General features: G+C 29.9%; 2 protein-coding genes across 3 annotated transcripts; one reads left to right on the plus strand and one right to left on the minus strand.

The window, feature by feature from the left end:
• The first annotated feature begins 32,214 nt into the window (after window positions 1–32,214).
• LOC129976029 (synaptogyrin-1-like) lies at window positions 32,215–54,901 on the plus strand. Its single transcript, XM_056089366.1, has 4 exons — window positions 32,215–32,334; window positions 36,497–36,716; window positions 41,666–41,805; window positions 50,571–54,901. The coding sequence occupies exons 1-4, from the start codon at window positions 32,227–32,229 to the stop codon at window positions 50,790–50,792; spliced, it is 690 nt and encodes a 229-aa protein (XP_055945341.1). The 5' UTR covers window positions 32,215–32,226; the 3' UTR covers window positions 50,793–54,901.
• Window positions 54,902–56,283: 1,382 nt separating this feature from the next.
• LOC129974872 (beta-1,4-galactosyltransferase galt-1-like) lies at window positions 56,284–99,580 on the minus strand. Of its 2 annotated transcripts, none has more exons than XM_056087640.1 (3): window positions 99,505–99,580; window positions 60,946–62,946; window positions 56,284–56,612 (listed from the first exon to the last, which is right to left on the minus strand). In XM_056087640.1, the coding sequence occupies exons 2-3, from the start codon at window positions 62,498–62,500 to the stop codon at window positions 56,389–56,391; spliced, it is 1,779 nt and encodes a 592-aa protein (XP_055943615.1). In that variant the 5' UTR covers window positions 62,501–62,946; window positions 99,505–99,580; the 3' UTR covers window positions 56,284–56,388. The 2 variants fall into 2 exon arrangements, with proteins under 2 accessions (XP_055943615.1, XP_055943614.1); XM_056087639.1 differs by lacking the exon at window positions 99,505–99,580 and adding an exon at window positions 68,395–68,506.
• Window positions 99,581–118,042: the final 18,462 nt, after the last annotated feature.

The raw sequence follows: 118,042 nt of genomic DNA on the forward strand, positions 1-118,042 counted from the left end.
GGTAGTTTTTAACAATTTTGATAGGGATTCTTTACACGTGTCGATTTAAGAAAGAGAACTGTAGGTATCTTTTGAAAGAATTTCCGTAACTTGACAAACTTTTATCCCTTAGCTCGTGTGTGGGAACTTGCCGCTTTCAGCAGGTTTGCAGAGCTAGTTTAGCATTAATTAAATAAATTAGGTGGAATTGGATCAGGAAATAAGGGAACATTTTAGAATGAAGTTAATATGGGTTAAATTAATATCAAAATTAGGAAATTAATATATATCATAGATGGGCTACTGAGCTATTTTGGGAATGATAATGTAAATGAAATTTTCGAGTCCCTGAACAATTGATAATTGAAATGAAAAGATTATTCAAATTAGACCTTCATTGTTGCCGCATCATAGCGAACAACTATTACACTGAAATGTTTCACCATAACTGTAAATCATCAGCCGATACATTATTTTAAGTCTTTAATTCCCATTGCATTTATTCAAATTTTAGGAAATCTTGTTGGAAAATCGTCATAAGTTCTGACTCTTCTTTTTTATAGTCATAGCTCACATACTAAAGAAATCAGAGGCAAAAATTTCAGAAGGAGCGAAATGCTCTTTTTTTTTTTTTTTTCAATCTGACAACAAAAAGAATCCAGCCTTGCTTACATAAAGAATATATATATTTTTTTTTCTTTAAATTAGAATCGTAAGCGTTCTGTATTCTGAAGCAAAATCTAGAATTCTCTAAAACCACCTTCGGAGAAATCCAGGAGGCGAATCTCGTAAAACCGCATCGATTATCTCTCGCGGGACGAACGCGTGACTCGAGTAGCGATTACTTTTTTCTCTTCTTTCCTAATCATTTCGATCGCGCCAAGTCGCGGGGGGAAGAAAGTCTGTAAAAACGTGCCGGTTAGTCTCATTAAACGGCTTATGGGCAAAAGAAGGAAAAAAAATAATGAAACATATTGCTCCAGAAAAGCGAATTGTTTCCGAAGCCGCTTGAAGTATCGTTCCCACCCAACATCAGCTTTGAAGTATCGTCTGCGCTTCCGTGCGAGATGAAAGAAAACATGCACGTGTAGTCATCGTTCGATTTTGATTTGGTTCGTGCAGCAGCCTAATAGACTTCGTAAGAGACTTGTTTTTCGTCTATATAAACAAAGTGAATGCATCTTTTTTGAAATAGTGCATTTAAAACTATTTCCAGATCTATTTTGTTGACTCTTTTCTATGCGCATGTGTCTTCTTCAATAATGCTTTTGTGCTTATTCAGTTTCATAAAAAGAACACGTCTCAAAGAAAAATAAATTACAAATCCAAAAAATATATAAATTACAATTATAATAAATATTTCATGTAGAATCCTTACATTTGAAAAGTTCTTTATTTCCGGCTTTTATTATTGTTGATTAGTCCCAATGGCGAATAGTTTGTTCCTATGAAATGTTAGCTTTCCCACCTGTTAAATTATTAATGTGGAATGTATTTATGTAAAGCTTCCTCTTGCTATTTGAAAAGATTGGAAAAATAATTGGAATCTAATAAAGCTTTAGTGTTTGCTTTGAGATTTTTGTTTGCTATTCGCCCTTTTTATCTCAAATTCTCTTGCATCCCTTAGCTATGTTGGAATATAACAGAGACTGGAAAGGATATGTTGTCACGCATTACACTATAATTCGACAGTTGAATCAATCAATCAAATATAAATCACTGCTCTCAGGAATTAGAGCTAGCAGGAGTGGTCTCTCAAAACCTTTCTCGCATACTGTCCGATAAAGTTATATTATCCCAGAAATCGCCTGGCATGACATTAGAGTACAATAGTGAAGAAATATCCACCTTTGGCGTGAATTCATCCTTTTCACTGAATGTGTCGTATATTGAATTTGTCTGTTTTGTAAATGTGTCATGCAATTCTTGGCGAGGGTTTTTAGCGATAAATCCTTCACATGCGACACATTTTAATGTGCTTTAGACACATTTCTCAACCGACTGAACAGAAATTTGACACAGAGTTACACTTGTACTCACAAAATCACATGCCAAAGAAACCACTTTGACATTAAGATAGTTTAATTAGGTCAAGTGAAAAAATTTTAAAAAAGCGTCATTTTGTCAAAATATTTTAATTTTTAAAAAAGTTTTTGCGAAATTTTTCTGTTTCACTTAAGAACGTATTACTCAGAAAGGAGAGATAAAAATCTCAAGTCTATATCTAAGTTATTTTTCGAGACTTTCTGCTTTAGCATAAAGGGCAAGATTATCGAAGAATGCCTGATTCATATTTTCTGTCAGTATGAATTTATGAATGGGAAAAAACTCTTTTAAAAGTGTTGTACCACGATAATAAAAAGTATCATAATGATATATTTTCTTAAAAAAATTAAGAAAATTAAATTTCAAGTTAATATTTCTGATCAATTTTACTATGGCTGAAGGATTTCTCCAGTGACCAAGACAAGGTATTTTTTTTCCTTACACGAATTCGGATAAATAGACAAATACATACAGAAAATGTTAGACTGCTCTGGGTTTTATTTCCTTTTCCGGCATTGTTCAATTTTTCAACAAATAATATTGATACTAATATGAAATTTTTTCTAGGTATTTCTTCTATATAGCTCATATAAAAGTGAATTTCCAAAACCTTCACTCAAATTAATATGAAATTAAAAATATTAATCCAAAATTATTATTATTATTATTATTATGAATTAAAAAGGGCATGAATTAAAGTAAAAAAAATAGATTAAAAAATTATTACAAGAATCAAATTTCCTTACCATTTTTAAAAACTGTTATGCGCATGGATAATTAATTATGATACATTGCGAATATTATAAAATTTCAACACGATAAAAATATTTCCTTATCTTTATTATCTGCTTAGAATAATTTCCTTACACTTCAATTCATTTGCACGAAATAAATTATTTTCTAAAACAGACATGTTTGTAATAACGTTTTATTTTTTACCATTATTTTACTCTCTCTGAGAAAGTGAGATGTAGCCAGAGATACTTTTTTTAATTTGAGTCAGAAATAAAACTGTCGAGTGGAGTGCAAATCCTGTTTATTTTTTTTAATTAAAATTTCGCTATTCTATTTTCAAAATAAAAGATTTTTTTACAACACAGTAGCTTGTAAGCGAGCGAGAGAATGATTAGAACTTTTTCAGAATAATTCACACAAGCCAGAGCTAGAATATATTATTATCGTTTTCCATAAAAATTAATTTTTGGATGAACACCAAGCTTACTGTTTGTTTCAGAGTAAAACAGCTTTAAAATACGAGGAAATTTCTTTTTTTCCATTTTTATTCCCTTACTGATTATTTTAAAAAGACTCTTAGATAAACATTTCGAAAAAGAATGCATTTTCTCGTCATAAAAATGTGCGCTACAGTAATTTTAACTCTTTGACATTTGCATCTTTTTACAATGACTAGAATAAATAAAAAATAAATCCTCCGCCAGAGAGTTATTTTTAACTCTTTTTCACAGCTATAAAGTACACAATGAGGATGAAAAATCATTCGAAATGTCAACTATCAGCCATTCTGAAAGCAGAAGCAACATTATGGGAAATTCTTTTGAAACTTCTTGAAAATGTGTGACATCTGGAGTTAATCCATCTGCGGTTGCAATTTGAAAAAGAAATGGATCTGTTGGCAGCCAGGAGCACTTGTTTGACATTTTCTATTTAAAAATATCTTTAGTTTTCACGATAATATAGTAATTAGTGATCTAATCAGGAAACAAAGTTTCATAATGGAAATATAACTGAAATGGCTCCATTCATCCATTCTGAATTCCGTTTTTGTTAATGATTTTTATTTTCTCGTATAATAAGTATTCTGATGATGATTAGATGTGTGCCAATAGTGGCGTAACAGTAAAAAGCTCATAATTAAAACAAAAAAATAGAATTTAAATAGCTATCAAAGGACTAGCTATTCAAAAAGAAATCTTTCATACACGTGTGTACTAAATGCTAAAGAGAACCAAAGAGGAAAAAAACGAAAAAAATGAAGGAGCAGGCATAGAAAGAAAAAGTGAGGAGGGTCTAAATGGCTCAAGCAGAAAAGCCTATATAATATTCCATAGTATCAGTGTCATTGAAACACAATTAGTAAATAATAACATTTGCCAAAAATATGTAGTTTAAACTTTGAAAACCAAAAATAAAAAATAAAAAAAATAAAAGCAAAGAGAAGTATATAAAAAAATAAATGAAAAAAATAAGTAAATATATTAAAAGATAAATAAATAAAAAGAAAAAATAAATATATACATTGACTCAGTCTGAGGTAGAGTCCTTGATCAGGAACAAAAGGCTAGGTAAAGAGGTTTTTTTTTCTTCTTTTCCTTTTTTCCCTTATACTCACAAGATACTGTACACTTTTAACAGTGCTTGACCTTTTTTCTATGCATACTTTGAAAAGCTCAGGCAAGTATATGAAGTATGGATAAAATATTGTAAATGTCAAAATCATGAGTTTTTGGTGATCCAGGAAGGTCTAATCATCATGTTTTAGGCACCACATTTTTAACATTACGTTTGTCTGTTGCAAAGATAATTCAAAAACGCTTTCAGCTAGAGAGCAGAAATTTGTTATATGGTCTTTACACCAAATGTGTATATTTTTTTTATCAAGATTGAAGCAAAGTCCGTTCAGAGAAAATCTACTAGCCCGACCATTCGAATAAAACCGGAAGGGTAAAATTCGGTGCACATATTGAACATGTATAGTGTAGACACCTGTCAAGTTTTGAGCCGAAGCGAGCTCGAGGTGGAACGTCTGGCCGTATGTGCTTTCAGAAACATGTAAACGCAATGACTTCAATATATAACATTTTCTTTGTGATTTTGTTACTACAATAATAGCATTGTGTCAAATTTCAGTTCCGGAAAACGTGTCTAAAATATAAATTCTATTTTCGAATCCTATGAATCGTATTCCAGGGATTCATTGCCAGAAACTTTTTTTAGGATCACACGACAATCTCAATAAAAATGTTAAATCCAAATTTTAATATGACATAACTATTGTACGGCATTGTCATTTAAGACTTACTTTGGGTTAACATAGTTATTAGAGAACATGCGAGAAAATTTTAGAGATACCCCTCCCACTGGTTTCTTTTGAGTAACCAAACGGATAATGTTCTCCCTTCTGAGTATTTTTGTGTTAAGATTCGTAGTAAGGTGCAGAAAATCCAGAAGTGTTTTGAAGTCTTCCCATTTAAATGTATAAAAATTTTCACATATAGATATTTGTATATAGATATACGCGTACAATTTTCTTGACAAAACCCAATATTAAATTTCTTTTATCCAGTTTTTTAAAAATAAGAATCCCATACGTAAAGGCAGACATACGAGTACAAGGCAGGTACACAGATATGATGAATTTTATCTAAAATAATGATACAGAGTTCTTTGACAGATCATATAATAAAATTCATTTCCCAAACTCATCCGTTCAAGTATGAACAAACAGAACAACCAACTCGCCATAAGCCAGTGGTCGGATTTTGGTTCAGATTTTGATACACATCTACACGTTATTGGGATGTCTGCAATAACTATGTGCATTTCTATGTCAGCAAACTTGGAAAATCAGTCTAGAGAGCAGGTTTTTCCATGGATTAGACGTTTTATTAATATTTGCAGAGTAGAGGATACTCTTTATAAGGAAAATAAGTTGAGAGGTAACTATCATGCAGTAGTGCACAGTTAAACGTATTTTTTGTTTTGGAGATATTCCCATTACACAGTTAAAAGACATCGTTACTACCTTATGATGTCAGAATAAGCATAAAATTAAATTTCCAATTTCATGTGGATAAGTGAAGAATAAAGAGAATAAAATCACTATCTATCTATCTGTCTGTCTATCTATTTATCTCTCTCTCTCTCTCTCTATATATATATATATATATATATATATATATATATATATATATATATATATATATATATATATATATATATATATATATATATATATATATATATATATATATATATATATATATATATTAAAGAATTCGGGGTCTTTCGATTTGTTTGTCGATGAAGAAACAGTCCTAATGACGACTTTTATTAAACACGAAGAAACGAATACATAGACAAAAAATATGCAATCGAGACGAGCACACTTAATACACAGCAGCACATTACAACAAACAGTAGCACACAAGTAGTAATCGATAGTAATAACAAACAATGCACACAAAGCGGCAATACAGAATTCAGAAGGAGGAGGGAATCTATGTAGCTACTCTCTACGGTTTCTCCAAACGCCTGCAATTTACCACTGTCCTCTCGCTTTAGTTGTATCCAATTGCCGACTCCCTATTACACGACTGGCTACTCCTCATATGACCCGATGCTGCCTCTATACTTCAGGGTTCGGCACACAGCTCAATTCACCAATCGCTTGAGCTCCACTCAACACCTGCAACTTCGCAAAACTGATCCATCTATTCCTCCGTTGATTCGTTTTGCAACTGAAACTTGCCTAGTACTCTTTCAATGACTCTACACACGACCGTCTTCAGCTTAGACTGCTGGCCTGTTCAGCTCTGTTGGATACTGATCGTAAAACGGTCTTTCCAGTGATTGAACTAACCATGCTAGGAAGCTACATTACTGATTTTTAACAATATATATACATGGTGTTGCCGAATTCAACCGGCAAACTCAGAGGGGTGATAGTAGGCATCAAGAAGATAAAGAATCAAGATACAACATGGGGTACCAAACTATGTTTAGGGGATGAAAATCGCAAAAATATAGGGAGTCGGAGAACTGTAGGAAACTGTAAAAAATAAATTAAAAAATAACAAATGGTGTTTGAACTATGATTTTTTTTTAAGTGAAAACACATTCTTAAAGGCTATTTTTCCTGAAAGTAACATGCTGATTTGATAAACCAGGGGGTCGATAGTATCGGAAACGAAAGAGTAGTTTAGAACCCTTATCCTCAAAAATATTAAAACGTTAAGAAAAATAAAAGCTTGAAAATATAAGGAATTTTATACTTTTTAATTTAATATGTCTGTAGTGTGAAACTGAGGATATTTTTAAAAAAATCAAGAAAAACTAAAATGTTTGCAGGGAAACATCGCTGTAACATCGGCACCGATGTTTATAGTAGGGTATTGCAAAATTCTACCGAAAAATTGAGGAGTGATAGTAGGCATCAAGGCGATAAGAATTTCCAAAGAAATATAAAATTCCAAACGATGGTGAAAATTTATTTGGTGAAATACAGATACAGGTACATTTACAGCACAGACATTTTAAGATAAGAAAAGTGACAATGAGAAACTTTTATGAAAATTGCTCAATGTTGCGGTCGCGAAGGTCATTACACAACCGATACTGACGTTTAAAAGACCGCCGGACGTGCTCAAACATACCAGGTATACTTGCGATTTCTGCAGCAGCGACGAAGACCCGTTTTACGAGATCTTCCACTGTATCCAAAGGTGTCTGATAAACAAGAGATTTCATGCGACCTCAGAAGAAGAAATCCAGGGGAATAAGGTCCATGGAACAGGGAGGCCAATCAACAGGTCCGCCGCATCCAGTCATCAACAGGTCCGCCGCATCCAAAATATGTATCATCTAGGTAGTTAAGTACAGAATTAAAAAAAATGAGCTGGTGCACCATCATGCATTAACCCCATGTTTTAGCGTACAATGACCGGTATCACCTAAAGTAAATTCGGAAGGACCTGCTGCAAGAAAAGAAGCTACTTTGCGCCACTGAGGCATTCGGGCATAAGATACGGTCCCAACAGAAGATCACCGAGAATTCCTGCCCAGATGTTAATACAAAATTTGTGCTGCACGTTCGACGAGATTGCGATATAGGGATTTTCGGATGACTAAATATGTTTTGTTTGTTTGTTTGTTGTTTGTTTCTTATGGCACTAAGCCTGAGGGGGACGTCTCTTATTTTTTATAGCAGCGCCAACTAGGGCCAAGAATACGACTTTGCCACTTCACGCATCATTCATTCGCTTACATAACCCCTTTTTACAGGAGGGCACATTCACACATCTCACAGATAGAACAACAACCATGCCCAAACCGGGACTCGAACCCGGGACGCCCAGATCACGGGGAAGACGCGCTACCCCTATGCCAGGACGCCGGCATTAAATATGTGCATTATGCATGTTGAAGATGACTTCTCTAGTAAAACAGGCTTTATCTGAGAATAAAATTCTTACAGAAAGAATGCATCTTCCTGTGTGGCACCAAGTATCCAGCGTGCGAACTCCATCCGACGTGGGAAATCGTCATCACATAGATGTACATGTTTTCAACACGCATAATTTTCCACACCATTTCGTGCCGAATACCCAATTCAGCTACAACTGATCGCGTGCTTGTCGATGGGGTATCGGCAAAACACAACCAAACTCGGTTTTCTGTTTCAAGTGTGAGCATACTGCGTTCTTGCCATCCATTTGGCCTCGTTATTTTGAAGGATCCCGTCTCCCACAACCGTCGATCAATATTTGCAAGGGCACTGTGGTGTGGACAATGCCTACTTGGATATTGCTCTTAGTATGTTCTTTGTGCTAGGCGTTCATTACCATCCGCTCGGCCGTAAATTAAATGCATAGCCACATATTTGTCATTCGTGAAATCCGACGTTGTTTGTGAACGAAACTTATCGACTATCAATTCTTCACTGCTCGTTAATGAATACAACCTTCTTTTATACTCCTCGAACCATCGATTCTTCACTGCTCTTTAATGAATACAAGCTTCTTTTATACTCCCCGAACCATCAATTCTGCAATGCTAGCTGCATTTATATTCCTCGAACACATGGAAAATTTACATAGGAGAAAGCTTCTTCTTCTCGACTACCTTGTTCCAAATCCTTGCATTCTTAGGACCATTCTCTTCGCCAGGCTATTTCTCTCTTCGATGTCTGTTTTTACGATTTTCACAGAATAAACGTCTTCTGCGACCCTATGTTTTATGATAATTTTTCTTCTCCTTAATGCCTACTATCACTTCTCTAAATTTACTTTCCGAATTTGGCAACACCCTCTGTAAACATCGGTACCGATGTTGCAGCGATATTTCCTTCAAACATTTTAGTTTTTCTTGGATACCTTAAAACCTCCTCAGTTTTCACATTTCAGACTTATATCAAATTAAAGACTATAAAATTCCTTATATTTTCAAGCTTTTATTTTTCTTAAAGTTTTAATATTTTTACAGATAAGGGTTCTAAACTACTTGTTCGTTTTCAATAATATACGACCACCTGGTTCATCAAATAAGCATTTTACTTACATGAAAAATAACCTTTAAGAATGTGCTTTCACTAAAAAAAAACTGATAGTTGAAGCACCAGTTGTTATTTTTTAATTATTTTTTTATATTTTCCAACAGTTTTCTGACTCTCTATATTTTTGTGATTTTCACTCCCTAAACGACGTCCTTTGAGACCCCATGTTGTATGGTGACTCTTTATCCTCTTGATGCCTACTATCACCCCTCTGAATTTGTCTGCCGATCTCGGCAAATATATATATATATATTAAAATTAAGATTTAAAATTTCTACATTTCACAAAATTCCACATTAATAGTTTACAACCTAAAAAGTCAAATATATAGACGAACAATCTGTTCGCCTAAGGTTATTAGTTTAGATAATGACGTTTAGATCACAAAACAAGAATATTGTGATTTTTTTAAGTTCCGTTTCAAAATGCATTCGTTTCGATATCTAAATGAATGTTACAATAACACATCCCATACATATTACCATATGTATTAGAATCACAGATGCCGTTTACTTATTCATCATCACGATCACGCGATGCCTCCCAATTGACTTCAATCAAAAGACACCGACATCGAAATTCAGTAAATGAATTAAAGATGACTGATTCACACTTCAAAGCACGATTATATTTAACTCCATTATCAAGTGAAGTACACGAACTTCGTTTTAGTCGAAATTAAAATCCCATTAATAATTCTCTTTAAAAATAAACAAGCAATTTATAATTCATTATTTATTTCGACGATTCTGATTTAAAGTGCATTAGCAAAGAGAATTGTTCTTGGCATCCTCCCACGAGCCATTTTGTTTGCCTTTGCTGCACTGAGATGAATTAAATCGGATTCCGCATTTTATTTTCTGGTTCGCGCTTTAAGGTCGAAATAAGATGGTAATAAATTTAATGAGCAGGGAGAAGATTATGTGTTTGTTTTGCATTGCAACTTTCATCATAATACCAACGAAGGATTTGGAAAATGGTCGCGCACTGCCATCTTACAAAGGTTCGGGTGTTTGCGGAGAAGCGAACTTTACAGAGTTGGAAGACAAATGAAAGAAATTCCAAGCCAAAGCGAAGCGGAATTAGTTTGGCGTGTTTTCTCTTTCACTTTCGACTATGTTCTTCAATTAGTTGAACAATGCAGGATAAAGCGACATTAAATCTATGGCAGAAATAGAAAATTCTTGGAAGCAAAGCTAAAAAGTTTTTTTGAATGAATCTTTAATGATTTTTAATCCAGTTTTTGATTTTGACATAGAAAAAAACATAACAGCAATTTTATTAGTTTCAGTTCTTAAGTAGGCAATCCAAAACAGGGTTCTATTTACACCCGAATATGATACCAGATTAAAAAATAGAGGGGTGCTTTAGAAGTCGAGGCACTAGTTACTCACATGTAATAAAAAGTTATTATTCTAAAAAAAAATTTGAATTTAAAAAATATAATTATTTTTAATACATGTTACTAATATTTTTAAATACTTACTTTAATACTACTTAAAACACCTTAAAATGAACTTTCGAACATTATGATAGCATAATTAGATTTGAAGCAATTTTACAAAAAGTGCAAATTTGGAAAAATCTTTTCTTTTTTTTTAAATGTGAGTGCAATTTACAGAAATCCACTCAAAAACATATTATATTAAAAGTAATATCAGGTAAAAATTTCTGATCAATATTGACACTTCTTTGAAAAAATTCCTCATAATCCTTAAAACACCAATCTTCAAAAATGCCTTTAAATAAATATTTTTCTATGATTCAGAATTCGCAGAACGAATGAAAAACCTATTATTCTAAATATGTTGTTTGACAATTTCAAACAGTATCATATTTGTCGATTTTCAAAAGCAATGTGAAAATTAAATTTGAAAACGTTTTTCTCAATCCCTTCTTCGATCATTGTTATTGTCATGAAACGTTGCTTTTCAATGTCTCTCGAGATCTAATCGTCATAATGTAAGAGTTTATTTTCAAATTGCATCTTTACAATTTCTTTTTAAATCGACCATTATAACAGCAACAAAAATGGCGGAATAACATTTTTAGAGAAGGATATTTTCTGGTCTACAAATTCTGACTAATAAAACCCTTTTTCAGCATATTGTTTTTGTTTTTCTTTCAAGAAAATAATGCAGATATTCATTTGAAATGCTTAATATGTATTTCTTTCTAGTTAATACGTTCTTCAATGAATTTTTGAGGATCTAGCTGAAATGAAAATATTTTGCCAAAATTGTACGTTTTAGAAACCTAATCTAATTAATACAAGACTTAATTAAGCTATCATAAAGTTGAACCCCCATTTTTTTTATAGATCTCTTTGATAAAACTCTTTGATTTAAACTTTTTCCCCAAAATTAATTTCTTTTTATTTACCAAGAAATTGGTACCTCATCTTCCACATATCCACATATACACTTCGACATATCCGGCTGTAAATCTCTGTTTCAGATAACTAATTCAATAATTTCATCCAATAAAAATTGCTGTAATGCATTATTTTTATATTTTGAGATTTTTCCTGGCTATTCGACTGGATTATTTCCTCAGTTGTATCCTATCATTATCATTTTTTTCATGCTTTCGTGTACAAATTATAGAGTAAGAAAGCATTGAAATCATTTAAAAAGTTTTAATGAGAGAGAGATTTGAATAGTTACCGAAATTTTAAATAATTATTAATGTAGCATTTAAAACCTCTTTGAATAAAGAGAGAGAGAGTGAGAATTATTTTTGTTTATAAATGAGATGATTTTTATTTCTTGTTACTACAATAAACTATTTGCTGTGCATTACATTTAAACCGAGAAAGTACAGTTCAATTTCTAATCCTCTATAACAAAGAGCTCAGTACACTCAAACTATGTAAAAAACGGCTAAATACAAGGTGGTCAAAATTAAAAACCCTTACTCTGAGTTCTCTGTAGAATGAACTACTAAATGAAAAGGTTCCAGAATTGGTGAATATACTATTAAAGACATGGAGGGACGGATTACGCGAAAAAATATTTCCAGAAACACTGATAGATAACGCTGTAAGATAGAAAATATGTGAAGAGACACAAAATACACATTTGTAACACATTTTATTCGAATGTATCAAACATTCAATTGCTAGTTACCTTATCCATGCTCGGGAAACTGCTCAATTTGGTTCCCTTCTCAAGATGTAAAATATACATTCTATAGACAATTTGTTCAACTGCGAATCGTTTTTGATCTATTAAGATGCTTCTCAAATGATACTGATAGATACAGAGTGATACTGTCTTTCAAATCTGCCAAGGTAACCAGGCTTCCTCGATAAACATGTCTTTTTAAGTAGCCACAAAGCCAACACTCGCAAGGATTAAGATGTGTAAAACGAGATGGTTAGGTTGCCGGAAACGCAAGACTAATTACTCTATCATTAGTAAAATGTTGCCAAAGAAACTGCTTCCCATTGAGTCCAATGTGTGGAGGCGCTTCATCCTGCATAAAGGTAATTGAATCAAGACACTGGCGACGTTGCACTTGAGGTACAACACAATTTTCGAGCATTTTTTGGTACCTCCAGGTCCTTTGCGTAAATTCTCGATGAAACTCTCAAAGTGCAGATGCAGCATTTTTTTGTTTGTTTGTTTGTTTCCATAAAACAACTTCACAAGCAAAGCGCGAAACTATCTTAAAACTCTCGCATAATCTTAAAACTCAAAAATTATCTCTTTAATGATACAGATTTCATTTTCTATAGTTTTTTTCCTTTACTTGAATAATTCTTCAAGTTTAATTTATAATGCTACGATGGTTTTTATGTTATGAAATTCAAACTCCTCCATCAGAATATTAAATTGCGTGCTTTTTCAAGTATTAGAATTAAGATTTTAAAAAATGGCTTTTCTTATTATTCATTTCGAAATAGGATTTTCACTTCACTGCTATTTTCACTGATATTTCATAGTATGTACGCTTTTAATCTGTGCCCACAATAATTTGTTGCAGAGTGTTTTTTAAAGTCATGTTATTAAATTGTATCAAATAAAATTGAAATTTTAAAAAATGCATTCCGTATTCATTTTTAATAGCATAAAACTAGTCGCCAAAAGCGGCTAGTTTTATTAAATAATCAATACCACAACTTTCTTCAGCTAGCCGTTAATTGGCGTTTCTTGTTCTAATTCTAGTTAAATCATAAAATAATAAACGAGGGAAATGTTCTTCCAAGAGTTCCGTGAATATTAACACAGTATGGCCCATTTTCTGCTCCACAATAAAGGGAAGGAAAATGAGCGTTCATTCAGAGTGTCTTTCTTTTCAAAAATTCGGCGAAGAATTTGAACAGATCTATAATATTAGTGAAAAGACCACATGACATAATTCATAAGTTTACGTTGTTGCGTTTATCATGTTCAAGCGAATAAACAATCCTTTTGCCAGATTGGATCCAAAATCTATTTCAGATTTACAATTTTAAAGCTAAATTTATATCTGTCCATCTGACTATTTCCATTTATTGAATTATTGCGTTCTAAACGGGGTAGGTGAACAGACAGAAGTTTCATTGGCTGATTTCACTCAAAATTTGTTAGAAATTTGCAGCTTCAATGAAGAGATCGCAGATAAAATTTCCTTCATGTAATTGATTGCATTTTTGAGTTATTATGTCCAAAGCTTGAAAGAAGAGCGATTGTAAAAATTTGTTATTATTATTATTATTATTATGGACGGCCCGAAAGTTGAAAATTCAATTGTTGTATTAAGGACTAACTCTAGCGGATTACAGGCTTTCAGATTATGCGCCCTGAATTCTGCTTTTGCACGAGTTTCATGAATTTAGGAAGACAATTAGTTGCACTCTTGGTTGGCAACCTTTTTTTTATTGTATAATAGCAGAAAGTAAAAAAGGGGTTTTCAGTATTGGGAATTATCTCCTAAATAACTGCTGATCAGGACGAATGAATGAGTAACACAACAATGTAAGATTATTTACACGAGTGTAACTTTAAATCATATCAATGAAATGTGTCATAATTTCTTTAAATACGTTAATTTAAAATGTGAATGGGATAAAATTTTCAGTTGTGACACTCAAAATATTTAATGCTGAAGAAATATTAAAATTATTGAAAAAGTGAGTTGTGAGTGAAAATTCTGCTGTTGGTTTCTTCTAAAAATAGCACAGAGATAAAGAAAAATATGCTCTGTTTTTCAAAGAAATCTTTTCAAAGAAGTACAAAGTCTTGACTTTTCAAACTTTCTTATCGCTTGATATTTTGACACCTGCTTTTTCCCTCTCAAATTCGGTTGACAGAAAGCTTTCGTTGAGAAGGCATCGGAACTCAAAAAGATACCGCAATCTCTGGTATTTAAAATAATCCCTTTTCTAGAGCATTTATCTGAAATCTTCTTGGATGAAAAGTCTTTCATGTTGATAAAAAAAAAGTTGAGGTTGTGTTTTGGGTATCCGAATAACGTATCTTGTAACTTGAATATTTTAATCCAATTTTAGAGAAATGTGCTTTTTCATTTCAATTAAAATGCTTTATTTACTCAAAAAAAAACTCTGTTTTATACGAAAAAACATTGTGTTTTTTCCATAGCAAACAAAATCTGAACGACGCTATTCAGTCAAGGCCAAAATTCTGAATTTCCGTATTTTACTAGTGACTTCATTTCAGTTCATACTGTTCTATACATTTCCGGGGTATTTTTCACCCCCATACTTCAGACGGGGGGGTGAGAAGCTTTTAGATTGGTAGTTGATTCTAGCCATCCTGATGGTTATAGAAATGTTGTGGAGTCAGCTATTTCCTACTGAAGACAGGACGTCTCTCCTACGTGGAGGGGGGGGGGGAGTTGTATCGTAACTGATAATGGCCTTTAGGGTTCAAACTTAAATCCCATCAATGCTGTCGCGGAGGACCGATCATTCGGATTTATTCGTGTGCCTTTGAGCGGAACAGAGTAGCTGTTTATAGATACTTCTCCATACACTTTTAATTATTAAGATAAATGTATTTATGTTATTTTCATCCACAACACTTATATTTTTTTATATAAGCCTAAAGAATCTTCGCTTTTGACCGTTCATAAAGTTATTTCGAGCTTAATTAGCTAGAAATGTTGCCGTTTCGATGACAGAGAAATAACAAGATAGGATTATAAAACTAGCAGAGATTTGTAACAGCTGTTCATATATTAATTCCGCATATGAAGTGTATTATTCCACTATTATTTTTTCACTGCAATATAAAGATGTTTACGATATCGTGAAATGAACTTGATGGGTCAAACGCTCAGGAAACAGATATTATTATGAAAACATGGTATCCCCAAAGCTGTAAAAAAGAGAGAGGCAGCACATGCATCTGCAAGGAGATCTTTGCAAGTGAATTCAGTAACAAAGAAAGCATCTAATGAAATGTATAACAGATTTAATGCAAGGCGATTATAAATGAATATCCTGTCTTTGCAGGTCTATTTTTTTAAAAAGTAAAACAAAATATAGAAATCAAGAATGAAAATTGGAAGTTTAATTTCAGCTCAGTGATAAGTATTCAATGGGAGCCCTTCCAGACATGCGAAGGATATCAAAATGGTGCTATAACTTATTCCACAATTTTTCTGCATTCTTAGTGTGAAACTTTGGTACGATACTGTGGGCTTTGGTGGCCTGGTGATAAGGTCCCATCTTCGAAACCGAAGGTTTCAGGTTCCAGACCCGATTCTATCGAAGGACCATTATGTAAGCGGGTCTGGTGCGAGTTAAATCCGTAAGGGCCAAACATCCTCCCGTTGGTGTGATGTAGAAGCTTGAAGAGAGGGTGCCAGCTCAGGTGTCGTTCTCGTCATCTGACCGTGGTTCAAAATTACAAGGTACGTCTTAAAATAGGGCTAGTGTTGCTTTAAAACGCGACTTTAATATAACTAAACTAAACTTGAGAGGACAGTGACATTCGTGTAGGACGAAAAAAAAATTTTTTCTGGGACATCAAACAGCAGAAGTTTTTTCCCCTCAACTGTCATTGATAAAATTAAGACATGCCTATCTGCAGACTTTCAAAGCATCACATCAGCGATGCTGAGAAAGTATGAGATGAGTTATCATATCGCTTCGATATCTCGATTTGTCAGTGTGGCACCAAAGAAGACTCTATAAATCACGTGATCAAAACCTGTGCATTATGGCGAGAACACAGACTTAGATGGCCAAGAAATGGGGTGTTGCTTGACAACCAAGAACTCATCAAAATTTTAGTCATTAAATCTTCTATTAAGGACATTTTGTCAAAGATATTGTCTTTAGTTCTCTCCTAATGTAAAAAGTTAACGCACATTTAATGCATTTTATGTATTTTTAATATTTCACAATTTAATATGTAATGTAAAATGTAATATTTTTTTATTATTTTTTATTTTCCAATATGCGCTTTCTCTAGAGGGTCCTTTATTGTTTGTAAATGTCCAAATTCATCAACAATCGCTAGTATTTTTGGAAGTGCTTGCTTATAATAAACACTTATAAACATGTGGAATTTAAATTTTTAACTGTTATTTGTATTTTCTGATGACCAATAAGGTTATACTTTATTTATTATAATAGCCCTGCAAAGTTGGGGTACTCATTTAGAAAAGCCCTGTAAATTACAAAACTATAATGGCACGCCAACCTATTGCATGATTGAAACCTTGCACGGATACAAATATGATAGTACATAATAGTAAAAAAAGTTTGTATTGTATAAAATTAGTTCACAAAAAGACTTTTGAAATGATGCAAACTTATTTTAACAGTGAATATGAAAGACATTTCCATGAAATCTGAGCTATATACATTATTTTTTGTATCCTTTTCTTTTAATTATTTCAATGTCAAATCCGTCACTTTTTATATGTCAGATCTTTTCACGTTTTATTGCAAAAACTACATTTTCTCTATTCTCGGTCTATTTTCCCTTCCTTTTAGAAATACCTTGCATATAAGGAGATAAAATCGTTAGCAACAGTATCTACATCACTCAGAAAGAAAAAAAAATAATGACCTTAAACGAAAAAGAAGTTTACGATCCATTCCTATCGTGCTTAATTTATTCTTTGCTGTCTATAAAATTATAGTTGTTCCTCATAATTATTTCTGATGGAAATAAAACCGGACTTTCTTTTTAAAAAAACAGAAATCTCATTTAATTATATCAAAGTGAGAAAAAAATCTTTAAGCCGCTCCGGCAATTGACAAAATAATTATTCTAATTCAGCTTCTTCACTTTAATGAAAGATTATTCTCTCTGAAGTTAAGAAACAAGCTTTATCCGTGAAGCGACTTTTTTTTCCAGCAACAAAACCTGCTAATCAATCTTCTGTGAAATGGGATTACTTTGAAATAAAAATGAAAGGAATTATAAAGAATTTTTTGGATGTTATTCACTTTATTTGTTCTTTAAAAGGAGAAGGTATAGTTTTTATTGTTGATTATTTTGCAAGACTCCCTTTACATCTTTTTGATTTAGCTTAGATCATTTTAGCCCCGATCCATTTCTAGATATTTAAATGCGACTTACAATATCCTCACATATTTCCATTCTCGCAGTGAAGCATTTTTTATTGTTTTCCTACCTTCGTAACGATCAATTGTGTTTATAAAATATTATGTTCCTTACCGTTTACAACATACGATGCAGATTAGAAAAATCGTAGTTGTGAACCAATTAGGAATGGTTAGAGTAACTTTTGCATTTTCTGTAGAATAGTTTAAAAATAATTATGATTTGGACATGACAAACCAGTGGGAGTGGTCTCTCCAAAACTTTCTCGCATACTCTCTTATGAGCTTGCCATGTCCGTGAATGCCTTTTTGGCGTACAATAGTTTCGAATTACTAATTTTTGGTATGGATGTGGCATTTTTATTGAATCTATCGTATCGCGCTTGGAGAGTTTCTTGGCGATAAATCCCTGGCATGTAGTTCATTGTATCCAAAATTCGAGTTTATGTTTTAGGCACGTTTTCCTCAGCCGACTGGAACAAAACAATTGTCATAAAACTGCACTTGTAGTCACAAAACCCCACATCAAAGTTGGTATATTTAAGTCATTGCGTTTTTGAATGATCACGTTTACAAGTATCTGAAAGAACAGACCGACAGACATTAGACACGCAGTTGGATTTGTCTCAATATTTTACAGGTGTCTCCACTATAGATGTTAAATATGTGTACCGAATTTTATCCATCCAGCTCTCTTCGCCATGTAGTTATCGTGTTAACTTATTTTCTAATAGCTGAACAGACGGACTTCCTCTGAACATATTTTACTCAAAATTTGAAAGATATCTGAAAATGTGGTGCAAATACCGTATATCCACTTTCAACCATCTAACTCAAAATATTTTTGAGTTGCCCTGGTCACAGTCTGACAGACAAACATTTTCTAAAAATCTGTTTTTCGAACTCATGTATGTCTATATCGTAAAATTCATCAAAATCTTTTGTTCGAATTATTTGACGATGACTGTACTTTCTCTATATTATGTATACGAGAAGAAAATTATTATATGATTAATAAAAAAGGCAAATTGAAATTCGATATGGAATACATATTTCGGTAGGAAAGCAGAAATTGTTAATTATATCTAGAATAAATATAATAAGCATTATTCTAAAACTATAAATGCAGTATTAGTTATTAATGCTTAAATGCCTCTTTAGAGAAATAACATTTGCTATATCTTAGGTAATTCCATATACTTACAGGAAATGATCAACAAAGAATATGATACACATTATTTATGTCGATACTGCTTCTTTCAGTGGTGGTGTGGGGAGGGGGTCGGCTGTACATAAGAAGTACACAGTATTTTAAATACCCCTCTTCTGCAAGATGGATAAGCAAGATGACAAAGGTAGGGTTATAATCACCTATTACTATATACTAAGTATTTATTTCAGATAAATACTAGAAATAAGAACGAAATAATCTATATAACTAGTCGTTTTAGGCGATCACATTGCATACTGGGAATGTTGGCTACACATAATTCCAATTAAATCGGTTAGATATATTTTCATGTCTATGATTCCCCAAAATCGTCTGAAATTAACGCTGTGTTATATGAATGGCCATGCGTATGCTCTGTTCATTGAGTACATGAAAATTTGTAGTCCTATGATTGCATAAAATATCCTATGATGCAAATCAATCCTATGATTTTATAGGATTGATCATGAGCAGACATTTTCAATTTCAAGCATTTTCAAAGCATGAATTTCCAATCCATCCATCTTCTAAATTTCTCGATATAGTAACTTTGCATTTTTTATCTGCTATGTAAAGTATACAGATATTAAGCAGAATTCTTTGGTTTTCAAGAATGGAAGAAAATCACACGATTAAGTATTTGACGAAGCAACGAAAACCATTTGAATTTCAGGGCAAAAATGTAATGACAGTAGAAAAACTGCTATTAAACTGCTAAAGTCCGAATTACTTTAAAATAAATATTAGTAAAAAGTCAATTTTTAAAATTTCGAAAGGGTGTAAAATTTATTTTTAAGTAGTAATAATTTTGGAAGTTATTGTGGGAGCACAACGAAATGGGGCTTAATTTAATTAATTAAATTTCTATTTAAAATTTCAAAAAATAGCTCCCAGGTGTACATTTCCATCCTAAAAAGTATACATGTGACATATTCAGTATCTTTAGGTCAAACGATCTGGTCTGTAGAACGTCAGCACACACACCCATCTTTATTATTAGCACAGATGCACTATTTGCTTAACTTTTATCTGGATATTTTTAAGTAGTTTCACTTTTTTGCCTTTTCCTGCATCACTTTTCTTCTAATTCCTTGAAATGTATACAAATAAAAGAGTAATACTGTATTGCAATATAAAAGGTTATACTTTCTGCTCGTACAATAAATGGAAATAAATGTATCTGTGGATTTTGTGTACTGGCAGAATGTCGGCACGCAAGCGTAATGATAATTATTTGGAATTTAACCAAAAATGTTAATAATTCAAAGTTTGGCCTTTCATTGGACTTAGTAATTGTTGCCCATTCGTTAATTTCAGATTCTGAAGATCATAATTTGAATAAAATATTAAATACAGTCTGCTGTCTCTATTTAACGCTTTAGAAAGAAAACTTGTTGTAAATAGATTTCAAAAATGCATTTAATAATGTAGTAAAAAATATAAATTCTTAGAATTTAATACTTTTCTGCTTTTAAGTTTTTAATTGATTCATTATTATAAATATAATAGAATCTAGCTATCAACGTGTTCTCAAATGTATTACCGGATACTGCCTTTCGAATGGAATCAAACTTTAATTAAATGAATTGATTAACTAACTTCTCAAAGTGTATTGTCCTCGAGAATACACAAGATAACAAAATGCCAAAGCTCTTGGACAGCAGGAAGAAAATAAAAAGTTATTCCTTCTTTCTCGACATAAAATGCATAAAATAAATTAAAACTGAGTTAAAAGTGTAATCATACAATATATAACCAAGATACTTTGATGAATCTCACACTTAAAACCTCCAACTGTCTGAAAGAACTCCTTTTTAGAATCTTATTGTGCGTTATTATTTTTTGACCGTTAACACAATAAATCAATTTTGAGCAAACTAATTAGATGAAATATGGTGTGACCGATTTTCCAACCCAACTTAACAATCAAATATTTGAGCAGAGTTCGCCGCTGGAAAATCTGTCTCTTCAAATAAATGCAAACACGACAGTTTTGAAATCTTACTCTCTTGATGGATGACATTTGGCATTTTGTTTAAACACATCAAAGGCAGATTTTTATCTCATTTTCTTACGAATCAGTTTATTATTAACTCTCTGTTCATGTTTATTCAAAAATGTGTAGTGAAAACAGCAATAATCTGTTATGCAGAGATGCATACATGTAATCGTATAAAGATGATCTCCGCATGCAAATTTTTGACATGTCACAAATTAGAAACCAAATCTGTCAATGAGGAGCTGTATTTTTTTCCCCAAGATCCCATATTCTGTTTTACTATTATCAAGTAAAATTACTCAAGAAAGTATGGAAGAATGTCTAAAGAACCTTTCTCATATTTTGAAATATAGTAAGAAAATTTCCCTTAGTTTTTTTTATTGCCGAATGAAAATAGTATATCCAAAAAGTGGCTACATACTTTTAACTCAATAATGATTGCAGCCAGGGATAGTATCTTTAAAATGCGCCATTCAAGCAGAGTCGACTGATGAATTTGAGTTATCTGATTTGACACATAATTATATATTATGTAATAAGGATAATTAGAAAAGCTTTTTTTAAAAAAAATGTAACTATATATTTAATTCATTAAAAATAATTATAAATTTAAACTTTTTCTTTAATAGCTTCATTTTATAATACAAAAATCGCTTTTGCCATAATTTAAATTTCAAAAAAAATTAGTTTTTAAGTACTCAACATTTCAAATTTAACTTTCAAGTGATAGCAATTTTTTTTTTCGTTCAATGTTTCTTTAATTATCTCAATGTTTCAAAATTAATTTCTAATAATGCTTTTATTATTATCAAATCAACTTTATTATTTCGTTAAATATTTCACTTGTGTGCTTTTGATATTTTGGTAAATAAATTGAAGTGTCTTCTTGGGCATTAATTTCGAAATAAGATTTATGCTTTTACTTTTATTAGCATGATTTCAAAAAAAGCTTCCATTCTTCCTGTAAATTGCGTAATGTAAAAATCGTAAAATCATTATACACAAAAAGCAACGGCTAATATGACCAACTCATATGACAACCAGACAGACAGATAACACCTAAGACATTATCAAATTATGAAACTTCTGAAAAGGATGCGATTCCTCTTGAAATTGTCCCTATATGGTATTTCAGGTTTTTTAAAATCTATTTTCTAACATAGGATTTAAGACAAAATTAACATTTATTTTTTTTATGCAACCCATTCACGTGACTGCGCATGCTATCTGAAATTTCAAAGCCTTTTCTCTTCTGAATTGAAAAGCCGCATCCGTCTTTCCTTTATCAAGATTCTTAAAAGATTCAGAAATTAAATTAATACGTAGCGTGTGACCTGTAGCACGTAATAATGATCTGACTTCATTGAAAACACTTGTCTCTCTATAAACCAAATATTTTTTTTTTCATATTGTCAACATTTTTTTATTACTTTTAGTAATGACTAAGTTAGAATTCAAAACAACAAAATAATCTTCCAAATTTGGTCCTCTTTATAGAATAAAAAGCTTCTTTGTGCATTCATTATCTTCTATTTCTATGCATTTTTGAACCGTTGCCAGACTTTTTATGTGCAGCGAACCCTTTCAATTGTAACCTACCCATAATTCATCACTTAGTTACATATTCTGCTTTAAAAATAAAAAAGTAGCATATTTCTTTACTCACGAACGCAGTATATGATCGATATAAATTTTTTTTCGATGTCTGACAACGTTTTACTTCAGCAGCAGGGCATCATTAAGATCAGGTAATTTAAAATCAATTTATTAAATACGATTGTCATAATATTTCTTTAAAAAAAAATGAAGGTTGCTTAACATAACCGAGCAGATTGAATTTGAATGTCAGAAAAAATTCTAAAAGCCAGACAAAAAAATTCGAAAATGTAAATCATTTACTCCTTAAAAGAAGTTTTTGTGGCAATTCTTTACAAATTTTCTATCGAATCTTGATTGAGAGTCATACATCACGCTAAAATGTGCTTCGTTCTAAAGTAAAGAAGAGGGAGTTACAGTGAGTAAAAGAACATTTTGAAACTCGACACATTTTTTCCCCCAAGAATGATTTATTTCAGAATTCCGGAAGTAATTGCTTCTTAGGAAGTTAAACCAGAACAAATTGAGTCCTTACTGTTTTTGCTTGAAAAATTTATTGTTGCCCACTTAACTTAATTTGTTTGGGAACTTGATAATTTGTTCTTTTGCTTTCCGTTTTTTACTCTCTCTCGTATACAAAGTATAAAGGAAGTATTGAAATTGTCAGAACATTCGAAATGGAAATTTATGTTCGAAAAACATATTTTTGACATGAAATATGTCTGTCAGTCTGTGATTGTGACAATTCCAAAATACTTTAAACTGCAAGAATGAAATTTGTATACGGATTTTACATCGAATTTGTAGATTTCTATCAAATTCTGAGGAAGTCTGTCTGTCCATGTATGAATGAGTAGGAGCTTTGCAAAACGTAAACAGCTAACTATATAAATTGTCGAATATTGGGGACATTTCCCTAACGAAGTAGTTCTGCGCTGTTCGTGAGCATTAGACATTTTGCTCCTATCTGCAAAAAATAGAAGATTCTGAATGCATATCAGTTGTGCTGGTAATTCTGCAAATTCTTTCAATTTAGACAATGGCGCTTATAGTGCCATTTTGTAGTTAAAGTTAGAACCATTTGCATAGATTAAGACTCCGTGCTAGAAATAGATTGCAGACACCATTTGATTACATTTGGCTGAAAGGATTTTCTTACAATATAACTCTAATTACCTTACGTTATTTTAAGAGCACTAAGTGTTCAAAACTTGCAAAGTAATTTTCCTTCCCTAGTTTGTATATTTTTACTAAAATTTTGTGTGTAACTGTTTGCAGAGCAAGATACAAATAATATAATTTAAAATAATATTATTTTATTAATAAAAAATTATTCACATTTCAATAAAACAATTTACTAAAGGAATTTAAGGAGTTTAAAGGTTATTTTTTTATTTGAATGCATGAAATATTCGAAGTTTTACATGCTTCATAGATTGTTAAAACCATTTTTAGAATTCATCTTTTAGGAGTTTTGAATATAAAACTTCGAGCCAATTAGTTTCGTTTGATAAATATTTTTCAATGACTTGCTTCTATCTTTCTCAAAAACATTATTTTTGTCAATTGATGAGAAGCATGCTAAATAATTACATAAAAATCTCTGTAAACGATTTAAACAAAAGTTCTAAAATGTTTTAGGGTAACTATTAGGGTTATTGCATATATATGCATCCATATCAATTTATATACGTTGAATCCTATATTATAAGGTTCGCACTTCTTAAATTTATGCACGTTGAATGCTAGATATATGGTTCGCATTTCATAAATCCATATATGTTGAATTCTATATACATATCTCACACTACGTAAACTTATATACGTTGAATTCTACATACAACGTTCGCATTTCCTAAATTTATATACGTTCAATTCTATATACATGGTTCGCATTTCATAAATTTATATACACGAAATTCTATATACATGGGTCACTCTCCGATCGTAATCCAGTAGCTAATATCTAAATAGATGGAGATAGATATGTATTTCCATTTCGAAACGTAGTCTAAAGAATGTAAAATAAATAAAAGTCACATATTTTATATTCTTTTAATCAATAGATGTCTACAGGAAAAATTATGAAAACTAAATTTTTATATAGATTCCAGATCTCATTAGTTATATTTAATAGAAAATGATCTTGATACATTAAATCTTATATAAAAAAGGTGTCACTGTTCTGCAACCAAAACCGATAGAGTTATGAAGCACTAGATATCATAATTTTTGATCAATCAATCTCTAAAGTGAATTATTGCGATTTCGAGTGGATGTTATTTTGTTAATGTGTCAACAATATTTTACTATGATTTATAAAATTAGGAAAACTTTGAAAATTCAGATTTCTTAGTTTCTATCAGAAGTATTTCTATTACAAAAATAACATAAAATATAATTTGTGATTTCATTTAGAACATATTTCAAATTAAAAGTGTAGAAGTGTCTGTCTTTAACGGATCAGATAATGCCAGCGATTAAAGTATCCTTCATGTAAATAGAATATTTCTCTCATGTTAAATTAAATATTTATTGGGATCATGCAATTATTTGAATTCACAATATTTGTTTTAAAGGAAATGTAACTGCAATATTCAAATATTTCAAATTTTCTGTTAACCTTTTGGGATAATTTCAAACAGAAAAACATACAGGAGATGAAAATTTGGCGTTGAAATCAGTCAAACAATGTCGACACTTGTTGCTTTTTTTTGTGGTCAATATATTGATTTCTGTAGGTAAATGACCGATATGCCATATCAAACTAGATATCTTTCCTTTTCCTTTTTATGACGTTGATAGAGAAAATGCATTAAGATGACTTTATAGCGAGTAATTAAATGAAATTTTCATTTTGACAAAAGCGTTCGAGTACCTCAACTCTCGGAAACATAATAAGAGAAAATGATAAAAAGTCCTTTAACCATGCATTGCAGAATTTCCAGTTTCAAAAGTAACTCAACATCTTTACTTTCAACAAAGATTATAGAAAGATATCTTATATAGGACTTTATTCTCATAAAAACCTATAAAAGATATAAAAAAAAACTATTTTTAAAAAAAATATTTTTGGAAAATAGAAAATCGTCTGGTCTTTGGCGTGTTTATTTTTTAATGAACAGTCAAACTATTTTTATGTCTTTTCCAACTCTTTGCCAAGCTTTTCTATAAAATAATCTAAAATCAAAACAATATAACTATAACAGCAAAGTTTTTTCCTCTCAATTTTTCAAATTAGAAATATTGTTTGGTTCAAACTGCAACGTTTTTAACGTTTCGGAAATACATGTTTTAAAATTTAAAAAAATGAACACTAGTATTTTTATTGAAGTTGTCTGAAAATATTACGTTTCTTTGTTTACATGAATAGTTAAGAAAAAAAGAAGAAATAGTAGGATCTTACAGGAAGAAAATCGATAAAAACACTTTTTTGGCACATTTCAGAAATCCATAGGATTGAAGAATATATTCATTCAGTAGATTGATCTGACTGTTTAAAATAATATTTCTTCTGCACTAGAATTGAAGTGTTTCATCTTCATTTTATATATTAGTTATTTCAACATGAAATGAATGAACATATTTCATGTAAAGGTTCAGTATGAAATGAATGAATGCTGAAAGGCTTACTTTCTATATTTATAAATTCAACTGATATTTTTCAATAAAATTGAATTCGACTAAATAGAGCATGGTTTTTCTAAATTATGTGTGGTTACATATTTGCATTTAGAAGGTCAGGGAATCTTTTAAAAAATTATCTTTGCTCCCGTTAATATATAAATATTCCAATTTAAAAAGCATTTTAATAAAAATTAGGAATTCTTCACATTTAAAAGCATACATGATTAAGACAGTTTTAGCATTCTTTGCACTCTAGGTCATAAAATTAAGGGGATTTAATAAAAAAATAATCTGAAGATTTATTATAAATAAATCATACAGCCATATCAGCCAAAAAATTACCATTATAAATATAATAGTTTTATTGATTAAACAAAACTAGAGATATCCTATCTGCCTTAAGGCAACAAATATTGCTATGTTTTTATTACCCTAACGCCGGGTTTACACTCGGGCAGTTATAAGACGGTTAGTGGGCAGCGCATGCGCAGTAAATGACTGATTTATGTTTGCCACAATTTCATAACATAGATTCAGACATTCCATTCTTGGCTATAAACTGCCGTTTTGGCATCCCTGAATTTTTCTGTTTCACTGCGTATCATATTAAAATGATGGATATTTACGAAAAGAAACATGGTAAAATAAAAATAAAAAAGTCAGCATACTTACATTTGGAAAACCACAGTTAAGAAATAACAAATAAAAGGAAATAAAAACAGCATCTCATCAGAAAGAACAAATACATAAATGTCGGAATCCATCTATGATAAATGATCAATTTTTCCACCCCAAAAAATCGCCAAATTCTACAGACGCATGAGCAATAAGAAAATAAAATACATTACCGCGGCATGTTGTTGTCCCGTCAAGACAATTACTTGTCGTAGATCGAACAGCCTTTTTCAGCCTTTCAACGCATGCGTTGTCAACTAGCCGTCTTATAACTGGCCAAGTATAAACCCGGCATAAATCTTAGTTTAAAATTATATTACATAACAAAATTTTGTTCCAACATATGCATATATTAAAGCTCGATAAAATCTTTGAAAATTGATAACAAGTTCCTGTGTAACAAAATTAATCCTTAAAAAATATCCAAAAAATCTAAAAAATATCCAAAAAATCCATTATTAAAATTAATCCAGTATGATAAGTTTTATAATGTATCAGAGTTTTGGTTCTTTCTATACGTACAGAATGGACTTCACAGCGTCGTTTACCAAATTTATGAAATTCATGTATTATTAAAATAAAAATTAACTGAAAAATGAGTTTTAGAACTGGATTTCTTGCTCTCATCTTGGTTTCAGTGGAAAATAAACTTTAAAGATTGTAGCTTCTTTACCCAAGAATATGCAGACTAAAGTAAAACAGTTTCAGAGCCTCTAAAAAGCATTATTTCTGTTAAAGAAATTGCTTTAACACGACATAATGTATAGGATCAGAAATATATGTTTAGTACGCGATGAAAAATATGATATGTATTATACAAAATAATTCATTATGTTTGTTCTACAAGGAAGATCGCTGGACTTGAAGTTACCACATTTAGCTTATAATTACAATTAATAAATGCTCATTAAGAAACATTATCTTAAAATGTTGATCAAATTAATAATTCAAAATTAATCCAAATGGCAATGATCATTTTTAACAACTTCAAAGTTTATAAATGACCAGCCGAAGTAGCCTGCCCGAAACATCCTCGCATATTCTCTGATAAAAATGTTTATCCTTCTCCTCCTCCCACCACTTAAAATTAGGGATCTTGGAAAAGATCGTGAATGCCTTGCATGTCATTGGTTAAAAATAGCTGCTAAATATTAATCTTTAGTCGAATTTAGCAGTCAAAATTTGGCTCTTTTTTTTTTTTTTTTTGGCGATTAATTATTGGCATTTACCGATTGGTGCCCGAAAATCGAAATCAGAAATATTCTAAATTTTAGTTTCAGAGTGTCGCACATGAGTACATGGATAGAGTAAAGAAGACCAATATTTGTGTATAATTAACCGCATGCCACTGGCAAACAATAGCTACAAAAGAACCTATTGGCGTGCGATTTTTGGCAATTAATCACTGGAATGCGTGTTAATACACAAGTACCAGAAAATCGAATAAGTACTTAGGACATCTTTTTTCTAATCAATTAAAACAAATCTTTGACAAAAAAAATTAATCAGGATATGCCATATGCCAAATTTATGTTTATTTAAGTCATTATATTTTTGAGTTATCGCATTTTCATGCATATGAAAATACATATTGACAACACCTGATGGGATTTGATTCAAAATATAATACGCATCTGTACTTTAGATGGTAAATCTATGTGCGAAATTCTATTCATCTTGATTTTTCCGTTTTATAGCCATCATAGTTCGCTTTGTAGTTAGCATGTGCTAGGACAACTGGACTAACAGATTTTCTCTGAATGAATTTCCTTCAAAATTTGAAATCTGCAAATTTGATGCCAAGCTCATATTCTAAGTTCCATTCGTGTAGTTTAAAACTTTTTGAATTATCATGTTTACAGACAGACAAGCAAGCATGTCTGAAAAGGGAAGATTCGCACAAAATCTTGAGTTCGAATTGTTTGACGATTACAATACTTTCTCTTTCTATACTTCCTATACAAGAAAATAAAAATCATTTCTGCATCGCTTTAAAATTCAAATGATTAGCATTCAATAAAATCAGTTTTAATACCATACAATATTTCCTCTAATCTTGATAAATTTTAAAATATATTTTAAATTGTATTTTACACGATTTTTATTTTCATTTTTACACGATATTTATTTTCATTCTTTTAATTATTATCTTTATACACACGCGTGTTGCGAAGGCAAAAAACTTTATAGTTTTTATTTAAACTGCAAACTCAGTTTTTTATAGCCAGTATAATTGAGAGAAATATTTAACAAATGTTAGACAAGTCGCTCAAATAATCAGATGGTGCGCCAGGAATGATTGCTAAATTTTTTTTTCCAGATAATTCGCATAGATATAACTCCATGTCATGATTTTCCACCAAATTGCTTAACATTAAAGACGTGTTACTTTAATCGTCTTACTTTAGTTCTGTTTATTGTGTACATGAAATTTTCTAATTGAGATAGTCCTATAACAGCAAAGAGCTATTAAAAATGTAAACATCGCCTTTAACGGGCACAAGCCATTTTCTTTCAAAATTTATATTTTACGCTATAATTAGAGAAATAAAGCTCATTTATGACTAGAGAAGTATTTTTTTTAAATTTTCTTGTTGTGTCTGTTGTTTATAACAGGGATGGTAACATATTTACCACCGCCCAATACAAGCGATAACATTTTACTTACTTATTCAATAGAAAAAATAAGAAACATTAATAATTTCACTAATAAATATGCCTTTTTGTAAAACTATTTATTATTAGTTATTTCAAAATTTAAAATATATTAATTTCACATGAAATAAGTGGTTGAAAAACCAAATACAATGTAAATTACTTAATGCATAATTTTTAATTATTCTGGTGAAACAACATAAAACAAGGAGCTGCACGCAATGGAACATTACGTGAACGTGACACTTTTGTCCGTTTCTGGTTAGTTTTGGTGCTACAGGTTTTGAAAGATATTTTAAGATAATAGTAAGATATTTACCTCATCCTTAAATAAGGTTAATCTATCTTTTAAGTTTCGCGATATTGTAACTTCACTTTTTTACTTGTTTGTAAACAGCACAGATATTAAACTAAAATCATTGTTGTTGTTGTTGTTGTTGTTTTTTAGCTTTCAACAATGGTCAACAGTCAAGAGGTTAAAAATTGATGAAAGAATGAAAATTATTTTAATTTCAAGGCAACAAAAAAAATCCAGTAAAAATTTCCCCGAATATAAAATAAAAACAATTAAATTGGTATAATTAAAAGGAAATTTTAAAATGATGTAAAATTAATTTTAGTGCAGTTTGTTTACCACTTTTAAAATTTATCGCAACCCCCCCCCCTAAAAAAAATTCAACTTAATTTTTAATTAATTAAAATTCTAATTAAAAGTTCAAAAAAAATCGCTATAAGGTGCATATTTTTACCTTCTAAGGTATTTATTTTCCAAGTTTGGGAGCTGTAAGTCAAACGGTCTGCAGAGCGATGCACGCACATATATTTATCTTTATTATTAACATAGATATATGAATCAAAACATTATCTTGTTGTGATATTTCGGCCAAGATGTTCGAATCTCTTTTAAATGTTTAACAATGATTGAATTCAATTATGTACAGGACATCATTGTTTTAAGCATTTATCATATAACAAGAATGACACTTCAAGCCTCATCAATGCGAGGATATTTCACCTATGATGATAGATTTTTCGTGTATCAAACTTATATGTCTGACGATATAAAATTATATAATTTTCGGAAGAATCTGATAGGATAGCCTTAAATCAAAGAACCTATTATTAGAAATGCACGTAAGGAAGTGATGCAAAGAGAAACTAAGCGAAAAGAGCGTCCAAACATCAAACAGATCTACGTATATTTAACATTCGATGCAACTGAGAATGATTTAAACTAAAATAATGTAAGCATGTTTTCTGAACTCCAAGATTAAGCTTCTAATAAAGCCAAAGAGAGATAAGAAATAAAGAAAACAGCTTTGCAATTTTTTTTATTATTATTTTTCCTCCCATGACATTATCGAAATCAGCCGAAACTGTAGAACGGTTTACATTGATGTTATTGACTTACCGCAGAGAAGCTATCACGCAGTAATGTTTGCGGTCAATAAAAAAAAATCTCGTCTTTAAAAGAAAGTGTGCAACTTAAACGCATATTTCGTCTTCATATCCCTTCAAAAATGAAGTATTTTTTATACATGCTAAATACATAGAAACCTGATTTTTGCTTGAAATGCTTGATTTCTATCGTTCTATTCAAATTTAACGTTTAAAAAATACCAGGAAATTAGCCAATACTCTATAATATTTGTTCTTTATATTCTAATATGCTTTCAAATAATGTTCTAAAAATATTTTTTTCTTTTAAAGTATAAAAGTATTAGCCTGAGGTAATTGTGCAACTTAATGTTTTTAAATGTTATTGACATCAAAGTCAGAAATAAGTATGTATTTTTTTTAAAAAAATATTATAATATAAGAGTTTCAAATATTAATAATCTTATGAATTCGTTTTTTTTAAATAAATGTTTGCATTTATTTTTGAAAAACCCGATGAATTACTTCCTGTTATCATTCGTATGATAAATGTTCTTACAAAAAATTTAATGTTTCCTATCTTATTTTTTTCTCTTATAATTCTTTAAAACATTTGCATATTCTCCTCCTCCCTTTTTACTTTAGAAACATCTTTTATTTATTCACTATCATTTTTAGCATAAATTGTGATTTTGAACCGACTAGCCCAAACACAGAACAGCGCTCTTTTCAGTGCAGTTTTAAGAATACATCACCTTTGACCTTAACCTTGAAGTTAAGAGTTTCTTATCGAATGCTTATTCTATTCCAAGTAGAAATCGATTATTTTGTGAATTTACTCACAGCAAGTCATAAATTTCCGATTTAATTATGAAAACTTTCTTTTTTCTTCTTCCTTGAAATAGTAGGAACTTACAATTTTATTATTCACTTTTGTAACCATACATTGTGAACCCAAACATCCTAAAAAACACGATATGAATAGAATAAAAATAAATTATTCAAATGATATACTTTTTTTTTGTATAATAAATTCTCTCATTATTTAGAAGTAAGGATATTTTTCTTATTTGAGGAGGTAATCCACATTCAACCAAAAGTTGGCAAATTTCAAACGAAGAAATTTTGTAAATCACACATTTGGCGAGATCTCTGCCGTCTATTGCTCTCACTTGGCGACTGTATTAATTTCCATCTGAAAACGGCAACCTCAAATTTTTCCCAGAGTTCGTTCCGTAACAAATATGAACGGTGGAGTTGGTAGTGCCTATGGTGCGGGAAAAGCAGGATCTGGTACAGATCCTATATCTATTTTAACAAAACCTCATGTGATTATTAGAATTCTTTGTTGGGTAAGAATCGCTTAAAAAATTATAAACGTTTAATTAATGTGGAAACTTTAGATTCCAGTGCCGTTCGTAGCGCCAAACACTGGCCATGTTTGTTATTGATCCGTTCGCTGGCCACCAGTGATAGCATGACGGGATATATCCGACCCTACACTTTTCAACTAATTTTACTGCAGTGATAAATTTAGTGAAAAAAAGTTTGGAAACTTGATAATTATTTTTCTTAATAAGTGGATACCGAAATGGATATCTCTATGCCGTTGTGATCGGTGATATATTTCTTTTCAATCTCTAAGATGGTTAGAGGAGATTCCTGAAGGTGGTTTGTGACTAAAAGAACACTATATTTAATTTAGATTGCATGTGTTGATAACACTTTAAAGAAATGATGATTATGTTAATATATTTATTTTTCATTCAAATGGGAAGCAGTAGCTTCTTATTACAATCATAACCATGTGTATATAATAAAGGGGAAAAATTGCAGAATGAAACTCATAGTTGTTCCATGTTCTTATGAATAAATTAATTTTTATAAGTTATATATATATTTATGATTTTAGTTTAAAGTTAAATATCCATTTCAGTTATTCTTAATATATTTATTGCAATTTTTTTAAAAAATATTTAATTACATCCATAAAATCTTTTTTTTTTAAAGGAAATTTAGAATTTTTAAAGCTTTTCTAATCTACAGGTTTGTGTATATTTTTGATTAATCATATATATTTATCTTAAAATATTGGTTCTATTGTTTAAAAGAAATAATTTAGATATTCTCTATAGAATTGAATCATAGTTACTTGATATAAATATTTTGAATTGCATTTTTTATAGTTGTAATTTTTTTACAGTTTTCAGCTTAGCTAATGCTTCCAATATAAAAATAATGAAAATAGTTTTTTAAAAAGTTCCTTGTTATAGTTATCATTGTGATAGTTTAAGGAATTTAAATTTTAAAATAATTTAGAATACATTTTATAATCTTGTCTAGAATTCATTCTAATGTTTCTATTTTCCAATATAAATTTGTATACAATAAGAAATAATCTTTTTGATAATTAATTAATTCATATTTGTTTTAATATCTGGTTTCTTTTTAATTTTGTGATTTCTTCCCCGTTAGAAACAAATTAAGAAAATCCTCTATGTTTCTTTAGAGTTTTCTAAATCATAACTTTGCAGTTATTTTTTTAAACATCCATGAACAAAAATTTGAAATCATAATAAATAAATAAAATTATACTAAGTTTTGTAAAATAATTTATAAAATACACTTGAAAAATTTTTAATTTGTGAAACTTGGTAATTGTTTTATGATTGTTTCAATTTGCTAAAATAATGAGACTTGTGTTTGTGAATTTGCATTCTTTTCTTTGTTTTCAGTAAAAGAGGCAGCCTATAGTGAATCTTCAGATATTGTTCTATTCTGCTTAACTGTATGGGATAGAAATGTATAAAATTTCCTTTAACTTTTCTTAAAATTATGTTACTGACTTATGAACCAGAAAACTGGAATTTGTATAGCATTTTATGATATTGGTTGTTATTTCATTAACTAATTGTGAGATTTTTCTAACTAAATTAAATTTGTAATTATATTTAATCTTTTAAATTAAGTTTATTTTTATGATAATTATATCGGATCTCTCTATTTGATGACTTTTATATTAAACTGTAAAATAATCTAAGAAACCTTTCATCATAATTAAATATTTGAAATTGGTTTTAAAACATAAGTCTTAGTGAGATAATAGTGTAATTTTTTTAAAAAAAGGAAACAATCTTTAAAAATTATGTTATTTTCTTATATTTGTTTTTTAAAAAAGTTTATCACAAAATAATTTATCTAATTATAAAAAAATATGATTGACGAAAGAAATTATTTTATATACCGTAGGAAATTTTTATTCTTTTGTTAACATTTTCTTTCATGTAGAGTAATGCTAAAACATTTAATTTTTTCATTTATGATCTTTCCATTCCTGTCAGTAGTTTTTAATAAAACTAAAAACATAAATTGTGAAGTAGAAAAAAAAAATCCAGATTTCCTCATTTTTTATTTATTTTATTACTTTATAGCATTTTCAAATTATTTCCTGCTTTTAATGATCAAAATGCTCAATATGAAAAATCAGGATGTCATTATACTAATGATGAAATTTGATTAGTGTTTTGAAGGTAGTTTTTAATGTAAAGGAATTGTTTCAAGTGAGCAATATTTCCTTAAACATAGTTATCCTCAAAGGAAAATATATTTTTTCTTTTTAATTTTATATAAAAAAAAAGTTTAATTCATGAAGGAATGTTCTAAATTTGATAAAAAATGAGAACCAGGTATCTTTATTTTATAAATTTAGAAGCAAATTCTTCAAAGGGTATTTATGTGTTATAAATAAAATTCCCATCATCTTGATAGCTTCAGCTTTGTAACTGCAGTATTAATATATTTCTTTATATATATAATATGACATCTGAACAAATTCAGTATTTCTCTTTCCATGTGGATTTGTCCAAGTGTTATGCAATTATTAAGATTTTACTCAGTGGATGAAACTAACTTTTCTATTAATCACTCTCTTTAGAGTTTTTTTATTCTTATCTTCTCCATTTGAAATAAATTTTGCTGATTTATTGCACATGAAAGAGAACAAAGTTTAGTTAATGAAAAATCTAAATTGGAAAGAAACTGCAGGCCTTATTTTTCAATAAAGGAAAGGAAACACTTTTCTATTTTCACATTAAATTACTATTTCAAAAAGAATTTTAGAAATTTAAAAGTTTGTTTTTAAAAAGTGGCTATTATACTTTAAACATTTTTTTAAAGAATTGGTTTGCATGTTTTTATTTAGTGTTAATTGTTACATTTAGGAGAATTTTGTGTATATTTTACAAGAAATTAATAGATCAGTTTGAAATATTGTTTTTAAAGGATTATATTTTCATGTCACTTTTGTTTAAAGTATTCTGTTTTATTATCAATTAAATTAAAATAATTCTTCACCCTGTACAGAAAGGTGTGCTATTATTTGTCTTCCTTTCAAATGTAGTTCTTTTCTTTTTTTTTTTCATTTAAATTTAACTATGTTTTGATTTTATTCTTAAAAATTTTTTAAGTATGAATATGATTCTGTTTTGAGGAATTATTTCTGAATATCTAGCATGAATATTTTATGTGCAGCAGCATGCATAATAATTGTTTGATGCCACCAAATTAAAATATTGTTACTGTTTTAAAAAACAAATACATAATTTACAAATAAATGTCTTTATACATTATTCTATTAAGACACTGCCCTGCCAAATTATTTATATTTGTGTTTCTTGAGTATCGTTGAAAGAATTTCAACTCTAACAAATTATTTTAAATGTTTTTTTTTTTTGTTTTTTTATGGTAAGCAATTATTATTATTTGTATTTCTGACAAATCTTATTTAAAATGTGTTTTTGTTTTGATATGAAAATATTTTTTAAATACTTATTGAGGAAATATATTTTACATCATTACTGTAAAATTGGTGCTTTTAATTACTTGTTGCACAATAAATCCAATGTGCTTCTATTTCTTTCTAATGAGCAATTTAATGTACAATAAATGTAGAATCATTTGTGGCAAAACAAATATCAGCTTTATAGTTTCTGCTGCTCTTTAATTTCAATGATTATTACTTTTATAATTGTCTCTAATTGTGCCATAATTAGAATAACAAGATGATTTGAATTTTTTGTGGTAATATAAAATCTTAAAATTCCTTTATATTCTATAAACATACTATGGCCTATCCGCTACAATACCTTTCCATTTTCTTTCTTTCCATCCTTTTTCATATTCATTATAGCTTATTTATAATTATTTCTGCATTATATTTTAAGTCTCCAAATAAAATAGAAAAAAAATCAGATTACAATTTTTTATTACTTGTCTAAAAACAATGCATCTTCTTGAAAACTTTTTTGCTCTGCATTTCACAAAAGTTATGGAACCGAAATAATTGGCAACTAGAAAATTTAAAACATTCTAAAAAAACTTTTTTCTCACATCATCAATTGATTGTTATGGCATTATATATGTATAAAGGGTTATTGTTTAATTTCATTCTTTTTGATTACTTTTACTTTTTATTCAAATACACTTGTATTTTTAGATATTCTCTTTCTCTTGCAGGTTTTTTCTATAGTTGTATTTGGTTGTATAGGTTCTGAAGGATGGATGAAAAACAAATGTCTCTACAACAACGACGTAAATGCCTGCAACTTTGGCACAGGAATAGGCGTGATAGCCTTTTTAGGAAGTCTGGCTCTTTTAATTACTGACGTTATGTTTAATAATATCTCCAGTATTAAGGTTCGTAGGCGAGCTGTTATTGCCGACATGGCATTTTCAGGTATCATTTTTGATTTTTTATGAAACTAAAATTTTGGTATTTATATTTCATTCTCAATTAATTAATTATTTTATTTAAATTTCAATCATTCCTTTCACACTTGCAACATAATATAACATCTTATTGTTCATTGATAAGTATATACATTTGAAAGGTATGGAAATGACAGAAAAAATAATTAAAAGTTGTGAACTTAATTTTTAATTGAGATCAGCATTGATTGATTTATTTCTTTACTAGAAGATTTGTATTCAAGCCCAAATGTAAATTTTTAAACTATACAAATTCGCTTGAAAAAAGTGTTGATAGAAATTGGATTCAATGGGTATTGTTTGATTTAGTATTACTATAGTTTTTTTTTTAATTTTTAAAAAATAATTTGACAAAATATTTGTATTTTTTCTATCTAAAGAATGATAATACAGCTCATTCAAGATTTAACACTAGTTATAACAAATAAGTATGATAGAACATATTCATATTGCATATTTTCATGATTTGATCAAAAAGGAGTATGCATTGCTTTTATCTTATAATTTTAAGCAACAGCAAATTGTTTTTCTTATAACAAAGTGATTTGCTCGACCCTTATAAGAAATTGGCATTATGCCAATAATTCTATTTTCAGAAAAGACCTCATAGTTGAATTATTTATACATGCAGTTTGGAACTAAGCTTATTAATTCTTTACTTTGCACATGATAAATGGAAAAGAGAATACTTTTAATTAGAATAAGTTTAAAGTATTTAGTCATAATTCCCTAGATGTAATTTTATGTCAAAGCTAAATTTTAGGAATAAGAAAATTATTACTTGCATTAAAGATATAATTTTCTACTATGTTTTCACAAACTTTTAGTTACTATAAATAGGATCATCTATAAAGGTGAATATGAAATCTTAAATCTGTAGAAGTTGTTCTGATTTTTATTTTTAATCTTTCAACTTGTAAGGCAAATGCTGTATACTAGCAGGGTATAAGTATTATTTTACCTTCATGCAAGCTTCTAAACTGTTTGTTTTACTGAATTATGGGAGTTTTAGTTTCTAACCACTCAAATTAGATAATATTTAAAGTTTGTATTTGCCAACTTAATAGTTTTATTCTCGTGCCACATTTTATGCTTATGAAGAAAGATCAGAATAAGTAACTTTACAAATAACAATTTTCTTTCTAAGCTTTACAAATAATTGAGAGAAATATATATATTATCTCAAATGTTTAATTTTTGCCCAAATCTGTATCAAGAGGGTATTTGAGATTCTGTGTACACTTTTATCTAGAGGATTGAAGACATATATTTGCAAAAGAATTTGTAATTTGTGAAGCGTGTTGCATTTAAAAATATAAATTATTTAAATATATGTGAGGAAAAATAATGATTAATAATGTTTTTAATTAAAATAAAACATTCATAATAATATTAAATTCATTTTCATTACTAATTTCTATTTAGAATATAAAATTACTAGTTACTTTTAATATAAAAAAATATTAATGTAAGATTTTGAGTTATCACAATTATATAATAATTAATTAACGGTGATAATCTGGAATTAAAATTTTTTTTTCTTTTGTAAGGAATATTCTCAAATTAATCTCAATAAGATTTTTAAAAAGTGATTTATTCAAGTGGGAGATGTAGATTCTAATTTGTAGTTTTGGTAAAGTTTCATTATTTTCTCATGTTTCTGTTAATATTATATAGTAAGGAAGTATATAGTATATCCAAAGTATATAGTATATATAGTATATCCAAATAGTAAGGAAGCAAAATTAAGTACTAAAGTATTCAGAGAAAGTAAATTATAAAGTGAGCCTAGAATGATTGAAATGTGTTTGAGGGGGACTCATTTATAGTTACTTTTCAATTAATTCTATAGCAAAGTTTTCTTATAACATAATAATCTTGTTAACATAATAATTACCAAAATATTCTTAAATTAGAGATTAGTTTATTATTTTTTGCTAATTTAGGTAAAGTTTCATATAATTTAGCTGCTAAAATGATGATAGAAATATATCTGTTTGTTTATTAAAAAATGATAAATGTTTTCAAAGTAACAGTATGTTATATTATTGATCCTATTAAAAAAGGAAGTATTAATGGGCTTCTTTCTCAAAGTAGTAGAGATATAACTATTTTTAAAATTCAGGTTACCCTAAAAATTTTATGTAAATTTTGATTTGTATTAAAATGAAATTCTTCTTCCTTCTTTCTTCTACTAGTTCTTCCTTCTTCTTTTACTAGTTTTAAAGCATAGGTCGAAACATCATCTTAAAATTGTAATGCAAAGTATGTAAAATTCTGATATGTCTGCTTGTTTCTGGTGTTCATCTTGCTTGCTTTATAGAAAGTTTATGGACAAGCTTATTGTCTTGTTTAAAAAAGGGGGGGGGATAGAGGTACAGAAAAGATTTTAATGGGATTTTTAATATATATTTTCTTATATTAATATACAATAATATAAATAAAATTACTGCATTCTTTAATTTCTTAAAAGCAAATTATTATAAATGTCAAATTTTATACATATCAAACTTCCAACTTCTTTCCTTCACTTAAATGGGTACCTGTGGGAATCCATTAAAATTCCAAAAGTTATTTTTTTAAATTTTTCATGAATAATGAATGTATAAATAATGCATGTACAATGAATCTCATTATTCTTGCACCTAAAGCATCCTATTTTTGAATATTATAACAATAAGTTTTATATTTCATTTAGCATGATCTTTTATATGTGCAAATATTGTGATAGGGAAAGTTGAATATTAGCAATTTGGACTTATAGACGGTTTATTTATTACTATTTTTTTCTGTATATAATCAAAGCACTGAAGGTAAAAGTCTATTTATTACTATGCAGCATTCTATGTCCAAATGTGCATGACTTAAATATTTTCATGTTTTATAATAATCAATGTTAAAACATTTGCAGCTAAACAGAATGAAAAATTGTGAATCATAATTACTTACCTCAATTTTATTATATATGTTATTTTCCTACTCTTACACTTTTTAAATTGCAAAGAGAAATTGGCATTAATTGAAGTAAAGTGCAAATTTCTTTTTGCGCTTTTATGAGCAACAAATAAAGTTGATGTATGGAAAATATTAAAAAATAGAATATATTGTAGGGTAATACTGCATTTTTTATTAATTATTAAAAATTTACTGATATATATACATAATTTTGCAATAAAAAATAGTTATATAGTGTATATATTGTTCTGATTCAGATGATAATTTTTAATTTGACATTTGTTATTGCTCATTATATTTTTTTTTAATTCAACACTTGGGTAAAAGGATGTAGATTTATAAATTGGAAAAATAGTTCCTCATTATAAGATTTTTAGTTAAAATTATAAAATTGTAGTAGTATATTCATGGCTTCTTATTAATTTTGCTTGTTATATCAATATTAGTGTATTTATACCATTGGTTTATGTCCTTTAGTTCTTTTATATCTACTATTTAAATCTCTGTTACAGTTCTAATATTTCTACTTCTGTAAAGACCTGTGAATGTATTTTAGATGACCTTATCAAATAGGAGCATTGATTAAGATTAATGTCATTACACTTTTCTATAAACTTATATTAAAAATAAAATTAAGTCACTTTAATAATCTAGATTTCAGTAAATATTCTAAAAATCAAATACATATCATATGGAAAATGAAATATAAAGTTATGGTATTGATTAACATTTTTAAAATATTTATGTAATTTTTATATTTTTACTTTATTTTATGAAGTTATTGTTTGTAATTATTATTTTGTTTTAAATTAATGAGAAAAAAGATGGATCTATCAAAATTTAACTATTAAAACAAAATAAAATATATGTCTAGTCATTTTATTTTTCATCTATTTACTATCTAAAGTAGTATCTTTATCTATTTAGTTCTATCATAAAAGTAGTTATTGAAGATTTTATTATTAAATAAATATATTAACAATAAAAAAATAAATAATATTACAGTTATAGAAAATAGTTTCAATTTTTTTCTTACTAATAAACAATGAAGTGTAGTGAAAAAAAATTTGAATTTTTTTGCTTGTGGAAACTGGTCATTGGATTTTGATATTTATGGTACTGATAGTAGCTAAAAATATTAAACATCCGAAACTGTTTAAAATTTCTTAATGTACTATTTTTTCTTTTATTAGAGGTATGTTAGTAATTGCTAAAATGTTACTTAATTTGGTTAGTAGTATGCAATGCACACACACACACACACACACACACACATATATATATAAGGATATTTTAAAATTTAATTTAATCTTCTTTCTCTTTCTTTTCGCTCTGTGTTGTGTGTGTGCTCGTGGCTCCTGCTTGTAAATAATTATGCCTTCCTGGGATGGATTAAAGAGAATAAAACAAAAGTGTGTAAAAGTGTCTTCTCTTTTGTCGAACCTGCCATCTGCTTCAAAATTTTATTATGATTACATTATATATATATATTCTGTTACTAATCTTAAGTTTGCTTTTCTTCAAACTTTTTTTGTTAGTGACTGTTCAAACTGACTATATAGAAAGCTATGAACAATTAGAACTATTGAAGTATCTAGTTTCTTTTCATCTGAGATCTATTTTAGATCTGTGAAAAGAAAAAAAAAAGAATCAAATACAGTTTTAATCTACCAAATACTGATTGAAAGTATTCAAAATGAAATCCCACCCTGATATATTAGTTACTATAAAATGCATTAGAATTATATTTAGAATTGTTAACCTAATGATGTATCATTCATGTTTTCTGACACTTTTTTTTTTGTTGCCAATTTCAAGATATTTCAGATATTTTTTACTTTTTTGCTATTTTCAAGTGCATTTTAATGTATTTGAAGATATTTTTAACTAATACAATTTGTTAGATTAATATAATATTTCAAATTTCTTTTTAACAGATGTTTACCTTCTTTTTTTTTCCAGCTGGAATGTCCTTCTTGTGGTTTGTAACATTTTGTTACTTAAGTGATTCTTGGAGAAAAGCCCCTTATCCTAAAGATGGATATGGTGTAAACAACTTGAGGGGTGCTATTGCCTTCAGTTTCTTTTCCATTTTTGTCTGGGTAAGTTATATTAATTGTGTAAAAAAATCTAAGAATTTGTTCATTTTAAACTGCCACTTGCTTTTGTGCTCAGACAAAATTTATCCTTTTATTACTGCTGGATTATCAAATAGACAACTGCTCTGGAATTTTGGTAACATTAAGACCTCTACATGTATGCAATCATTCATCATTTTTAGTTAATCTTATACTTTCATTTGGCTTATAGAAAAAATGTTTTTCAATTTTTTTTTTTTTTAAATGTTAGAGTAGTATTCCCAATATTTATGTTTTCAAACTCACTGACACATTGATACACAAGTCAGCATTCTGGGTAAATTTTGTTTTAGGGTATTTAGATTGCATAGAAAAAGTTTTAAAACCATGTTTTAAATCACTTTTAATTTTTTTTTTTTTAATTTGCCAGATACTAAAACTTTTTCTTTTGAAGATGGCCCACAGTTAAATGTTCTTGAAGTTAAAATCCATGAAAAGAATTGTCTTGGAAATCAAGGACTAGTACAGAGTATTCTGAATATACTTGGTGATCAAGAAATAACAGGAGGTGCTCAGATCCCTATAGCGTGTTATGTACTGAATGAAATATAACAAAATTTGGCCACCATACATATTAAAGTATGCGGTTTTAATTTATCAAGAAAAAAAAATTAGTACCAAAAAATGCTGATAAGGGATATCCTGGTGCTGCAAGTGCATAAAATGTGGGAAAAACCAATGAAAAATGGTTATTATAGCAATTTACAAATTTGGCTCAAGATGACCACCAACTCGATCTTCCAATAATTGCATGCAGTACACTAGATTTTCGGTGGTGGCTTGCAACATATCGGCATTTATTTAATCTTTTAAAGTAGGAATGTCAAGAACATGTCCTTGATACACAGCGCCTTTCAAGTGAACCAGAACCGCCTCGCAACCAGAATTTGCCAAGATTCAGATCAGTGTCATCGTTTAATGGGTTTTATCCTATACATATAAAATTTCAGGATCTTACGCAATATCTTTTACATCATCGAGAATGGGGTATTTGTTCGTCATAATATTGAATGTGCACTGCTGGTACCCTGCTTAATAGCTATCACTTGATCCATAACGGGTTATAACTTTTTCAACTTGTTCCTACTTGATAACTTTACGTCCTTCTTAAATTACATAATAAAGTTTTCGATCACAGGGGTGAGATTTCCCCTGTTTTTTGGTACTAATTTTTTTTCTTCTTGATAAATCGAAACTGCATATTTTAATGTGTATGGTGACCAAATTTTGTTATATTTTGTCCATCACATAAGACACTACAGAGTTCCGAACACATCTTGTTATTTCTTGATCACCCTGTATATTGTGCTTATAGGTCCCACATCTTTAATCCAACACTGATTGTTATTATAGAATCCTCATAAAATTATTTGCTGTGTGAATTTGTTTAAGGAAATTACTATCTACTCTTAATGACTGGAGGGTTCACCAGGAATATTCATTGTGTTTATTTTCATCTAATATCTTATGTATAACTTAATGATTCTCCCCAAATTTTTTTTTTTTAATATCAAGCTGTGATGGGGCATCAAAGGCATGTTATTTTAATAGTCTTGCAACTGATCTATTTATTATGATATAAATCTTCTTAAAAATCAAGTCTCATTACACCATAGTCCTATTGAAAATATACATAAATGCCTAAATATTCTAATTTTCTCATATCTATAATTTTACTACCTTATTCTTCATATAAACAACACAGATAGAAAGCAGGATGCATTTCTTTTAGGTTAAAAATGTGAGGAATCCCCCTTTCAAAACTTGAAATGTTTGTGACTTGATGTGACAATAGTAAAGCCATGGTTTTTCTAAAATAGTCTGTAATCTTTAGCTGTCTCTTGTTGAAAATTGAGATCCGCCATTTTGAATTACTTCTAGAAGGCCATGTTTAGAAAATACGAGCTTCGTATAATTGCTGACTGTTTGTGCTTTCGATTTTCAAGTATAGCGGCTTCAAAGTCTTACTAATATCTACAACAACGATATACCATTTTCTTTTTGATTCAATAAATCTACTGCCATTCTGCCATGGGCGTTATGAGAATTCGGACTGAGTCGTCGGTTTTTTGTGATAAATTCAATATTTACTTTATGAATCACTTCATAATGTAAACATTGTGAATAGAAGCTGAGTCACATAACTCTTTTTTCCACTCTTGCACTACATTTAATTATACCTAGACGACACTCGTGAATTGTTTTCAAAGTTTTCGTTTGGACTTCGCGATTATTAATATTGCATTCATTAATGGTGATCCATCTTCAATACTGATAGAAAGCTATGTCCCCGATATCTGGACAAATGGGTAATAATTCATTTTTCTCTAACCAACCCTTTCAAACAAAATTAATTTCCAGTAACATTTCAACCTCTTGTTTGAGCTTCCCGAATTTCTGATATCAGCAACTGCTAGAAATTCCAATTTTGGATCAATTTTTAATTTCATTTTATTTACTCTCATAATTTATTTTAAGTGGAAATTGCACTACACAAAACTGATATGTGTGAATTTGAAACTACATGAATATTTCGTATGAAATGTTGTTTCGTTATTAAAACTTCACTTCGAATTATTCTGGGCCTTTTAATTACTATCCCAAACTATTTTAATGTCTTCTGATGAATCACAATGATATCATCACCGGTGTTAAATTCGAATTGGAATTCAGATGATTAACAAAATAATGGAAACACTTTAGATTTATAAAGAATCCTTTATTAGTATAGTGTAGGACCGCCTTCGGCATGTAATGCAGCTAGGAATCGATTCATACAAGTGTTGAATAGTGGTTAGAGGAATATTGTACCATTATTCCTGGAGATACTGTGAAAGTTCCGGGAGAGATACCGAGGGAGGATATTGATTCCGCATTGAACGCTTTCAAAAAACCATAATGGTTCAATTATATTGAGGTTGGGTGACTGCGAGGGCCAAGACAGATGTTTAACTTCATCTTCGTGTTCATTAAACAATGATTGGACAAGTCTCGCTGCTTGGATAGGTGCATTATCATCCTTCGAAAACTCCATCTCTTGCAATAAAAAAGTTTGCTTCGTAGGATGGACCTGATCAGCTAAAATTTCTCTATATTTCTCCCCATTGATCCCTCATTTCAAGGTTACGATTGGTACAACAGAAAACTACGTCATGGCTGTCCATATCATGACAGATCCACTTCCATGCTTGATAGTTGGAAGGAGACAATCACGAACATATGCTTGTGCAGGTGTCCTCCAAACGTGCACCCGTCCTGTTGTAGGGAAAAATTTGAAACACGATTCGTCAGACCATAATATTTACTTTCACTTATGAATCGACCAGGTTTTGTAAGTGTGACGCCATTGTAGACAACGTTTACGATTAACATCTGTGACAAGTGGCTTGGGAATTGCTGCTCTGCCATAAATGTTCTGTTTTGGAAGGTGCCTTCTAGCTGTAATCACTGACACTGGAAAATCCAGATGGGTATTGACCTCTGCCGTCACTTTTGCTGCAGTTGTTCGCATTTTAGACATTACAGTCCTCTTCAATATCCGTCTATCTCTTTGAGCTTTTCTTTCTGCCCACTATTTTGCTTTGTCGAGCTTGTCTTGCCGAGCTCTGTGTATGCTGTCATGACACTGGGACACTGGATTTTTTAGACACAGCACTTCTAGAAACGCCTAAAGCTGGGATGTTTCGGTCACAATTACTCCAGCTAAACGGACTCCTACAATTTGGTCTTTTTGAAAATCTGAGAGGTCCAACATTTTTTTTTTTTTTTTTGAAAAAAAATCCATTTATTACAGAACTTTAATAAAGCTAACACATACTACCAGAATATATACATTGCTATTTATATATATAACAATTGGTGGCTATTATTATATTTTAATGCTTCCACTTGCGAAGCGCATTCTGAAATGTCACTTTTATTCATAAGTGTTTCCATTATTTTGATAACCTCCTGTATCCTCCATATGCTTTTAAAGATTAGAATCCTTAAATTTATATGTTGGTTCGTAGATAAGATTTCATCTGTGAGAACTTTATTTATTTATTATTATTTATTTATTTATTTTGTATTTGATTGCATATTCTGGAACCCTCTATTCGCATGTACTATAGGTTGAAAATTTAGCGGTCATTATTCTTTTGAAGGCATTTTATTATTTTTATAGCATTTGCATTTGATTTTTGTAGTGAAACAATCATCTCTCTTTTTATTTCCATTTCTGCTTTTCTGAATTTCCCATTTGGAATTGGCATTTTGTCGCCATTTCCCTTAGTAAATTTCGAGAGATTTTTGGTTACTATATTTGCAAAATTCAGTGTCGTATTATCTTGACTTTTGGACAAAGGATTGTTATATTTTAATCATTTTAGCTTGATTGGCGACATTATTTAATTTTTTTCTGGTGTTAGATCCATTTTTAACTGCAGTTTTTCTGATATTCGCTTATTGCGTTTGTCCCAAATGATTCTATCTCGAGTTCTTCACCTGAAATATTTGGCTCAAAATTGCAGGTCTGCGCCAGATTAGAGTGCAGTAATATATTCTTCTACTGCTTTATCTCCTAGCATTCACATATTAAATTTGTAGCGATCTTAAGTTATATTTCGGTTTGAAGTAAAATAACTTTTAAATTCGATTTGAACGATTTCATTAGAATATCCCTTGTTTATTTTAGATCCAAAGTGTTTTTATCAGATTGTGATCCCATTTCATACATAAAGATGAGCCCTCTACTCTGCTACAGGCTTGCTGATCAATCCAATAAGTTCTGAATCTTTCAGATCTTGATATCTAAATGTCGAATAAGGGACATTTCATTAACGAAATATTTCTGCACTGTTTGTGAGCACATACCTTGTGCACCTGTTTGCAAAAAATAAAAGATTCTACGCAAGAAAAATCGGGAAACAGTTTTCTTAACTAGACATTCATTTATTTACATCGAGTCACTCTTTATTTTTATACAATTTCTGATAAGCAATTCCATATCATGGTTACGAATATTTCTTAGACAAAAAAAAAAAAAAAAAAAAAAAATGATTTTCTTAATAAACTACTAATTTCACAAGAAATTCGCTGGGTTTCCGCATGATCATTAGAATAAATTTTCTCTACTTTTCTTCTCGAGCTACTAATCGCTCACACTCCACTACTTTTCCACTTTTCTTGACTGCCAAACAAACAAGAAATCTTTTCTGCGTAACTTTCAAGACAACAGGAATGCGCTGCCATCTGCGGTTAGGAAGAGGAACTAATCCCGACACCTTTTAGTCTTCTATTGGAATTAGGGATTGCAATACCGGACCAAAATTTCAATACCGGTATTCGGTATTTTTTAAATCTTAATACCGGGATGCCAGTTTTAATACCGGTATTAGAAATTTTAGAAAAAGAAAGAAAACACAAGTGTTTCTTTGTTTTATTTGCCAGTTTTGTTGGAGAGTGTAAATATCACAAAAAATAATTTGTAACTTATGAATTATAACAGTATATAATCACAAAAAAGTAAGGAAACATCTTATTTATTTAAATCACAAAAAAAAAAAGGAAATATCGCTATTCAGTCTGTGGTACTATTACAAATTTTTGAAATGTGATCTTAAAAAACATAATGCATCAATTATACTGTAATTAAACCTGAAAAGTAATTTTGTGTGAAAATTACCAGCTGTCGAAAACGTTCTTTCGGCATCTACGCTAGTTGGTGGTACTGTTAGCAATGCGCGATATACTTTTTCCAAGTATTTACCTGTAAATCCCTCATCTTCAAATAAATCGATTTCCCGTCGGATGGTTTTGGATATAGCTGATTTCTGTATTGTATTTTGGTTCTTTGAAATTTTATTTATCGCCAATTCTAATTTTTGTTCAAGAGACAATTCCTTTTCACTATCGACAGTTGTGACATCATAAATTTCGATAATTGAACCGAATTCTTCCGAATGTGGATAGGTTTGTGGGTAAAAAAAATTTAAGAAAATTTACTCTAAACTTAATCAGATCTGAATTGGTTATTTTCTTTTCTTCTTTTTCATTTTCATTTTTAAAATCATTATAATTATGTAAATACCATAAGTCATTTTCTATTTCGGTATGCCTTTCTTCTTGAGATTTTTCAATGTAATATATAATTCTTCAGATAGTGATGTGTGCTGTTTTTTCAGTAACTGCAACATGAAATTTATTGTTGCATTAGCTGTTAATAAATTAAAATCTATCCGACATAATGCCCCAATAGTCAGTTTTATTGGAAGTAGAGCTGATATAGTTCTGGATATTAAGTCGAATTCACTATCTGAAAAATTAATTTGCAGGTTTAAGTCAATTATTGCTTTTTTGATTGGATTTCACAGTTTCAAAAATTGTTCCATCATTTGGAGTAAACTGTTCCAACGTGTTTTAGAATCTAATGTTAACGTATACTCTGTTTTATTTTCAGTTAGTATATATTTTAGTAATATATCCTTTTTATAGGGGAACGTTTAAATATCTTAACAATTTTTCGAACTTTATAAATTATAGGAAGCAATTCTTGATACGTTAATATTTCATCCTCATTAGCAATATCTTCTTCAACAATTACATTGTCATTATCTTCATTGTCAATATCACTCTCACTCTTACTCTTTTCAAAGTTGGAATCCGAAATTTCTGTATCCACAGTATTTGGATTCTTCTGTTCTTTATTTTTTTTTTTTGGTATAACACATCTATTACTCCTAATTGAATACAATGTGCATAGCACAACTGCTGATTTGCACCAATCAACTTTCCAACTTTTTTCATAATTTTTGCTCCATCAGTCGTTATGGATACAGTATTTTCTTTCTTATTTAGATTTAAGCAATTAATTAATCCATTAATTAGCTAATTAATTTCGCCCGTTATGGAGACAAAAACGTATACTATTTTGTTTGTACGAACGCTATATGTTCGCGATACCTGAACATATAGTGGAGACAATTTTAAAAATTTCTAGTAAACACCGATAAACCGGTATTTAAACTTGTGAATACCGGTATTACAAAATTGTACAAATGGCTCAAAATATCGGTATCCCGGTATACCGGTATTGCAATCCCTAATTGGAATGAAAAAAATATATTATATAGCTCTAAATCGGATGAGCGCCCTGTGTACAATATTTATTCAGTTATAGTAAGATCTGTCCTCAGTGGCTTTTTATTCCATTACATAAAACAAATGTCAGGTTAAAACAATGGCTTGAAATTCTTAGCAGTGTATATTAGTAGACCTTATTATATTAGTAGGCCCCTAAGCAGTCTATGCTATTAATAAACTTAACCGTCCGGTTTTATCAGACGTCCGGTTTTTATAACTACTGTAATAACTAAATAAATGTAATGAAAAAAATAAAAAGCTTGTTATTCATTCTTAATGAAGTATTAATAATATATTATTATTCTGAAATGAATGAAATGTGTACTTTTATAATTTTATTTATAATCTCCACTCGTAATAAATGCAAGGGAAGCGTCTCTGTTTAACATTCTATTGATGATTTTGTTTCAATTGAATCTTACCCAAATACCAATGCTGCTTTTTGAATATTTCGAACTTTATATTTCTATTGATTCATGCGACAAAAGTTTTAGAAAATTGGAATGAATTAAAAAAATATTTATTATTATTATAATAATCTACAGTGTCGTTAAAAATATTAATTACTAGCCATCTTTGGCGATCCATTTTTTAATCAAGATTAATGTTGCTGGAAATACCAGTTGTTTTTTGTGTGTGTGTGTGTGTGGGTGTGTTTTTTTCAATTCTTTTAAACTTCAAATTGATAAACCTATAGCTTAGATTATTCCAAAAGCTTTACACATTTCTGTCGTTTTGCTTTGCATTTCTTCGATTTTATATCTACATCTTTATACATACAGTTATAAGAGAAGTAAGTTATAAAAGTAAGAGAAAATAGCAGCAATATTTTAAAATGGAGGTATTTTATAATTTTTTCCACCATTGATAGATATTGAAATTAAGCATTAATTTTAAGTACAATAAAACATCAAAAAACATTATTAAAAGTATGTCTTTCACTTAAAAATTACTAGGGACTAAAAAATAAGCCAAATCTGCATATCTTGGTCATAACATTGAAAGTCTGGATGAAATATTGGTAGCAACAATGTAAAAGGTTTGAGTTCAACTTTAGCAAAGAAATATATTGTTGTAAAATATATTTAAGATGTTTGAAAAATAAATAAAAAAACAGAAAAGTTGATGGCAAAAAAATTACTATCATTTAAATAATAATTTTTTGAATTTTAAGATTCTGTAAAGACTATTTTTCTATGATAATATTTTCAAAAATTATCGCGGAAAGCTCCAAAATTTTTCTTCGTTTTTAATTAATTAAACTAATTAAAGTTCTGGGGTGAACATTCCCACTCAAAAAAATATGTATGTCCAATTTTGGTAACTCTAAATTAATTGGTCTGGCTTGTGGAGTGCCAATACACACCCTTATCATTATCATTACTAGTTTTTAATGCATTTGCTGAAAAGAAAAGTGCAATTAAAAATCGCTGTAATGCATTTATTTTATTTCCCTACACCTAACCAATGAAGAGGACGAAAGACGAATTCTTGCACAGTGCTCAAGAGTGACTAGCTTCCATGTTTTATAGCATTTACTGAAGTCTCATTGATGTGATCATTGGTTACAATACCTCTTATCTTGTGTATATTCTTTTCATTCCCAGGCTGGCTGCATATTTTTTGCTTTCCAACGCTACAAGCAAGGTGCAGACACTGCTTTCATGACGAGCGGTTTCGAAGGTGATGGTAGCATGCCTGGCGGGGCCCCCTACACCAGCTACCCGGACGGGCCGGAAATGAACGAGGGCTACCAGGAGCCCCCCTTCTCTGCAACCCAGAAGGATATGGCGCCGGGCGGGCCCGGGTTCCAGCAGCCAGCTTATTAATGTGCATTCCACCGCTACTACATATAATACTAATCTACTCGTCGAGTCATTTCTGTAGGTGAGAGAGGGTTAGAGAGCTCCACAATATTACATGTACAGTTGAGTGTGCATTGTTCTATTACTATTCCTTTGAATGGTGACAAAACGTTTTTTAAAAAAATCCTTTTTGACGAGTTGAGATGTTATCGTGATGGGTTGCCCAACGATTTGGATGGGAATTAAAAAAAAAAAAAGTTTGGGTGGGGAGTGGGGCTGGCAAAAAAATTATTGGATTAATTTTGTTTTTTGTATATATTTTAAAATGTTGAGATTCAAAGTGTTTCATGTAAACAGAATTTTTATTATTCATTTATAAATATAGCAATTTTGAATTTTGTTTGTATATTTTCAATACTAAAATATAAAAATGAATTTCATTTACACTGCTTTTTGAATGACATGAAAATGAAATATATTAGTGTATTAGATCAATTGTCAATATACTTTTATAATTATTTTGGTGTTTTCAAACTCAAAACTTGATACAAGACAATAATAAATATCAACTCTATCTCAGGAAATATAATTTACCCCCAAAGTTCATAAAAAGCAAAATAAATTATCACTAAATCAAATTTTACTATGAGACATTAAAAATTTGTCTTTTAAATTTTATCAGTATCAAATCCCAAATTAAATTATTATTTAATGCTAAAAAATTTATTTTTTCTACTTTTGTCAGCTCTACAGGAAACTAAGTCATTAATGGAACATTTTCTATTTAAAAATGCAATGTATTTGAAAAAAAAATCGGCTTTTGTATGTTTGTGCAATTTAAGAATTTCATTTTTTTAAAAAACTTATTGCAAAGTTTTCTGTACTTGAGAGTAAATGTTTAATCTCATGTTTGTTGTGCACAACTGAAGATGTGGAAAGCTTAGTCACTGGCATGAAACTTTGTACTTTAAAATCACAGAAGTCACTTAACATCATTGAAGTGTAGAAAAAGCAACTAAGTTGTCACAGGCCTGCACTTTTTTTCGTGAGTCAGTATTAATTTTATTCTTTTAATATAAAAAAAGAAGAGATTGTGCTTATTTTTAATTTTTACACTTGTATTTTTTTATATTTTGTTTATTCACAGTTTTGTATTTTTTTTCTGTACTGCTTAAGTATTTTAAAGTTTTAAATAAATAAGATGTACTTATTTCATAAATGTTAGGATATTAAATAGAGGTGACTTTTATTAATTAGAAATTCTTCTGAGATTATTTGCACTGTATAAAGTGTATTTTTGTATCAATATAAACTTTGCAGGATTAATAAATTAGTAATATGTATATAAATTGATATTTAGTTATGCTAGTTAAGTTTATTTTTGAATTTTTTCTAAACTTTAAAAAAGAGCATCTTAAAAACTTGCTTGTCATTCAGTGCTCTGCCAAGTAAACAACTGAAGACATATTTTTGATGAATATTTTTTCATCTTTTCTTTTATTTCTTCTGTATTAAATTGGGAATGCCCTACTATTTTCAGGAGTCTGCATTTCATTTTACTTATTTAAATATTTTTTTTCTAAACCTCTCTGTATGATTCTATGATATTCATTCAAATTTGAACATTCTCAAAACAGTCATTTGCATTCCTTTGTTAAGGCATTAATGTTTTTTTTTTCTTTAATAAACTAAGGAGTGATAAAATTATAAAAAAAACTTTTGAATCAATTTGTTACTTATAAACCATTTTCGACTTTAAAATTTCTTTTAGAATTAGACTTTAGTTCACTTTTGAAATTTCTCTTGTAGAAATTTCTTTGTATACATATATATATATATTGACAAAGTTTTGAATGTTCTGTAACTGCTATAGAATGCAAGTAAGATCAGTTGCAAGAGCTCTGATTTAAAGCAGTGAAAAAATTATTTCCCTTTAACATATTAAATAACTTTAAAAAATGTGTTATTAAATTAAAAATTCTATGTAACTTTTTTTTGATAAATTTTGTTTTATAAGTGACTTAATTACAAATGTGTTATATATATGCAAGTTTTATATTTTATACTATTCATCTTCCTGTCACCATCAATAATTTACTTAATATGTAATAAATAAACTAGCCATCTAGTCCTCTTTAGATGTGTAGCAATTAGGGTGTATTAAAAATTTGCAGTGACATCGATAGGCAACCCACATAATGTTGTTATCCTACTAACTAAATATATCAAATAAAGTACAATAGGAATATTATTTTTCATGTGAGTGGAGTATATATCTGTGTGTTTAATAAATGCTAATACAGGGAATGCATTTTATCTACAGTGAAGGCAATGCATACCTTTTCATATTGTTCAAATCTTGGATTAGTGGACTACTTCAGATTCTAAATTTTTAATTATAAGTTATCATTTTTTTTCAGCATTAGATTAAAATGTTTATTTATTTTTAGCAAAGCTTTATTTTTATTACTATTCATTATGATTTCGAAAATCATTGCACCATCAGTGTAATGTTTTAAATATTTAGAGAGTATCATGTTCTACATTTTGAAGCTGCTTGTTGTAAATCTATCTATTTGCTATACAATTTGCTGTAGCTTCAAAAAATATATGAAAAATTGATAAATGTTTCGATCCATGTTGTAAAAAGATATTACAAGCATATCCTTTTTCTAATTGTTGATTTTTTTAAATATATATGAGGGAAATAAGCTATTATTTTTTAAAGAAATCTTGCTGTAAAGTGTGAACAAATCATCTAGTCTGTTAATTTGGAATTTCTGCATTCTTTCGTTTCAGTGTTATGCAACAGTGAGTAAGAATAAAATAGAACTTGATTACAATTTCACTGAATCTAGGTGTAGATAGTTGTAATGAATCAAATAATATAAATGTCATAAAAAATTGTCCTGCATGTATTTTACTATCTGTGCTTATCATACTGTGTGCACTGTACATGTGCACTTCATTTCATGCTCCTAGCTATTGCCTGGCAATTATGTAGAGCATGACAGTGCATTTATTGTATTTAAGTCGATACAATCCATGTCATTGCAAAGTTTTATTTTGCTATTTATGACAGAATCTATCTTGGTGTGGTTTAGAAAATGTCAATTTCTCGATATAATGAAAAGATTCTTTGTTTTTTTTTAATTCTTTGTTCGTCAGATATCTTTGCAGCATTATGGAACCTTGTATTTATCTTGGATAAGAAAATATTTGTAAAAATATACGAAGAGTGATGCATAACATTTGCTGATTTCTCAGTTGTTTGTAAAAGAGCATTCTTCTCATCTAGAAATGTGACTTACTAAGATATTTTTCTGTATTGTGTAAAGTGAATGTTTTAATTATTTTTATCATAAATGGCAGCAGTTGTTCTTAATGTTGTTTTATCCTTTGGAGTTGGCTGCATTGTAAAGGTAATGCATAATATTAGCTGTTCCTTTTCATATGTGTTTTTATTCTTAATAACCATAAGTGTCATTTTGAAATTTTCTGAGTGTTTAAATTTGTTCAAACCCACCGTAATAAATGAAAAATAATGTAAATTCAAATTAACAGATATCTTTGGGGGATATTAAACTTTTACTACTAAATCCTTTATCCTGTACGTGTAGAATGTACGTCCTTGTTAACACTTAAATAATCGTTTTCAACTATTTTATACTCGTAACTGCAAAGAACATTATCAATATGAATAAAAAAACATCCATTTTTTTTTTTACTGTTTAATTGATTTTTATTTATAATAATGAAAAGTTTGTGTGAAAAACAGCAAACGTTTTTATTTATGTAGAATTATGTAAATGGTACATTATTACAGTTTGCATACTCTATGGGGAAAAGCTCTTGCTTGCTATTTTCAGAATGTATCGCTTCACTATTTTGTTTACTATTATTTTACCTGTGTTGATTTCGAAATATCCGAGTGCAGCACCGATGATGTAAATATTTTTCTGATACCAGATTTTTAGTTGTTTGATCTTTTAGTGCATGAAGTGTTGGCCTGAATTTACAACCTTCCTTCATCTGTAGCTTAAAGTTCTTTTGTATAGTTATTGTATTTAGCCAAACCACTGTGATGTATCATATCTAGTCAGAATAAAGTTCTATCAAAAACATTAAATCGATATTCTTATGTTCTTTATTTTTTGAAGCCATTCAAGTGCACATGAATGTTACCAAGTCATAAAATAAAGTTTATTTTTAAAAACAAAATTTAGAGAAATGTAAATTTTTATTATTTTTCTGTTATATATATTCCATCATGGGAGGCATAATTTATGTACAAGCAAGTCACGTCAATCCACAGCGCGGCACAAGAGCGAACGAAATATTTAGCTCCATGATTATATACTGTGAGAATCTGATAGGAGATCTTTCTTTACACGTGTTCATTTTAAGTAAGAGAATTACAGAGATCTTTTAAAAGAATTTGTTCACATCGACACATTTCCCTTCACTTGGAGCGTGTGAATCGCTAATTTAAGCATTTTCACAGAGCTTCTGTAGCATTAATTAAACAATAAAGGTAGAATTGGATCAGGAAATAATAGAATATTTCGGAATAAAGATAATATGGGCTAAATTAAGATTAAAATTAGGAAAATAATTAGGATTTAATTTAGATTTAGAAATATCATTATATATATAGGCTTTTTGAAAATTGTTCTAAATATTTTATGAAGTCATGAGTTACATACTTATAATTTTATCATATAAGAAGTGCTTTTAAAACCAAAATTGTATTAACTGTCATTTCAATATGTTAATTGTTTTTCAGAAATATTGCAATGCTTATTACTCTTATTTATTGTATCTACAAATTTATTGCTTGTTATTTAAAAAGTTAAATTAATAGAAATCTTCTAAAAAATATTTTTTGTTGATCAATAAAATTTTCTGAATTAGAATACATTATTAAATTTTAAATCTCCCTAAGACCATAAAGTCACATTTGAAATTATGCTGGTTTGTGTATGAACACTATCAGTCAAAAACTGAATGTGCTAGACAAATGGAATTTAGTATATAGTCTTATTATTAGGATTGCAAATTTGTAATCGATTGTGGGCTAACTTAGTCAAGTAAAAAAAAAATATTCAAAATGAGTACTGTATTCTCTATGCATCAAACGAGTCATTTTATATAAGTAATTGAAAAAACAGTAGGCAAAATATTGGTCTCTTTAACCCTTACATAAAAAAATTTAATGAAATACATTTTTCAAACATTTTTTTTTAATCTATAATTTATGGTTCATAATAATGGCATCTTGAAATCATTTCATTCTAAAATTCAGTATCAAGTTACGCCACTGGAAGGAAAATGAAAATTTAATTAGTCTATTAAATGATATTAATTGCTAAAAATAGTAAAATAGTGGTTAATCACGGAGAACACTCGTGTATACCGAATTTCCAAACCCTCTTACTAATAAGCTAATGAAATCAATTATAAATAGCCGTCTGCACAAACATGAAACAAATTAAATAAGTGGTTAGAAGAATCATATGATAAAAATATCGTTTATTTCCTTCTGCAGACGGTGAAATCCAGTCTTTACAGTACGAGATTTAAAAAATAAAGAAAAAAGAATGGATCCAATTCTTGTAGTTCACCATGGCGAGCCTAGTGGTGGCGAGAGTGGACAGTGGCCTTCCAAGTCAGGATATATAATACGACACTGGCGCATGACGCGTTTCAAGAGCTCTGGTCCGAATTGGGTGGCCGTCTTGTCCACCACACTCTCCTTCTTGAGACAGCTGAAACCGCCAAACTCACAGATTCGGTAGTGGTGCAGAAGTGCTACCGTGTCAGGTGCGCTGATAGCTCTGCTGCCTGTTACAGGAAAGAACATGTCATTAGTCATCTGTATTGTCTTTATATGCTATGTGAATTGGGAAAAGAATTTTTTTTTAAGAAAGTTTTCTTTGTCTTTTATTATCATTATTTTGCGGAGGCTGGAGATGCTGCAGAGGTTAAAAGACGGTTACAGTGAAGTGTTGAAAATTCATTTTTTGACTCTAACCTCTAAAAGATTGTTTCTATCAGAAAAAAAATTAGGACAGAAGTTTTTCGTTAAGATGGGGAAATAATTTGTCCCGTAATTTTTGGATTGATCGAGGAAAATGTACAGAAATATTTTTGGCTTCGTATTAAGATAACTTTTGCCGTAAAGGGTCTTCTTTTAAGAAAAGTTCGCTAACGCCACTAGATCCAACTTGAATCGCAGTGTGACGGAACCAGAGGGAATGCTCTTCCATCAGGTTCTCTTATACTTTCACATACGCTTGCTGTGTTTGGGGGCTGTCGCAATCGACGCCCAGATAGGTAGATATCCGCTTGAAAGAAATTGGTCTGGGATTCAATTTAGATCTAAAATTCTTGCGAAAGAACTATGTTGCAGGCTCTCTTCATCTAGATCATTGCGTGTCTCTCTTACAATATGCACTTGCAAATGGATGGGAAGGCTTCCCACTGACAGATTTCATGTAAAACGTAATAGAAATCTTCACTTTCGATATAAATTTCTTTCACATAACTTTTTTTTTCGAGTTAGTTTGATTGTCCGTTGACTTCAATGTATACGCACGAAAATGTATTGAAGATCAATCATTTTAATGTTTATATAACATACAGAACTTTATTTCTCTAGTTTGGTAAACTTCAGAGTTTCCGTATTGAGATAAGCACCACAACTAAAATTTGCCTACAAAGTTTTTTTTTCTAGAAAAAAATAAAAAAATGGAGTGATTCACTGAAATCTGGTGGATGGATTCATTGATCATTTTAAATGTTGTCTGTATCATCATAGCTTGAATGAAGTTATAATCACAGAAGTTATAAATATAAACTGAAAGCTAGTTATTCTCAGTTTAGGATTTATGCTCAAACTATGAAACTCAATAAATATCAGTTATTTCATAGTGATACCTGGTCATGAGTTTAAAATTATTTTTCGATGTGTTCACTTTTAAATTAGTTCCTTGTAGAAAAGAACCATATGTTGCAACGCTTTTCATGACACGGCTTCAAGGAAATTTCTGCTCAATTTCACTGATCGCTTCGCTTAATTGTTTATATATCAGCAGGTATATGCAAAAAAATTCCAAAATCAATTTAATTATGTGAGAACATAATGTTGTTTTGGTTTTGGGTTATTGAAGCCTCAGAACGAACGGGCAGCGATGACTTTTGTGATGCTTCTGAGGCATCCATTTTTCGCTTTTAAGGGTTTAAAAAAAGATAAAGAAGGTTGTCTCATTTGTCGACTTATCGCCAATTAAAAGTTACAATCTGGTGCAAATGTCCTCCATATACCAATTCTCCTGTCTGGCAAATCAAGGGCAGGGTCGTAAGAAGTTATCATCCGAAGAAACACAGGAAAGAAAATGGGAATGAACGCGAAGAAGAGAGGAGAGTTTTCAATTTTTCTAGCTTGCAAAAAAAGTTTTGGAGCAAGAACGATTTTGAAATGAAAAAATAAACTATCGTTTTCTAAATATCGACGCCTGCGTAATCTGATAGACGCGTGATTGTTTAAAACTGGTTTCAACTGTTTATTCAAGAAAAAAAAAATTTAGCCTCGAGGAAAAAAAATGTAGAACTCCATTGACTCTGAGATGGTTAAAATCCATCGCGTTTTTAAATGTTGGTGAATCCGAAATATGAGTCATGGTGTTTTTCTTTTGGATTGATACCACGTAACCTAAAAAAAAATGTTATCACATGATAACTTGACATTTGCAATAGCAGATTACCCTTTTTTTTCCTTTTTTTAAAATTTGAATTTGCTTATTTTTGCGCGCGATGTTCTAAATACATCAATGATAAAGCAGTATTTATCTTAGAGTTCTCAATTTTCGAAAGAAACACAGCATGGAAATTGAACACTTTATTTTTTGCATTTTATTTTTTCTGTTTTCTTGCCAAAATCTATCATTTTTACTTATCTATCATTGCGCACGCGCATTAACAAAGCACATTCGTTCCATTCCATAATTTGTAAAGCAAGGATTGGATTGTTCCAAACACGGTACCTCCTTCCCTTTCAGCGATGGTAGAAGTGGAATTTTAAATGTCTGTCTGCTACTGAAAAGTTTTTTTGTACATGAAATACGAATATGAATAAAAAGAGAACAACAGTTATTGATAACTCAAAAATTTTGTAAAACATTGCTCCTTTATTTATTTAGTTATTCATTTTTTGATAGTTAATATGAAAATAACATATTTATGTATATAAATTATTTCCACTTCGTTTTTTGCTCGATCACTATTGAATATGTATTTATAAACGAAAAAAAGGATTACAAGAAGAAACAGTTTTTTTAAAAGTTACAAGAAAAAACAGAGAGCATTTATTTTTTTATTTTAATTAAAAGTTATCGATTTCTTTGTTAAAATGTACCAGCTTTAAGAAAAAAGTCTTTTCTGTTACTTTTATACTCCAGTAAATTAAACTATGCAAAATTAGGTGGGAAAGTAATTATATCGGGGGATATCACTGCACAATGCAGTGTAAGTACGGTTACAATGCCCCTGTAGCCACCGGTCATATTTCTTTTCATAAACACAATGTTTTTGGAGCTGTACACTTATTCCATCCTTCTAAAATAATTTTAAAAACAACAATTTGCTTTTTATAAATATAACATATTATAAATTTAAGAAAAATCGTTTTCTTTTTAAAAAAGAGATAAAATTTATTAAGTTTTCGTATTCAGATTTATTTCTATTTTTGCACTCTTTTACGTGGGTCACAAAATGCGGTACGAACACTTTCTCGGGTAAAGAGTAAAAAGAAAGAAAATTAACATGAGAAATATCAAAGTATAGGGGGAAAAATACATTAAAATAACTTTATTGCTTTAAGTTACACAGGCGACTATCCGAATTCGGTCCCTACATTTGTCTCTTCATATTTTGCCGGAAAAGAAAAGATGGGAGAAAATTTTGAAATTTCGTCTTTTTGCATCAAAATAAAAAGCTATTAATCGCAGTAAAAAAGTGTAAATAAGAAAGCTACAGATATGTAAAAGAGCTATCAAGTGAATTATCGAATTGTACGGTAACTTAATTAGGCCAGAAACAGATTTTAAAAGAATACAAATTTGGAAAATAATTTTTCTAATTTTTTTATTTGTTTATTTAATTGAAAACTGAGATACCATTTTCGTTTATGCTATATAGAAGAAAATAATTAATAAAAATTTTAAACTGTTATCTGCATTATTTCAAACTGTCATCTGTTTCGATTTCAACCAAAAATCAGGGTCGAAAAATGACTGTAAGAATGCTGTATCACTTAGAATTCGTGGACCAAAATCTCCTATTCTAAAAGCATCGATTTATGATTTCAAACTATATTATAATGATCGATTTTCCGAAAAAAGTTGTAAAAAATTAAAGTAAAAAAAACTTTGTGGTAATTGATTCACGAAGAACATTGAAAAGTAGTGTTTATGAGTGTAACATTCATGGAAAAATGTACTTATTTTACTTTTTCATTTTGAATCTTGACAATTATAATACTACTTTTAATCGTAAAACAATGCTTTTAAAATAGGAATTCTTTTTAGATCTAATTGTTAGAAAAATATTATTGTCATTTATCGACGATCCTTATTCTTTTTTTGGCTAAATCGAAATCTAATTTAAAATTTAAATTTAAAAAATAATATGAAGATGGAAGAATAAAATTTAATATCTAATCACGCTACGTTGTTTGAGACTACAATTCGAATCTTCTTTAATTTTGCTTCCCTTAAAATTAAATATGCTTTAAACCAAAAAAAAAAAATGTTTAAATATGGAAGAAACAGAAATATTTATCGCATTTAAAGTGAAGGAATAGTATATAGAAATTGTATACGTATTCAACTTATGCTAAAGCTTTCTTAATAGTACTTAGTGATAGCAGAATATTTTTATGACACCTCAAGGTTCTTAAGAAGATAAGTCAACCTTCTAACTCTCCGACCCGCCCTAAGGCACACGGATTTAAACCATAGAACTGAATGACCGGACCGCCGCAACAGCAATTGGCGGGAACTGTGGTTGAGTCCTAAGGGCCGTCACCGGCCACGGTACAACCCTCCCCGAGGGTCTTCTTAAGAAGATAAAAATAAAATGCTCGAATAGGGGTAGGTAGGTATCAGCGGTGTCTTACCTGAGGTGTGTCTCCATACAACGTGGTTTCCTACTTCCACAATTCTTTCTGGCACCACTATATACTTGGATCGGCTCCCGATCTTCATTGCCGAAGACAGTCGCCTCGTTTTGTACTGGGTGATGAGGTAAGGCACCCATTGCGGAGGTTTCTCTGGTTCTACTCCGTACACGGTTGTATCGTTCTCCCAGTACAGGTAGAAGAAGACATTCTTGAAGACAAAGCTGCCTGGCTGTCCCCTTATGTGTTTATTGTCTTCCTCCAACTGATGGAGCATGTCCAAGTAACTCTCGTGCTCCCTGGGGACGATGTATTCATCGAAATCCAACAGAATGACGTAATGGAATAAATACATTGTTCGGAAAACACAATCATTCAATGATGAAAAGATCGCTTCGGTTCTAATTTCTTTCTGGGACATTATTGGAAGACTCCAAGGTAGAACAGTCACAACGTTCTGCTTGATGTAGTACCTGAGTAATGTGTCCACAGATGGTCCAACAGTGTGATTGTAAAAAAAGAAATGTTCTACACCTAGAACACGATGGAATTCGATGAATTCCATCAACCATGTTGCTCTGTCATACGAATAATGTAGAGGTTTCACACAAACAGCAAGGTCCCCTCTGGGAGATGCTATATTTTCTTTGTTCTGATGAACCGGCAGCATTGCGGAGAAAGTAAAGTTGCGATTTAAGGATACTAAAACTTTTAAAGGTGGATTTGTGTTTTTAGGAACTTCACAAGACAAGAAGCAGGACGAGTATCTCAACTTCCAGTGCTCGTTCATGACTTTTCTGACTACTTTTGCATCAATAATCGTGCCATCTGCCATTTGCAACCTACAAAATACGGATGGTGGATTTTTAGTCACCATGATTGCTAAAATTCTTACGTTGTTTTCATGTTCGAATCTGTCATCCCAAAAGGCTGAATAAACTAAGAACTTGTGCTTATCTATGGGGCTGTTTGCTTGAATCCAATCATTTAGACTAGTAGCTATACGGCCTTGACCATTATTAAAGGAGGGTTTCTGACTTGTTGGAAACAACCTAGGATGGGCAAGAGCCCTCAAAACATCCCTGTTGGTAAGCTTCTTGGGAGTTATGTACTTCACCGCCCTTGAGCTTAATTTCAGCTTTGGATGCTTACCATGATATCGAATCTTGATGACTGGCAAGGGTTTTGGTGGTTTTATTGAAAGTTCATTATTATTTTCTTCGACCACTTCATCACTTTTTATTTTTTCAGCATAACTTATGGCATCCGCTTGGATCTGAGAGAGAATCTGTTGCTCTCTCGTTACCTGACGCTTGCTCACAGTTTTCTGTTTAAGCGTCGTTTTCACAACAGATTTTGTAAATCTTGCTGCCTGAAATTGGTCAAGTTTCGGAGCAGTGTCCTCTTGACTTGATTCGAATTCCTGAATCGTTACAAAGTAAAGAACAATGCCTATTATCACAAATGTAACGAGATTGTAAATCGAAAAAAATCGGCGGCATGTGGCTCCACACTTGAAACGAAATCCTCTGACTGCGCGCCGAACTTTTGACATTCCAAATTTTTTATTCTAAGAATTTATTTCATTTATGTAAATTATTAACCTATATATCACATTTTTGTTTAAATTGTTTCTGAGAAACTAAATTGTTTTTCAAGTAACTGGGCTGAAATACATTTCTCAGTTGTATTCTTTCGCCACCAGCATTCAAATGATCATCTTGAAGTTTTGATTTCAGCAAAAATTAAAATTCACATAAAAGAATATGCGCAGGAAAACGTTTCTTCCTGTTGAATTACCTTCATCAGTTCCATTATTTAATCTTTAATAAAATATTTATTTAGCCTTGAAATTATTTATACGTTATTTATTTATATAATAATTTTGATGCGTTTTAAGCATTTTTATTTTTAATCAACACAAATATGTGAATCAAATTGGAATTGAATATAAATTTCATTCTAAATGTTTCAAAAGTGGTTTCAGAGTCTTGACTGATCCTGGAAAGAAAAGAAAATAGTTTTTAAAATTGTTAATCGTTTGAACAAATATGTAAATATATATTCATCTATAGACTGTCCCAAAATGCGAAAAAGCGTTTATTTCCTTAACTATTTCAATTAACTATATATTAAGTGTTCGCATGTATTTTAATCAGCGATATCTATTGTTAAACATGCGAAGTATCTATATAAACGACAATGGTTTTGGGTTTCACCAATTTACTATTGGTATTAGTAAATTGGTGAAATTACTAATTCACCCAATGGTAAATTAGGTAAATTACGGTATTTCCCATTTGGTATTATTGAGCTATTCAGCGTATAAAGACTCCAATCATGGAACGATCCAAATTGCATTTTCGCCATTTATTGTTTTTTTTTTTGTTTGTTTGATTGATTGATTTGAAGAAATCTGGGGCGAAGCCCATCAGACACTTAGAAACTTTTGGTGTTGCTGTTCCGTCATATCCCAAATGTCAGTTTTGGTTTCAACGTTTTAAGAGTGGTGATTTGGATGTCAATGTCAAAAAACGGCCTGGAGGATAAAAAAAATTCGAAAAAAATCAGTTGCAAGATTTACTGAATTATTATTGTTAAAATGATGGAAAATATTTTGATTGATATATATTTACCAATTTTTCTCAATAAATACCTTTTTCAAGTAAAAAAAAATATAAAAAACACAAAATAATTTCAATTGCTAAGTGTTATTAAATAAGATGCCTAAATGTATGAAAATAATTTGGTTTCCGTAGAGATTTCAAGATTTACAGTTTTATACAACTGGTATAACGAAAGAAGTTAGTTAGAAAAACACTTTTCTTATACTCTTTTATACAAACACAAAGTTTCATGCTCCTGTTTATAAAATTTGCTAAGATGTTAAAAGGCAAATTTATTAACTTAGAACCCGTTTACCATGCCTCAGATCAATATTTAAAAGAATCTTACATTGTGCATTTCTGGGATAATATTGAAAATATTATTAAAAGGACTGAATCAGAAAATAATAATGCTTTTATTAAGTTTCATTAAAAAAATTTTTAAGGATCAGATAATATATTAATTACAGTGTTCAAAAAACTTGTACAAAATTACTATTAATATATAAAATAACTATAGAAAGTTGCATAAATAAGGATAATTTATCCTCTTATAGATGAACAAATGTATATAAGGATATACATCTATTCATCTGTAGATGGAAATTTTTTTTAACAATATTTGCGTACTCGCGATCCACTTCAGCACTTGTGATATCAAGGTAAGCTTGTTTAAATCGCCTACAAAGATTGCTGCATCTTCGAGAGACATGTTATATTCAGAAGGAAGGAAGTAGCTTCTCTAATAGCGCATAAACTATATTATACAATAGTGTATGTTATTAAACAATATTTGAAATATTGAGTAACATTGTATTATATTAAATAATATCATATATTATTAAACAATAATGTACAATACTGTGCAATAGAATATGCTACAAGGGTTATAAATAGGAATCAAAAGGCGTCAAATCAAGTGGATCAAGTGACGGTAATTTAGGAGGCCTTTATAAGCCTATCCGCCAACAAAAAAAAATTCTCAACTATCGTCTTACAACTGAGATATGGTGAGAAGGAGCACTATCTATTTGCCACTCAATCTATAGAAGTATTGCGAAAATCCAATATTTCATCTAGAACTTACGGAAAGTATCCGTTACCATTCAGCATAGGATTAATAATGGTAAAATAAGACCGACCAAAGGGTATCTGAAAATAACACAACAGAGACTAAAAAATTTTGTTATTAATGATGAGCTTCTTGTATGAAGATGGATTCGGCAATCTGATTGCAATTTTTTAATGCTATGGGGATGCCGTTATTGCATTGAAGTATTCCCGGTATTGCCGTTTTTGGAATGTTGAATAAACTAATTGTTTATAAATGAAAATTTCAGTCATTTCAAAAAACAAGCCATATATCTGTTTGCTGTGTAACGATTCGTCCTCTCCGGGAAATAAGGATGTTTGCATTATATAATTTGCTATCGCTAAATAGTTCTGTTAATATACCCTTCCTAGAAGTGTATCGGAAATTCTTAGCAGTAAATGTAACTATTTCATGGGGCTAAATCATTAGTATTCTAAAACGTTTCTCTTTATTGAAATATGTCATTTCTTTTGGAAAGCTTAATATCACACACAAAATTATGAACAATGAATTGCATTTTATTTTTCGGCATTCTGGCACTTTTCTGATCATTTTAAATGTTTCATTTGATTTGATTCCCTTTTATATAAAGGTGCAATTGCAACTTTCGACCCATTAAAATGAATAAGAGTAGACGTGATGAGTAAATGGTTTTTAGTCGTGGTGACTGGATGATGTATTACTTGACAAATAATTGCGTATAACAGTTTTTCGTTATTGAATTTATTCGGATTTCTAAAATAAATGTTTGCATTTCCAATGTGTGATGAACGCCTGAACATTTTAAAATGTGTACATCTCTGTAAATTTCGCAAATAGAAGCCTGAAACGTTGAGTATGCATAGATAAATGTGAGAGAAATATTTTGTTATTCACAATTTGAAACTACAGCGGTGGCACAAAAATTTAATTTTTTAGCCTTTCATTGTGAGCCTGAATGAAAAACCATGTTTTTCATAAAATGAACAACGTTATTTAATGAAACGTGGTGTATTTTAAAGTATATTATTGACGAAATATTTAGGACATTAATACTTGTTCCTCTTTTTTGGAACACCCAAAATGCTTTCTAAAATTGTCAATTAAATATTTTATGTAATTATCTTTAAGTTTCTAACTTTGATGTCATAACTGTTATAGAAGACTTAAGCCATTCTTTGTATCGTCTTATGCATCTAACTTACTGTTAACTCCCGGAAATTTAAATTTTAAATTGAAATGGAAGAGTTTGCACTTCAATTAATATAAAAATATTTTTTGTTGAAATCAGGCATCTTTTTTTTTCAAATAATGTAAGAACAGAAATATTCGGCATTAAAGTTTTATATACACTAAAAGATAATTTTCATATTTTGGTTAATATCTCAAAGAATTATTCAGTAAAAATTTCTCTGATTCATTATAAAATTCAGTTTTTAGTTTTGCTCTCTGAAAAATTTCAGTGACATAAAAATAATATTTTATTTTACTTTGGTAAATAAATATATTTAAAAAAACTATGAAGTCTAAATTTTTAGTACTTAAGGAATCATATTCTGCGAAATAGACTTGCCACTCCAACTTTTAAATAAATAATTTTTAAAAAATTGCAATTAAACTTGATCGCATTAAGAAGTTTTGAATATCTCAATTTTAAAACAATCAGATTTTTCATAATCTAAAAGCAAGCAACCTTAGAGAAACTATGGCCATTAACTGACGTATCTTCTTTGAGATAATCGATGGAAATAGTAATATTCCAATTTGAATAATTCACTCAGTTTTAATGGCAACAGAATGGATCTTCTTTTTATTGTCTTTTATTGTCTTTAAAACTATTTGTCTTTGGCATCCAACTGACTCTCTGGAATATTGGTCATATTTAATTTTCTTTAATCAAATAGTTATAAATTCATGTTCATGATTCCGCTAAATTATCAGACATTAAAGCCTTGTTATTTTAATTGTCACTTAGATATGCTCTGTACAAGAATCTTTCTAGGGGAGATCCGTCCCATGACGTCACGGCGATATAAAAACTTAAATATCCGATTTATCTACCAAAAATGTAGTGGTATTATAAATTCCCTTTTTTATACGTGATGTAAGCTACACATTGCACGAACATCGCTCGATCGGATAGTTGTTAAACAATGAAACCGGTTACAATTCAGGGCAACAATGTTGTTGATTATTAAGTATAAAAAATGTTCATAATTGATAAAATTCAGAGAAAATTCACACAACTACTAAATTATGATTATTAAAAAGAAATTTTTTTAAAATTTTTGAAATGGAATAAAATTAATTTCTGAGTGATAATATCTTTGGAACTTATCGCAAAAAAGGCCAGAATTAGAATTTTGGTACATTTTTAATTAAGTAAAATTCTAATTAAAATTTCCCAAAAAATCTCTCGTAGATGCACATTCCTAATCTAAGTACACATGTGCTAAATTTGGTAGTTGTGGGTCAAACGGTCTGGCCTGTGATGTGCCAACACACGCACGCACGCGCGCACACATACACATTCATCTTCGTTAGGAGTATAGATTTCGATTATATATTTATGCTCTTTGAAGTCATCTATATTTATGAACACTTTTTCAGTGCATTTATCCATGTTTATTAAGTGGTTTGAAGTAATGGTTGAGTATTATAGATCACTCGTTGACGTCCAAATTCATCTAAAGACTAATTTTCTAAAAAATTATTTTAAATTATTTTGAAAATAATATTTTTAATATAATGACTGGTTATGATAACTAAGAAGTAAAATAAAGATTCCTAGAAAGTAAATCTTTTTTTTTTAATTTTATTTATTTATGCGAAAAATTATCGAATAATCAGTAAATGTAATTTCAAAAACTTTTTATAGTTATAAACTGAAAGATTTTCAAAATACAGTAAAGTGTCCAAAAAATAATAAAAAAATTCTTCTGAATTCCTTGCAATACCCCGAAAATAAATAAAAGCAACAAACACATTTATTAAAAAACTGAATACTAGATGGTATATTCCAGTTAAGGGAAGAAAAAAAAGAAGCTTTGGAATGAGAGTGGTTTAGACACGGTTCAGAAGAAGATGCTGAGAATTAATAGTTTAAGTGTGACTATGGTCACCAACTTTTCTAACATTTTCCCTCTTTTTTATCTTAGTTAAGTAAAGAGACATAAAAAAATATTTATTGAAATTCTATTAATCTTAAAGCAAATGAAACTCAATTTTGGCGTCAAGCCAAATTGAAATACATTTTATGCAGATAATTTATCAATCTGAAGCTTCTTAGTGTATGGAAGGATTTTGTATATAATCTCTGCATTCTTTTTTTATAAAATATTATATCCCATTATGTTATGTAAAAACAAAGTTAAGTCTAAAAATCTTGTAATGAATGTAAAAGAAATTAAAATTATACTATTTTTAAGAACTCATTTTTTGAAATTTAAAAATGTACACAATATACAGAAGTAAAAAATATATATTTGAATATACCAAAATTGATAAATTTCTCTTAAATGAATGAACATTAAAATTTGACGGGAAATTTCCATAAAATCTTTTTTTAAGTAATAAATCAATGAAGTCTATATCGTTAAAGATCATCATTTTAAAATACGTAAAAGAGTTTGTATCGCAATTTTTTTCAAGTCTTTTTTATTTAAAAAAATAATTTCATCTGATATTCGTTATATAAAATGATCTTAAATTATTTCAGAATGAAATGTATTGTTTAAATAACTACAATCATTTTACATTTAACATCCTTACCTCAAGAATTTCATGAGTTGCAATTCAGGATTATCTGAGATGTACTGTGGCATTGAAACATATTCACTCCACATTCTAAACGTGACGCTTCTGCGACGGTACAAGAATCCAGACACCCTACTGTGCATTTAGCAGGTGTCTCAAGGCAATATTTTAATTTCGTTCAAGCTGTTCTAACAGTTTTATCATCAGCATCGTTTCGTCCAGAAATATTCACCGTTCGATCTTCTATTGAATTTCTTTTCACAGTCTTTTACATCTCTATTCATGATTTTTGGAAACATTTTTGAACTAATCTTTTAAACCGGAGGAGTAATTACTCTTATTTGTACCTAAAACATAATAGTATTTAAGGAATAAACTTATGAATTTTGTTTAAGTTTGTTCATAAATAATTTCAGTCAAGTAAGAGCATTATTAACCCACATTTACGTGCCCTTCTATAGCATTTCACTGTCCTAATGGAATTTTTATTGTCTTCTCATTTCCTTGGTATTAAAAATTCTTAAGTTGACGCTTACGGAATTTTAAGCTTCTCTTCGCATGCATCTTGTAATTTATTTCTTGGAGGAGGGAGGAAACCGATAAAATTATCATCTGTAGAAGAAAGGCCAAAAAATTATTGACAAACAAAAGAAATAAGGAAAAAGCAATGCAAATAGAACTCCATGTTGGAATACATATTACGGTGGAAGGCGGCAGTTGTGATATTCATGTCTTCTCACAATAAAGATAAATGTGTGTGTATGTGTATGTATGAGAGAGAGAGAGAGAGAAAGAGAGTACAGTGTGTGTGTTTGTGTGTGTCTGAGAGAGTATGTTATATATTTTCGCGTCTGTTGGTGATCTGCCGATCAGGCTGTTTGATTTACAGCTGCCAGATTTCACACAGGAATTTTCCTATTGTTCTGTTCAGTAAATGGAAATTTGAATTTTGGATCAATTTCTTTGAAATGTTGACCAGAATTTTAATTTATTTAAGGATTAGACTAAATATTTTCATTTTTTCAAGAAAATTTTTGGAAATAATATTTTTTTAAAAATTACAGTTTAAAAATTTAAGAAATTTTTATTTTATTGATGCCGATTTAATAGTTGTGCTAATTTTCTTTGAATTTCGACAATTTTTTAAAATATTTTTTTCCTAATTCCCAATAATAGAACATTGTTGATTTAAAATTCAAACAGTTTTCATTGCATTCATTGAATATTGAATTTCTTACAGTGTTGAAAATTAAAGAAGTAGGAGTTTTGTTTAATATGTAATTTATACGACAAATAAAAAAGTGAAGTTACAAAATCGTAAAATTTAGAAGATAGAGGCACGAGATATTTGCGTTTTCTATAGCTCTATGATGTTGTAAGACTTTCTATATTATAAAAGTTCGTATATACAATAAACAGAACATAGCAGACAGGTAATTAAAACAATGGCTTTAATGTCATACAATCTGAGGGAAATATGAGCATGAAATTACATTTAAATTATTTATTTAAAATTAAATATAGCCAATATAAATGGTCGTCAGAGGCGACTTGGACTAAATATTTCTTACGAAAGCAAATGCAGTACTAGTTTTTAAAATGTAAATGTTTCGTCCAGAGAAAATATATTTGTTGAGAGGATTCTAAGCAAATGTTATGAAAGATAATTTCATTTAAAGAACTTATCAAACAATATTTTTACTACCCTTCTTCAAGCTGGAGGATAAGCAGGTCAGCAGTTAATTTATATTGGATAATAGACAGTATTTATTGATTCTAAGAGAAAAAGAAAATCCTCTTCACTTTCACAATAAACACACTCATAAGAAAAACAATTTGTTAAAAATCAAGAAAAAGAATATCTTCTTTGTCCTTGTTTCAAATTTTAAAAGGCGTTTAATTAATAATTTCCAACAATTCGAAAAAGCATAATGAAATTAAAGTGTTGGAGGCAGTCATTTTGGTTTCAACTCTATAATTTTTCGAAAAAAAAAACTGATTATTTAAAAAAAATGGTTCGAAATTTAGTGAATTAAATACTGAACATAAGTGCGTAAGAAAATTCTTTGAAAGATAATTGTTTGTTCTCTTCCATTGAGCTCTATTTCTTTTTCGCAAACATTAAAGAAAATTATATGGGATACTACTTATAAAAAATCACATAACACAAAATGTTAAATAAAAACATTTAAATTTGGTTAACAAACAAAATGTTAAACCAAATTTAAAATTCAGATTTTGAGGTCCATTTAGTTATTAATACAATTTACTAGTTTACAAAATGTTATGGGTATTAATGAGAGAGATTTGTCTGGAGATCACAGACACACATGCAGAAATGCTTTCTTTTTAATGCATAGATATCCTGGACATATAAGAAAAAAATTATTCTTTCTCAGCTTACACCAACAACAAAAAAAATTACTTCCATGTATATTTGATAACACAATAAAAATATATAGTTAGAAATAATGCAAAAAATATGTTTTAAAAACTGCTTGAATTCTGGAAGAATCTTCGAATACACGTAAACTGGTAGCATTAAAAAGAATTACTTAAATTTTAAACTGATGAAAATGATCAGTTTGTACAGTAATATTTTCTGGAATTATTGCAATTTTATTTTTGATCAATTAAATTTCTTAATTTTTTTAAAAAAAATTCCGCTTACAACGTATTATTACGTTTTCAAACATATTTGTGTGAAATTTGGTAGTTCTAAGTCATTGTTAGATCAAATTTAGTAAACAAGGTGCACACTGCCATCTTCCAAATTATATCCCTTTCTAATTTCGCAGTTCTAGATTAAATATATGTTACATACACAAGCATTCTTTTTATTGTTAGTAGAGATGTGCTTTTGTGAAATGTTTATCTTTTTCCTTTCTGAGCCCTTTGAGCATGTATAAGTGGTTTCCTCGGTATTACATTTTCTTTAATTTTATTCCATTATTTTCTCCTCCTCTCTTGAAAAATGTAAAAGAGAGGTAATACTGTATACTATTTTTGGAAAATTTCATTCCTTAAATATACAAATTCACAAATATAAAAATATGATTTCTAAGTTAGGAAATAATTGAAGAAAAAGAATCGTAACTAATATTATTTAAAAATTCAATGAAAAATATTCAACAGAATATTTTTACAATTTTTTTTCGAATCTTGAAAATAGACTTGCTTATTTCCTAAAAAACATGGATAAGTTAAAATTGAGCAAACTGAATTCTTCTAATAAATAACGAAATAAATTCTGTAAATGTTTTTTTTTTCTGAAATAGAATGAAATGGAATGAAAATAGAATGAAATAGTTATCAAAACCATCATGATTTTATGATTTATTTTAAATTATGTTTCTTTTTTTTTTTTTTTTTCGTTTTAGAGATTTTCAGAATTATTCATTCTTAAAATTTGAAACAATGTATTTAATTGTTGTGACGAAGTTCAAACATTTTTGTACAAATTATTTACAAAAATAAAAAAAATGAAAAGAAAATAAATAAAACATGCATTAAAACAGATGTCAAATTGCGTGTTGCGTAAATTTCATTGTTAGAAACTGAAGTAATATTTAATATTCTAGTTGATTTTAATTTCTCTTTTACTGTATAAATTTTTCTCAGTCAACAAAGTTAACTGAAACAATTAGTATATTAGAATATATACCTTAAAAGTTAAAAAAATATCCTTGGTAATCGTTAATTGTTTTTATCGATTTGTTTGAAATCAACTAATATGCTGCTAATTTAAAATGTTCGGCACCATTTTAAAGCCGAAAGCAAATGCATATTTTGCATAAGATAAATAAAGTGAAGTGAAAATATTAATGTCAACAATCCGCATTGTGACAATGTTAGATTATATGGAGATGTTATGTACTATACCTCCATTAGAAATATCCATATAGCAAATAATAAATAATTTTTGTGCGAGGCTACCATAATATCTCGGATTAAATGTATGTTACACTTTGAGCTTTAAAATTTGTTAAAGGAATTATGAATATTTGAATAAGCATAAAAATTCAAACCAATTTAAACATGCAAAGGTGCGTTTTACAATACATAAAAATACATTTATTTTTAATCCTTTGTGAAATGTTTAATGGAGACAATCTGCTCTATCAAATTTCGTATGTGAGTTTAAATATTAATAATGACCAGATTCTTTTATTTTAAAATCCTCTAATTCAAAATCTTCTCGTGTTGATCATAAATCTATTGAAAGAATTGAAAATTATGTATTTATTATATAATCTTTTTTACGATTTTGCTTAATATATCATGATTTCACCTAATGATAATTTCTCTTAATATCTTATGAGTTTCTACAAGTAACGTTTTATGTGATCATTAATAAAAAAATATCATTCATATTGCGACTATTTATAGTAGAATTTGTATGAACAAGGCCATAAAATAAACATTTTTCTTTGAAATATGATTATTTTTTTAAAAATATTCTATTGTGAATATTTTTTATTCTAAACTTACAAAACTTACAGTGCTGAACAAGAGTCATCAGATGATAAGAAAGACAGAAAATCTTACCAACCTCTTATATAACATACGCACGTTACGATAAATCACATTATATGTTTAAAATAGTAATTTTAAAAATTTGATAAATGGGAATTAAATCGTGATAATATTAACGACTACATTATCAGCGCATTATGTTATACTCAAAAAACGATGGCTGCATGAAAACAACGAATTCGTTGGGCAAAACATAGTAGTAGAAAGATACTTCAATGTGCAGCCGACCACCGAGAAAGATACTTTAATGTGCAAGATTAGTAATGTGCAGCCGACCACCCTCCAATCACTAAACTGTGCAGTATCTAGAGGATTTATGCGACCAACCGTTGTCTTAATTACTATTCAATTAAGCCACTGGCCAATTTCTCAAACTCAGTGTCCTCTTAAGGGATGCCTTACCCCTACCTCAACTGTAAGAACACATTGTGTTCCAAACAGACCCATGCTCTAAGGACATGGATCATCATTCTCTGTTAGAACATACAAGTAGGATTCTACACAATCCAAAGATGGGACTGACGGGTATTTAAATTCTTAAATAGTTACAATGCCTATTTGGCAATACATGTTTCATTTTGGCGAAAACGCTTTTGTCAAATTACTTAGATATTTAAACGCTAAACATAACTCAATCAATGAAGCAAGACTTATTGCTACTCGTCTACATAAATACTTGCCACTGGTCGATTTATTGACAAAACTGTTGCTATATCACGAATTCCTTTCTTCTCGTCTTAAACATGCCTCTGCAAATGATTGCAAGACAATTCTCATTGAAAGTTTCCCTTACAATGACTATCAATCTCGGATCAATGCTTCAAATAAGCATCTATTGTATTCACTCACGAACAATGTTTCATAGTTTTTTAAAATTGAGCAAATCCAACATTATCTTCATATTTATTACTGAAAATGATCTAAAAAATTCAGGATAATGCAATATGGTATTAATTGTTGCATGCAAAAAGCAGGTGTGGCCCCCTTAAGTACTCTCAGATAAAGATGTTGTATTTCTCAATCCCCATAAAATTGTAGAATTGTAAGATTGAAGAATTTTCACTTTTAGGATATGTCCCCCTCCCCGCCCAGATCTGCAAAATACATTGGTGCCTTTTTTTCGATTTAAATAATACCTTTCGATTTTTAATTTAAAAGCACAAACGATCTACATGAATGAAATTTGGTATGCGGTTTTTTTCCCATCGAATTTGCAAGTTTCTATCAAAATAGAAAGGAATCTATCTTCGAGAAGACTACTTATTTTTCCGCTCCTTCCATGGGAAAGCCATAGCTCAAAAATGCAAACAATTAAGTGAATGAAATTTAGCATTAAAAATGTTGATCTGTGTAAAAGTTTGGATCAAAATCGATTCTCAATCGATCTGCATATTTAAAAGCGTAGGAATGTGATAATTCAAAAAGGCAAATGAAATTTTGTAAGCATCATTATAATAGTGAATGAGTATTGAACTTTGGACTTAATCTGTGGAATGGCAAATATTCAAGAGTTTCTCTTCACGGAGAACCTACCTTGCGATATTGTCTAAGTCAAAGCTCATAACATTTCCACTCATTGCTAATGTTAAATCCAAATGAAAAAGTTATTGAAATTCATTTACCACACATTAAAAAAATCGCTTGTTCAATTCTTTTAATGAAAAATTCATTGAATGATGTTAATCTTCTTCTCCTTTAATATTTCTGTGACCTTATTAACGATTCATGTATATTTCAGAGAAGAATTTTATTTATTTATTTATTGCTTACTGTTGAGCTCGTTACAATTGTGGAAAAAAATATAAACTCTTCGTATTCTCTCTCCCTTAAATTTATATATATTGCGCACACAAATAGTTTTCTTTTGTAGACATAATTACATTTTAATAGCATACCAATTGTAATTTTCATATTTAACTACGAAAAAAAAAAATAATTGCAATTGTTATTCAATTTTAGTGTAAAAATGCGAATTTCAGAGAACTTCTTTTAGGACACCGTTTCGTTAGAAGTTTGTCGATTTTGAGGGTAAATTTAATTAAATATTTTCAGAATCAAAATGAATTTACATTTTCCAAAGTCTATAATGTAAAAAGTTTAATTATTTAAATATAAATAATGCCAACTTCTGTATCAATTTTTAAAGATTTAAAGCCAGAAAAGGAATTTTTAGATTTTCTTATATGGGATAAGTTTTTAATCTGAATTGGGAAAAATGGATGCACCTATTAAAGAAGAAAAATTACAAAGCGAAAAGTGCAGTTCATGCAATCATTTCAATGGCAATTACCTATAAAAATGAACGTGTGGCTTTCTTTGATAAAATTATTTCAGCGAATATAAGCATTCGTTTGCTAAACTAATGCAAATATAGATTTAAAGGGACAATGTTTCACATTCTGATCAATTTATAGTGTATACTTCTCAGTTTTTTTATGCATCGAATTGATTTCAAGAGATATGAAATATTTTTCAGCTTTTCCAAGCCGTTTAATAGGTGCAACTTTTTATATGAAGAAATTCCTTTTATAGAACTGTTAATATATTTCATTTCAACAATTGATCTGACTGTTTGAAAAATACAGTATTTTAGGTGAAAATAATCTTGATTTTATTTTGAACTAACTGGCACCCGGTGCGTTGCTGCCACAGAAGAAATAATTTTGAAAATATCATATGAAATTTGAAATAGCTATCTAGTTTAATTCGGAATGATAGAAAGAATGGCATTTATTTCCTTACCGGCAATGAATATGTTCATGGAAATTGAATGATATATAAAGAAAAAGTATAAATAATATTTATTCTTTTTTTTATTTTACATATAATAATTGTATTATACCTATAACCCTCACATAAGTATAAGCAATAGGTTGGCAAAATTTTATCGCAATCGGGTGAACGGTACAGCAGCGCATAAAACACGACTAAACAAAAATTCATTTTGATATATTAGATAAACTCATATTTTTGTCCTTTTTAAAATTCTAAATAAATTTATTAATAAATTACTTCAATAATTTCCTAATTTTATTTCTACCATGAAAAAAATAATTTTCTTGGAAAATTTCACATAATAACTTTTAACCTTCATGTTGTTACTTTAATTAAAAATCAACAAACATTTTGAAATTCATTCGTTATTTAGTTTTCTATGTTCTTTGCACCTGTTTATATACAGCTACCTAATATCTATTTAAAAATTTAAAAAGAAAATATGAGCAATGTAGGAGAAATATTGTTCTTCGAAATAAAAGAATAAAAAATTTTATTCAAAAAAATTATGAAATAGAAATATTTAATTTATATTAAAAGTTATTTAAATTGTCTCAAAATAAAAAGAAAAATAAATGGTCATCGAAATTTAATTCCTTCAAGTGCGCATTTGATTAAAAATAAGAAAGAAGAATAGAATCAAATTTCTTCACCTTAACTGAAAACTCCCGACTCTTTCCAGAAATGGAAACTGGCGTTACTTGCTCAGCCTGACGATTAGGAATAAGCTTAATCGAAAAAGAAGCGAACGGAAGCGAGTGAAGCGTCAAAGTTTTACCACCATCGTTACCATGGAGACGTTACATATTCTTCTCTCTTTTTCACGGGCAGTTCTACGAAATAATTAACGAAGGTCTACTGTATGAATTTTACAGGCTGGTATTTATTGAGAGAAAAAACAACAGAAAGGTGTCCGTAATTTATAATGTTTCGACCCAGTAGTATAAAAAAAAAATCGCTTTTACAGTTATTGTGTCACGCCACAGAACAAAACATGGATACCAGGGTATTATTTTGTACCATTATCTGAAGTAATTAACGAAAGAAAACGTTTCTGTCAGGAAAAGGAAACATCACCCTTTTTTTTCCATTACATGAAATCTGAATTTCAGGTGCTATTATTTTCTTTTTCTCACCATCTGTTGAGACCTTGTTTAGCTATTATTAGAATACAGTTTAATGCCAATGACACAAATATTTTGGAGTATTCTTCTTCCTCTAAATCGCAAAATAAGAAAACTTCTGCAATGCGAACTAAATATCTTCTAACTTGCTCTGAAAATTTCCCACGAATACTAATGAAAATAATTAGAACTGTATCTGTATGTAAATTTAATTAAGAAAAAGTAGCAACAATATCTTCACAGCATAAATCGATGCCGAAAAATGTTTCTTAAATCCTGTAGAATTCGGAAAGTCGTATACAAAAATGTAATTCAATCTAAAAAATTTTACGAACTTTAATTAATTGATGATGATGATGTCGTGTCCGCGTTACCGCGGAAAGGGGGAGCAGTAGCTTCTGAGGGTAAAGACCCCGGAGCAACCGAGGGCAGAAGTCTAACATCTAGTTCTTATGAAGATGGCACTCACACACATTCGCTTGCACAACCTCTTTTTACAGGGGGGCACATTCACACACCTCACAGATAGAACACAGATCGAACCCAGGACATGAGGAAGACGCGCTACCCCTATGCCAGGACGCCGGCAATTTAATTAATTGATTAAAATTAATGAAATTAAATTTTATTATTGCTGTTATGCTGAACTTTGATAAACAATTCATTTTATTTATTTGTTTTCATTTTTATCCCCGGTGTTTATATACTATGAAATTCTGAAAGGGATTCTTTCACAAGTGTCGATTTAGTTAAGGGGACTATAGGTATCTTTTAAAAGCATTTGCAAACCTTGACAGATTTTTATCCCTTCACTCGGAATGGAGGAACTTGCCGATTTCAGCGCTTTTACAGAACTCGTGTAGCCTTAATTAAATAAAAAAGGCGGAGTTGGATCAGGACAAAAGAGAACAGTTTAGAATTAAGTTAATATGGGTTAAATTAAGACAAATCTTTGGAAATTATTTAGGATTTTAAATATTATTGTCAACAGCTTCAAGCCATGATTATTGGAGATTCCCCTCTAAAAATATAAAAGCAAAAAAGAGTATGCAAAAAAAAAAAAAAAAAAATGCTGTTAGTTTAACAGCTGAAAAGAGAACTCCCCATTTCGGCAATGAATTGGGGCTAGAACAGAAACAAAAGAATTGTTATGCAGCAATTTAAGATATTTATATTTTTAAGGAAGAATGTTTTTTTTTTCCTCTGCTTTAAATGATTCCAATTAGAAAAAATAGGAAACATGATTCGCTAAAGATCTTCACCAATTCTCACGACGTCATGTCACAAGAAACATCGCTATAAGTTAGATTCTAATAAGAAATCTACTCAAAATCAACTAAAAAAACTCGCACAATGCAAAAAATGAGCTAGAGTCGTCTGCAATAATGTATTGGAATCAAATGAGTTAATGAATATAAAAATAAATAATTAAATCATGAACATTATTTTCAAAAGATAGTCCTTTCTTATTCAAGAAATCTGTCACTATATGTTGACAATATTTGGCAATTCGATGAGAGTTATCTTTTTCTTTTTTGTTGTAATGTTAAAAATAAGTTTTACAACAACATATTTGAGACTAAATTTAATTTCCCTTTTTCCCATACGACTTATTTTGCTTGAATTGGCTTATATCTCCCCATTTTGCCAGAAATTGGATGATGATGTAAAATGATTAATACAAATTCCTAATAGTTGATTACCAAGAATTTTAATAAAACGTTTAGTCTATGACTCGGGAAAACTGTTTCAGTATATTTTTATTCAATGTGATCAGTTTATTTTAATTTATTGTGATATTTATGCTTTCTATTTTTTTATATTTTTGTGAGAGATTTTAGCGTGCCTTTTTTAATATTCAACTGTTTTATGTGCAATTATAAAACAATTTATTAGAATTAAAAACATGTTGTAGCTGCCAAACATACATGTTTTCAAGAGAGTACTCGTGAAATTCGGCATTACATTTGATGCGATTAAGAATTATAATAATTAACGTTACTAATAATTAATTAAGGTTAATATTAATTCGACATAGAAAATTCCATTTGAAATTTACTATTTTGAGCATAAATAAACGCGTGTTTCTGGAAGCATCTCGTTAAAATGTTTATAAAAAGGGAGGGAAAAAAAACTAAATAAAGCATCAGAAATGAAGAAATAACTGTTTTTTTTTTATGTTTTTTATGAACCGTTTTAAAAATAATGTTCATCTGAAATTTTTATGGGCTACTCTTATAGAAGTGAAACAATGTTGCAAGTAACACAAAGAATTTTTCGCTAATTTCATAAAAATGGCTTTAAAATGATAAATGCTTGATATATGAAGTTGTATGATAAACCTATAATTAATTGTTTTTCAAATGGTTCTATCGGAATCTTTCAAATAAATTTATACAAAGTAAATTTTTTAATACTAAAGATATATAAAAATTTCCAAATCTCTAAAGATCTCGAATATATAGTAACTAAATGCGCTGTCAGAGTTACAGAGAAATGACTATCCACCAAAATATATAATTTATTTGCATCATGATTTTGTTGTTTTAGATTAAAATTTTTTTATTAAAAATGTATCCTTGTTTGAGTTTTTCATTTGCTTTGCAGCTTAGTTATGAAAAGTCAGATTATGTTATTTAAATTTTAATCAATTTTTCAACATCAATTTTATAAGACAAGAAACTGAAGGCTTTTAATTCACCAGCATGCTTCGCAGTGATTTCCCATTAGGCATTTTTCGATCACCAAAAATTAGATTCTTAATTAATCATCTAAAAATCTAAAGAAAATCGAGTATTTCTCAATACGAAAAATTAAAAAAATTAGAAAATATATTTTTTTAATTTATAACTTTAAAAAAAGTAGAAGAAATGAAAAATATTATAAACATATCATAAAAGATATTAAAAAAATTTCAATTTTTAAAAATAAATAGCCCCTGGTGAAACAGGAATCTAGAAATTACATTTAAGGGATTTCGGAACAGTGATAGTTTAATGAATTTAGATATTTTAATCAGAGATTAATCAGAAGCAACCAAATAAGAACGACAGAACAATTTGAAGAAACTGTCGCCATATGCTTGCTCACTTCGGGGTTGATTCTAGTTTAGAGTGCCCCTGAATTTGTCACCACTTTGATAACCCAAATATCAAGTGTAATAGCTCTCCTACAATCCTAATACTGATTTTTTTTCCATTCCTACTGTTAGTTGACACTCTCCCTATATATATATATATATATATCTTGTTCAAATTTTCAATCATTAATAAAATACTTTTTATTCATCTACTCAAGTTCAAATACATTTTTTAAAACTTGTAGTGGATGACACTTGATTTAATACAGTTTTTTTTTCAAATATAAATTAATTAATTACATTTTTCCAGTAATTTCTATTTGGTCGACAAATCCATGGCCATGTCGTCAAATGGTCGCCAAGCTTTGAGATTACTGACACGACACCCGATCATAAATAATATATATATATATATATATATATATATATATATATATATATATATATATATATATATATATATATATATATATATATATATATATAATATAAGAAAATAAGTAGGAATTGGCTTAAAATTTGTTTCTTATATATTACTTGTTTTCTTGTTGAATTGCACTTCTACAATAATAATTTTGTGTGAAATGAAAATTACAAATAAGCATGGATTAAGAATTTAATTTAATTGTGTATTATAATGCATTATTGTTAGTAATACATTCCAGTTTAATTTTTAAGAGAAATACGATCAAATAATATTTATTCTTTTGCAGTTCTTACTGGAGTAATTAAAATCAACTGTTCTCGAATTTTGTTTGAACAGAAATTAAGAAATTAAAAACGTCTGCTCAAGTTTTTTGAAATCGTTTTTCGTTATTTCATAATTTTTCATTTTAATCACAGATATTATCTTGCCATTCTAACGGAACTGATGTTGTTTCTGTGCGTTACTCATGATAATTCTTATCGTCCATGATTGTTCAAGAATGGATATCTGATGGTTGGAATGATCAAAAATATTATGATCATAGATATTTATCAGCGATATTTTGTTGAAGAATTTGTTGCTTACATGGCGGAGTATATATCGCGATGACAGAAGAAAGTCTACATTTCTATAGTTCTGCCGTTTTTTTTTATCGAAATTTCTAAATCATTTCCTGCCAAATGAAAGTTTAGTTTAAACTAAGTAAGTGTACTCATTTTTATAATTTTTTTTATTTAAATTTAATAAAAAAATTTAAATAATATTATTTTTTAAGAAAAACATCCTTAAAATTTATTTTTAATAAAAACATCCATCTCCAATAGTGAAGCTACTAGGAGCGGATGCTTTTTTTATGCAAGTAATTTGAATGTTTTTAGAGTATTGTCTAACAGGTCAACCATCTTGATCGACGATTTGGCATTATTGGCGAGGTAAGGGGCACACTAAATTAGAGTTTTACCCATCTTAATTTTTTTTCTTAGTATTATAAATTTAGGTTTCAGTACTACATTGCAACAGAAGAGAAAAAAAAATTAAAAATAAAAATAATTTAATGAAAACAAAAGAAGTAATTTTAACACAATTTCGAATTTTTACAAAGACATAAAATTTTAGATATGGCTATTAACTTTCTTTTTTTGTTGTTTCGAGAATTTTTAAACCTTGGTACCAAGCCATAGAGTCTTTTTTAATTCTTGATGCCTCTAGTTGATGGCTTTGCATTGGGTTTCTTCAGACCAGCTCTCTTTGGCGATTTCTTTGGCTTCTTATCTTTACTTGCAGCTGCTTTCTTTTTAACCGGGCTCTTGACTCCTTTAGCTTTAGGTCTGGCAACTTTTTTAGCACCGACGGATGACTTTGAATGTCTACCGATAGGGCGTTTAATAGCCAAAGAATTGGACGCCATCTTCACTGATTTTGAGCTTTCTCTTAAACCTTTATGCCCGCGAACTTTTTGAGCAGCTGCAGCTTTGCTTGATGCTGTTGGTTTTGAACTAGCCCGTTCAGAAATGGGTCCATCTTGAATATCGTTTCTTTCTACTGGATTATGAGCCAGCATTTCCATTGGAATTGTAGAAGTCCGATCAACGGAAAATTCATCCATTTTGATCGATTTTTAAATTTACTACACAGGAAAAGAATTGGAAGTAAATCAAAAGTACTATTTAAATTTTTGTCAACTTAAAACAACAAAAAAGTGCTTATAACTTACAATATGATAAGGAAGTTGATTTTTAAATTACTTTTCACGATAACTTTATATTTCACGTTCTATCAGAGCGTTCATACAACGCCTCATAAACATTTACCAAAACGTTCGTTTTTGCTGTGACATGTGCTACGGTCCAGTTCTCTAAAAGCCGTATCATTGTTTCTGATGGCATTCATATTAATCTGATACTAGCAGGAGTGGTTACTCCAAAACTTTCTCACATTCTCTCTCTAATAATGGTGTTGGCCCAGAGGATGTCTTGCACGACATTAGCATACAGTTGTTACGAAATATTAACCTTTGGCGTGGATTACCATTTTTATCGAATCTATTGTAGGATCTTTGGCAAGTAATTAATCGTATCCGAATATCGAATTTGTATTTTAGACAAGTTTTTCCTAACCGATTGGAATAAAAATAAACTTGTAGTCACAAAATCCATACGAAATTTTATATATGGTGATTTTGAAGTACAGCGTTTATTTGATTCTGAAAAAAAGATACTGACAGACAGTCAATACCTTGTAAGATTTGGCTCAAAATCTAATAGGTATCTACATTAAAGATGTTAAAACTGCTCAACAAATATTTTTTTTTATGTAGCTCTTTTCGTTTTGTAATTATACCGGAGTTCGTCGAACTGAAATGAGTTGAAGGTACGACCGGAGTTTAACCCCCTGCTTGGCGAAATTTTCAAAAATCGCCAACTTGCCAACAATGGTCTTGCACCGTGTTTTGCGAAATGTTCAAAAGTGAGGGAGCAGATGTCCAATCATAGCCCATAATAAAGGTGAAAGATAATAGGTTTGCCAGTCTAGAGAAAACGGAGGTTGTCAGCTTTGGCGCGTTATTGCAACTTGGCGAAGAAGGGGGTTAAACTCCGGTTCATCCGAGTTGAATAATTATTTGCAATTGCGCCGTTGCCTAGTGACATGTTACTGCTTCCATGTATATATATCTTATTGTTTTACAATAAAGCTGTACTGTACTGTTCTATTTTTTAGCAAGTGTTGCGTCTTTCAATTGAATCGATAGCCATAAAGGCATCGGGTGGATGCAAGAGTCCCATTAAAGATGAGAAGCTTTATTTAGATATATTTTGTTTGCTTTGAAGATTTTCACTTAAAAGCAGCAGTCCCTGAGAACTCTATACACCCTGGACATAGAATCTATTCAAGTTTAGAAGTCTGTATATTTACACTTTATGGCATGTCTCTTCTTTCAAATCGTGGACATGAGAATGTTCACCTTACGCTTGTGTTTTTTTTTATATCAGATTCGATTTGATAGGGAATAATTACCTCCTTAAGTAGAAGGAAAAGACCTTGATGGATTTTGTTCCAAAACCAAACTCATATCTTAAACAGCATCAAAGTTACCGTTCCATCTCACTTCTTAATAATTAAGCACAACGAGCGAATTTGTGTTTCATACACATACTGCTGTGATAGCAAAGTCTTCACCATTAAATAGTTTTGTTCTGATGAAATCTAAGTACTAGAGACCCACTGTTGCGAGTTACAGAGTGATTCATCACAACTTTACGAAATTTCAAACTACAGGCCCACTTTTCTGATCATTTCCAAAGCTTTTGAAAAGATTTGGTGCAATTGCTTGATCTCCAAGCTCATGCAACTTGAATTTTCGTCTCGTAATCAAAATTATTCACTCGTATCTCTATTCTCTCTTGTAATTTTAGAATACGAATTTCAATTGTAGTTTAGAATGCGAATTCCAACCAAATCTTTCAAGCGAGGCACCTTCCATTTTACAGAGATAATCTGTCTAACAAATTTCAACTTATATGTCAACAATATTTTTTTAAGGCAACTGACAGATTTTTTTGATTTTTTTTATTGAAGAAAAAGAACATCTTTCTTTGGTATCGTATGTGTCTTCATTTTTCCCCCCTCATATAAGAGGTACAGAGGAGGTATTGCGATCGTCAAATCAATTAAACTCTAGATTTTTATCAATTTCCACCTTTTCTCCCTATGTTCGCATTTTGGAGTAACACATTTCGGAGTTATATTTGTCTGTCTTGAACTCAATGACTAAAAACAGTTTTGAGCTAGAAAGATGAAATTTGGTACTTAAACTTTTGATTACATTTAGAGATTTCTATCATATTTTGAACGAAATCCATTTACAGGAAGTCTGTCTGACTGCTCGATTAAAAGTGAAATAGATCAACTCAAGAAGCTAGATAAAAAAAAAATTGGTACACAGGCTTAACATTTAAAATATAGATATTTATCAAATTTTGAACCAAATCAATCAAACGGTTAACCATTTGCCTCTCCGCACTTTCACAAGCATGTAGACGCAATGATTCATAAATCCAATGCCTCAAAGCAATGAAATTTGGAAATGTTGTCTACGGACTATAAATGTAGTTCCATGTAAAATTTTAGTTTCAAGCAGTGGCTAAAATCAGCTTTTAATACACGTATTCGCAAGATATATTCAATAAAGATGTTAGGTTCATTCCAAAGACATGTATCTCGTAAGTATTGCTCGCTATTGCTATGTGAAGGATTTGTGTGTCACTCCAGGACAACAATTTTATCCATGGAGAGCGAGCGGGATTAGAGCCTAGTCGGAGGGTATCGGGGAGATCATTTCAGCTGGTTTTCACCGATTTTGATTTTAAATCATTTTATTTTGCAAGAATTCTCATGCGAAAAATTCTCCTTTTTTCAACCAACTTTCACTTTTCAAGGAACTATCTAATAAACAAAAATTAAATTTCTTTCATTCCCTTCTTAACAAAAAATACAAGATATATTTATAAGTAATAAATTACTTATAAATCCATGTTATTCTGATGTGGTGGTATAAAGGTCTTGCCGAATCAACGGAAAGCGTAATTATTACTGCGTTGTCCCTTGTTCTGAATATGATATAGTTGGAATTAAAATGATTTCGTAAAACAATACATCGCAATTTATATCTCAATAAACTTTCTGGTTACTTTCGGAAGACCGTGGAATCATATTGTCTTCTAAATGTATAAATTACAGTCCCAATGTAAACTCGGTTTACTATAAAAACGTGGCTTGATTTTTTTTTTTAAATTTAATCGAAATACAAAACCAAATATTAAAAATTTCTAATAATAAAATAATAAGAAGTAAAAATTTGCTGTCGTCTTACTGTTTATACCATATATCTATCTTTACAAATAATAAAAATGAATGTGTATGCGTTTTAGGAGCTCTAGAAGATAGACCATTTGCCGTAGAGCTATCAAAATTTGCATGTATGTACTTTGGAAGTCGGAAATGTGAACCATGTGAGATTTTTTGGGGGAATTTTAATTAATTAAAAATTAAATTAAATTTTGGTTTTTACTCGTGATAACTTTGTAACATATTACAACATAAATTATATATTTACATCGTCCTAAAATTTAAAAAAAAACTATGTTTCTATTATCATTTTGCCGTAAATTGTTTTCTGTTTCAATTGGATTTTACTTTCCCGTATTTAAAGTTAAGAAAAAAAATTATAACCATCAAAAAATCAAATTTCTAACAAATCTACATGTTATAAAACTCCACGTTTTCTAAAATTACATTTTGGCATTATTTCTGTCTGTAACAAAGGTAATTCAAAACCTCTTTAAGCTAGACTAATGGAATTTACATCAAATTTGTAGATCTCTCTTAAATTTTGAGCAAAATCTTTTTGCAGGAATTCTGTCTGTCCGGATGGCTGAATATAAGTTGACACGATAATTACGAAACAAAATGTATAAAAGAGTTAAATGGATAAAATTTGTTACATAGATTTAACATCGGATGTGTAGATACCTACAAATTTGGAATCAAATCCGTCAAAAGATTGACTGTCTGTCAGTTGGTGCTTTTACAATTAATTCAGAAATACACTATAGCAAGACTCATTTCAATAGGGTGATAACAAAAATGCAATGACTTAAATATATAAAACTGAATCTGTGATTTTGTAATCACAATCATCGTTCTGGGCAAAATTTCGATTCCAACAGGTACGGAACAACGCGTCTGAAACATAAATTGGACTTTTGAGAATCCATTGCTAAATGACAGGGATTCATTGCCGAAAAATCACCAGGAGTCACGAAATAAATTCAGTAAAAATGTTAACTCTCTATTTTCATATTTTAAATGTAGGCTCTACGTTAACTCTCACTGCAAATGAAATCTGGAAGAGAGTCATTTTCAGCTCGTTATCTATATGAAATCAATATCAAGCATAGTATTTTCAGGAAAAATGAATGATAGAAAACGTTTTCTGTAATTTATAAAAATATTTCTATAATTGATTGGATAATGCTGTATTATTTAAGGAAAATGTGTTTTATATATACAGAATATTCTCTCTCATCGAGATTCAACACGTCATTTTCTGTATTTAAAAAGAGGCTGGTTTTATCAAAGAAATTTGAAGTGTTGTTTTTTCCTTGTCGTTGTTCTTCATTTGTAGTTGTATTTTTAAAAACAGATTATAAACATTTTAAACAAAGTTTTAAGACGTAGCACCAAACTTTTCATCTAGTTGCGGCGCAGTTTATCCAGAGAATGGATCTTGCGTTAGTATAATATTCACTCACTCACTCAACACGTAATTTCTGAACAATTAGCAGTAGGTATATACATCAAACAAAAAAAATGGTCTAAATGAAAGAATTAATTATATTTTAAACAGTTTGAATCCATAAATGTTCTGAAGGATCCAATTTTTCTTTTTAATTTTTAAACAGAGTCTTAATACTATAAACTGCTTATAATAAATTCTTTGTTAGTGCGTTAAACTGAATTTTATGTAGAATCAGAGAACATTTCATTGAATAATCTTTAGAAATGTTGCAAAAATTGTAAAATCATTTTGGAGTACATACAAGATTCCAGTGCTGAGTGATTCCATCATCTGGACCCATTTCTTTATAAAACATGTAAATTTTCTTCAAAAATATTTTTATATTTAATGAAGTTTAATCGCGTTTGTTTCAAATTAAACTCAAATTCACAATTCACACTCACACTCAATTCCATTTCAATTCAAATTCACAGGAGAGGACAGAACATTAAGGAAATTCATAGTACAATGAACAGAAGGGTGTAAAACTTTTAACATAATATGAGGTATTTGACTGCTAAAATGTGGACCTTAAAAATATTTTTTGACGAAGTTATTAAGACTGTTGAATAAGATACTTGATTGAACATTTTAGGATCCATTAACCGAGGCAAAACAGTGTTATTCCCGCAGGTGGCTAGTTGGTTAATGAAACACACTTTATTAACGGTATCTCTTATAGTATAAATTCTATTATTCTTAAATATTTTTCATTTAATGCTGATTGCAGTATTCATTTATTTGATTTATTAATTAAATTTTACTTTCGATAGAGATATGAAGCCCGCAAAATATTTTTCTCTTTAAAATATATGCTCATAATATATGCCAAAAGTGGAGAAATAAGTGTATAGTTAAACAACAAATTCCTTCGTGTACTAAATCTGTAAGCTTCCTAATTGTATGGTAAACATTTTTAACTCTCCATGTTCCATTGTATTACAGTTCGAGTAATAAATGAGATCATTCCTGGTCGGATAGACTGAGAACGAATAACTTCGTGGAATATCGACAAAGTGATGGTTTTTATTCCAATGGCATTGACAGAAGTTAAAACATACTTTCTTATTACTTTGTAAGTACTCCTGGGCATATTACATCAAGTGTTTTCATATATAGTCTATTTTTTTTATCTCAAACGTGATTCCTTTTTTTTTCTGTTAAAATGATTTTTATGTTCGATTTAAAAAAAATTATGTTAGATTTAAAAGTACTGGAAATTGATTTAAGACCTTGTTGAAATTTTCTGTATCAAGACATGATAATAAGATTTGAAACATGAATAATTAGCTGAAAAAGTAACAAATTCTTACTTTTTGTTTGATTAAAAATGTTCAGTAACTACATTATTATCGATTTTAATCTTCAAATTTGTATGAACTGCTGTAACACTACTCACTATACAATCTGGTCGGCAGGAATTCAATATTTCTTTCCCAAATCGAAAGAGTTACTTCTGTTATTTTTTCTTCTTCTTCTTTTTTTTTTGTATAAAATAAATTTATCCTTATTCTTGGTAAAATGCCGCAGTGTTTTTTTAAAGGTCTGAACGCTTAATCAATAATTCTTCTTACTTAATTGGAGGAACTGATCCATAATCCCCATATATATAAAAAATGCCATTGTAAATGGCACAGAAATCACTCTTATAATTCATTGTCGAATGGCTACAATCAAATTTAAACAAATCACTATACGAATGCTTTACTGAACGTCTTTACAGCTGCTTTCAATTCAAGCTTCACTTAGTTAATTAACGAAGCTACAAAATATTAGAAATTCTCCGGGAAGAACTCACTTATTTTGCCGATTCACCATGTCGCCAGAAACTCCATTCAGTCAGAAGAAAAAAATGTAGAAGAAATTAAAATTATAGAAATATATATCAAAATTTTATCGAGCGTTATAATAGCCTTAAATATCGTTAGATGAATAATCATTATGACTTGGCTTTGTATATTGATAATCATATCTTCCGAAACTATAATCTCACAAAAAGGGTTTTTGCATTATCTTAAAATTCAGAAAATTAATTACCTTTTTAATTAATTTAATTTCACTTTTGTACAATTTTTATATATAATTCTGTACACAGTTGTTGTTTTAAAAATTATGATGATATTCAAACTCATACAAAAACATACATTCGCATACTTTTGTCAGTTATTATTTTAAGAAATTGCTTTCTTTGGACATTAACTCCAAAATAGGATTTTCACTTTTATTTCGTTCTATATACTCTTTTTCCATTTACATCCACAATAATTTATAGTACACTGACTCAATTACGGGAATATCTTCCTGTCATATCCCGTAATAGGATGAAAATTAAAATTATGCTTTCCATATTAATCCTCTAACAGCCTAAAAGATCAATGATCTCTGCAAAGCAGCGAGTGTATTTCAATCATTTCATTTTAATAATCGCTTTTCCTGTGATCCACATTCATCACATCGCTACTTCACAGCTCACAATTTCAGTTTTAAAGACTGCAGATATATTAGTGGAATAAATTATAAAACGATAGATCTGTCCTTTCTTGCTATTTCTCTTAAAAAATTATTTATAATTAAATAATGAATTCACATTCAGTAGTAAATATCAGTATTAAATAATTATTGTCAGTAGTAAATAAGTATTAGCAAAATAATTGTCCAGGCTGGGAAAGTCGTCCAATGCCGCCCGCCCCCCCCGCCCCCCATGTAGGGAATTGTATAGCAGTATTTTTCAAATTTGAAAATGGAAGTTGGTGGGGATCAGGCAACCACTGATGAAGTATCTAGAGTGAATGACGTTTTGTACAATTAAAGATTATCGAAAATTTTACAGTAGTTGCTCCTCTAGAAGATGCTATCAAGGATTGATTATATAGATAATATGCAGTAAAGTTGGGTTTCAAAGATTTCTCTCAAAAATGGGTGGAATTTCTAATGACCCAACAATAGATCTTGATATTTCATCTCTACTAATAATAATGGGAGTGTGTGTGTGTGTTGGCACTGTAAAAAACTGAGACCTACCATATTTGATACAGACATGCTTTGGGAGATAGGAAACGTGTATCAGAGCCCTTTCGTTGATATTTTAATCAAAATTGTGCTTAATTAAAAGCTAAACACTTATACAGATATACAGATATTTAACAAAATCCTTCTTTCTAAGCTTTTAATAATGGAAAAAAAGGATATATATATATATATATATATATATATATATTTCGAAAATTCAAAAAAAAATTGTGCGATCATCAATTTGGTACCATCAAACAGACAATTTTTACAGACACAAACAACAGACAACAGACAAAATATGAAAAGTATTGAAGTACGTTCTAGATGCCACAAGGACGTTAAAGTTTCATAAAAACACACTTTTTGTAAGATTTTTGCATGTCTCGGTTATGAAATAAAAAGTTCTAAATAGGTGCTATAATATGAATAGAAAAATAAAAACAGTTTTACTATAGCATTGGCATGGCATTCAGGACATTGAATCATCGTCGGAACGAGGTTATTGAAAAGAGATGGAGATTTGTTTTGAGTTTGCATCTCATCTCCGTCTGTTGATTGACTGATTTGTTAGTTTTTATATTTATGGCCTTTTTTTGTGACTAAAAGCGGCTCAGATTAAATTAATGAAGATTAGACAAATGTTGGAATATTCTATTTTTGGAAAATTAAGTGATTTGCTTGAATTTAAGCTGCCTACTTACGAATCTGCTATGAGCTGTTATATTAGACATAACCTCAAAATTGCTTCAGAGAAGGATCCTTCAGTAAGTGAAACATGTGACACTTTAGTTTCCAAAATAGAACAAATATGGTCAAGAGATTCTATTCCCGTTGATGCTAGTAAAAGAATTTCGCAAATGATAAAACTTATTATGCTAAATTGAGGAATTTATTAAAGTCTAAAAATAGAAAATATTTAGATAAGTTTGATTCCATACTTAGAGAAGAAGCTAAATGTTTATTTAATATTGCTACATGTAAGTCTGTAGGATTTACTACCTATACTTGTATTTAAAAAAAAGTACCAGTTGTGGAACAAGAGTTTCTAAGCGATTAACGCTCTAACAGGAAAATAATTATAGGCAATATTTATAAAGCACTTTGAGGAAGAAAGAAGCAAGAAAAAGTAAAGAACAGAGAATTGTTAAATTTGATCAAGAATGGACAAAAAATACTATTGTGTTAGACAATGGCGACATACTGGCGACACTGGCGGCGCTGAAGAACAACCGTGTTCTTTACAAGAAGAGGCAAACGAACATAATCCTTCAAAACTACCAGGCTCTTCAGAATGAAGAATGAAGGGAAAAGCACTCAAATGCCAATTAAATTACCATCTGTCGTTCCCATTACTGACCTATCGGATTATCAGATAGGGCTACTGCAACTATATCTAGTGCTGGTTTACAAGACTTGTGTGTAACACAGAAGATAAAACCAATGTATTAGATGGAATGAAAAATTAGAAGATCAAGAATATTAGAAGAGAAACTGAAATCCTTTGTTAAAACATATTTCCATTGATTCTCTCAAAAAATTCATACTCAAGGCATCTGAAGCTGAACCAAATTGTATAGAGGATCCGGTTATCCACTTCCCTCGGCTTCCTTGTCACACGCAAGCAGAGGAAAGAGCTGTGAAATTGGCGACCGAATAGACTCAAAATGTTTGTGGTTCAATTGCAAGAAAAGGATACATAAGAACAAAAATGGACTCACGTGTGCATATAAAAAAATAATATAATTTAATATAATTAATTAATTAATATGGCAATGTCGTAAGAAAAAAACACTTTGCAGCTGTAACATTTGTAATCATTAAGGATACGGTAATAAAAAACACAAAATTTGACATTAAAAGTAACTTTTTTTATTATTATAATATTTTGTAATTAATAATTTTTCAAATGTAATGCTTATATATGTATTTAAAATCAACTTTTGTAGCATTATATGCACGAAAAATTTATAAAAAGTATTTATCAAAGTTTATAATTTTTCAATTTTTTTTTTTTTTTTTTTTTTACGAACTTTGAGCTTTTTGCGGCACCTCAAGGTAATGTAATATTGCAACCAATTTTTTTTAACGCCTAAAAGTCAATTTTCCCCACTATTACAAAATTAAAATGTAAAAAAGAATTTTAAAGGCCATTTTTGTTCCACCCTAATGTATATGTATATTAAATGCATTAGGTATACAAATGTTTTCTAGCTGACGTGGCAAGAAAATTTAGACATTGAATGTCAGGTCTTGCTCTTGTCATTAACCGTGGATCAAAATGACGAAATTCATTCCAAAATATTCTTCATGTTCTTTCGAAACGAGACGTTAATATGATTAAATTAAAACTGACTTTTGTTCCGCCTCATTATTTCATTTATAGGGATTTTGTTTCTTGCTCGAATAGCGAAAGAGAAGAAAAGTACATTCCAAAATTGTTTTTCAGCCAATGACACTCTTTTTCCAGAATGGGCATTTTCTGGAAAGATGATAAATTATAAAACACATATTGGATGTTTCGTGTGTGTGTGCGCTGCCCAGACATGTCAGTTATTACATCATGCAAAATTGATTTATATCCGTTTAATCAATTGCCTTCCTCTTTTTTTTTCCCTCGGACACAGAAAAGATTACATTCAATGAGCTTGAACATCGAGAAATGTCCAACCTCTTCTGAATTCAAAGAAGAAAAAAAATGTTCTTCAGGTCTCATTGACGCGAATCGATTATTGGAGATTCGCGTTCGTTGTCCTCCGTATTTAACGGATGAAAAGTGCCTGATATTCATCTTTTTTGACAGAGAATGAAATCAAACGGGCTGCACAGAGTTATAAAATGAAATCGGATCTGCGTAAATATTTTATGAAACATTGAAATAGCCCAAAAGAAAAAAGAAAATGGATTCTGAAATATTCCAAGAGCAAAATTTCTGTTTTGATTTTGTTCTTATGTTGGTGGAAAACTTCTGAAAAATGTTCGCTACATAATCAGGATACTGATGCAATTCGTTTGCAGTTTTAGGTTGTAATAACTTTTAAAGCGTATTCGATAGAAAGAAACTGTAAAAAGTACTACAAAGGTGATATAAATGGCAATCAAGAGTGGATGGACATAAAGCGACTTTTTCCGTTCCCTGACATCAACAGTGGTTTGCCAAATATAACTGCCACCCAGGATATTGTTTCATGTTGTGCACCTTTTTATCGAAACTGCTACAAAAACAAACAATGTCTTTTAGTTTTCTCTCCAAGGAAACCTATAATTCTAGAGCCCGGAACCTCGTTTCTTCGAGATCATAAAGATGGTGACTGATACGTGTATACAGTACACTCCCGAGTATCCGGCCACATGTGGCGGAAGGACTGGCCCGAATAACAAAAAAGCCAGATACGCCGGAGTTCTATGAATTCCTTTCTTTGCCCACGAATACCAAAAGACAAATTTTTTATACTAAAATTCACTGTTATTAATAGATATTTTCTCACTTCTTATGGAGTACGAAGCCCTCCATTTGTCTCAATGTGAATGCAACCGTGACCCGGTGAATCATAGAAGCAGTCGCCGGTAGCGTGTCGAATCAAAATAGAAAGCTCTGTACTAGTAGTTTATATATGTTTATATACTGCACTGCACGTTTTAAGAATTTATTAGAGAAAAAATAAGTTAGTTTAACTCTTAACTGGGGACGTGCGGTCTGTGAGAGCGCCAGCGATGGATTTTCGGTCATCCCTATTCTATTTTTAGTTCAATTGAATGTATAGACCCTGTAGCTTCCTGTTTTGTGACCTTCAACACACGTGCACTTTTTCAACCGATTTCAGCGGATGCTTTTTAAAATAACTCAGTTATTTCTTCGAGTGCGGTCTCTAAGACCGCACCTCCCTGTTAATGTCCCAGTGATAAACAAGGCTTAGCAGATGGCGTAAAATTTGAGCCCCGAAATGTCATCCTATTTATTGATCCTATTATGAAGCAGTGCTCCAGACACTTTTAAATGAAGCAGAAAGTGATTTTAGTGATAAGGATAACTTTAACAGAAGAATTTTTCGATGAAAGTTCGCATTCAACTGATTCTGATATGTATGTTCAAGCATAATTAATTTTTCTAGTGTAATGTATTTTGAAAAATTTATAAAATATATTAATATACCACGATATATACATACAGAATTTATAAGTTGTTTTTTATATTAGTTTTTAACCTGTATGTTTAAAATGCCCCAGAAAACCGTGCTATGAAAGTCACACAAGCCTATAAAAAAAGGACCAATTTTACCCATTGTCAATTTTTTTTTATTTTTCATATAATTGTTGAATTTTACGTTATATTGTCTTCTATATACCTTCATATACAGTAAAAATAAATATGATTTAAAAAGTAAAAAGTAATATATTTTTTCAAGAATAGTATTTATTGTAACATGTAATTTGGGAAGAAAATGTATGTTCCAACGCATTTACTTTTTTCAATGATAATATATTTCGAAAAATTTCTAAAACATATCTATATATCAAGAAAAATATCTGCAAAATATATTGGCAGTTTTTCATACTAACACATTCATTAGAAAATTTAATTTGAGTGTAAATGAAATGCGACCTCGTAGACCGCACCTCATCAATAAAGTCCTAAAATTTCACCTCCCCAGTTAAGGGTTAAGGATATAAACAGTTCCAATTTTAACATGAATTCTGTAATTCCCAGCTTAAAAATGCTGGGAACATAAAGATAACATTAACGTAAATTGTAGGCCGAATTCTTAAACAATTTGGCTCAAACTGATTTTATTTTTCGCTGATAAATCATTACACAAATATGAAAAGGTAACCCTAAGATAAAAGTCAAAACGTACAGTTTTTAGTTTTAAAAATATCCTTAATAGAGGACTTACTAGACGCATTGCCTTCCTCATAAAATTACGATAAAAGAAAACCAGGCAGATAGTCGCGAACCGGATTTAGTAAATTTTAATTATTTGGATTTTTAAAATTAATTATTTTCTAATAATGTGAATTTTAATTAAATTTGAACATCTGAATGGAGCTGTGTTTTGGCTTTCCATGGTTCTAATCCCTGTAATTTTGAATACGCAACGTTTAGCTGTAGTAGCCTATATAAATGCTTTCTTACTGTTTCGTTTGCTGTTTACTGTCTTTCTTTATTGTCCCGCTAATACTAATCATGGTTTTTAACAAAAAAGAAATTATTGAAAATTGCTAACCCCCCCCCCCCAAAAAAAACGAATATTTTATTTGATATAAAAAAAAGAAGAAAACTGTCAATTAAATTATTTATATATATGTGTGTGTATGTGCGTGTGTAAGGATATCTCTTAATCAAATTTAAATACTATTTAATTTTCTATTTTTTTTATCTTAAATTAACTTATATTACTTTATTTTAAATTTCTCTCTTATTCACTGATTCAAGTCCCGCTTTTTAATTTATTTATTTCTAACACAAGCCGTCAAAAGTGGATAACTTATACGGCTCCTAAAATTCAAGATCAGGAAAAAATTCCATAACGCCTATCGCATTCCTTCCAAAGATACCTAAGATTCCTTCCTTAAATCGTTGCGTGTCCAAGAAGTACATTCCCCTGAAAGTACATGTCCACAAAATCTCTCACAATTTCAAGGTTTTATTCAGAAGACGAATGATAAAATGCTTTAAAATTGAAACAAATTGAGCAGATGTTGAATGTTTTCATCTCTTTTAATATTGATCCCAATATGGGCGCTGTTAGTTATATGAATCAAATCAAGATGGAACTCGAAGACATGGTTATCAAAGACATGGTTCGATGGTTATCGAAGACACAAATGATCAATTTCTCCAGATCTTTTCCAAAACTGGAGGTCTGTACAGTTTTTTTTAATTGGCTCTTTTTCCATAAATTTCTTGCTCCATGCATGCACAAAATAATGAATATGATGGTCTATATCCAATCATGTAATTTCACCGAATGCATTTTTGTAATTTTGTTTTAACAGACCATGAGACATGCTGCATTCCTCCTTAACGAGCCACCATTTTGTATGGAGTTTATTTGGCATTATCTTTTTTTTAGTCTGCAGATTACCTTAAATGAGCAAATGTAATATGAACAAAAACTATGTACATATAACGAATGCAATTAATTATTGTATTTGTTCAATAGCCTTTTTAGTATTTTTTTAATTTAACAGATTTTGAGAACCCTTTTAGTACCAGAAAGTAAAAGGACGAATAAAAAATATCTACTTCGGAGGTTTTGCCCAAAGAAGGCTATTTTTACCATTATAATATTAATATTGGGAAAAACGTAGGATTGGATATTTTGATGAAAGAGTTTGAATTTCACCATAATATTGTTTCAGTTTAAAAACAAAATAAATTGAAAAGTATATTAAAAATAAAGAAAAAGCATGGAAATGAAATTGATGTAATTGAAAATACATTTTTTTTTTTAATTTTAAGATAATTTTAAAACCAAATTTTGTGCAATAATAATATTGGAAGATATGAACATGAGTTTCCATAGGCAAGTCATAACAGTTATCCATCTGGAGACGGTTAAGTCCATTTTAGCTCTAGATTAACCTTTGTTAAACGCTTGTGTCTAACATCTTGACCTCTTTTAAATATTCTATCATTTGGTTGAATGGAGGTTTGGCCCACACTCGAAAATTTCTAATAATATTTTATTGCTCCATTAATTACTTAAACGAAGTATTAACTTAAGCTCAACTGTATAAACATTCTATTAATATATTCCAGCAATTAACTAATGTTATTTAACACGAAAAGGAATTTTAATCGGCATCGTCTTATAGAGTTATCAAATCAGTAAATAAAATGTTTACGCGCATTTCATTTCTATGTCTCCCTTTCTCTAAAGACAAGAACTCAAAATGGAACTTCAAGCTCACTGTGTTTTAGACTTGATTTTCATCTGTCATGTCTTTATCAAACATGGAAAAAATATCCGCAACGCTCTTTTTGTGATTTTATCTGCTTGTGAAAATTGTTATTGAAAAAAATTTACAGTACAAATATTTAGTAAGGTTTATTATTATTATTGCTTTGAAATTATCTTGTTGGGCATTTCCTTCCAAAATCAAAACTCTTTACATTCGATCGAGAAAAAAAATATTAATAAAATTTTTATCCCAAATCCGACCCGATTGCTTTAAATTACTGTTTTGCTGCGATTAGGTATATTTTAAGTTAGTGTGCTCTTAGTGTTAAATATTTAAACCCCATTAATGGTTCGGTGTTACGAAATTTAGATTCAAACCGCATGCATTTCTTCTGGCTTTTTTCCTACAGATTCATTAAGTTAGAAGTAAAATTCGAAAAAAATGGAGTGCAACGATGCATGTAAAAACACAGAAAGAAGAGACACCGTTAAAGGATGGTGGAAATAATAGTCCATTAGGAAGGGATGGACCTCCCGCTGACTGCTTCACGTACGGCCCATCAGATAAGGGTACTGTTTTATTCAAAACGACGGCCAGCTTTCCGCCCCAAATCGACCGGATCATGTAATTACATGAGGGCTAAAATTTTAATATCTTCCAAAGGACCATTTGCATCTGGAATTGTTCTTTGCTCACCTATTTAGAGAGCGTCATTGTAATCTGATGCATCAGGGCAAGTATTGGCAACCCATGGCCAGCTTGTGGAACATGTGTCGCAGTGTTAGGGATGGTGATTAGCATTGAGTAGTATGTCATGGCGGTTATTATTCGGGTGTCAATACGTTAAAGAGAATCGATTTAATCTAGTAGATCTTCTTTATTCTTCTTTATTCTAGTAAATCTTCTTTATTTCGATAGCAAATCTAGCGCTTAATAAATTTAACTAAGGACAATTTTAAAACATTCTTTTATTATTCAACTAAACAAAATTTATTTCAGTCTCTTTATTTTCTTCTGTTTAATTTTGAGGTCTAATGTTTCTTAAATTCCCCAGAAGATGGCGCCAATGATGCTCAATGAAAATTTAATTTACATAAACATTGAATAATATTTATGTTCTGAAAACATTAAAACAGAGAATTGTCATCAAGAATGCACAAATGTGAAAAATTTCAAGCCTCTAGCAAATTAGGAGTAATGTGAAAATCGATTATAAAATTACAAATAAGTCAAGTTAAATAAAATTAAAAATAATTACACCTTTTGATAATGATTTCGATCAATTATTATTAACATGCTGTAACACAAAAATTCTTTTACAAGCTTCGTTCTGTTTCTAAAAGTAAATAAATATATCAACAGAAATAATTCTATTTTAGAAAAGTAATAATTAATATCAAATCAATGTATTTTTAAATCTTCTATTTCAGTATTTCTAGCAAGTTTATATATATATATAAAATGTATATAAAAATTTATCAAAATAAAAATCATACATTCAATAAAAAATTATTAAATATAATAATATAATACTATTAACTTAAATAATTTATGGAGTCAAACAAGTTTAATCTTCTATTTTCTTTACATTTTTTTAGAAAAATGTTATGATAATGACGTTTTTTGATTATAATAATTTTATGTATTAATACGCATACATTAAAAAAAAACATTTGATGACGGATGGGGGCAAAATGGGACTGATGGAGACTCTTCTCTTCTAACAATTTCTTTCTTCTTCTAAAACATTTTTCTCCTGAACTTTTAGCATAAAAATTTTCAGTCAATTATTCAGTAAAAGCTTCAGTGGATTCAAAATATTCAGTTTACGAAAAAAAAAGTAGTTAATATTTATGGGAATAAAGTGGCATAAACGCAAAGAGAATTCCTTTTCGAAACAGTAAATGACTGAAGTCAGTTAAATGTTATTCGTCAGAAAAATAGTTTCGTCTCCCCACCCCCACCCTCCTAAATAAAAAAAGAGATTTTTATTAGTTGAATGTTCTTTTATCTGTCAATATGCCAGATGAATGTTTGGTATGACAATTTTGTCGACGCATCTCCGCTAAGTAGTAAATATTTTAATTATATTAAAATATTTATTAATATTATCTTATTATTAATATTAATCTCTCTTAATATTATTCTCTCGCATAATATTCTCTTCAAAATGTTGTGCAAAGTGATATTGGTATGGTTGAAGATATGACGCACTATTAACATCCATTTTACAGGAAACAATTTTTTGCTTTCATTGATCTTATTTATAAAATAAGAAGTTTTATTTAACAAAAAACTTATTTTTAGTAACATCATATATAGCAGATTTAAAAAAGTAATTCGGTTTTAATATATCGTTTGGAAATTAGCGCATATTATAAAGGAATAATGAGGATATTGAAATGATCATTTAAAGATGATTTTTTAATAGACATTCTGTTCAATAGACATTAATAAAAAAATACTTTAAATTATTTTTTAAAAAAAATCAGATATAGAATATTTAAAAAAGGAATTCGGTTTTAATATATCTTTTGACAATTAGCGCATATTATAAAGGAATAATGAGGATATTGAAATGATTATTTAAAGATAATTTTTTAATAGACATTCTGTTCAATAGACATTAATAAAAAAATACTTAAAAATTTTTTTAAATCATTTTTTAGGTAAAATCGTGCCTATAGCATTCATTATTTCACTCATTACATTTAGTCATTATTTCCATCATGAGGTTAATTTCCTAATTTAATTATTGTAATTTTGTTATAAATGTCGGACATAAAAAATGAATACAATGTGTCACTTTTAACTTTCGGTATAACACTAATAAGTATGCTAAATAATCTAAGGTAGTTATTTCTAACTTTCTGTCAAAGGGGTTAGTATTTAGTTCTTCACTGATTTTCAGAGTAAATAAAATATGACTCACCGTTCCCGTGCGCCTGCGAAATGGGGGAAAATGTCGAAAATGCAGACGATTCGAAGCCGAGTCGTCTGCTTTTATGAAAAATAACAAAAGTGGCTTAGGAAGTGGCTTTCATATTTAATCATTAGAACAGTGCATAGTGGCCAATTTGTTCGGCCAGCGGAGATGGGTGTGTTTGATTGAGCCGGACAAGGCCACAGGCCGGGCTCACTCTAATGATCCTCTGCTCTGATTTTGTCACTGAAGGATACGAATCTTTGTTTTATTTAGTTCAATTGCGCAATCTGCTTGCGAATGGCGAAGGGATAGGTATGCTCATTATGTCAGAAGCATTTCAGGGTGGTTGAACATAAGAATAACTATATTTACAAGGGTTGGAATTTTAATCGGGTATAACATATGCGTGTTACTGTTTGAACTCCCAAATATCAATTAGTAAGTAGCCTTTAGCGATCAGTTGGTTCACCGGGATTAAAGATAACTAAATTTTTTCAATTAAATATTACATGTAACATAGTCTAAATGGCTTCTTCAGCAAAATATTCAAATTAAAATATTTTGCAAAATATCAAAACTTCAAATTTCGATAGTCATATAACTCATATTATTTTAGAAGCCTTAGAGAGGTCTGTTCATAGGCTATGTATTTCTCGAATTGGCTACTCACATATATATACATCTAAATATATCACAAATCAGAAAAACAGTGTTGAAAACAAAATTTTATTTAAAAAAAATTATTAGAGGGTATACGAGAAAACTTTGGGGAGACCATTTCCGTAGATTTACGCAATTTAGTGTTATTATGTTCACATACAAATAACAGAACAGAAAGCCATCTCATACCCCCATATCCGCAAACATTCTGGTCACTGAACGGTTTGGTGGGCATGTTACGGGAATTTTATTTAAATATCAAAATACTCACAGTAGAAAAAAAATAACTGTGTACATAACTTACAAGCAAATAAGAAACGATATTGAGATGAAACCGTTTACAAAGATTTTCAACTTTGAAAAATTACTTGGAATAATAATATGCAGAATGATAAGATGAACGAAAATATACGTGAATTCCGTCTTCACTTCTTATCATGACATAGAAGATGAAGACGCAGTTATCAAAATCAAACGGAAAATAATTAGGTTAATGGTAACAAAGAGAAACTCTGTTTGATTGATATTTCTGAATGTAAATGTATGATAAGAGACTGTGGTGCTTGTTTTTTCCCTTAGTCTTTGTGAGTATGACACTTGATGTTGAGAGCTAGGGAGGCAAGAAAAGATCTCTATTTTCACTGATAAATTTAATTATCCTTGGAGTTTTTGGCTAGAAAGAAAGTTGCTGGCGAGTCTTCTCACATGCAGATAGACAGGTAAACATTCTTTCGAACTTAGATGTCCTGAAACAAGGAAATTTACCAACAATGTGAAGTGAAATTGTTCATGTAGGGAAATTCGATATATTTTTGTCTTTTGAAGTTTCCTAGGGAACATATTCTTTATGTAACAAATGATCGAAAAGGTGAATATCAGTTTATGACGGCAAAAAGGACTCTAAAGAAGGAGCGTTTACTTTTCATTGTTGACATATTTGCAATTGGATAAGTTTCTTCCAATCAGGGCCGCCGCGTGGGTATTAGGCGCCCTTGTTCAAATTGAAATTTGGCGCCCCTATATGGGATTCTGTTGCACTCTTATAAAGTGCTGCAAATTATATATGAAATACTCTTTTATGGTATTCAAAATTTGACTTTCGAACTGAAAAGCTTTAAAATTATAATATTAAAACACGTTTGTCTTATTGTTTATTGATTTTTATTATTACTTAAATTATCTTATTGTTTTTTATTATTTCATAAATTTTAAAAATAAGACAAGGATAAAACATTTTTTAAGTAAAATATAAGAATTAGAAAATATATTTAAATATGGATTCTCCTAGCTTTAGCAGCTAAAAACGCTCGTATCAATTCTTTTATATTTAATTTCGCTGTCTATGGATATAATTGACAAGTCCGACAATCTCCCCTGCGCCATGGTAGATCGCATGTAGTTTTTTATAATTTTAAGTTTTCAAAAACTTTGTTCTCCAGTAGCCACCGAAGCTGGAAGGGTTAAAGAAATCCGTAAAGCTATTCCAATATTTGGAAATGTATTGGTAAGATAGTTTTCATAAACATCGGTAAGATTGTTTTCATTTAAAATATTAATAGGTGGCATATCCTCTTTGGTAAAACTTCGCAAAGACAAGGGTGTTCCCTGTTAATTCACGGGCACACTCACACGGTGGTGTCGCCACCATCATTACGGGAAAAAAAGCAAACTAAACAACGACGTTCAGCCGCAACAGCTTCACAGCACATAAAGAATAAATATATTCCGATACAAAACATTCCCAATTCCTGTTGTTACATGTTACAAATTCTTATATTTTTAACACGTTCCGTGTGGTAGCACAAACTCTACACGGAGCGTGTTTTTATTGTTCGTATCGACAATCAAATTTTATTTTACACAAACGAAAACAACCCGCAGGAACGAAAATAAAAGTAAAACTAAATTAAAATATAAAATAAAAATAAAATCTCATTTTATTGCTTAGAAAATACAAAACATGAAAAATTGCTATCGTATAATTAACAACTTTTATTTAAGTAACATTAAATAAAAAAACTATAAGTACTATAAATTTTGGCGCCCCCGTGGCCCAGGCGCCGCGCCCTTGTGAGGTGAACAATTTTGCCACCCCTACGCGGCGGCCCTGCATCCAATATTGTTCTATTCCTTGAAAATGGTTGATAAGTATTATAAATAATATTAGCAAAGCATTTGAATACTTTAAAAATAAATGAAATTGTAGCCACATGATGTTGGAAACTAATACATGAAAAAAAAGCTTATATTCATGAAGAAACCATTGCCTGGAATTTTCTCAAACTGGCATGCAAAATTTCTTAAAGGAATAAGAATTTAATCATAAAGGTAATCTTGGTAAAGTAATTTTAATTCATGACTCCTTGAAAAATAATGACATTATATGTCGACTCTGATTCATTTTTGAATTCATCAAGTTTAAGACGAATGAATACAATGGATCACCCTGGACAGACGAAAATTTTAATTGTCCATCCCAGACTATGCTTATAAGCACATGGTTCAAAAAATTGCTCATAAACATATAGTTCAAATTTTTTAAAAATGCTTTTAAAAAAAGCTTATGCTCCTAAAAACACTCTTTTATTATTGTACGAAACGAATTATGTATAAAATATGTTTTATTAATATACGAAATTTTTTTTAATTATTTTTTGCTTTTCAATCTTCAATTTTATTTTTCCGACTACCAATAGAATTCTAGTCAAAATTAACTTTAATTTCTAATTACCTAACTGATTACGAAATTTGAAATAGCGCATTATCATCAAAATTACAAAAAGTGTGCAAAATTTCAAACTTGTAGAATACTAGTGAATGAAAAGAATTATTAAATTCCTTTACAAACGTGTAAGAAGTCATTATAAAATAAAAGTGTTCGATTAAATCTAGCTGCAGTGAACTCTCTTCGCATTACGTCATGCTTAAAATAGGGTCTCATCTTAACTAGACAGTAAAAAGAAATTGAAATTTTTTCCGTTTCACGTCTATTTTTTTCTGTTCTGGAAGGAAAAAAAAATATTTGTTGTAAACATGCAGTGATTAGAAATGAAGAACGAAGGAAAAATAATAAATTCATCATCTCTTTTTTTGAGAAATATTATTCGCTTTCAGATAAGTTTATTATTCAAACTTGAATCCTATAACAAACGTAATTAGCAATTTGACGTCACTTTTAATAATAACAGCTTTTTCAAGGTCTGTGTTTTTACAAGGAAATAGGATATATGAATTTTGATTTTTTTTCCCCCTGTGCGAGTTACATATGCTATCACAGTTGAGAAGTTAGAAATATTTATGGTGTTTCGGTAAAGTGGTCAGATTGATAGAAATAAACTGAAAAAAAAAACAGAATTTGTCTTTGATTTCTGATTAATTTTGATTCAACTAGATTAAGTTAGTTCCGAGGATTAAGTTAGGATCAGATTAAGTTAGTTCCGGATTTAAAGTCTAGTTCCGAGGATTTAATCAATTATTTTATTATACCAAGGATTGGTCATCTTACTTTGGCCAGTATGGCTTAAGAGTGAAAAAAGTAGAATTAATAATAAAGTCTCTTACTTATTTTCTTTGCATCTTATAATGTTCCTGAAAAAAAATATATAAAATATATTATTAAAATTATTTATTATTATTTTTTTAATTATTTAAATTTTTATTTTGGACAAAAATTATCTCCCCTTTTTCTCCTTGCAGATACCATCCAGGAAAAACTGATAACATTAATCAAATTATCAGCATGTGATTCGAAAGGGAAAAAAAGCGAAAAATGTGGTCCGTTTATCACAAGAACTTTCGAAATTTTGAGAGTCTAAATGCTGACTGTTGCTATGAAAACGATCTCTGAATGACTTTAATTGTTAATTGCCGAAAGTTGTGAAATGTATAAGCCAACTTTAACGAACTGCTTCTAAATAATTATCGTGGGAAATCAACCTTAAGCTTATTTCCATGGCAACAGCACGGATAATGATGCAACTGAATTGCGAGAGGATCTGTCACCCTGAATAACATATTTCCGACATCAGAATTTTAAGGTTTGTGATTGCGTTGGAGATGAATTTTTTTTTATCAAAAAAATTCGAAAACAGTTATATTATTGAATATTTGCATAAAAAAGTTCGAAAAAACATCTATGGAACCAAAATATAAGAGATAAAAGTTTATGTGTTAAGTGACCAAAGACTTTTGAAGATTGAAAAAAAATTGCTTTTTACTTAATTTATTTATTTTTTTGGCTAAAAAGAAGCATAAAGCAAAAATCTTCTAGTTTAGAGGTTTGTCAAATGTATATTTTATAATATACATTTTAATATATATATATATATATATATATATATATATATATATATATATATATATATATATATATATATATATATATATATATATATATATATATATATAAGCATTATTTTATGTGAAGCAGGATGCAGTTCTGAAGACAGTGAAAAGACTTTCGATTTGGTGACGTCGTTTGATTTCATTTTAGAGAAGCAGGAATATGTACAGGAGATGAGCACACACACAACACAGAACGACACAGAGAGGAATGAGGAAAAAGCACTTGAACATTTTATCCCTGGTCTTATATAACCAGAGGAATTGATAGGGAGAATATTTCTTCATAGTGCTAATATATAATGATATTTCTATAGGGATTTCCGCAACACGCGCGGACAAGGCAGAGGAAACACAGGGAGGGTTTAAAAAAGAATTTGTTTCGTCAGCGGTATTTGTCCCTTCACGCGGAGTGTGGGAAAGTTAGGCTTTTAGCCGATTCAGCAATTTTACAAAGCTCTCTTGAATTAATTAAGTAGAGACAGTGGAATTGGATCACGAAACAAGAGAACATGTTAGAATGAAGTTACTATGGGCTAAATTAAGATAAAACCTCAGAAATTAATTAAATTAAAATTAGAGTTTAAAATATCATTACATATATATATATATATATGTGTGTGTGTGTGTGTGTGTGTGTGTGTAAAGGACATTCCAATGGCAACAGCTTTCTCAAGTGCTTTTGCAAATATTTTCCTACATTGCTATGAGAAAAAAATAATTAAATATAATTTAATTATTATATAATAATACTTATTATATAATTATTTTTATATAATAATTAACGGGTGGAGATATATTGATGACCTACTTTTGATATACAATACTAATATTGTTACTAATCGCTATCCAAAAGATTTAATTCTAACAGAAACAAATAAAATCAACTTGAAGCTACCTTTCTGGATTTAAAAATCGAAATTGCTAATGATAAAACAATAGTTGGTATCTACGATAAAAGGGATGAATTCAACTTTAAAATAACAAAACTTTGTAATTATCATTCCAATCTAAACTCTAAAATTTTCAAAAATCTAATTTTCTCATAATTTAACAGGATCAAAAGGGTTTGCAATAATAAAAATTCCTATATTGAAGCATCAAATAACCTCATTAAAAATTTAATTAATAATGAATTTCCAAGAAACTACTGCAATATCAACTTTTTGATTAAACAAAATATGATTTGGGCTTAATCCTTTACCTAAAATAAAAATAGAACTTTCCTCGCATATTAGATCACTCAATAGATGGCACTTGGACACTACAATTGTTTTTTACCTTAAATGCGTTAGCTTGGGGGTTTATAAAAAAGTGGAAATAACAATCGATAGCTTAAAATTTCTTTGCCTGAGGCTGGTATGGTCTTTCCTTTTTGATTTTCATTACTGGTTTAAGTTTTATTATATGGTATTTTTGTTTTATTGTTATTTTTGTTATTGTTTTTTTTGCTTATTAGTGAATGTATTCTTCTAATTTATTGTTTTGTATTTTCCTTTCTGTTAAAATGGTATATCTCTTGGGTCTAATTTCAGGGGATTTTCGGGTCACGAGGAGTCATTATTTGACATTTTAGTCTGCATTCCTTCACAGAAAAAATTCCTTTTTTTTTTAATCCCTTCCTGAGGGTGATCCTTGAAAAAGTCTTCAGGCCGGATTCTTATTTTATTTGGTTTAATTTGAATTTCCTATTAACTTGATTTTAATTACTTTTGTCTCAATTCATCTGTGTTTTAGATGTAGCTGCAGTTGCGCTCTCTAAATTCTATGATGTTTTTCCTGTTCCATTTTTTTGGTTTTTATTAAGTCAAAGGTAGATTGCTTTTATCCAAACGTTTAATAATTAAAATTTTAACCCCTTCCCCTCTGCCATCTGCAGTTGTAATTCCATAAAGGTTGCAGCTACGAAGATAACAGGAAGTTTTATTCCCAAGTTTAGTTAGATAACAATCGAAATTAGATATTGAAAATTCATCTTCAACTCATAAGAGATTGCAGGTAGTGAAAATCTTTTAGTATAAAAATTGTTCATCGTGATAAATCATAATTTGCCAGATTTGAATTATCTTTCTATGCTCATCATATGACTTTTATAGGAAAATAATAACACACTGTCAATCATTTGTCCTCCGAATTCCGAAAACTTTGTATATTTTGTTGAGGGAAGAAACTTCGAATGTAACCGCCAATCTTAATCACAAAATAAAATATCCAATGAAGCAATTTCTCCAATTTTTATTCCATATGAGAGCTTATGGCTTATAGATATCATCGAGGATTGACTGCCTTCATTTTTTATAGATATTGCAAAATTTGACAGTAACCTCAACACCAAGATCGATTTCGTCAACTTTCATCTCAATTCATTTCCCCATTTATCATATGCAGTAAACCAATGAGAATGTTTTACCTTTGGTAAGCAATCATAATTTAAAATAGTATTTTTTGTGCCAATGATACGCATTTTATTGAAATTGGACGATATGATTATATTAATATCATTAATATAGTCGCAGAAGGCCGCTAGATCTATTAACATTAACCCCTTCGCATATAATGACGACCCTCATTCGCGCAATAATTTGCTGAATTTTTCATTTTAAAACTGCAATTAATTGAAAGTATTAAGTAATTAAAAATGAAAAAAAAAATCCCCTAAAAACTATTCGATGTCTCGAATGCCCTTCTATTATCATAGGAATTAAAATAATAATAAATGTCTCAAATAAAATATGCCATCTGTTTAGTAAGTTAAGTAAATTCGTAGCTCAAGGAGTTAGTTTAATCACGTCAAGTAACTTTGTCGAACTTCAGCTTATGACAACAAAAGAAAGTACCATTTCAAACTAAATTTGGGCAGATATATAGCATTCTGATTTGGAATATTTCTAAGTGGCGGAATTAGTTGGTGACAAAAATAAGTCCAATTATTAAATGCTTCGACCAAATGCTGTTCGGCAGTTTCTCTCAAAATAGACAAGGAAAAGGATAGACAATCTTGGATGGTACATTGAAGAGTTATGAGACAAAAATTTTCAGAGCCGTTAACATGTTTGTGGCTAGAGAATTTTGTTCCGGAAGAGGCGACTCCAGAGATTTATCGACAGGAAACAAGACAAATCTGGCAGGGGGAGTAAGCATAATTTCTTTTAATTTAACTTCGAAATAAAATAAAATTGAAATCTGCTATCGCAAATTTCGTGTTATTATGTGAAAACATTATTATTTTTTGAAATTATTGTTTATCTTAATTAATTGAAGTCAAAGCTCAATACCTTGAAGCTCAAACTCCAAACCTTTATCTGAAATGCAGATTTTTTTTTTTTTTCGAAAATGTTATTGAAACTGGTTTGAAAGGATTTTTTGATTATTGTGTTGCTTAATCGTCAACTTTTAGTTCATCTCAAAATCATTCGAGAAACCAAAACATTTTTGTCAGCTACAAAAATTGTAAATTAAAAAAAAAAGAAAGAAATACCCACTCGTTGTTTCGTGTTTGCTTCTTCGGGCGGTAACTTCTTATGAAACTGCCCTTTATTGGCCAGACAAGAGAATTGGGTTCATGGCGGACATTCGCGCCAAGTTGTAACTTCTTGTTGGTGATAAGTCGCCAAATGTAACAACTTTCTTTATTTACTAATAAACCTTAAAGTGAAAAAAACGAATGCGTTAAAAGTGATAAATCGCCCATTTTCTGCATTTTGTGCTTTAAAAGCCTCAAACCAAATAAACATCATTTTCTCACATGGTAATAACTCAGAATAATTAATTTTCCACTTAAATAAGCTAATTATGTATTTATTAGCTCATACAAACCTTTTAATTTTTTTAGTTCTGCTACTGATGCAATTTTTTTGTCTCATTTTGTCTCTAAAAATTTGCAAGGATATTTGTAGAAAAACTGTTCCGTTTCTTTCACTGACCATCAAAAAAAATATCAATATATCAGTTTGTTTTCTATGAGATTCTTGAGATTTATTTTCACTGAGATATAATTCTAGAAAAAATAGTTATAGTTCATTCCAGATTTTAATATGTAAATCAAAATAGAGATTGCTGTAATAAGTCGCTGAAATTTGTTATAGAAGGATCATCAAAAATATTTCACTGAATTTTAAAGAAGAATACGTTTGAAACTACTTTGAATTTGTCTCAAATTTAATAAAATTTTTAATCTTCTGGATCTTTTTTAACCCTTCTAAAATATTTCAATAACAATGAAATTCAATATTTCAATATTTCAATTCAATATAACAATAAAAATGAATTAATCGAACAAGATCACAGTCATTTACAAGTGCTTAATGATGGATAATGATATGTAAAATAATCTAATATATAAAAATGAATTTTTGTTTGTTCATGCTTTATGCGCTGCTGTACCGTTCCTCCGGTTGCAATAAAACTTGTCACCTTATTGTTTGCACTTGCGCGACAGTTAAAGACATAGTGCTTTTTTTTTTATGCGCTGCCGTACCGTCGTCCGTTTAAACGATTGCATACCGATCCGGTGTATATATATATATATGTGTGTGTGTGTGTGTGTGTGTGTGTGTGTGTGTGTGTGTGTGTGTGTGTGTGTGTGTGTGTGTGTGTGTGTGTGTATGTGTGTGTGTGTGTGTGCGTGTGTGTGTGTGTGTGTAATGATATTTTAAACTCTAATTTCAATTTAATTAATTTCCATGGTTTTATCTTAATTTAGCCCATTCATTCTAAAATATTCACTTATTTCCTGATCGAATTCCACTTTCTGTACTTAATTAATTCAACAGAAGCTTTTTAAAATTACAAATACCGCTGACGTGACAAATTCTTTTTTAAAAGATCCCTGTGTTTTCCTTGCCTCATCGGCGCGTGAAGCTAAAATCCCTATCGAAATATCATTGATATAAGCATTATGGAGAAATATTTCCCCTATCAATATCTCAAGTCAGCAATTCTCAACCTGTGGGGCGCGCCCCCCTAGGGGGGCGCGAGCACACTAAAAGGGGGGTGCGAGAATATCCAAGAAAAAATATTATTTAAAAGAGAAAAGGAGAAAATATTATGACTGATATTAAAGCACACATACACATAGAAAACAAAATACATTTCGACATATTTAATAATTTATTGAAGTAAAACAACTTACTTAATCAAAACATACTAAATTAAAAACAAATTTAATAATTATTAGTGACTTCCTTGGGCCTGTCTTGCAGAGCAAAGTTTTTCGAAGGAAGGCTTAATATTAGAAATAGCCAGTCTCAGTTCTCGAATATGTCGACCAAGTACCTCAATTTCATCACAAATAAACTATCGCGAAAATTCTCAGCCTCCTGTCTGTTTTCTTCTTCTAGGAAATGTCGATTTCTTCTCTTAATTCATTAACACGTTGCAAAAATTTCCCACGTGATGACCATCTTGCCTCGCAATAAAATAGTAACGCTGAATGTACTGAACCCATATCTTCACAAAGTGCGGAAAAGATTCTCGATTTCAGGGGTCTCATTTTTATATAATTTACTACGGTTACAACTGTAGTTAACACAATATTCAAACCAGGACTCATTTCTTTCGAAGCCAAAGTTTCTCTGTGGATCATGCAATGTGTGCACTGAGGCGATTTTTGTTTTAAAAGTGCTTGTATATCTTGGAATCTTTCGGACATTGAACGAGCACCATCGGTGCATATTCCGACGCAATTTTTCCATTCTATGTTTGCTTCGTTCATAAAATCATTTAAAATAGCAAATAATGCGAGTGCTAATGTTTCGAGTTCTATTGGTTTTCAGAAAAGTGGTTCTACTACTGACATATTACCACAAATTCGAACATGGCATCTTTATTACTATCTGTTGCTTCGTCAAGCTATATTGAAAACAATTTGTCACGCAAATTGCTATGATTGTTATTACTTGTTATATGATTTTAATTTTAATCTGAAGAATTCTCTGGGTTTGTTGACGTACTCACTATGAAGCGTTTCCGAATGTCGTTTAAGATTATTAGGTTTCATGCTGTCTACGGCCAACAATTATGAGCAAATGATACACAGGGGCCTGTTTTTCTTCATTTACTTAAGTACTGGTAAACCCAAAATTTAAGTATTCTTGAGAATATTTCTTTGATTTTATTTTGGAACCACGCTCGTCTGTGTACTTGTTGATGCTTGACTGTCGTCTAATGCTTGCTTACTTCCGCTTAAAAATTTATTCATGAGTCTGCATAAATCTGCTGCCGTGAATATTTTATATGATGAATTGCAATTAACACGAAAACATATATAACATACAAATTCACAATTGATTCGATAGCGATAAAAGGATCGACTCGAATGAGACCGGCTGGAATTGAAACTTGCGTATCGAATATTTTCCTTCTTATGAGAAAACATTTACTCCGCGCATGCTCGAGACGGCCTCGGTCGTGTGGATTCCCTTGCACAAACATTCCTATTTTTTTCACTTTCATTTTGTCATGCTTCTGTTTTATTTCTTTTTCTAAAAAATGTATTCCCCGTTTCTAAATTTAGCTCACCCCGTCTAGGTTAACTTTCATTGATGAATTTTTCTACTTTCATATTCTTTTAACGTTATCTCCCTATTTGGCTTTCAGTTCAAATATAATATTTAAATTTTCTGCGCTTTCATTCGCTTCATCTGTTCACTGTACGCTTGTCCAAAATGCAAAATGTGGTTTCTCGCCAACGTTGGCTCGCTTTTACTCTTGTTTTTGCAGTTAATTAAAAATAATTTTAAAACAGAATCCAAAATACTCAATATACATTATTGTTGTATACATTTTATTTTAAAAGGGGGGGCGATGAAAGTTATGATTGAAAACTGGGCCACGAATACTGAAAGGTTGAGAAACGCTGTCTCAAGTTATATAAGAGCAGGGATAAAATATTCAAGAGTTTCTTCCTGTGTTGTGTGTTGCTCGTCGCTCCTGCTGTACATAATGCGTGCTTCTCCAAAATGAGATAAAACGACATCACGAAATCGAAAGTCTCTTCACTGTCTTTGAAACTTCATTCTACTTCAAACGAAATAATGCTTACACACACACACACACACACACACACACACACACACACACACACACACACACACACACACACACACACACACACACACACACACACACACACACACACACACACACACACACACACACACACATACACACATATATATATATAATGTCTACACTAGAGCACTTGAATAATAAAGTCAAGAAATAGAATAAATATTTATCTATGCTTCTTCATTATACATCATTCAGTTTCAATGAATGTGTCGATAGGAAAATAAATATTATTCTTTCTATCATTCTTAATTAAACAACATAGTTATTTCAAATGATATTTCCAAAGTTATTTCTTCAGCGCCAGCAACGCGCCGGATACCAATTAGTACATAAAGAAAAAAGAAGAAAAATCTAAAACTCATAAATAGTTAATTAATTGATTAAGCAAACAACGCTTCCGCAATATTTAATTATACGAACATAATTATTGCATAAAAAGCTGTCTGCGCAAGAAAAAAAAATAATCGTATGTTTATTCTTATAAACGCTTTCCAATTCAGAATGAAAGAAAAAAAAAATATTTTTGATAAAGGTATCCTGAAGAATATTAGTTTCCATTTTTTAAGCTAAAAACTTTAGATTGAATTATTTCCCATGGATTCTTCCTTTCCTTTATTTTCACTCCTAAAAACAAAACTAGTCTTTTTTTTTTTTTTTTTTTTGCAGAGATTTGGGATGCTCCACACTCCTGATTTTTAGCGTAATTGTGTCAAGGCATTCCTGATAAATACTGCATTCAAATTTGTATCGAGTGCGCCTGGATGACATGAAATGCTAATTTAATGGAAGCATATTTTTAGAATGGATGATATATAAAACGAATGTAGAAAAAAAATCCAAATTATTTCCGAAACCCAGAATAATTAATAAAACAATATTAGATATTTTCGCCAAGTAACATTTTTTTCCAGCGCTTTTACTTTCTTAAAAGAATTTTTAAATAAGGATTGCGACAGGAGTAGGAATTCAGATGGCGAATAAAATCACGTGCATGAACAAAAATTTACTATTGTTTGGACACGAATAATACAGAATGTGGAAATACGATAATGAGGATGGTATTGCAAAGGAAATGCAGGGTGCTATAAAGCAACTTTCTCTGTTTCGCGGCCTCTGCAGCTTAAGCGAATAAAACCCCATTGGAAAATAAATTCAGCAGAAAAAAAAATAGCACTAAAAGTTGCCGATAAGGGAAACACTGGTGCTGTGGGAGTACAGGTAAGAATTAGTTCATGAAACTCACTGAAAATTTGCTTATTCATCAATATTAAGGTCCCCTGGACGCTGTGCAACATTTTCAATATGCTGTTCTTCCCTAACGGTGTATTCTCCACTTCGATTTTTATAACGATATTTTCGATATTCATAACGTTCTGTTTCAAGACATGCAGGTTTGCTTAAGAGCAGCCACGGCATTACACTGTCTAGTGTAGAACGGTTTTACCAGTAAAGCATTCCGAGGTAAGGTACCGCCCATATTAAGCACACATCAACAGTCAATCGCGAACAGCAGTCAAGAACGTACTGTTATCAGATCGTTTACTCTTCCCTTTTCACAAGGAATGCATTGCGCTGCTATCTTGCACGCACTAGGAATTTTGCATATTTCATCTCGATATGCAAATTTTCTCGTTCACAATTGACAGCAGTATTTCTCCTATCGACAACTTTTAGTATTATTTTTTTTAACGAAATTTGTTTTTCTAGCAACACAGTCCACAGTCACGACCTTCGTAAAACATATTACGTATTACGAAGGTCATGCCACAGTCTTTCTGTTGCAGAAGCCGCCAAACAGGGAAAGTTATTTTATGGCCGCGCTGTAATTTATGAATATACAAACTTATTATTTTTTTTACATAATGTTTAATAAAAATATGAAAAATGCACAAGTAAAAACATAAATTACTTAAATATTGTAATCCCTATGTACTATTTATACGTGTATATTTAAACTTAAAAAACAATGTATTCAAAAGCAATTAAATATTGCATTTGAATCCTGCCTTCTCCCTCACACCAGTCTTCAATTTCAGCCACATCTGCTTATCATTAAATGCTTTTTCCCTCTTAACTAATACAAGCTTAAATATTCTAGGGAAATAACTTTTTTTTTTCTCATTTGTATACATTGGTTTTTCATAATCTATACTACTATTATAAATGTGAAAGTTTGGATGGATAGCTGGATGGAGGTTTGTTAGTCAATCACGTCAGAACGGAATTAGATAAAATTTAGCACAGAGGTAGATTATAGTTTGGAATAGGACATAGGCTACTATTTATTCCGGTTAATTTTTTATTAATTAAAAACTAACTTTCTCGCCAAAAATCTGAGGCCAAAACCCGCTAAAAATGAATAAGACTTCAGTTTTTTCCCCACGCTAATCAGGTTAGGCTTAATGTGTTTTCGACCGAATATTTTAAACGATTCTATTTATTTTCTTAGTGTTTGATGCATTTAAAATTAAGCATTGTTAATTAATCGATTGACTAACTAATCGGATTCATTCTAAAGTACCTTTAAATTAAAATAAAACATGAATTAAGGAAATTTAAAATTTCTAATTTGTATTGCGTTATCCCAACTGACGTAGAGCATTCACGCATTTGCGTTACGCCAACTGGCATTGAAAATTCAAGCATGCGCAGTGTGTTCTGATTGTTGACAACTGTGTTTTCATTTTAATTGAAAGTTTAAAAATTATGTATATTATACTGTTGTAGCTATCTCAATCTCGATCGATAAATAAAATAGACTTGACTTGATTTTAAAGAAACACGGACTTGATTTGCTGATTTGTTTTATTTCAGGTATACTATGGAAATAAATTGTTTTTAGGTTAGTTGAATGCTTTTGTAATTAAATTGTATTTATATCTATCTATACTACTATTATAAATGTGAAAGTTTGGATGGATGGATGGATGTTTGTTAATCAATCACACCAGAACGGCTGAACAAAATTGGATGAAATTTAGCTGAGAGATAGATTATAGTCTAGAATAGGACATAGGCTACTATTTATTCCTTTTAATAGAGTGGTTAATTGTTTATTAATTAAAAATTAACTTTCCCGCCAAAAATCGCCAGATGAGTAAAGCTTCAAAGGTTTTGTTTTCCCCACGCCAATGACATTAGGCTTAACATGATTTTGACTATTATTTTAAACGATTCTGTTTATTTTCTTAGTGTTCGATACATTTAAAAGTAAACATTGTTAATTAATCGATCTTTCGGATTCATTCTGAAGTACTTTTGAATTAAAATAAAACAGAATAAAGGAAGTTAAAAATTTATAATCTATATTGCGTTACCCCAACTGGCGTAGAAAATTCATACATTTGTGTTGCCGCAATTGGCGTTGAAAATTCAAATGCATGCGCAGGAGTAACAAAAGATAAAGTCATTGATGCTATAATTTCCAATCTATTCCCACGCGTACGAAGTTGCGGGTAAAAGCTAGTGTATTATGCATCCACAGTATAATCAAATTTATAAGTGGATACAGAGACCTATTCTTGCCTCCATAGCACTCAACATCAAGTCTCATACCAAAAAAGACTAAGGGAAAAAACAAGCACTGCAGTCTCCTGTCACACATTTCAATCAAACAGAGATTGTCTTCATTTCCATTTCTCAAATTATTTTCCATCTGATTTTTTTAACTGCATCCTGATCTACTATAACATAAAAAATAAGTGAACACAGATTATATGTATATTTTTACAAATTTTATCTCTCAATCTGCATTATATTTCTAAGTTTATTACTACAAATTATATTTCTAAGTTGAAAAATTATGTAAACGGTCTCATCGTAATATAATTTCTTATATAATTGTAAATTCTGTAAATAGTTATTTTTGTTTAGTTTTCCTACTGTAAATATTTTGTTAATTAAATAAAATTCCCGTAACATGCCTACCAAACCGTTCAGTGACCAGAATGATCACGGATACGGGGGTATGTTCTGTATTATGCATAATAATCTCTTGAATAACTATTTTAATCATTGTTTTATTCAGACACTTTTATCCAAATTTTTTTTAAAATTTAGAAGCATTTGAAATTACATAGTTTGGGTTGTAAAGAGTAATTGAAAGAAAAAATTACAATTCATTGTTACATAGTTATGATATATTACAGTTATAATACTGAATGTAGATTCTGAAAAATTCAGCTTATTTAACTAATGCATAATTAAATAAACTTTTTTTTATTAAATCTAAAAAAAAATCACTTATATTTACTTTCTGTCATCAATCGCAATCAGTAATATTTCAATAGTGAAATAATTATAGCTAATAAATTAAGATTGCAAGAAACATATATTTTAGCGTGAAATTAAATTATTTTACCATTACACAAGTTACTCTAGTAATTTATAGTGAATTTGCATAATTTGGCAACTCTTCTTAGCGTGGTTATTGTAAAAAAGCGTCAACAATAGTTGGCTTTTATTCAATTTACTTTAGCACAGTTCCCGTCAGTGTTGCCATTGCGGCGGTCCGGTCATTCAAGTTTCTCCGTGTGCGGGTCATAGTAGTCAGTTTATGATTAGCAACAAGGCTTTAGTCAGAGAATCATTGTAATGAAATAAACAGAAGAAATTAGAAAATCTGCAAATTCATTGTGAAGAAAGAAATAGATGAATAAAATGATGATTCTTTTCTGAACTATTCTGAATCAGGGAAAACAACTTATCAGGAAGTGATATAGATACTTCAATTTTTTCTAATAATTCTACCAATAAATGATAGAAATTGTGATAAAAATAATAACTTTTTTTTTTTTAATCATGATATCTCAGCTGAAACATCTTATTTATGAAGGTGACATCTTATTTATTTGATATATTGCCCGTTATTCCACAGAATATAAAGCAAATTAAAAGCCGAATGAATGACAATTAAATCAGATGTCTGAAAATATGCGTATTTAACGTCGTCGATATCCATCGCATTAAATTCTAAAACAACTGACGAAAAAATATCGACAAAAGGTGGTAAAAATATCGACAAAAGGAGTCCTCCATAATTGGACTGATTTCGCCACATTAGAACATGTCTCAAATACTATTAGAATGCTCTATTATGCAATAATATTATTGCATCTATGGGGATATTATTTTAAATAACATTTCATACATAAGTAGCTATAAATAAAAGGTGGCTGTCATTTCTGCTATTTGATTTTCCTCAATATTTTATATATACAGTGGCTCCCAAAATTGAGTATACACTATACTCTTTCTTCTGTAATTTTATTCTTTTTGATCTTAACATTCCTATTTATAGCTAATATTTATAAAAACGACAAAATATACATTAACAAAAGTATTAGGCTGAGAAACAAAACGGAGGAATCAATAATATTTTTATTACAGTAATTTTTATGTCAAAGTTACAAATTCCAAAGTCTCAAAATTGAGTATACATCTATCAAAATCTGTCAACAAAAAGAGAAAAGGATAAATTATTATTTTGTTGCACATCCTTTTGCATTTAGAACAGCTTGTAAACGGTGTTGCATTGAGTTGACAAGAATCTGAGTGGTTTCATCGTATATTTTCGACCATTCTTCTTGTAATACTCTTTTTAAGTGTTCCTTGCCCCTAATATCATGTGTTTGAACTGATTTTCTTAATTGTGCCCACAAATTTTCAATTACATTGAAATCTGGAGATTGAGGAGGGGTATGTAATTGCATTTTACAATTATACAACAACCATAATTGAACTACTTTAGCTGTATATTTCAGGTCGTTATCTTGTTGAAACAGAAAACTTGACCCTAAACCCAAATTCTGGTCACTTTGTTTTAAATGGTTCTTCAATATATCAAAATATATAATTTTGCCCATGATTCCATCCATAAAAACTAAATTTCCCACTCCTTTTGCTGACATACAGCCCCATACAAGAAATGAACCACCTCCATGCTTGATAGAAGGATTGGTGTTTTTAGGAAGAAGTTCAGAATTGGACTTTCTCCAAACATAACATCGACCATCACTACCAAAAACATTGAACTTACTTTCGTCACTGAATATTACTCGATTCCAGAAGTCAAGAGACTTTGAAATATGACTTTTAGCAAATGAAATTCCTTTCTCTCGATTTTCTTTGGAAATGCATGGTTTTGTTCTGGCTACGCGACCATTATAATTTGCTTTTCGGATTACTTTTCGAATTGTTTCTGCAGAAACACACTTTCCAATTGCTCTTGAAGTAGAATGTAGCAATTTTTGTAGCACTCACCTTAGGATTGTTTGCTACCTCTCGAATAACTCTTCTCTTGGTCGTGGCACCGATGATTTCTTTCCTTCCTCTTCCAGGTTTATTAGCAATTTGTCCATACATTTTATACTTTTGGATAATTTTTTGGACGCATCCGTGACAGCGTTGAATTTTCCTTGCAATTAGAGATTTACCATCTTCAGACAATCGAATAACAAGTTTCCGAATTTCA

The sequence above is a fragment of the Argiope bruennichi genome, chromosome 7, assembly GCF_947563725.1.
Source record: "Argiope bruennichi chromosome 7, qqArgBrue1.1, whole genome shotgun sequence".
In the NCBI taxonomy this organism is placed as follows: domain Eukaryota; kingdom Metazoa; phylum Arthropoda; class Arachnida; order Araneae; family Araneidae; genus Argiope; species Argiope bruennichi.

Bases quoted from the DNA above. Each gene is read 5' to 3' on its own strand.
- LOC129976029 (XM_056089366.1), top strand. From the start codon at position 32,227: ATGAACGGTGGAGTTGGTAGTGCCTATGGTGCGGGAAAAGCAGGATCT. The intron at 32,335-36,496 runs GTAAGAATCGCT...TTTCTCTTGCAG, and splicing joins TTATTAGAATTCTTTGTTGG to GTTTTTTCTATAGTTGTATT. The intron at 36,717-41,665 runs GTATCATTTTTG...TTTTTTTTCCAG, and splicing joins TGCCGACATGGCATTTTCAG to CTGGAATGTCCTTCTTGTGG.
- LOC129974872 (XM_056087640.1), bottom strand. From the start codon at position 62,500: ATGTCAAAAGTTCGGCGCGCAGTCAGAGGATTTCGTTTCAAGTGTGGA. The intron at 56,613-60,945 runs GTAAGACACCGC...TTCCTGTAACAG, and splicing joins TGTATGGAGACACACCTCAG to GCAGCAGAGCTATCAGCGCA.